General features: G+C 37.2%; 2 protein-coding genes and 1 non-coding gene across 4 annotated transcripts in view; 1 reads left to right on the forward strand and 2 right to left on the reverse strand.

The window, feature by feature from the left end:
* Positions 1–17,351: 17,351 nt before the first annotated feature.
* STAM (signal transducing adaptor molecule) lies at positions 17,352–118,336 on the reverse strand. Of its 2 annotated transcripts, XM_021696669.1 has the most exons (14): positions 118,096–118,336; positions 97,241–97,325; positions 66,612–66,687; positions 66,432–66,527; positions 64,677–64,823; positions 46,668–46,758; positions 44,159–44,351; positions 42,622–42,716; positions 38,625–38,713; positions 36,665–36,752; positions 36,387–36,441; positions 35,668–35,821; positions 33,498–33,673; positions 17,352–19,288 (listed from the first exon to the last, which is right to left on the reverse strand). In XM_021696669.1, the coding sequence occupies exons 1-14, from the start codon at positions 118,133–118,135 to the stop codon at positions 19,063–19,065; spliced, it is 1,611 nt and encodes a 536-aa protein (XP_021552344.1). In that variant the 5' UTR covers positions 118,136–118,336; the 3' UTR covers positions 17,352–19,062. The 2 variants fall into 2 exon arrangements, with proteins under 2 accessions (XP_021552344.1, XP_044770928.1); XM_044914993.1 differs by lacking the exon at positions 66,432–66,527.
* Positions 42,371–42,473, reverse strand: LOC123324970. The gene has a single exon (XR_006540146.1). It is a non-coding gene; the product is annotated as a U6 spliceosomal RNA (small nuclear RNA).
* Positions 118,337–138,326: 19,990 nt separating the features above from the next.
* HACD1 (3-hydroxyacyl-CoA dehydratase 1) overlaps positions 138,327–138,507 on the forward strand; it is a 20,654-nt gene continuing 20,473 nt past the window's right edge. The window contains exon 1 of the mRNA XM_044915240.1: positions 138,327–138,504. Within this exon, the coding sequence (XP_044771175.1) occupies positions 138,379–138,504 (126 nt within the window). The 5' untranslated portion in view covers positions 138,327–138,378. The remainder of the gene's footprint in view (positions 138,505–138,507) is intronic.

A 138,507-nucleotide genomic window follows, 5' to 3' on the forward strand; every position in this document is an offset into this window, starting at 1 on the left:
GGGAGAAGAAGACTACCCACTGAGCAGGGAGCCCAACATGGGGCTCAATTCCAGGACCCTGGATGCTTCACCACCTTAGTACCAGAATGACTTTTGCTGTGGTATGACACGGCCACCTCCTCCAAATCATGCTCTAAACAAGAGGCCGGTCTTTGAGAATAGAATAAATTGATACACATACCTTGACAGATCAACACAGTCTACTTTATCAGAAAAAGCTGATTGCAAACTATAAAACCTACCTAGAGCACTGCCTTAATAGATTATGTTCTGTATTTTTAAAAAGATTTTATTTATTTACTACAGACAGAGAGCAAGCAAGCACAAGCAGGGGGAGGGGTATGGGGGAAGGGATAAGCAGACTCCACGCTGAGCATGGAGCCCGACCCAGGGCTTGATCCCACAACCCTGAGATCATGACCTGAGCCAAAGCCAAGAGTGGGTTGCTTAATGGGCTGCACCACCCAGGTGCCCCACATTGTATTCTGTATTTTGACGAACTCATACAGGCTTTAAGAAAAGCATACTGGTTCCTTTGATTTTACTTTTTCCAAGTGTCCGGGAATATAATCTGAAAAATTTGCTCATTTTTACAGCTCCTGAGTATGATGGGTATAATGAGGCAAAAGGCTCAATCAGTAGGGTAGACCAAGATTACGGGAAACCCTGAAATCTAGCTGGGGAATTTTAAACTGATTCTATGAGGGTTTGTAAAGTAGGTGATGTAGATGGACTCTAAGGATCTCTGAAGCATCTGAAATTATATGTAAAGCTCTGGGTAGGAACATTTTTTTGGGTGAGGGTCCCAGGTGACTATCACTCTAAAATGTTTGTGAAGTCTCAGGCCAAGTATGTAAGGAAATTTAGGTCAAAGGGAAGCTACACATGTATCAGTATTTTCCAAACCAGTGTGAAAGGATCACTTGGGACACTTATTATAGATTTCCAGCCTACCTCAGATGAACTAAATCAGAATCTCCAGGCAAATGGCCTAAAAATCTGTATTTTACCAAGTATCTAGTTTGAATGATAGACTTCAGCGTCTTTAAAATCCATGCCAGGGGCACCTGGGTGGCTCAGATGGTTAAGCGTCTGCCTTCGGCTCAGGTCATGATCCCAGGGTCCTGGGATCGAGTCCCACATCGGGCTCCCCGCTCAGCGGGGAGCCTGCTTCTCCCTCTGACCCTCTCCCCTCTCACGCTGTTTCTCTCTCGCTCGCTCTCTAAAAAATAAATAAAATCTTAAAAAAAAAAAATAAAATAAAATAAAATCCATGCCAGGTTGTACATTTTACAACTCCATGGTTTTTATGGGCTTACCCCTATTAGTAAAGGCCCGCACTACTGTGTTTCCTGAGGGGTGACAGGAAAATGGTATCTCAGTGGGTCAACAAATCATTGTTCCTATTTGTCTCATGAGATGATGCTGTCAGAGACAAAGCTGTTAATAAGTTCCTTGCATGTAATTCTCTTCTCCAGAAAATTCAAACAACGAATCAGAAACTCACTGGATTGTAACCTTCCTTCCCAAATAACCTATCTGAATCCTAGATAATCTTCAGTTAAATGTCTAGTTTTATATTTTTCAGGATTCAATCTCAGCAGCACCACCTACTGATGATTTAAATTCAGTACTTCCTGTAAATTCTTAGCAATGTGAATATTAAATAACTGGAAAACTTAACTAGCATGCATTTGACTTTTCATAAAATATGCATAACTGAGAAAGATTGAATAATTTTTGCAAACGGGGAATCAAGTTGCATTAAATGACAATGCATGCTTCGATCCTGCTATCTAATGAATGTGTGCCCCCCTAAAATTAATATTGAAATCCTAAGCCATAACTTGATGGTATTAGGCAGTGGGGCCTTTGAGAGGTGATCAGGTCATATGAGCAGAGTCCTCGTGAATAGGATTAGTACCCTTAACAAAAGAGACCCGAGAGAAGTGCATACCCTCTTCCTCTTGCCATGTGAGCTTGCAGGAAGAGGACAGCCTTCTATGAATCAGGAAGTGAGTCCTTACCAGACACTGAATCTTGCCAGAACCTTGTTCTTGGACTTCCCAGTCTCCAAAACTGTGAGGAATAAACTTTGCTGTTTATAAGCCACCCGGTCTATGGTATTGTTATAGCAGGCTGAAAGCATGGAGACAAATCCAGGTACGTTTCTAGCATGCTGGCTATTTTCCATTTGTCTCCTACCCTCCCTGATATGCTCCCTATCATTCAATATTCCAGCTGGTTTCAGCCACCAAGAGGATTATTGGCAGGAGATCAGAGGGTGGCAGGAGACACGGGGATATCTATCTCCCTTGTCCCTCTTTCCTGCCTGCTGTGCCAGTCACATCTGGCCCTCTTCCGTAAGTCCCACCTCTGCTCTCACTGAGCTCTATGCAGTTACTGTATAATAGTTGCCCCCTTTGACCTAGGAGTCACGACAGCAGAGAGTGCCTTGCCTCAACACCCCTTGTTTGTTCCCTTTGTCGTAAGTAGTTCTTTCATGCAAGTCTGTTCAGATGGACCTCCTGAGTGTAATTCTGCTTCCTGAAGAATACGGAGAGTCACCTTGTATCCTATAAAATAGATCATTCACTCAACACTTAGGTGAATACAGCGAAAAAATACTGTCTTCAGTGCAACACAGATACAGACACAGAGATGAAAAAGATTCTACTGTTATCCTCAAGAAGCTCATACTGACATACGTAAATGAGACGTGGGTTGACTAAAAACTTTCAAAGAAAATGATTCAGTGTAACTATTTTAATTTCCATACATAACTTTATTAATCTTATTTTAGGTATCAAACAGGTAAGCCTTTTGGCCAATTATGTCTGCATAGTTCCCTAAAAGTCTCACCGAATTTATTCTTACCAGATTAGAACCCTAAGGTTTATTTCAGTAACTTTAAATAAGACATTTAGAAACCTGGAATCCAATTACTTAACCTAAACATGTACGTACACTTTTACATTCTAAAGAGGTATTCTTACATATGAATGCTTACCTTGGAGTCCTCCTGTGGGACACATTCACACATACATACACACACAGCACAAAATTCTCACTTTGTGTGAGGATTCTGGAGAGCAGGGACCTGCCTTATTCTCTCCTGTGGCTTCCAGAGTTCTCACAGGGCAGAGAGTGAATCATTTTTTCAGTGAAAAGCTGGGAGCAGCACAGCATGGTGGAAAAGAGTACAAATTTTACCTAGGTTTGAACCCCAGCTATGGCATCTTCTAGCTGGATGACCTTGAGCAAATTACTAAACTCCCTGCCTCAGTTTCCTCACCTACGTCATCTTTGTTTAAATGATTTTTGGGTTTTTTTTTTTTAAGATTTATTTATTTATTTATTTATTTGAGAGCGAGAGAGAGAATGAGAGATAGAGAGCACGAGAGGGAAGAGGGTCAGAGGGAGAAGCAGACTCCCTGCCGAGCAGGGAGCCCGATGTGGGACTCGATCCCGGGACTCCAGGATCATGACCTGAGCTGAAGGCAGACGCTTAACGACTGAGCCACCCAGGCACCCAAAATGATTTCTGAAAAGCACTTAAGAGTGGTACCTGTCCTGGGGCACCTGGGTGGTTCAGTCGTTGATCCCAGGGTCCTGGGATCGAGCCCCACATCAGGCTCCCTGCTTGGCGGGAAGCCTGCTTCTCCCTCTTCCACTCTCCCCTGCTTGTATTCCCTCTCTCACCGTCTCTGTCAAGTAAATAAATAAAATCTTAAAAAAAAAAAAGTGGTACCTGTCCCATAGTAAGAACAATGTAAGTGCTCGTCCAATAAACAAAATTAAAGTGATGCTGTTTTCTACATTGCCTAGAAGTACTGTAGTTGGAAACGACCTTAAGAGATAATGATTCTCTCATTTGTCGGTGATATAACTGAAGCCGGGAAAAGTTAATACAATTAGCTAGTGTAGAAGATGTGACTGTCTCAGATAACTTCACTCCTAGGAAGACTCACTCACTGATACGACATGCGTAAGACATAAATGGAGCAATTTTATCCAACAAAACAAATAAAAATCTTTTTTTTCCAGGGAGGAGAAAGACATATGGGCACCCAATCCATTCTGGAAAAGGTTTAGTCATGAGTAGATTAACGTTTGTTCTGCCAAAAAATAAAATCTTGAGTATTATTAACCAACACAAGTTTCAAGACCTCTGAAGGCTCTGAGATTTTACCTTACTTGCAAGCTAACAAGCTAGTCTGCACCATTCCATGAATGCTGAAAAATGAAGACACAAGACCCATGGGTCTAAGACAAAGGACTGTATCATTTACAGCACTAGCAGTAGGCAGAATATCAGCATTTTTGTTCCAAAGGAAGACACTAAGTCTATCTTCTATCTGCCCACCCACCCCCCTTTTCCAGGCTATGTGTTTTGTTACTGAACAACAAATTACTACAGTTAGTGGCTTAAGACAATATACATTTATTATCTCACAGTTTCTGTGGGTCAGGATCCTGGGCCTGGCTTATCTGGGTCCTCATCAAGGCTGCACAAAAGATGTTGGCCAGAGGTAGGTTCTCATCTGGAGACTTGACAGGAAGGCTCTGCTTCCAAGCTCAGTCTGCTAGCAAGATGGGAGTCTCATATAACATAATCACAGGAGCAACATCCCCTCACCTTTCCATAGTCTGCTGGTTATTAGAAAGTTACAGGTCCTACCCACACTTAGAAGGGATTAAACAAGGCATGATCATCAGGAAGGGATCATGGGGGAATCCACTCTAGAGGCTACTAGCCTCATCACATCAGACATATTCTTGAGAATTACATGATCAGGTCCTAGAAGCCTTAGATCAGCACTGTCCAATAGGAATAGAATGTGAGACACGTATTTAATGTTAAGCTTTCTAGTAGCTACATTAAAAAAGTTTAAAGTACACAAACACTACAACAATACCATATTGTGACCCAATGGTTACAGTGAAATACAGTCCTACTGAAATGATAAAGTTATGTTTAAGGGGGAAAATATTTTTATGTTGCTTCAGGTTTAAATTTAATTAAAACTAAGATTTAAAATTTAGTGGGGCACCTGGGTGGCTGAGCCAGTTAAGCGTCTGCCTTCAGCTCAGGTCATGATCCCAAGGTCCTGGGATCAAGCCCCGTGGCAGGCTCCCTGCTCAGCAGGGGAGTCTGCTTCTCCCTCTCCCTCCTCCCACTCATGTTCTCTCTCAGTCTCTCAAATAAATGAATAAAATCTTAAAAAAAAAAAAAAGATTTAAAATTTAGTTTAATTGCACTAGCCCATTACAAGTGCTCAAGAGTCCAATTGGACAAGTGCAGCGTTAGATTCACTCACTTTTAAAGCAGGAATCAAAGCCTCAGGTATCTCCAGGGGTCAGGCAAAAACAAATGAAGTGGTAACAAAACGCTCTTTGACCAAACTTTAGTCAGGCTCCTCTAAGCCCTCTTCTCGACTAGACCTTGACATGGTCCCTGTCCTTGCCAGGCCTAAAGAACCTCACTTCAGCAAGAATTCTGCTAAGTCAGTTTAGAGAGAATCCCCCTCTCCCTCGAGAGGATTGCCTTGGCCTGCCCTCAGCAAGGACCACCCCCATCCTTGATGGCTCTTCTTAGAGACTGTCCATCTATGGATCGCCCACACCCGTTCTACTCTGCTTCTTAGCTGTAACTCCCTAGTTATTTTATTCCGGATTGAGTCCAGTTTTATACTGAGGTCATTTCCTCTACTGCAAGTTTCTGATTAAAATCTGTATCATATTAACTAGTATCTGGCTCTAGTTCTCTTTGACAATGGAAAGGGTGAGGTTTTAAAAAATGGAGGGCTCAGTGGCAAACCAGAGATGCAAAACCAGCTGTGGGAATAATATAGGCCTCGTGTTGTCAAGTCATGATTTTTTTTTTTTTTCAAGGAGCAAAAAAATCTGTATTTTTCATGGGAAATCACCTAGTCTTAACATTTATTTTTAAAAAAACTCTAACCCTATGCAGGCCAAAGAAAACATGTTAGCTGGATTTGGTTGAGCCACTAGTTTTTAATCTCTGCTTTAAGGTGCCAATCCTTCTACTGTGGTTCATTCTGTATTAATTTTTGTTTGAATCAAAAGGGGTAGTCTTAATTTCCTTTACTTCCAAAGTTTTAGGGAGCTACATCACTATAGTTCCTAAGAACTGACCACATCCAGGGAAAAAACGCTTCTCCCGGGCTCCAAGAATCTCTCCTCCCAGACTTTCCTTTGCAACCCGACCCCATGCCTACCTTTTGTCTCACTCAAAGACAGTCCAGGAAGGAAGTGGGGAAGATTGCCTCTTCTTCTTTACTCTCTTCCTGTAACTCTTAAATGTCAAGGAAAAAAAGGGGCATGGTTTTCTGATTAATTTTACTTCATTCTTTGGTACATGTGCCATTTTCCCCAAGTATGAATGAAAAGCAAGAAAGGGCAAAACGGGAACTAGTTTACCTTGGTGCTTCCTACAGCTGAATTAAGATATAACATGCCCTCAAATTGTTGAAATCATCAAGGAAATGAAAACTCCCCTGCTTGTGTTCCCTCTCTCACTGTGTCTCTGTCAAATAAATAAATAATCTTAAAAAAAAAAAAATCGATGAAAATAATGACATAACGGTTATGCCCACTTAGGTCAGAAAATGATGGTTATCTGCAATTTTCTTTTCTTTCCCTTTGAGGTGGGGAGAGGGCAGGACTTTTTTTTTAAAGATTTTATTTATTTATTTAAGAGAGAGAGAGAGAGTACGAGTAGGGAGGGAGGGCAGAGAGAGAGGGAGAAGGAGACTCCCCGCTGAGCCAGAAGCCGGATGCCGGGGCTCGATCCCAGGACCCTGAGATCATGACCCAAGATGAAGGCAGCCACTTAACCGACTGAGCCACCCAGGTGCCCCAAGAGCAATAATTTCTCACAGACTGTATTTAAGCAAAAATATATAATTCTTTGAATCTAAATGTGTTCACATGTTTAAGTGGGATACTTTCTAATCTGCTAAGGAGGAAGAAAGTGTTCTGTCCTACATGTCCATAATTCTTATCAATCACTTAAAAGTTTAAAAGGAATTTTTCTAACATTAGAAATAAATGATGATAGCCACTCATTCTCTAAATCACTCTCGGAGTCAGTTTTGATATAATGATTATTTGGAAACCACAAATTTGTTGCAGGAGATTGATACACTAGGAAACAGCAGGAGCAAAATGCAAATTTCAGTTGGCTTGTACAGGAGAAACATGAGGCTAAAGGTACAAAACTGCGCCTGGCTGACCTGAGCCACACAGGAATACTCAAAATCCACACACTCCCCCCTCCTCCCAGCAGCAGCGCCCTCCACTCACTGCTGGGGCTGTCACACTCCCCCCACACCTGGCGTCACAACTTGCCCTCAGATTCTTGCAGCCCCGCCTTCCACCTTCCCCAAACCCACAAACTACAACCCTTCCGACACTCCCTTCCACAGGCACACTTCAGGTCTTTTTCAGAGTAAAGTGCCATCCTTATGGTAATATTTACTAAACATTTAATAAAGGTGTTAAAACTGTGCTACTGTTTTTATTAGATTCCTATTTTTATTCTTAAGTGCTGTCATTGCTAAAATTTTGGAGTGCTGTGGCTCTAACCCTGTTTCTCCCATAAAGTCTTAGTAAGGCTTTTTTATTGCACAAGTGTGCATAGGATGATTTTCAGAACACATATTGGCATTACAGCCGAATCCAATGTGTACTATGATGACCTCTAGTTCCAATGAGTTATAACAAAGTCCAATATACAAGAGTCAACGGCTGGAAACAACTGCCCACATTCAGGTGTCTCTTCAGGTGATTTTAAGCATTCTGTACAGAATTTATATTGCTCGTATACATTTATATACAACAGCTCCTGGAAAAAGTATCTAGAAAACAATGAGTTATAAACAGCATTTGATTAATAAGCCATGAATTAATAGAGAAAAGGAATATTTAGAAATACCACTTCCGAAAGATACTAAACATAGTATCTAGATCATGCTACTCAATTTTAATTTAGTGATGCTTATCTCTTGGTCAAATATGGAGAAGAGCACTTCAAAGTTTTTAATCTCAAAATGTGTACTTTTGACAAAACTGCTAAAACGTATTATCTAAACTCAGCTCTTTTAGCATTTCCCTCTTTGGCTTAATTTTTGAAAACAATTTCCCTGACCATTTTGAATTATTATAAAAACAAACGAGTATAAACCGGACACTTACTCAATTTTAACCTTTCCCTACTGAAGGCATCGACAGACCATGTTACAGTAAGTATTATTCAGCAAATAAAAACTGGGGGGTATTTTCAGCCTTTCAAATATATCAGTCAGAAGAGTTAAATACATATAAATGCTGGATGAAAGTTAAAATAAAAACAGAATTTTGTCCTACCATGCTAAAAACCTTGGGGAAATTATCATCTTTCAAATGCATGAAAGGCATGCAGGGAAGAAAGTTTAATGGAGTAAGCAAAAGCACAGTAACTGAACTTGCAGCGTGATGTAATTCCATTCCACCTACTGGAAGTCTTCCTATTTCAAATCCACATTTAATTTCACCTAAAGAAAATCCATTTGCCTACCTGCCCCCCGCCATGTAAATTAATATTTTGCAACCACATGAATAAAATTAAATTATCCTGATATTTTGATACAACATTTCATTAAGACCAATCAAAATCTAAGGAATCTTTTTTTTAAAGATTTTATTCATTTATTTGACAGAGAGAGAGAGCCCAAGCAGGGAGAGTGGCAGGCAGAGGAAGAGGGAGAAGCAGACTCCCTGCTGAGCAGGGAGCCCAATGTGGGACTCCATCCCAGGACCCCGGGATCATGACCTGAGCCGAAGGCAGATGCTTAACCGACTGAGCCACCCAGGCGCCCTCTAAGTAATCTTTTAAAAAGAAGAAAAGCATATTAACTGTACAAAGACAAAATTAAAATTAGTCTTTACTATGATGTAAGAGAAAGAACTTTTTCTAGTAAAACCCAAAAAGTATTCATTTCTGGGACAATGACTGAAAAAAATTAGCATGAGGCAGCAAAGACTCTAAACAAGGCAGTGACTATTCCCTTTGACACAAGCAGTGATAAACAACTGGAACACAGTTTGTATTTCCCCCTCTACAAAAAAGAGCTATAAAAAGCTTATCTACTTCTTTTCTACTTTATTAAATATTTGATATGTCTTCTTTATCAGATTCCTTTAACATAAATCTAGTAAAGAAACTTTTTTAATGTCAGCAAGATATCTTCTAAAGTACAAGAAAACTAAAATTTATTCTTAGAATTGTTTTATATAACTATATATATAAAATAAAAGATCCATGTAACTGACTCACAAGAAAAAGGTTGATTAGGAAAAAAAAAAAAAACCACTTTTAACAGCTAGCTAATGTTTTTTTTCGAGTAACTTGTAACCAAACAATGTATAATGGCATTTTTCCAGACCAAATATCTGTGATGTAAAAAAATGCAACTGCTGATTCTACATCTTATTTGGAATATTAGAAATAAACGCTCAGCCAGCACTTTAATGTCTCAATCTGCTTACTAAACAGCTGAAGGAAGGCCAGAGTAGCACATGGACTCCAGCATCACCTACTTTGTCTACGAGAACATCAAGAACAGTAACATTTTACATAGTCTGATGCTACCTATCTCCTTTAGTTTGAGGCAATATACAAAAACTATATGCGGGGCGCCTGGGTGGCTCATTCTGTTAAGCGTCTGCCTTTGGCTCGGGTCATGATCTCTACTCCTGGGATTGAGCCCTGGATCGGGCTCTCTGCTCTGCGGGGAGCCTGCTTCTCCCTCTCCCTCTGCCCCAACCCCGCTCATTCTCTCTCTCAACATATATATATGTTATAAATAAATATATAAGATAAATATAAGCATTTATATTTGTGCTTATATTTATATACATGGCTTATTAATCAAATGCTGTTTATAACTCATTGTTTTCTAGATACTTTTTCCAGGAGCTGTTGTATTGTATATAAATGTATACGAGAAATATAAATTCTGTACAGAATGCTTAAAATAAATGCTTATAAAATAAATGACATATATATATATGTCTTAAAAACAAAAGCAGTATATGCTTCAGAGCTGTGATTAATAATTCCCTACCACGACCACCCCAAATCAGCACCAGTGAAAATGAAACTACTATTAAATGAAAGCACTTCTGTCTGGAATGTAGACGTCCCTGGTGAGGTTGCTCAAACATAAACAAAAGGCTCAAGCGTTTGCTAATAAAACATCACAATTACTTTCAGAAAGTGTATTATGAATGTCAGAAATCATATCCCTAAGTTTCAGTACTACAGTACTCCACCCCATCCCATCCTCCTCCTTTAAGCTACGAGAGTGTAATTGCAGTGCCAGACGTGAATTATTCAGGCGGAATGTCAGGGATATTTAAGGTGGACAGAGGTGGAGGATCTAAAGCACAGATGTTCGGCAAGCTTCAAAGAATTTTGTAGTGGGGCGCCTGGGTGGCTTAGTCGTTAAGCATCTGCCTTTGGCTCAGGTCATGATCCCAGGGTCCTGTGATTGAGCCCTGCATGAGCCTCCCTGCTCAGCAGGAAGCCTGCTTCTCCCTCTCCCACTCCCCCTGCTTGTGTTCCCTCTCTCACTGTGTCTCTGTCAAATAAATAAATAAAATCTTTAAAAAAACAAAAAAAAAACAAAGAATTTTGTAGTTATACCTACACTACAATTTATAAAAGAGAAGGCAGCTCAGAGAGATTCTCATGAATCTGCCCAAGATCACTATCTAGCAAGATATTCTTTTGACAAAAGATATATATCTGTGTTGACATACAGACCAATGGAACAGAATAGAAAGCCCAGATATGGACCCTCAACTCTATGGTCAAATAATCTTCGACAAAACAGGAAAAAATATGCAATGGAAAAAAGACAGTCTCTTCAATAAATGGTGCTGGGAAAATTGGACAGCCACATGAAGAATGAAACTCGACCATTCTCTAACACCATACACAAAGATAAACTCAAAATGGATGGAAGACCTCAATGTGAGACAGGAATCCATCAAAATCCTAGAGGAGAACATAGGCAGTAACCTCTTTGACATCGGCTACAGGAATTTCTTTCAAGATACATCTCCAAAAGCTAGTGAAACAAAAGCAAAAATGAACTTTTGGGACTTCATCAAGATAAAACGCTTCTGCACAGCAAAGGAAACAGTCAACAAAATAAAGAGGCAACCCACAGAATGGGAGAATATATTTGCAAATGACACTACAGATAATGGGCTGGTATCCAAGATCTATAAACAACTTCTCAAACTCAACACCCAAAAAACAAATAATCAAGTCAAAAAATGGGCAGAAGACATGAAAAGACACTTCTCTGAAGAAGACATACAAATGGCTAACAGACACATGAAAAAATGTTCATCATCATTAGCCATCAGGGAAATCCAAATCAAAACCACACTGAGATACCACCTTACACCAGTTAGAATGGCAAAAATGGACAGGAAAAGAAACAACAAATGTTGGAGAGGTTGTGGAGAAAGGGGAACCCTCTTACACTGTTGGTGGGAATGCAAGTTGGTACAGCCACTTTGGAAAACAGTGTGGAGGTTCCTCAAAAAATTAAAAATAGAGCTACCCTATGACCCAGCAATTGCACTCCTGGGTATTTACCCCAAAGATACAGATGTAGTGAAAAGAAGGGCCATATGCACCCCATTGTTTGTAGCAGCAATGTCCGCAATAGCCAAACTGTGGAAAGAGCCGAGATGCCCTTCAATAGACGAAAGGATAAAGAAGATGTGGTCCATATATACAATGGAATATTACTCAGCCATCAGAAAGGATGAATACCCAACTTTTGCATCAACATGGATGGGACTGGAGAAGATTATGCTAAGCGAAGTAAGTCAAGCAGAGGAAGTCAATTATCATATGGTTTCACTTATTTGTGGAACAAAAGGAATAGCATGGAGGACATTAGGAGAAGGAAGGGAAAAATGAAGGGAGGGAATCGGAGGGAGAGATGAACCATGAGAGACTATGGACTCTGAGAAACAAACAGGGTTTTAGAGGGGAGCGGTGAGGGGGGATTGGTTAGCCCGGTGATGGGTATTAAGGAGGGCACGTACTGCATGGAGCACTGGGTGTTATACGAAAACAATGGATCGTGGATCACCACATCAAAAACTAATGGTGTACTGTATGGTGACTAACATAATAAAATTAAAAAAAAAAAAGATATATATCTGTGTTAAAATCTAATCTTCTGATTTCCTTAGGGCAATGAATTGAAATTTCCACTTCATAGCAGAATAGAACTCCAGTAAACAATCTAATTTAGTTCTTATTCTTACTCTTCTCCTCAACCGAAAAGTACCACCACTTCCTTTACAAGAAACCCATGTGGTCACAAACTGAGATTTTACAATGCAAATTAATGAAACCGTTTTATCATGTGCCATCCACCATTTATAGAAATGGACTTGGCTATTGTGAAGCCTCTTTGGGAAGTTTTTTTGTTTGGTTTTTTTTTTTTAAGAGAACGAGATAAAGAAGGGGTGGGAGGAGGGGGGTGGACGAGAGGCAGAGAGAGTCCTAAGCAGACTCTGCACTGAGCACAGAGCCCAACATGAGGCTCGAACTCACAACCCAGAGATCAGGACCTGAGCAGAAACCAAGAGTCAGATGCTTAACCGACTGCACCACCCAGGCTGCCCACCTCTTTGAAAAGTATTAAGTGAATTTACCTGTATCCTTGATTACAACTTCTTTAGTCACTTTAAGCAACTCATTTAGAGTGTGTTATCTATTTTTAAATTACAGAACATCAAGAATACTTATACTGAAACCTTCTTTTCTCTGAGGGAGGAGGTACAAGTTCCAAAGTAGCATAGGGGTATTCTTGGGTGTGTGTTTGGTTCTGAGGAAAAAAGCATATCACATGGATGTTTCATAATATTTGGCATCTAAACTGGCTAACAGATTATATTACATATAATTAAGGGAAAACATTCCTTAAACTTCCTAAAAAAAAACAAACCTTCCTATATCCTGCCACAGAAACAAGGGATTACAAATATTCCCCTTTTTTTTAAAAAAGCCATTAACCAACCAAAATAATCTAAGGTCCTAACCCCAGCTATTTAATAACCTGATAGTGTACATTACTGTAACTTGCACTTGTTTCTAACTTGACTGTGGTTATAAATTTTACTTGGTCTGATTCCAGTTTGGTAACCAACTTGAGGAAAAGAAGTAACAATGAAAACTTTTAAGAAGAAAGGATTTTCCTCCCTCTTCAGTGATTTCAATACCTTAACAGAAGATATGACTACAAGGTAATGAGAAGTCTTTTAAAATAAACATGCCAAAATGCATGCATCTAAAAAACAAAGTCCTGGGACACCTGGGTAGCTCAGTTGGTTAAGCATCCAAACCTTGATCTCAGCTCAGGTCTGCATCTCAGGGTCGTGAGTTCAAGCCCTGCGTTGGGCTCCACACTGGCATGGAGCCTACTTAAAAACCAAACCAAACAAACAAACAACATAAAGTCCTATAATTGTTGGTTACATTTCTAAAAACTACTTAAAAAGCCATCACAGTGAATCAATCAGTAGATGAACTTGAGAAAAGCTGACTTTGGTTTGAATGGAGGAAAAAGGAGGCTATTTTTTTTTAAAGGCACAAATCTCCTTCAGATTCTAAATGCAATTCAAAATGAAGAACACAAGGGCGTCTGGGTGGCTCAGTCAGTTAAGCGTCTCCCTTCAGCTCAGGTTGTGATTCCAGGATCCTGGGATCAAGCCCTGCCTTGGGGCTCCCTGCTCAGCAGGGAATGGTCTGCTTATCCCTCTCCCTCTGCCCCTCCACCATGCTCGTGCTTTCTCTCTCTCTCAAATGAATAAATAAGATAAAAAAAAAAAAGCCACAAAACTACTGAGCTATGGTTATATCAATGAGCTGAGCATACAGCCTGTTATATACTTTAAGGTTATACACTTCAAGGTTAATAATGTTCATTTCTATGTACAGTTTTCTGATATGAGCCTGAAAATTTTAATAATTTTTAACCGTAAATCATATGGTTCTAACTCTAATTCCTTTAGGATTAAGTAATAAAGTACTATAATCAAAATGGAGCATTAAGTCTAATAACACCATAAAGAGATAGATCCAGCATGTGGAATTCTGTGCGACAACTAGTATACATCTTTAAAAAATCAGTAGCAGGGAGGAAAAAAGGCAAGAAGATTAATACAGATTAATAGAGAATAAAGAAGAAATGTGGTGCATATTACTGGATATTCAAAAAAATTAACTATATATAACAGTTTGGGGACATTTGATAACAATATCATAGAATTACGGTTAATTTTCTTAGATGTGATAAAGGTTTAGGTTATGTAGAAGAATGTACTTATCCTTTACAAGATACATGATTAAATACTTAGGAGTATGGTTCACAATGTTTGTAACTTCTCTATTCACACAAGACAGTGTGTATGTACACATACAGACACATATATATATACACGTGTGCATCTAAACATACATAAAGAAATAAAGCAAATGGGACAAAATGTTATTAATTAGTGAATCTAGACAGAGTATTTGGGTGTTCAATGTATTAATTCTTTCAATCTTTCTGTAGGTCTGAAAATTCTCAGCATAAAAGGTTGCTGGGAAAAGCACCAGATACTTAATATCAGATACTTACTTCAACAGGCCAATTTAGTAATAATCTCCCACTCCCTCTCTCTGTCTAATCTTAACCTCTAAAGCAGTGGTCTCCAAATCAGATAGACACATCCTAGGACACAGACAAAATGAACCAGAGATATGGAAGGAAAATATTAGAATTTCTATTAATATTCTTTTTCTCTGACTCTTCTAAGATGTCTATTTTTCAGAGTGTTGCATAACGTACAATATATATTGCCACAGTAGAACCTGTACAATTTGTAAGTACATATACATATATATTTTGAAGCTGTATACTTAAAAATATTTGTTACTGATGAGGGTATCTGATAAAAAAATTGGGATACAATTCTTCTCTAAAACAGACATATCTATTTTTGGGCACCTGGGTGGCTCAGTTGGTTAAGCGACTGCCTTCGGCTCAGGTCATGATCCTGGAGTCCCTGGATCGAGTCCCGCATCGGGCTCCCTGCTTGGCAGGGAGTCTGCTTCTCCCTCTCCCGCTCCCCCCTCTTGTGCTCTCTCTCTCTCTCACTCTCTCTCTCAAATAAATAAATAAAATCTTTAAAAAAATAAAATAAAATAGACATATCTATTTTTAAGTTTCTGACCACCGGAAGACCATTAAAACCAGTCCTTTTTGCTTTTATCAGGGAATGCTGACTCAATAATTTAAATGTAATCCTTATCTGAAATTCTAAGAAACTACAAGAAGCAGCAAAGAAACAACAGTGGTAGTGGGAAGTATCAGCATAAGAAAAAGAGTCAGAAAATCAGCAAAGTAAAGAATGACCACAAGTTATCACAAATAAAATGCAAAATTTTGCTCAGCAAGGAAATCTATGATTTTAAATACTAAAATTTAAAATGCTCTAGAACATAAGGAAAAAAGTGTTGAATCTAGGAAAACTTCAGAAAAAATTACTTAAGTTTTATAATTTCAAAGAAAGGTCATACTAAAAAAGAATACATAAAACTCAGCTTTGATTAAAAACTGGAGGGAGCCTATCATCATAAATAGTATGGAAAATAATCTAATACTTGACAAGAATACTTAATCAAACCATGATTCTAAAATAAAAGATAACTGAACATAAGGCCTTCAGAAAATATTTAGCTAAGTTTCTTCTATTTATTTTGAAGGGTGAAGGCAGTTAGCTGATTAAAAAAAAAAGGAAAAGAAAATGATACAAGAATGAAAACTTTAAACTACATTTTTGTTATTAAATATTTAAAAAGTGATATGACAGAAAGCTATAATTATTAGTACAATTGCTAATAAAATAATAAACCAAGGAAATAGATGAGAAAAGAAAACAGTGATTTTAAAGTATTAAAAAGAGCATTTGAGCAGTAATACCAATGGACCTCATTTTAGAAAATAACAGTTTTTATAAAGCTGCATAGTTTATCATATAGGACACTAATATGTCTTATATAAACTTGAAGCTTTGGACTAAAGATATTTCAGAGCTGAATTATACATGTCATATATACATGAAAATTGTACCAAAAAAAAAAAAAAAAAAGTTAGTGGTCTATTAAGCATTTTAAATACAAAAATTAAAAGGTATAGAAACAAAGTTCCAGAAGTTTGTAACACAAAGACTGGAATCTCTAGGCCCCTAAAATGGTACCTCACTGAGTAGGAGAGAGAGGTACAGAGAAGGATGATCCTAGAGTTGGGAAGACTGTAAAATCACAGTAAGTACATACTACACATTAGTCCTAGGAGGTTTATGGCACGGGTAAGATTATAACATCCAACTGGCCATGGGTATGTCAGTTACTTATGCTAGACCGTAACTGGCTGAATATTTCCATGAGTGTATATACACTCATGGAAAAATTCATGTTTATGTATACACACTCAAATTCTATAAAGGAAATAAACTGAGAAGTAAAATTTGCTTCACAGAAATCTACATTATAGTTAATTCATTTTATAAATAATATAAAATTTATATTTAAGAATTATAATTCTAAATAATAAATTAAGAATTATAAGTAACTCTATACCTTAAATAATAAATTAAGAATTATAAATAATATAATTATAAATAATATAAAATTTATATTTAAGAATTATAAATTAATTCTAAATAAATTATAAATTAAGAATTATAAGTAATTCTACACCTTAAAAAAGGGAGGGGGGCGGCTATATTTTAAAAAGACTTTTTGAAAGTATGACACATACACTGGTTACAGAACAGAATCATCTGTGCTCCTAAATGGTCCTTTCTTATTTCTATCCTTGACATGTCATCTGAATGATGGAAAATCCAGGGGTTCCTTTCCAGTGGAATTTTTCTATGTGGTACTTTTATACCAAATAAATGCAAAGCACAAACTAATACAGTATCAATTTTAAGTGCTCATCATTTAAACCTTTATAAGGCTAGTAATAGGTAAGAAAAAGGTATATGCATTGTAATAAGGGCAGCTTTTTTAAATCTCACCATTCATTGACTTTTATAGGTCAAAAAGCATTCTAGAGACTGTATAATTGATGTTACAGCATGAAGGATACCAAGATAAACTGGGAAAATGATACACTTGCCATTGGTAAACAGAAATTTATCAAAAGACAAAGAGAAAAATACAACATGACTTGGCAAAAAGTCTATCAGTTAAACTAGAATATTCAAATTGGAGTGAAAAAGATTATAATCTGTTTGACAATGTTTATCAAGAAACAATATATTAAAAATGTTTTTAGTGTAAAGTGTGAATTCAAGTTTTAAAATTACTGTTTTGAGGGAAACATACTCTAAACTCAGGATAACACAACACTAGGGTGACATAATGAAGTTGAAGACAATGCTGTAAATTTGAACCTATAACATTAGTCACCATTAAGATTACTTGCCACAGATGGAATCATTTGTCAAAAAGGAAAGGAACGAGTTACCTGATTACAGTAGTCTTAGAAAACACAAATTAAATTTTCATTTATGGTGTGAAACATATTAAGTCAATTCATTTAATATAATGCTGAACTCAATTTTTCATTTGTTTAAATAGTATTAAATAGCAGTATAGCACAACTAGGGAAATGATAAATATTTAAGAAGATTAAAATGTCAGTGGAAAACATATTTCATGTAGATCAAAAGGAAAGCCTTCATTCAAAAATACTCCTGAATAGGAAGCCAAAATAATTCCATTAGAACTTTGAGAGGAGCCCCAAAAGTCCAGTTTAAAAGATAAGAATAAATATACAAACTCTTAAGCAAAACCAGAATATAGAATACTTTGAAACATCTACTTATATCCATTTTAATGAACAATTAAAGGATACAATTGTTAAAGACATATTTAAAAGACTAATAGTGGGAAAAGACAGATGAATCAAATTTTGTTTATATCCTAAATAATTACAAGAGACTTTGAAAATGTAGTGTAATTCATGTTTTCTTTCCAGTTTAAAAATTTCTATCCATTGCCTCTATCTTTGGTGTCACTGCCACCAATAAACACAGTATACAGCTTAGAAATCTAATTACTATCTTCAACTAGGAAAAAGTAAATCAACATTATTCCTTTAAAAATAAGATATAAAGAATGTGATCCTACTTAATTTTGTCTCATGGTCCCACAATATTCTGAAATATCATGCCGAAATGTAAAAGTTTAAAAGGGAACATCATCATTTGCTGTACGTGAACCAAAAATTTAGCTACTGTATGCTGGTATGATGACAGCTAGTAGTATGCAGAGGCTACAGAAAGACATAAAATACATAAGTTTAGCTCACAATTAGTCAAAGGAAGGTTCAGTTTAATGTGAAACTGAAACATGGACAACATAATGCCTTCACGTAAATATGCTACAGCTTCGTTCTCTTGCAGTTTAAAGGGACAGTGTAATTATCTTGAATTTACACAAAACATTATGAGACATGGTAGTTGTTCATGATTAAAATAAAATAGCAATGTAAATTAATTTAACAGTGTTAAATATATTCACATGATCACCACTGTGATTCAAAATGGCCACCAATGAAGTTACACAGCAATATATGTACATAACATTTGCCACAACAGTTTTTTGTAAGTTTGACTTTTGCAGACCAGGTAATTTCATGAGACAAATAATCTTGTATCAATTCTTTCATATTATGAAAGGAATTAAATGTTGTAAGTAGTTTCAATCCTCTAGGGGAGGGGAAGGGAGAACCTCTAAAAAGTCAGTGCAAATTGAAGAGAGTTCTACCTTCTTGAATATTTGAACCTGTAGACCAAGATAGATTCCTATAAGCTGAGGATAAACAAACCTTATGATATTAAAGAACCTCATAACATTGTCAGCGGCATTTAGCAGATATTTGCCACAAAGAGGAATCCCAAGTCCTATAGCAGAGCCTTCTGAGAATATGGTTGCTGTGGCTGAGGTGGCTGTTGACTGCCTCCTGGCTGAGGCAGCGTTGATGATGTTAAATTATAGTTCGGCACCTGGGACATATTAGTTCCTGCATTCTGGTATATAGTGACATCAGCAGCAGCAGCAGCAGGAGGAGGACTATATACTGAAGCCTGGTTGGGGTATGTATTTCCTTGAACAGAACTGACCATTGTGCTGTGGAGGGGGCAAAAAACACTCAATTAGATCAATACTGACTTACACAGCCATTTAGAGATAAACAGGAAAGCTATTCATTAAACATTCGTTCATTCAATCCATCCCATAAATATTTATTAAATACATATAAGAGCCAAACATTTGCTAATTTAGGTACTGGGATATTATAAAGAAAGAAGGAAAAAGAGTCCTTATCGTCAGGGAGCTTAAATTCTAGTAGGAGAATAAAGATATTAAATCTATAATGGGTCAAGTGGTAATAACTGGTATCAAGAAAAATAAAGCACAGTAGGAGGACCAACAGCACCTGGGACAAGAGATTCCAGTTTATGAAGAGTGGTAGGGCAAGACCTCTCAGATAGGACAACATTTAAAAGACAGCTGAAAAACATGAGAGAGGGAGTCATATTGATTATCTGGGGTGGGGTGGGGGGGAGTACATCAGGCAAAGAGGACAGCAAATACAGAAGCTTCTGCGGAGAGAAAATGCCAGGCATGTTCAAGGAGCAGAAAAGGAGCCATGATGGAGACAAGAATGAGCAAAGGGGAGAACAGCATAACATAAGGTGGCAGAATGAAGCGGGAGGAGAGCCTTAGAACATGTGGTGCCTTGTAGATCATAACAAGGATCTGGCTTATATTTGAGTGAGATGAAGATAACTGACTGGTTCGTTTTGGACAGAAGACTGATGGTATTTGATTCAGGTTTTAACAGACTCACTTTGGGCCAATGATAGATACAAGGATACCTGAATGGAGGCTACTACAATTGTCCAGATGAGAGATGACAGGTAGCTAGAGCCACGGTAGACATGGTAAAGAGGAGAGGAAAGGGTCAGATTTTGAAGGCAGTGCCATCAAAATTTGCTAATGGGAAGTAGTCAAGATTGCCTGAAGTTTTAGAACTGAGTACCTGGCAGAGTGGCCATTCACTGAAAAGGAAGACTACAGATAAGGACTACAGTAGATTTGGGAGGGAGAATCAAAGTACAGTTGTAGACACATAAAGCGAGAGACCTAGGAGATTCACAAAAAGACAATGGACAGGCCTGGAGTCCAAATGAGAGGTCCAACAGTGTTCAGAGTCATGGGCCTGAATGAGATCCCCTAGGGAGTGACTACGAACAGAGAAATAAGTAGTTCTTATTTAAACCCTAGACCTAGAAAAGAGGAAGATAAAGAGGCACTAGGCAAAGAAGACTGAGGAGTGGCAATAAGGTGGAAGAAAAACTAAGAGAGAATGGTCATGGTCGAGTGAAGACAGTATTTTGAAAAGGAAGTGACCACTGGATCTAACAGTACGGAAATCACTAGTCCTTGACAAGAGCAGTTCTAGTGACTAGGGGAGATGAAAGCTTAATAACCTTGTTTCTCTTATTTCCCTGAAAATAAAGCAGCATTTTAAGAGGCCTCTGGGGTGCCTGGGTGGCTTAGTCGGTTAATCATTTTGATTTCGACTCAGGTCATGATCTCAGGGATGTGAGAGTGAGCCCAGAGTCGGTCTCTGCAACTGGGCATGGAGCCTGCTTAAGACTCTATCTCTCTCCCTCTGCCCCCCCTCCCAACTAAAAAAATAATAATAATAAAATAAAAGGGGCCTTCTATCTACTCCCACCACATTTACTATCTGTACCACACCCACTGATAAGACTCTGCATTCCCTCCTGCTGAAACTGATCAAGGTCAGTGCTCCCATCCAAGGCACCACCTTCCACTGTGCATGGCTCCTATTCCACCAAAAACATTCCTTCAGAGTTGTTGCTCTCTGCTTCCTCTCTTCCTGTTCCCAACCTGCTATTTGAGTTTCTAGTCTGTGTAAGACACTAGGTTAACTAAACAAAAAAAAATATTAAGAGCTTTAATATTGAGATTTAGGAAACTGCATTAGTACCATGTTACCAAATTATCAGTAAGATCGTCTTAGGGTGACAGAAGTCTGGACAAGTGATGACCCTAGAATCAAAATTACATATAAAAGAATAAGAAATTGCCTTCTAGGTATGAACTTTTTATTAAAAGTGTAAAACAATCTATACAATGGGCAATTGCCCCAAATTTTCAAAATACTGCCTATTTCTAAACTTTTCTCCAATTGCTACACTGTTTATAAATCAATCATTTGTAAATTCAATGCTCTTCTACTTTGCAAAAAAAACAAAACAAAACCCAATTCATTATTGTAAGTCATTTACTGCTACATTCCACCTACTAATGTAACCACTTAAGTAACGGTTTAAAAGCATTGCCCATCATCATTCTATGTGTTGTGTTGTGAGATATAAAGTATAACAAGAAGTTGGATTTGATGCCATTACTTACATCAGTGAGAGTCACAATACTAGTATAATAAATACAATGTTGAGACCAAGTGTTTAGCTCTGGAGCCAAAATGCCTGGTTTTGTTATCTTACCTCAGTAGGACTTTAGTCCTCCCCTCCATGTCTCAGTTTCCTCTCTATAAAATGGGTGACAGTGTATGTACTTCACAGGTTATTAGAATAAAAGAGTTATAATACATGTAAAGCATACGGCACAGTGTCTGGTGCTTGCTGAAACACCCCCTAAGTGTTAGCTATTACTGCAGTCAGTCCCATTTCGTACTGTATTTCCTATCTCATTTATAGTTCTGCCATCTACCTGAGGGCAAAACCCAGCAATTCACCCAATACTTCTCTTTCGTATGACTGCTCTGCCCTAGCTCCCCACCTTTCACCCACATGTAATTACTCGTTAATCTCCTGAATAACTCTTTCCCCATCTCTTATCATTTTGTCCTGCAGTTGGACAATCATTTCTTGCCTAATATATACAATCTCCCGGCTTCTTACCTAGGACCTAAAAATTCATCTATACTACTGCCATTTAAAGCCCTTTAACAAGCTTTCCCAGGTAAGACCCAACCTCCTCAACATATCTAGGACCATTCATTATCCTTGCCAGTAACTCCAAGTGTATCTCCCCCCATCCCACTGAAGACTTTAATCCTTTAGTGACACCCCAAAATGTGCCATGTACTGTCACAACTCCTCAGTTTACTCAATTCCGTGGGTACCAAGCCATTTCATACTACCAAGTCTTTGCTTATGATAGAAAATCTTTCTTTTTTCCTCCAGGCTAAGAATAACAAAGCTTGAGCATATTTTCTTGTAAATCTTCCCTGAATCACAAGGCTCCTAAAGCACCTTGCAAGTACCTCTATTTGTAATTTGTTATAATTACATATTTTTTTGTGTCTGTCTCTACTAACCAGTAAGCACCTTGAGGCTAAGAAACTCTAAATGGTCAACTAACGTTTGACCAGAGAACCAAGAATATTCAATGGAAAAAAAAAAAGATAGCCTCTTCCATAAATGGTGTTGGGAGAACTAGATAACCACATGCAGAAAAATGAAATTGGACGTCTGTCTTATATCATTCACAAAAACAAACCTGAAATGGATTAAAGACATTATTTAAGACCTGAAACTCCTAGAAGAAAACATGAAGAGCTCTTTGACATTGGTCTTGGCAGCAATTTCCTGGCTATGACAACAAAAGCACAAGCAACAAAAATAAAAATCAACAGTGGGAGTACATCAAACTAAAATGCATAGCAAAAGACACAGTCAACAAAATGAAAAGTCAATCTACAGAATGGGAGAAAATGTTTTTAAATCATATTATCTACTAAAAGATTAATATTCAAAATATATAAAGAGCTCATATAACTCAACAGCAAAAAAACTAACAACCCAGTTAAAAAATGGACAGGGGAACTGAATATACAGGTTTCCAAAGAAGACATAAAATTATCAATAGGCACTCAAAAGTGCTCAATATTACTAATCATCAGGGAAATGGAAATGAAGAGCAGAATGAGATATCACCTCACACCTGTTAAAGTGGCTGTGGGAAAAGAGAATCCTTGGGCAGTGTTGCTGGGAATGTAAACCGGTGTAGTCGCTATGGAAAACAGTATGAAGGTCCCCCCCCCAAAATTAAAAACTGAACTACCATATGATCCAGCAGTCCTAATTCTGGATATATATTCAAAGGAACTGAAATCAGGACCTCGCAGATTATCTGCACTCTCATTTTCACTGCAGCATTACTCACAATAGCCAAGATATGGAAACAACCTAAGTGTTTGTCATTGGATGAATGGATAAAGATGTGGGGCACACACACACACACACACACACACACTGGAAATATCAACCACAGAAAGAAGGAAATCCTGTCATTTGTGACAACTTGGATGAGACATAAGGACATTGTGCTAAGTAAAATAAGTAAGATACAGAAAGACAAATACCATATGATCTCACTTATATGTGGAATCCAAAAAAGTCAAACTCAAAGACAGAGGAGAGGGGTAGTTAGCAGGGCTTGGGGGTTGCTGAAGATGGGGAAATACTGAACAAAGAGTACACACTTTCAGTTATAAGATGAACAAGTCTGGGGACCTAATATATTGCATGGTGGTTCTAACTAATAATATTGTATCATACACATGAATGCTGCTAAGAGTAAATCTTAAATGTTCTCACCACAAAAAAAGAAATGGTAACTAAATGAGGGGATGGAGGCGGTAGCTAATACTATGGAGTGGTAATCATTTTATAACATATAGATGTACCAAATCAACAAGATGTACACCTTAAACTTACACAATGTTTTATGTCGATCATATCTTAATAAACCTGAAAAAATTCTAAATCATACTCTGGCAGAGACGAACTGTTCAGTAAACATCTGTTTAATAGAAGTAAACTGAAATAAGAGACAAGTACATAGCTTTGGTCACCTTAGTACTATCACTGCCATCATTGCTACAGGAAGGTTTAGGAAACTGCATTAGTACCATGTTACCAAATTATCAGTAAGATCGTCTTAGGGTGACAGAAGTCTGGACAAGTGATGACCCTAGAATCAAAATTACATATAAAAGAATAAGAAATTGCCTTCTAGGTATGAACTAAGGGACACTTAAAAACCTGCTTACCAAAAATAGAAGAAAAAATAATTCCTCATTGACTATAATTTGTAATTACAAAGCTCAAGTCGAATCTGCAGTACACCTCTATCAAGTGTACTTCCAACCCCAATTCTTGCTCCTCCCAATTTCGTTTTCCTACATTTACTTTGTCATCAATTTCCTCATTTAAACACACAAAACACATTTTTTATATATTTATAAATATGTTATACATACATGTGTGTATGTATGTGTGTATATATCTTTTTAAAAACTTCCTCAAAGCCTTTGTGAAGCCTTTGCAAGGAATTAAAAAATATATCTCATTGGCCTAATATAGCACTTGAAATTCCCACCAACACTCAAACATTTATTTATCAAATATTTACTGAGTTTCCAGCAGGTGTAAAACTCTATGCTACATAGTGTGCATACAAAGGTGAAAGAGACTTAGCTCCAGCTCTCAATATATAATAGTTCAGTGGGAATATAAACAATTAAAAAAGCGACAAGACAGTACATGCTGTGCTGGGGTCCTGTGACAGCAACAGAAGAGGAACAGTGTTGGGAGAGGCGGGAAGGCAAAAGAGGCACTCTGGGAAAGATGAAGGTCAGCCAAAAATAAGAACTACAGAATAAAGAGGAATTTGCCAGGTACAGAGGGCTAAATATTTCCAGGAAATGTTCTACTAGGCACCTCTAAAAGGCACCTATTGAAATGTGCCTGTGTTTCTTGAGAGCGGACACTGATAGCTACAGTCTATCAGTGGAATCAGGCCCCGGAATACAGAGCAGGACCTGCATCTGGGATTTCACATGCTCACTGCTGAAGCAGACAGAGCAACCCACAGCAACAAAGCAACACGATGCTACAGTGCTATAGCATTACACAGTTTAAGCACCTACCAACGGATTATCTCCAAGGACAATTTCTCAAGACCCTGACCAAAAAATGGTTCAGAAGCAAGCTCTATTAACAAGGGTGTTAGAGCAGTATGTGACACAGTAACAACAGACTAGCTGGGAGACAGCGTTTCTGGCTAATAGTAAAGTATCTACATTAACTCATGCACATTCTCAACAATACCCACCTACTTTGTATCTAGTTTTCTAAAAAGCATGTTATTCCTTACCAATTTGCTTATTTTCCATGTAAGGGTATTCATTTTCATCCAATTTCAACTTAAAAAAAAACAAAAGTCCTAGAAGAGAAAGAGCTATACCTAACATTTTTTTTTCCCCCATGCTATATAACCCAGTAGGAAATGCCCTGTCTTTTGATGTCTATAATAGGCCTCCCCATTACCCTTCCTCTTAAGGTCACTCAGGAATACTAAATGTGATCACAAAATGATGTGTAAAAATCCCCAAGCATCCCCAGTGTGACTCTTTTGAGGATGGACAATACAACAGTGATGGTAGGAGAGCGGCATTCCTCGGCAACTTCAACACTGATGCAAAGGTTTCTACAAACTGTGCCTGTGCCACCAAGAAACTTCTGTTATGAGTCAGAATATCATGACTTTTAGAATGACACACTGCTGAATTCTTAATGCCTATATTTATTCACTTCAAAAGAAAAGACTTCAGTTTAAATTCTCACTGAAGCAGAAGAAACACTTACATAATTATACATTTTATCATACATAATCACTTAACTATGACTGGAGGCATTATAAGTAAATAGCCAAAACACTGGTCTGTCATTTCATATTCAGCTGCCGGACGCATGAACTACAGAAGCATATGACTTCTCGTATCTCTCCTTTCAAACGGTTTATCTTGCTGTAATATACTAAATTCTGACACAGGGCAAAAAGAAGGAAATATCTGTCTTAGGAGACATCCCAGAACTGTAAATTCTAGAACAATAATGATAAAAACATTTAGATTTTATATGAAATTTGTGGAGGATAAATTATAGTTACCAAATTTAAGTTTCATTAAAGTCCTTCAAATATCATCATATACTCAAATAAAAACAAAACCAAATTATGGGTTGGGTTCAAGATGGCAGTACAGGAAGACCCTAAAGTCACTCCAATCCATGAATGTAACAAATACACAACTACATATGAAATAATTTATTCTTTTTTTTTTTTAAAGATTTTATTTATTTATTTATTTGAGAGAGAGAGAGAGAAACAGCATGAGAGGGGATAGGGTCAGAGGGAGAAGCAGGCTCCCCGCCGAGCCGGGAGCCCGATGTGGAACTCGATCCCATGACTCCGGGATCATGACCTGAGCCGAAGGCAGTCGCTTAACCAACTGAGCCACCCAGGCGCCCTGAAATAATTTATTCTTAAAAAGACCAGAAAACTGGACAAACAGAAGCTCTGCAACAAAGGACAAAAACCACTGAGACAGACAGGAGAGGCAGAGACACCATCTGGACAAAAAACCCCATCCCAGGCACTGTGATCCACAATTGGGAGAGATCTCAAATATACATACATTTTCCCTGAGGAGAGATCTAACCTTTAGATCCCACATGAAGGGAGCCCCCAAAATGTTGGGCTTTGAAAACCAATGGCAATTATATCCAGGAAAACCACAGACTGTAGGGAACAAAGAAACTCGTTCTTAAAGAGCTAGCCATGCAGACTCACTCAAAATCCAGCACTACAATACCAATTTGAGAAGGGCCTACACCATATGTAAACAAGAACCACTTAATAATCTTGAAGTGCCTACCAGAGAGGCAGGAAACTGTTGGGACTTTCTTCAGGGACAGAAACACTGGTAGGAGCCATATTAGTGACCTCACCCTACCTTGCTAATGTGTGCCATTCTGGAACTATCCTTTTAACCTGCTAGAGCCAGTAGTCATGTCCAGTGGAGAACTCTGCCCACACCCACAGCACGACCATGAGGAACAATCAGGCGAGGGCAAAAGCCCTGCCTACCATCCTGACACAGCACATCTGTGAGACACAGCCCAATCAGGCACTAGCCCCACCCACTCCCACACCATAGACTGGGCCCTGACACAGCAGACACGCACACACAATCCACATAGGGGACATCCTGTAAGCACCTAGCTCTGCTCAGACGGGATTGTGCTTCTGTGCTCTACATGAAATTTCCTACACAAGGCCACTCCTTCAAGACAGAGAGAAGTAGTTAATTTACCTAATACAAAGAAAAAAACACAGGAGTCAGGCAAAACGAAGAAACAGAGGAATTATGTTCCAATGAAAGAACAAGAAAAAATATGAGAAAAAGACATTAATGAAACAGCAATAAGCAAACTGACCGAGTTCAAAATAATGGTCATAAAGAAGCTCATCACACTCAGGAGAAGAATGGATGAACACAGTGATATCTTCAACAAACAGACAGAAAATATAAGAAAGTACCCAACAAAAGTTACAGAACTGAAAAATACAATAACTGAACTGAAAAATATACTGGGCAGGTACAACAGCAGCCTGGATGAATCCAAAGTTGTAATACAAAGCAATGAGAACTCATCCAGAAGGAAGAGAAAAAAAGAATAAAAACAAATGAATACCTTGAGTAAAATATCAAGCAGAATAGCATTCCCATTATAGGATCCCAGAAGGAGAAGACAGACAGAAAACACCAAAAAACTTATCTGAAGAAACAATAGTTGAAAACTTCCCTAATTTGAAGAATGAAATGAACATGCAGGTCCAGGAAGCTCTGAGAGTTCCCAAGAAGATGAACCCAAAAGATACACACCAGGACATGTTATAATTAAAATGGTGAAAGTTAAAGATAAAGAGAAAATCCTAAAGCAAAAAAAGAAAAACAACTTATTCATACAAGAGAAACCCCATGAGGCCATCAGCAGATTTTTCAGCAGAAACTACAGACAGAAGACAGTATTCATAGTGCTAATGGAAAAAAAACTCCAACCAAGAATTCTTGACCAAGCACGATTATCATTCAGAATTGAAGGAGAATAAAAGTTTTTCAGATAAGCAAAAGCTAAAGGAATTCATCACCACTAAACCTGGTTTTACAAGAAATGTTAAAGGGATGACTTTAACCTAAAAAGAAATGGCACTAATTAATAACAAGAAAACATACAAAAATAAAAATCTCATTGGAAAAGGTAAATATATAGTAAAGGTATATCAATCACTTATAAAGCAAGTATGAAGACTAAAAGACTAAAACACAAAAACAGTAAAATTAACTAAAACTGCAATAATTAGTTAAGGGACATATAAAATAAAAAATGCAAAATGATGCACCAAAATATAAAAAACAGGAGTAGAGGGAAAAATGTCAAGTTTTGAAATGTGTTCAGATTTAAGTTGCTATCAAGTCAAAACAAAGTTATATGCACAGCAAGTTATATGTGAACCTCATGGTAACCACAAAGCAAAAACTTATAGTAAATATACAAAAGAAAATGAGAAGAAAAATCTAAACATACACTAAAGAAAGCCATCAAGCCACAAGAGAGGAGAGAAAGAAAAGGAACAGAGAGGAACTATGAAAATAGCCAGAAAACAACTAACAAAATGGCAGGTAATATATACCTATCAATAATTACTTTAAATGTAAATGGACTAAACTCTCTAATCAAAAAAGATGGAATAGATAAAAAACATGACCCATCTATATGCAGCCTACAAAAGACTTACTTCAAAGTAAGGACAGAAACAGACTGAAAGGGAAGGGCTAGAGAAAGATATTCCATGCAAATGGAAACAAAAAGAAAGCTGAAGTAGCTATACTCACATTAGACAAAATACGCATTAGAAGACTATAACTAAACTGAGCCTGGGTGGCTCCATCCATTAAGCATCTGTCTTCATCACAGGTCATGATCTCAGGGATTGAGCCCCATGTCAGGCTCTCTGCTCAGGAGGGAGTCTGCTTCTCCCTCTCCCTCTGCATCCCCCACACTTGTACTCTCTCAAATAAATAAATAAATAAAACCTTTTTTAAAAAAAAAGACTATAAGAATAGACAAAGGGCATTACATAATGATATAAAGGTCAATCCAAAAGAAAACACATTTATAAATATACATGCATCCAACATAGGAGCAATAATAGATATAAAGTAAATATTAACAGACCTAAAGAGAGGAATGGACAGTAATACAGTAACAGTAGGGGACTTTAACATCCTACTTATATCAATGGGTAGATCATCCCAACAGAAAGTCAATAAAAAAACATCAGCCTTAACCAACACATTAGACCAGATGTACTTAATAGATAATTACAGAACACACCATCCAAAAGGAACAGAATACACATTCTTCTCAAATGCATATGGAACATAGTCTAGCACAGATCACATGTTACAAAACAAGTCTCAATAAATTCAAGAAAACTGAAATCACATCAAGCATCTTCTCTGAGAAGAAAACTGGAAAAACTACAAATAGATGAGACTAAACAATATGCTACTAAACATCACTAACTCAATAAAGAAATCAAAAAAGAATCAAAAAATACCTAGAGACAAATGAACAGAAATATCTATGGGATGCTGCAAATGTGGTTTAAAGACAGAAGATCAAAGCAATACAGGCCTACCTCAAGATACAAGAAAATCTCAAACAATCTAATCTTCCATATAAAGGAGTTGGAAAAAGAAGAGCAAATGAAACACAAAGTCAAGAAAAGGAAGGAAATAATAAAGATCAGAGCAGAAATAAATGAAATAGGCACATTAAAAAAAAAGTCAATGAAACTAAGAGCTGGTTCTTTGAAAAGATAAAGAAACTCAAACCTTAGCTAGACAAACCAAGAGAGAAAGAGAAGGCTCTAATAAAATCAGAAATGAAAAAAGTTTTAACTGACACCACAAAAATACAAAGGATGAAGAGCAATGACTACAAACATATGCCAACAAACTGGAAAACCTAGAAAAAAATGGAAGAGTTACTAGAAACAATCTTCTACGACTGAATCACAGAGAAATAGAAAATGTGAATAGACAGATTACTAGTAGTATGATTGAGTCAGCCATCAAAAACCTCTCAACAAACAAAAGTCCAGGACCAAACACCCTCACACTGGTGAATTCCACCCTTCAAAGAAGATTTAATACCTACCCTTCTCAAACTCTTCCAAAAAACTGAAGAGGAGGGAATACTTCCAAAACGATTTTTTGAAGCCAGCCTTACCCTGATATCAAAACCAGATAAGGAAACCACACACACACACACACACACACACACACACACACACACAGGTAATTACAAGCCTATCATTGATGAACACTGATGCAAAATTCCTCAACAAAATATTAGCAAACAAAATTCAACAATACATTAAAAGGATCATACACTATGACATCAAGTGGGATTTATTCCAGGGATGCAAGAATGCCTCAATATCCACAAATCAAACAACATGATATACCACATTAACAAAACTAATAAAAATCATGATCATTTCAGGGGCGCCTGGGTGGTTCAGTTAGTTAAGGGTCTGACTCCTGATTTCGGCTCAGGTCATGATCTCAGGATCCTGGGATCCAACCCCGTGTCAGGCTCGATGCTGGGTATGGAGCTTGCTTAAGATTCTGTTGCTCCCTCTGCCCCTCCCATCATCCTCCACTCCTTCACAAATAAACAAACAAATAAATAAATAAAAATTTTAAAATCCCATCATTTCAACAGATGCAGAAAAAGCATTTGATGAAATACAACATTCACTTATGATGAAAACTCAATAAATAGGTACAGAGGGACTATTACTGGACATAAGAAAACACATAATGACACAGCCACAGCTAACATTATACTCAATGGTAAAAGAAAGCTTTTCTTTTAAGATCATGAACAAGACAATGATGCCCACTCTGGCCACTTTTATTCAGATACTATTGGACGTCCTAGCCACAGCAATTAGGCCAAGAAATAAAAAGAAAGCGGGAAGAGGAAGGGAGAAGAGTAGAGAGGAAAGGGGAGGAGAAGAGAAGAGAAAAGGAGAATGCATCTAAACTGAAAAGGAAGTAAAACTGTCACTATTTGTAGATGACAGGATACTATATGCAGAGAAGCCAAAGGACACCACCAAAAATTTGTTAGAATACATGAATCCAGTAGTCAAAGGATACTTGACAAAGATATTATAAACACACAAAATCAAAATACAGAATTGTGGCATTCTTATATACTAATAATGACTTATTAGGAAGAGAAACTAAGAAAATAATCCCATTTACAGCTGCATCAAAAAAAATAAAACACCTAGAAATAAACTTCACCAAGGAGGTGAAAGACTTGTACATTAAAAACTATAGGACACTGATGAAAGAAACTGAAGAAGACACAAATAAATGGAAGGATATTCTGTGCTCATGGATTAGAAGAATTAATGTTAAGTCTCCATACTACCCAAAGCAATCTATAGATTCATTATAATCTCTATTGAAATTCCAAGGGCATTTTTTACAGAACTAGAGCAAATAGTTCTAAAATCTGTATGGAACCAAAAAAGATCCTGTATAGCCAAAGCAATTTTGAGAAAGAACAACAAAGCTGGAGGTATCATGCTCCCTGATTTAAAACTATACTACAAAGCTACAGTAATCAAAACAGTACAGTATCAGTATAAAAAGAGACACACAGATCAGTGGGACGTCACTGAGAGCTCAGAATTACACCTACACACATATGGACAATTAACTTACAACAAAGAAGCCAAGAACATACAATGTAGAAAGGACAGCATCTTCAGTAAATGGTGTTGGCAATACTGGACAGCCAAATGCAAAAGAATGAAACTGGACTACTAGCTTACACCATACACAAAAATTAATTCAAAATGGATTAAAGACTTGAATATAAAAACCTGATACCATAAATTTCCTAGAAGAAAACACAGGTGGTAATAAGCTCTTTGGCATCAGTCTTAGCAATATCTCTGTGGATCTGACTCCAAAGGCAAGAGAAACAAAAAAATGAATGAATGAATGGGATTACATCAAAATAAGCTTCTTCTGCACAGCGGAAGAAACCATCATCAAAATGAAAAAGCAACCTACTGAAAGGGAGAAGGTTTTTGCAACTCATATACCTGAGAGGGGATTAATATGCAAAATATATAAAGAATTCATGTAACTCAACAATAAGAAACCAAACAATCCAATTTAAAAGTGGGAAGATAATATGAATAAACATTTTTCCAAAGAAGACCTAAAGATGGCCAAGAGGCACAGGAAAGATGTTCAACATCAGTAATTATCATGGAAATGCAAATCAAAATCACAATGAGATATCACCTTACACCAATTAGAATGGGTATTATCAAAAAGACAAGAAATAACAAGTGTTGATGAGGCAGTACAAAAAAGGGAATCATCATATACTGTTGGTGGGAATGTAAAGCGGTGCAGCCAACAGTATGGAGATTCCTCAAAAAATTAAGAATAGAACAACTACATGAGCCAGCTGTTCCTCTTCTGGGTATTTATCTGAAGAATACAAAAATATTGATTTGAAAAGATATATCCACCCTTATGTTCAATGCAGGATTATTTACAATAGCCAAGAAATGGAAATAACCAAAATGTCCACTGATGTATTAATCGATAAAGAAGATGGGGTGTGTGTGTGTGTGTGTGTGTGTGTGTGTGTGTGTGTATAGTAGTATATGTAGTGTATATATACTACTCAGGCATAAAAAAAATGAAATCTTACCATCTGAGACAGCATGCATGGAACTTAAAAGTATTGTCATGGCAAGTGAAATAAGTCAGAAAGAGAAAGACAAATACATGATTTCACTCATATGTGGAATCTAAAAAAAAAAAACCCAACCACCACCACACCAAACTCCTACAGAGAACAGACTGGAAGTTACCAGAAGGGAAGAGGGTGTGGGGGTGGGTGGAATGGCTGAAGGAGGTCAACTGAATAGTGATAGATGTAACTAGACTTTATAGTGTATACAGATAAAGAATTAAAATGTACATGTGAAACTTACACAATGTTATATGCCAATTTCACCTTGATAAAAAGAAAAATGATAGGAAATTTTAAAAATACAGAACCAAGACTTGAATAGAGCAGTTCAATGAGTCAGTAAGACAGAAGACTAGCTTGCTGGCTAGTAATGCAATAATGCAGGGGTTCATGTAGAATCCACTCATCACCACACACAGGGCTGACCATCTGGTATTAGTGATGGCATCTATCCTAGGTTTTTCTTCTGTAGCTCTTATGGTTACAGGTGATTGGAGGCATTTAAGAGTTACAACAGCACTAACTCCAAACAACAGTAAAACAATAGTCAAAACTCAAATTACTTAGGGTAAGAAGCCTGAGTCTGCTGACTGGGAAGGGCTGGGTTTACAGATGGTGGAACTGCTCCTTGGCTGAGAGAAGACAGCTGCTCTGGGGGAAGACTGTAGCTCTGGAGATGGCTCATCTGTGCACTCCCTGCAACCAGGTAAGCACCACTTTGGGGAGGCCCTGGATAGACCTAGAACAGTTCATGATTAAAAATAAATAAATAAATAATACATTTTCTAAGATTTTAAAAGGTATGCCAAAATTTCTTTGTAAAGGCATTCAATTACAAAGTGAACAATGAAATCTCTGAAATCTTTTTGAAAGTTACTTCTTCTGATAGGCATTTAAAAAAATACTTTTCAGTGAAGTGAGCTTCTGATGATTTTTGTTCTTAGGTAAACACGAGCTAAACTCGTGTTTATCTCATACAGAAGCAGTAAAGGAACTTACCTTGAAACTTTATACTAATATCATCTCTCTTTCCATACCAATATTTTAAGTACTCTCCTAAAAGGAATCCCAAAAAATGTTTAAGAAGTGTCTCTGAATTCACTGTTTCATGTCAATAGACTGCATTTACTTATAGATACAATTTGTATTTCCTATATTACAGTTCGGTGAACACAAAGCAAGCTAACTTTCAAAAGCAGGGGTCAGCAAACACTTTTACAAAAATCCAGATAATAAATATTTTAGGCTTTGTGGGCCTCTCGGAACTCTGCCCATATAGAAAGCAGCCAGAAACAGTGTATAAACAAGTGAGAATGGCTATGTTACAGCAAAAGTTTATTTAAAAAAAAAAGAGGTGGGAGGCTGGATTTGGCCTTTGGGCTATTCTCTGACCACTCACGCATCTAAAAACTATACTTATTTTAATCTAAAGAGACTGACTTCTTCTATGCCCAAAATCTTAAGCACACATAATATTCTAATTTTCTATAGTATTCACTACATCCTTCCATTTCATATATCTGAAAAGAGAACTCCACTGTCTATGTAGTGAGACTTTTACCAGCTGTTAAAATAGTAGTAACACAGTTATCAGGAGATAAGACAATCATCTTAGCACTTCTTTTAAGCTATAAGAGACTCACCATACATTAGAATACAGAAGATCTTAATTATAAACAGAGCTATTCCAGTCTTCTTAAACGCATTGTTTTTTATACTTTGCAAATGAAACGTGAAGAGTTTTTGTTTTTTTCTCAAACTGGTATCAAGAGCCATGAATAGGTGTCACCTAGCCCCATGCTGCTCAAATCTGACTGCTCAGCCCCAGGCATCTGGCCCCTCATTTCTGGGGAAGTGGGCCGTTATTTTAAGAAAAAAATTAACTGCACAAAGACTTTGCCACTCTGCATAAGTAAAATGGAGTGCCTGGCTAATTATTCCCTATACAGTAAACTTGCTGAGTTTGTGGAAATAGGGCTCTTGAAATATTGCTTAGGGTGAATAAGGGGGAAAAGGGCTCTATAATACATTCTACATCTTTTCATGTAAAGGAAGAGGGAAAAACTCAGATTAAAGCAACTTTACATAAAACCAAAAACTGCAGATACCCAGAAAAATTTAGTAATAACTTAGTAATCAGACAAAAAAATGTGGTTCTTAACCAAATAATTACATATGAAGTTTTAGAAATATATAGATGTTTGGGCCTTACTCTTGAACACTTTAATAGGTTTCGGGTGGGGCCAAGGAACCTGTATTTTTGTTTTTTTAAGTTTGATTAGTGATTCTGATGCACACCCTTGAAGAAAAAACTTTTTAAAAAGAATTACTGGAATAATTAGTGTATTATACACTGTACTTATCAAGTAAAAAATTATTTTAAACTTTATTCTAAGATTACTTTCAGAAAGTTACACATTTTACAAAAACACAGCTATTCCAAATAATCTCAAATATATTGAGAATTTAAAATGATATACTTGAGGGGGGCTACCTGGGTGGCTCAGTCGGTAAGCATCCAACTCTTGATTTTGGCTCAGGTCATGATCTCACGGTCTGAGATCAAGCTCTGAGTCAGGCTCCTCGCTCAGCGGGGAGCCTGCTTGAGACTGTCTCTCTCCCTTTCCCTCTGCCCCGCCCTCCATTCATGTGCTCGCTCTCTAAAATAAACAAAATCTTTTAAAAAAATAAAATAAAAAATAAAGTGATATACTTGAATTTTTAAAAGCTTACCTGAGAACCAGAAACACCAGATGACTGCATATAATACTGCTGATTCTGTAATTTTGCATACATGGAATACATTGGATCTTCATTCATTAACTTGGTATACAGTGAAAGTGCTTCCATCACTTTAACATTAAGTTCTGAGAGTTCTGAATGTTTTCTGAAATATTACACAGTAATTTCAAACACAATTGCTCTTTAAATGATACGATGTTCTAAATAAGAAGGCACATAAAATAGCAAAAAGTAATATAAGCAGTTATTACTAAAAATTTAACCTTATGGCAGAAAATATCCTGTATTTTAGCTCCACGATAACCAAAACTGCTTAAGGTACTATGCTGGGAGAACGCCAGCTTATTATTGTACTTGACTTTACCTGGAAATAACGAGGTGTCCCTAGTAAATAACAGATGGGGTAGGACATTTGTGAGCTCTGGTAATGCCACTTACAGCATTACAATGATTACAATAGGTAACCATTATTTTTTAAAAAGACTAATATAATTAAGGTCAAATAAATGCTCACCTTAAAAAAAAAATAGGCAGATGTATCTAATTCTAATTCCCATATCTATAGTGGAAAACAACTGAATGAGAACTGGTTCTTCTGGCATATCTTTAAAATAAAAAAATAATAAAAAGGCAGCTCTATCCCAATATGCACTTAAAGAGAACTTCAGGGAAGAAGATATACAACATAGATATAGCACATGTTCTTTTACCTATCAATATCTTCCAGCTTTTCATCAATGAGAGGTCCCATCTGGTGACACATTGCTAAGATAACAAGATTTAAAGAAATATAAGAAAACACAGCAAAAGAAAGCATATCTCTCATGGATATTCATATAAGTGAGACTGGGTCATGGAGGAGTGGAAATGTTAACATTTTTTATATCATTCCCAAATGATTTTAAGTATAAAACTATTCTGTAACCAAACACTAGATATAACCTCTGATTATTCTTTATGTGTAAGGTTAATGGAAAACAAAGTTTACCTTCAAGATGAAGTAACTCTGGAAGATCTGGCTGATCATCACTGGGATCTGTACTTTGCAACATTTGTAGCAATTGGTCCATTTTGTCCTACAGGAATTAAATAGTTAATAAAAAAGCAATAAATCATTATGCAACAATATGGTCTCACTTCATTAATTAGATAATGGATGGAGAATTTTTGTGATTCATATGGAGACTCCAATTTTGCTTTGACGTATTTAGTATTTGTGTTCTCTTTAGTACCATGTGAAGTCAGAGGCCTGAAAGCTTTTCCTACTTACTTTTGAAACTGCTAACAGGGACTTTCTTAAATGAGAAGAAACAGAACCATATTTAAACTTAAAATGTGTGAGTTCTTCAATCTGTTATATCATGCTTGTGGATTTCTGTGTCATTTTGTTCTGGAGCAGCTGTAGCCTTGCCATACTGACAGGTGTAACTTCTCTCTCAAGATGGCATTACTTATGACTAACAACTCGTTATCACTTCTCCACCATGGTGAATACAGCAGCTGTTTTAGCAAGGCATAGCTCAGCTATATTACAGCTCTTCTCCTTCTAAGTAGGGCCATACGATTTTATTCTACATTTTCTTTCCACCAGTATTTCAGTCTGTCATAAAAGGAAAGAAGATTTGTGGTTTCTCTATTTTCCTATGTGAGAAGGCTGAAAGGTATCTCAAAGCAAGGACTCAGATCTATTTCAGAATCTTCCCTTATAAAAACCAATGGAACTAATGAAGCCATCATTATATTAATACATCTATACTACTACACAAGTATACATGTGCTTATATGTAAGTTTTTAAGAATCAAAATACTGATCTCATGTACCAAAGAATACTACTATAATAATGACAAAGTTTTCTCAATGCATGGTTTTTACACGGTTATGTTACTAACCACAGGTACATTAGGTAAACAATGTAAAAGACTACCAGTTTTATCCAGTCATTTAAGCCAAAACAAAAACTCTGTTTCTGCAAAGAACAGCTTGAGAGATAAACTAAGCACTGGACAATGAAAGGGACACAAGTACATAAAAAACTCTTCTAAAGTCAAAAGAATTTTTTATGTTGAAATGGATACTATTTTTCAATGTAAAAGATTCATAATTTTCATTTTAAGTAGCCTAGAAAAGAAGGTATGTGTCAGAAAAGTTTGCCTACAGCAAAAAAAAAAAAAGTGGGGGAAGTGGGGGGGTAGTATGATGAAAGCCAACTAACACCTGGATAATTTTTATTTGTTTACAGAATATTACACCTATTTGAAATTAGTTAATATCAGAGAAATGAGATTTCTATACAGACCACTAGGCTGACTCTACACACATTTTCTTATGCAATGCAACTGGCCAAACGTAACTTTCCTTGATCCAGATTCCCTGGCTCTCAGCACAGTCTTCAACAGTCTGTTTCTCTAAAAGAGAAACTTCAAACTTTATGGCTCCTCCCAAAGGCGGCTAAAAACCTATAAAATCCCTTCAAATATTTTATTTTTTTTCCCTTCAAATATTTTAAAGATGACATATCATTTTTCATCATAAGTTTAAAATGTTACAAAGAATGTAACTTCCAGAGCATTACATACTGACCTTCACAAATAAAAGTCACATATTCTATTAAATATATTCCATCCAAAAAAATTTCACAAAATTGTGTTTGCAATAATTAAAAAAAACAAAACAAAAAAACTGCAAAAAACCTTAGTTCCAATAGCAAAATAATTAAATCATATAAACCCATTCTATGGAATATTAAGCAGGAATTTTAAATAATGAGGTACAGAATGGGACTAGAGAGACAGTTTCAAGGACAGTCTTTGCTTTGTCTATGTTGCTCGAATTTTATAACCTAAAATATATGCACTAATCAAGTAATCAATTTTTTTAAAAGAAAACAGTAAGAGCACTTCAACTTTAATACCAAGTATGAACAACTCTCACAGAGGAAATCACTTACTTCATCAATATAGGCTTGCTCCGGTTCTGGCTCTATTGTTTCTACTTGAACATCATCACTAAATTGTACCGTCTTCTTCTCCGTTTTAACTGTAAAACATGTAATATTTATCTTTTCTTTATAATAAACTTAAAATTCTATTCTAAAGCACTTTAAACTGCATGAGAGAATTTGGATTTTTCTTTTATTCCCTTCAATCTGAGAGACTAAATTTAAGGAATAAACTACAGATTTAGGCAATAATGAGAGAACATTATTTTATGGAATTCTGTTAAGATTTCTTAATTTTCTCTTAAGAATTTACATTTTCCATAAAAGATACTCACTAAAAATAAGAGGTATATTTCTGAAACAAAGATTAATTACCTACTACATATGAGAGTTTAGTAAATTGGTGGACAAAAAGTAAAGTTTTACAAGGACATAAATGAACTCTACAAATTAAAATAAGTCCTCTTTTAAATTACCAGTCCCTTCAAAGAAAAATCTCATTTGAAAGACCATGCTATTTCAATGTAGTGAAATGGAAAGTCAGCTATACGTTCTCTGGCAAGCTACTCAGACGTTACTAGGAGAATGACATCCAGGTCAATGGAGAACTTTACAAGTGGCAGGGGCAATGATCTGAATTTTCCACTAAATCAGCCCGCATTTTTTAGTTCCATTATTCTTTGAAATAAAAATGTGGTTATGAAGGGATCTGCAAACCACTGGCCAGAAGCACATATTTCTCTTGCTTAACAAAGCAATCTTTAAAAACTATTCAATATATCAATAACTAGTAAATATAAGGTTATGATTAATAGAGCAATTAATCTTCTCCCCCAATATACTGAGAGGCTCATATGACTTTAAAGGGATGAACTTCCTTTCTGCATTTCTCATCCTTGTACCAATGCGGTTAATCAGTATTCATAAAAATATTAAGAATCAAGATGAAAAGGGCTTTGGGAACGGAGAATTACGGAAAAGAAATATATTAATTAAACTTAAATGTGAGTAATAGAATATTACATTTCCTCCCAAATGAATCTCTTCTACCATTTTAACAATGAGGTTAACAGCAGCACAGTAATTTTAAAAACGCTTGCGCAGGAAAAAGCTAATATATGACACTGCCTGGATTTAAATATGAATCTATCTGGTGCTACTAGCCCACATACTGAAATCTGGCCGATGATGTTTTACTCTGAGAATAGGAACTCATACCACTTATGTATTCGGTGCTGTAAGCTTCTGTATAAAAATGTACGTAATTTAATTTCCATTCATCCCATTCAAATCACCATAAAGCAAAATTCTATACACACACAAAAGTGTCAGCTGATTTTATTTTCTCATGGGGGTAAAAGAGACACGTGCTAGAGATATTTCTGCTTTTTATATCTTGAGCTGTTAACAAGTAGAGAGCTGGGAAAGCACCGCATTGGCTGCTACCCATAAGAGAACACATCCTAACAGCTGACCATGCACAAGTTTTCAGTGCTTTTTCTCAAAGGCACTAATACTATTACCAAATATGCGTGCGTGCATGCATGCGTGTGTGCGTGTATGCATGTACACAAAATAAACTGTTTTCACAATACCTTCCTACACTTCCAAAAGAAAAACAAGCCAAGCAGGGCAGGTACTTGTACAGGACATTAAGTGGGCTTCTGCTATGAAGAGGTGCCTGGGTGGCTCAGTTGGTTAAGCATCTGCCTTCGGTTCAGATCATGATCCCCGAGTCCCAGGATGGAACCCCACATCAGGCTCCTTGCTCAGTGGGGAGTCTGGTTTTCCCTCCAACCCACCCCTCTCTCATGTTCTCTCTCTCAAATAAAGAAATCTTAAAAAAAAAAAAAAAGAAGAAGAAGAATGCTAAGAAGATCATGCTAACACTCATTTCCCAAGCTCAAGAACTAAAATTCCATTATAGAAGCTCTCCCTCTCCTATTCCTGCTCTTCTTTTCAGTAGTCCAGAGTGAAACACAGGAAGAAGAGCTAGAATACTCATTTTAAAGCTGCACTGCTATATGATGGGGAAAAAGAAGAGTTGGCTACATGATCCATATGAGATCTTGGATTTCATCTTGAACAGAAGTCCAAGACAATTCCATCTTTTCCAATAGCTTACTGAGAACAAAACAAAAACAAAAAACCCAAACCTCAAAAAAAAAAAACAAAGAAAAAAATCACCACCATAAGCCCAGGTTAAAAAGTTGGCACCTAATACACTGCCATTTAAAAAGGGTTCTACAACATATTTTTTGAGTTCTAACAAAAAAGAACTCCATTACTAGAATGGGTATCAGGAATCTGTCTGTCATAAATCGGTCATAAAATGACATGAGACGACTTGGCAATAATTGGGAGACAGCTTTGTTTCATCAAAGATAAAAGTAATGTCTGATTTGTTGTTAAAGCCTTCTCTTGAAAGAGAAGTGTTCTTATTCAAGGAAAAGTATATCTTTTACATATATATGTGTAAACATACACATACTTATGCACCATTTATGTATAAATATTTATTTATTTATTTATTTATTTATTTTTAAAGATTTTATTTATTTATTTGACAGAGAGAGAGACAGCGAGAGAGGGAACACAAGCAGGGGGAGTGGGAGAGGGAGAAGCAGGCTCCCCGCAGAGCAGGGAGCCCGATGCGGGACTCGATCCCAGGACCCTGGGATCATGACCCGAGCTGAAGGCAGTCGCTTAACCAACTGAGCCACCCAGGCGCCCTATCGTATAAATATTTAGATAGTCTGTATTCTGGGTAAGATTCAATACTATGTGCTGTTGGAAACGAAAAATGAAAAGATGACTAAGACAAAGATCCTTTCTTAAAATTCTTATAAACTAAAAAAGACCTAAGCATCCTGTAGCTTATATCTCTTTGATACCTTCTACTGGCATTATAGAAAGATGAGATGAGGTGAGATATTTTGCCAGATAACTATAGCTTACCAGCTTATATACACAAACTCTTAAAATTCTAAACCTTTCAACCACTAATGGAAATCTTTCTACACTAGAACATATTTCTGTTTCCTTAAACAAAGGGAGATTATGACTTAATCTTGACGACCCAAACTCATCATTATGAAGAACAGTGAAGTATAGTATTATGTAGAAATATAGTGAACTGCCTACCAACATTTTGGTAGGTTACAAGTAGTTACATCTCCTGCAATTATTATGCCTGCCAGTAACATCACTTTTCCTCCTGGGCCCTACTTTCTAGTTTATTTCCCCTAGTAGCACACACTTGGAAACCAAACAAAAAGGTATTCACATGATCAGTTATGGTTCCTTCTGACTCTCTGACATGGGGGCTTAGGAAAGCCATTATATTGCTTACAGGCCACTGCTTCCAAGTTTGGGGCTAGACGCTAAAGAAATGGCCTCAATCTTAGGACAGAAAGAATTCTCTATGAGAGTACACTGTATTTGTCATACTTGATCAACTGATAATGAAAATAGATGGTGCATAAATTTCCTAACACTTCTTAATCTTCAGTTTTATAATGCTATATATCTAGTATTTTTAAAGAAAAGTCCACAGTCTGCCCAATTATCTTAGGGATAATCTTGGTAGATAATTTCAATCTGTAGATAATTAGATGATTTCTGGTAAATAATCTACTGACTAGGAAGCTGCATTTTTTTCTTTTTAAATTTTTATTTAAATTCCAGTTAGTTAACATACAGTGCAATATTGGTTTCAGCAGTAGAATTTAGTGATTCATCACTACATACAATACAAAAACATGGAACACTTCATGAATGTGCGTGTCACCTTTGCACAGGGACCATGGTAATCTTCTATCACTCCAATTTTAGTATATGTGCTTCCGAAGCGAGCACACAAGCTGCATTCTTAATAAACACCTCTGGAGGCACTAACATCTGAGAGTCCCAGCTCAGGTTATAACTTTCCATGAAGTTGAATTTACTCTTTTATTAAGAAGACAGTTGTGGATTACCATCCACTTACAGACTGGAAAATACTTACTCATTTCTGGTTCAGCAGTAAGATCAGCAGTCACAAAATTAGAGGGAAATAACCCCATGCCTTGATGGGTTTCACCTTTCCACCAGTTGGGATCACTAATGAGGAGCAAAAAAGAATGCTTGATTATAATAAAGATTTTCATCTCTATATATCTCTACCTTTTACAATGTTTAACTTGAATTATTACCAGATTTGAATCCCCCAACAATCCAATGAGGGAAGAAATGAATGTACCATTATTACAAATAGAAGATGAAGCCTCAGAGAAGATAAAGAGGTATTAAATACACAGCTCTTTATCTTTTGGAGGGCTGGTGAATGCTTTGAGGATTTAATACAAGGTTCTGAATTCACTCCCAAAAACAGAGATCTCTTCAACTTCAGGTAGTTCATGGGCTCCCTGTAAGACTCCTTTGTAGTAAGGTAATGGTAGGCTCTTAATTCAGATCCATTCCTAAATTAGTGTGCTCTCTTGTTCAACTAGCACCTTTTTCCCCCACAAGAAATAACATAACAGATGACACTCTTTATAGCACAAAATGTTCACAATGAACACACACTCAGATACATCCCATGGTTCACCACTGTTATCTTTGGTATAAGTATAGGAAAGCTAGCAAGCTCTCTATGAACATTTTTTGAATGAATCAATCAATGATCAAGGTTTTGTGCAATTTCCAGCTAAACAGCTCAAACTGTACTTCATTTTCTTTCACTCAAGAAAACAATGTAAGTGTGCTACTATAGGAATAACCTAAATTTTTTTTGAATTTATTTTTTAAAACCACTTGCAAATTTTAGTACTTAATTATCAGCAACAATCATCAGTAACAAATTTTGAGTAAACACAAAACCCAGATGTACTTAGAGGAAACAAACTGAGGGTTGCTGGAGGGCGGGGGAGTGTGGGGGGATAGGATAATTGGGTGATGGACATTAAAGAGGGCACATGATGTAATCAGCACTGGGTATTATATAAGACAGATGAATCACTGAACTCTAACTCTGAAACTAGTAATACGCTATATGTTAATTAATTGAATTTAAAATAAAAACAAGACAAAAAAAAAAAACAGAGGTACTGAATCACCTCCCATAATAATGTAAATGTATATAATTCCAAGTAAAACGAATTTGACCCATGGATAGGCTATTCTTTGTGAATAAATAAGTTCAATATATTACGCATTTCTAACAAATTCCATAAATACATAGATGTATTTGGCGTATTTTCTAAAATCTTAACCTTACCAATTTAATAATTTATATTATTAAATGGAACAAAAAATGAATAAACTAGGCCTCCAAAACAAAATCTTAGAGATAAGAAAAAAAATTAAACCATAAAATAAGAATCCAGACAGTATGATACAAGCAAAGCAATCAAACTGTCACACACAGGAAATATCTACATCAAAATTTTTTCTTATTACCTTTGGTAATGGCATTCAACAGGATTAATATGAAACACAGAAGTAATATGTTATATATTTTCATATGAATGTCAACTTAATATCAATTTGATATTATCCATCACCTGTCATCAAGAACTGTAATTATTTCTCCAGCTTTAAAAGTAAGTTCATTATCTTCAGCAGCTTCAAAGTCATATATAGCACGAACTTTTCGGCCTTCATGCTGGTGGTTAGTTAAGAGATTGGATGTGCTTGGGTACAAAGTAGAAAGGGCGGTTGACTGCTGCCTTTGTTCCTTCAAGGACAACTCAATAGCTGGAAAAGAATGAGTTAAAAAGACCCAAAATGTTAATATATCCAACAATCCAAAGAAGTACAAAAAGGTATCTGAAGGTAAAATGTATTCTTTTAAATGTGGAGATGGGAACTAGGACATATCTTGACATACTGAATAAAAATAATTTCATCAGTTTTATTCATTCATTCACAACTGAAAGTTTAAAAAATAAACTACAAAAAAATTGAACAGAATAATGACTATTTTTTAAGAGTTTATTTTTTTCTGTAATCTCTAAACCCAACATGAGGCTTGAACTCATACAAGAATCACATGATCTACCAACTGAGCCAGCCAGGTGCCCTGCACAATGACTATTTTTACTGAATGGATAAAACTTAAATTATTCTGGGTACTAAAAAGTTATAATCTCTTAGATACACTTTTTTTATTTAGCTGCAGATACTTTCTTTCATCTTTTCAATATATTTCTATAGCTTCTGTTCCCAAAACGATAATCAAAATCACTTGGGAAGTCAAGAGTCCCAAATCTCAATGAAGACTTACTAAATCAGAGTGTCAGAGGTAGTATCCAAGAACCTGCATTTTATGGCTCCAAAGTTAATCTTATGTGATCAGTCTAAGAAGTGGAACTTGGAAATAACTACAATGAAGTTTCACCTAACAAACTCCTCCAAAGAGATTTCAAATGTGTCTCTTTCTTTTGGTGGCGGGGGCAGATGGAGAGGGAGAGAGAATCTTAAGCAGGCTCCATGCCCAGCATGGAGCCCAAGGCAGGGCTAGATCTCACAACCCTGGGATCACGACCTGAGCCAAAATCAAGAGTCGGACACTTAACCAACTGAGTCACTCACCCAGGCACCCCTCAAATGTGTTCCTTCTATCGATTCCACTCCTCCCCCAATGCAGACCATCACCATGTGTCACTCAGGCTTTGCAATGTAATCTGAACAGACTGATTACCCTGCTTTCAACTCAAACCATAACCCCCTTCATCCCTTCCACCTCTGTTCTACATTGATAAAATACCTAATAGGAAAAAGAAAACTTTAAAATGATCATAATAAAATACAGGAAAGTACCTTTTAGGATTTGGGGTAGGGAAAAATATCTTAAGATATAAAAAAGCAAAAATCATAACAAAAAAGCAAAAATTTTGACATCAAAATTTAAAACTTCTGTTTGATAAAATACACCATTATCAAAGTTAAAGTAAAAGCCAAAAATCAAGAGTAGATATCTATAATAGAAATAACAGGCAAGGGTGCCTGGGTGGCTCAGTCAGTTAAGCAACTCTCTTCAGCTCAGGTCATGATCCCAGAGTCTCAGCATCGAGCCCACATCAGGCTCCCAGCTCCATGGGGAATCTGCTTCTCCCTCTGACCGTCCCCCATCTTGGGCTCTCTCTCTCACTCTCTCAAATAAATAAATACTTAAAAAAAAAAACAGGCAAAAAGTTTAACATCCAAAATTAAAGACTTTCTATATATCATTATCTTAAAAAAAAAACAAAAACTCAATAAAGAGAGAGATAATCAGAACAGCTAATAAACACACAAAAAAGGACGCAGCCTCACTAGTAATCAAGGAAATAAAAGTCAAGATAATTGGGCATTATTTCCAACATATCAGAATCACAAAAATTAAACTCTGACAATACTAAATGTTTTCAGGAGATTAAAAATATTAATAATAAGTTTCATATACTGCTAATGGCAAAGGAAATAATAAAACTACTTAGCAAAGTTGAAGATGTACCTCCCCCATGAGCCAAAAATACCAGTTGCAGTCACACAACACACAAACGAAAATATTTACAAGAATACTCAATGCAGCCTAATTATAGTAAAAAAAAAAAAAAACAAGACAAACAAAAAACCCCAGAAGACTCAAATATCCATCAGCAGCAGGACAGATGAACTACATATATATTTATTAGCACACTGGAATATTGCACAATAGTTAAAACAAGTGAACTTGATTTATATGTTTTATTATGATTAGATCTTAGACATACTGTCACATGAAAAAAACTAAATGGTATATATAATTATTTATGAAAAAAGAATTTGTTGGACACATGAAAGTATTTGGTATTGTTTATGGATATACAGTATAATAAAAATAGTATTACAACATAGACTGAAAAGACATATATGAATAGTAGTTATCACAGAAGAGTATTATTTGATACTGTAGAAGGGCACAAAGTAGATTTCAGCCTTAAGGGTAAAGCCCTATGTCTTTTACTTTTAAATATCTCAGGAAAATAATATTAACTAAGGGACCCATTTTCTTCCCACCTTTCCAATACATGGAACTTAAAAACATACCTTTTGCTAAATCTTCTTCTTCTTTTTTGTTAGCCACAGTACCAGGATCTTTGGCAACCAATGCTGGGCTCGCTTTCGCTTGTTCGGCAGCCTAACACAAAAAAAGGGAACACAATATTTGAGGATTGTCCTAAGATTTTCCTACCTCAACTTAATCTAAGAACTTGCAAGACCCTTCTTATCAATCTACCACAGACTTCTGAGGCAGAAAATAATCCAAACTAGAGCAATCTTCACTTTGAAAGGAGAAGAGTTGGAATTGGAGAAAAAAGACTGAAAGCAACTGGATATTGAGGGCTGACAGTCTAATCACACTCTCCTACATTTGTGTAAAGGCGGTAAGCTAAAAGAAGACAGCATGCAAACAAGAGAAGAAAGACTAGAAGAGATTTAAAAATTGTTAGAAAACTCCTGAAACCCATAGCAGCAATGTCCACAATAGCCAAACTGTGGAAAGAGCCAAGATGTCCATCGACAGATGAATGGATAAAGAAGATGTGGTACATATATATACAATGGAATATTATGCAGCCATCAAAAGGAATGAGATCTTGCCATTTGCAACGACGTGGATGGAACTGGAGGGTATTATGCTGAGCAAAATAAGTCAAACAGGGGCGCCTGGGTGGCTCAGTTGGTTAAGCGACTGCCTTCGGCTCAGGTCATGATCCTGGAGTCCCGGGATCGAGTCCCGCATCGGGCTCCCTGCTCGGCAGGGAGTCTGCTTCTCCCTCGGACCCTCCCCTCTCTCATGTGCTCTCTTTCTCATTCTCTCTCTCTCAAATAAATAAATAAAATCTTTAAAAAAAAAAAAAAGTCAAACAGAGAAAGACATGTATCATATGACCTCACTGATATGAGGAATTCTTAATTTCAGGAAACAAACTGAGGGTTGCTGGAGTGGGGGGGGGGGTGGGAGGGATGGGGTGACTGGGTGATAGACACTGGGGAGGGTATGTGCTCTGGTAAGCGCTGTGAATTGTGCGACTGTTGAATCACAGATCTGTACCTCTGAAACAAATAATGCAATATATGTTAAGAAAAAAAAAAGAAGATAGCAGGAGGGGAAGAATGAAGGGGGGGAAATCGGAGGAGTAGACGAACCATGAGAGACGATGGACTCTGAAAAACAAACTGAGGGTTCTAGAGGGGACGGGGGTGGGAGGATGGGTTAGCCTGGTGATGGGTATTAAAGAGGGCACGTTCCGCATGGAGCACTGGGTGTTATGCACAAACAATGAATCATAGAACACTACGTCTAAAACTAATGATGTAATGTATGGGGATTAACATAACAATAAAAAAATTTTTAAAAACCCTCCTGAAACCCTAAAGGGGTTGAGAAAGGGAAGGAGATATCTAAAAAAACAAATAGTTTTTTGGGGAGCTTGGGTGGCTTATTCGATTAAGCGTCTGCCTTCAGCTCAGGTCATGTTCTCAGAGTCCTGGGATCAAGCCCCACATTGGGCTCGCTGCTCAGCAGGGAGTCTGCTTCTCCCTCTCCCTCTTTCTCTGTGTGCTCTCTCCCTCTCTCTCAAATAAATAAATAAATAATAAATAAAATCTTTAAAAACAAAGATTTTTTTTAATTTTAAAGTATCTGTTCAAGTTATATTTTACTGCTTCCTTCCATATTAAAAGGCAGGATGTTATCTTTAGGAACTGCGATTTATATATAATGATATAATACTCCTAAAATTATACTATTTTGTAAACTAAAATACAAGTAGTTAATTCTGACAATATATTCCAGTTACTAGTAACTGCTAGCATACACATAAATACACACACACACACACACACACACACTTTTATGCCTCTGACACAAATTTGTTTCTACTTATAATGTCTTCCCCTCTGGTTCCTTTTACTCTGTCCACATTTTTCCCTATTGAGTTTTAACTCACCAGTCAGTCAACAGCTAAAATAATCACTTTCTCAATGAAACCTTCCTAAATCCCTAAATTAAGCATTCCCTCCTGTGCTCCTCTGATAGGACTTTTAACAAGGTACTATGCTGTGGGTAGTTAAGAATGTAAATTGTGATTAACATAAAGTAATAAAAAAAAATGACAATGAGATAAAATTTCACAATTATCCTATTGTCAAAAAGTAAAAAGCTTGGCAACACACTTTTTTGATGATGTTGTAAGATGACAAGGTACAATATATTGTTGGTGGAATGCAGAATGATAAACCCCTATGGAAATAAATTCATCAAAATCTAGCAGAATAAAAAGAAAAAAAAAAAGAATGTAAATTGTGGAGCCAGGCAAACATGGGTTAAAATCCTAAATCTACCAGGTTCTAATGTATGACCTGGGGTACAGTAACCTCCTTGTGCCTTAAGTCCCTCATCTACAAAATGAAGGTAATAATAGCACCTACATATGGTAGGCTTTTGAGAGGATTAAATTAACATGTAGCTTCCAAACTCAGATAGGATGGGGGGGTCACCATTGAGGGTTTATTATTTTTTTAAAGATTTTATTTATTTGAGAGACAGAGAATGAGAGAGAGAGCACATGAGAGGGGGGAGGGTCAGAGGGAGAAGCAGACTCCCTGCCGAGCAAGGAGCCCAAAGCGGAACTCGATCCAGAAACTCAGGATCATGACCTGAGCCGAAGGCAGTCGCTTAACCAACTGAGCCACTCAGGCGCCCACCATTGAGGGTTTAAAACAAAAAGCTTAACACTGTCTCCTGGGATTTATAATGTACATAGAGGTCATACATATGATAATTATTGCATAAAGGATGATGAAATGAAGAGTAAATAAACCCTAAACAGTTGCACAGTTTCTACATTTTACATGAAGTAATACAATATTAACTCAAAATAGACTGTGAACAGTTACAAATGTATATTAGAATACCCAAAGCAACCAAGAACAACATAAATGGAATTCTAAATAGTATTCAAACTAACACATGTACAGCACATGGAACAGTGCCTTACACATAGCAACAGTCAATAAATCTCAGCTTCTATTAAAATTATCTGCTTATATCTGTTTCCATAACTGTTACATGTTCCCTGAGAATGTATGTGCTTAATATGAATGGACTATAAAAATCAAGAAATAATTGTTGAATAAATGAAACGCAAAATATTCAATGTTATAGTAAAATACAGTTCTAGATACATATGTAGTTCTACATATACAGTTCCATATATACATTAGTATTTTATATTGTCAAACAAATGCACAAAGCATTTATTTTTTAGAAAAGTGGATACTAAAAAGCTTTTTGTAGTTCACTAAATGAAACTTTAAGCACTCTCAATTCTGATCCATCTCTAGGTGGAATCTTCTTTAGATACGAATTTTGTGTGTGTGTGTGTGTGTTTTGGGTTTTTTATTTATTTATTATGTTCAATTGCCCAACATATAGTACATCATTAGTTTTTGATGTAGTGTTCAATGATTCATCAGTTGCATATAACATCACACATCTCTGAAAATTAAAGGTATGCTTCCTCAGAACCTTTGCAATCACATATGAATTTTTTTTTCAGTTTGGTGGATTTCACAAAATAGACATATTGATCTTTTGTGGTCTGTGAAGGAATTTCTATCAGTCAAGAAGAAAGTGCAGACAATATATTCAAAGTGTGAAAAGGAAGAAACTTAAACCAAGGATACTCTACCAGACAAGATTACCATTCAGAACTGAAGAACTGATAAAGAATTCCCAAATCAACAAAAGCTATAGGAGTTCATCACTACTAAAAGGGTTTCACAAGAAATGTTAGAGGGACTACTTCATGGGGAAAAGAACATAACTAGAAATGAGAAAATATGTGATAGAAAAAAATTTAACTGATAAAAGAAAACATATAGTAAGGGTTGCTGATCAACCACTAATAAAGCTAGTATGAAGGTTATAAAGCAAGAGTAATAAAGTCAACTACATTTACAATAACTAGTTAATGGATACACAAATAAAAAGACATAAAACATGACATCAGAAACATAAAATGTGGGTGAAGGGAATAAAAATGTAGTGCTTTTAGAATGTGTTTGAACTTAAGCAACTACCAACTTAAAATAATCTGCTATATATACACAGGTTGTTACAGATGAACCTCAGGGTAACCACAAACCAAAATCCTGTAACAGATACACAAAAAATAAACATAAAGCAATCCAAACAAAACACTAAAGAAAGTCATCAAATCACAAGGGAAGAGACCAAGAGAAGAAAAAGAAATAGAGAAGAACCACAAAAACAACGAGGAAACAATGAGCAAAATGGCAATAAATACGTACCTATCAACAATTACTGTAAATATAAATGGACTAAACTCTCCAACCATAACACATAGGGTAGATGAATAAAAAAACAACACCCATCAATCGACTCACTTGAAATATCCATGCACCCAACACAGGAGCACCTATATATATGTAATGACTATTAACAGACAAATTAGGGGGAAAAATGACAGCAACACCATAATAACAGGGGGCTTTAAAATACCAACTTACATTAATTGATAGATCATCCAGATAGAAAATTAATAAGGAAACATCAGCTTTAAATGACACATTAGACTAGATGGATGTAATAGATATACACAGAACATTCCATCCCCAAACAGCAGAACACACATCTTCTCAAGTACACATGAAACATTCTCCAGGAGAGATCACATGTTAGGCCACAAAACAAGACACAGTAAATTTAAAAAGAATGAAATATATCAAACATCTTTTCCAACCATATGGTTTGAAACTAGAAATCAGCTACTAGAAAAAAACTGTAAGAAACAAATACATGAAAGACTTGACATGTTACTGAACAACCAATGGGTCAACAAAGATATCAAAATGAAAATGAAAATACAATGTTCCAAAATCTATGGGACTCAGCAAAAGCAAAAGCAAGAGGAAAGTTTGTAGTAATACAGGCCTACCTCAAGAAACAAGAAAAATCCCCCCAAAAACAATTCAACTTTACACCTCAAGGAACTAGAAAAAGAAGAACAACACCTGAAAAAGTAAAAGGAAGGAAATAATAAAGAGGAGAGCAGAAATCAATGAAGTAGACACTAAAACAACAATAAAAATGATCAATGAAACTAAGAGCTGGTACTTTGAAAAGATTAACAAAACTGATAATTATTCAGACTCATAAAGAAAAAAAGAGGACTCAAATAAATAAAATCAGAAATGAAAGAAGAGAAGACAAAGTATCATAAGAGACTGCTATAATTATATGCCAAAAAACTGGACAACCTAGAAGAAATGGTTAAATTCCTACATTCTTCCAAAACTAAATCAGGAAGAAACAGAAAATTTCGAAAAATGATTACCAGTAATGAAATTGAATCAGTAATCAAAAACTTCCCAACACAGAAAAGTCCAGGACTAGGTGACTGTATATCAAACACTTAAAGAATTAACACCTTCCGGGGGTGGAGCAAGATGGTGGTGGAGGAGTAGGAGACCTGGATTTCATCTGGTCTCAGGAATTCAGCTGGATAAGGATCAAAACATTCTGAACACCTACGAACTCAACAGGAGAACGAAGAAAAGAACAGCAACAACTCTCTGAACAGAAAAGCAACCACTTTCTGGAAGGTAGGACGTGTGGAGAAGTGAATCCGAGGCGATATTCGGGAGGATAGACTGTGGGGGAGGGGGCCTCCGAGGGCCGCTTCTGGCAAGTGATAGAGCCGGGGAGCACAAAAAGGGAACTTTTAGAAGTCAGCTCCACTGAGGGACGTCGCTCCAGTGGCTAAGTGGGGGGGTGGAACCCTCGTGGGACAGTGTGGTCTCAGGACCCTAGGGGTCACAGAAAGACCGGGGGTGCCTGAGTGCGGCAGAATTCCCAGGTATAGGAGCGGGGAAGCCGGCTGAAGAGACGGAGCCGAGGCGCGGGCTCTCAGCTCCGGGTTGCCATAAACCGTGATCCGTGGCACAGCTGGGCCACTGCTCCTCCAGCAGGGACCCAACAAGCAGCAGATCCAGGGAGACACCCCTTCCTCCCCGGGGAGGAGCGGCGCAGGAGCGCACTGCAAGGATCTGCTGGGTTTGGAGACTGCACACCGAGTGTCGCAATCAAAAATAGGGGCGCTAAATGCTAGGATAAATGAGGCAGAAGAGAGAATCAGTGATATAGAAGACCAAATGATGGAAAATAAAGAAGCAGAGAAAAAGAGAGATAAACAACGACTGGATCACGAGGGTAGAATTCGAGAGATAAGTGATAACATAAGACAAAACAACATTAGAATAATTGGGATCCCAGAAGAAGAAAGAGAGAGAGGGGCAGAAGGTATATTGGAGCAAATTATAGCAGAGAACTTCCCTAATTTGGGGAAGGAAACAGGCATCAAAATCCAGGACGCAAAGAGAACCTGTCTCAAAATCAATAAAAATAGGTCAACAACCCCAACATCTAATAGTAAAACTTACGAGTCTCAGAGACAAAGAGAAAATCCTGAAAGCAGCTCGGGAGAAGACATATGTAACCTACAATGGTAGAAACATTAGACTGGCAACAGACCTATCCACAGAGACCTGACAGGCCAGAAAGGACTGGCATGATATATTCAGAGCCCTAAATGAGAAAAATATGCAGCCAAGAATACTATATCCAGCTAGGCTGTCATTGAAAATTGAAGGAGAGGTAAAAAGCTTCCAGGACAAACAAAAACTAAAGGAATTTGCAAACACAAAACCAGCCCTACAAGAAATCTTGAAAGGGGTCCTCTAAGCAAAGAGAGAGCGTAAAAGCAACATAGACCAGAAAGGAGCACAGACAATATACAGTAACAGTCACCTTACAGGCAATACAATGGCACTAAATTCATATCTTTCAATAGTTACCTTGAATATAAATGGGCTAAATGCCCCAATCAAAAGACAAAGGCTATCAGACTGGATTAAAAAACAAGACCCATCGATATACTGTCTGCAAGAGACTCATTTTAGACCCAAAGACAGCCCCAGATTGAAAGTGAGGGGGTGGAAAAGCATTTACCATGCTAATGGATACCAAAAGAAAGCTAGGGTGGCAATCCTTAGATCAGACAAATTAGATTTTAAACCAAAGACTGTAATAAGACATGAGGAAAGACACTATATCCTACTTAGAGGGTCTATCCAACAAGATGATCTAACAATTGTAAATATCTATGCCCCTAACATGGGAGCAGCCAATTATATAAGGCAATTAATAACAAAAGCAAAGAAACACATTGACAACAACACAATAATAGTGGGGGACTTTAACACCCCTCTCACTGAAATGGACAGATCATCTAAGCAAAAGATCAACAAGGAAATAAAGACTTTAAATGACACACTGGACCAAATGGACTTCACAGATATATTCAGAACATTCCATCCCAAAGCAACGGAATACACATTCTTCTCATCCCAAAGCAACGGAATACACATTCTTCTCTAGCGCCCATGGAACATTCTCCAGAATAGATCCCATCCTAGATCATAAAACAGGTCTCAACTGGTACCAAAAGATTGGGATCATTCCCTGCCTATTCAGACCACAATGCTTTGAAACTAGAACTCAATCACAAGAGGAAAGTCGGAAACAACTCAAAGACAGGGAGGCTAAAGAGCATCCTACTAAAGAATGAATGGGTCAACCAGGAAATGAAAGAAGAATTTAAAAAATTCTTGGAAACCAATGAAAATGAAAACACATCTGTTCAAAACCCTTGGGATGCAGCAAAGGCAGTCTAAGAGGAAAGTATATAGCAATACAAGCCTTTCTCAAGAACCAAGAAATGTCTCAAATACACAACCTAACCCTACACCTAAAGGAGCTGGAGAAAGAACAGCAAATAAAGCCTAAACCCAGCAGAAGAGAAATAATAAAGATCAGAGCAGAAATCAATGAAATAGAAACTAAAAGAACAGAACAGATCCACGAAACTAGGAGCTGGTTCTTTGAAAGAATTAACAAGATTGATAAACCCCTGGCCAGACTTATCAAAAAGAAAAGAGAAAGGACCCAAATCAATAAAATCATGAATGAAAGAGGAGAGAGCACAACCAACACTAAAGAAATACAAACAATTATAAGAACATATTATGAGCAACTCTATGCCAGCAAATTAGATAACCTGGAAGAAATGGATGCATTCCTAGAGATGTATCAACTACCAAAACTGAACCAGGAAGAAACAGAAAACCTGAACAGACCCATAACCACTAAGGAAATTGAAGCGATCATCAAAAATCTCCCAACAAACAAGAGCCCAGGGCCAGATGGCTTCCCAGGGGAATTCTACCAAACATTTCAAGAAGAATTAATACCTATTCTTCTGAAACTGTTCCAAAAAATAGAAATGGAAGGAAAACTTCCAAACTCATTTTATGAAGCCACCATTACCTTGATCCCAAAACCAGACAAAGACCCCATCAAAAAGGAGAATTACAGACCAATATCCTTGATGAACATGGATGCAAAAATTCTCACCAAAATACTAGCCAATAAGATCCAACAGTACATTAAAAGGATTATTCACCACGACCCAGTGGGATTTATCCCTGGGCTGCAAGGTTGGTTGAATATCCGCAAATCAATCAACGTGATACAATACATTAACAAAAGAAAGAACAAGAACCATAGGATCCTCTCAATAGATGCAGAAAAAGCATTTGACAAAGTACAGCATCTTTCTTGATCAAAACTCTTCAGAGTATAGGGATAGAGGGTATATACCTCAATATCATAAAAGCCATCTATGAAAAATCTACAGCAAATATCACCCTCAATGTGGAAAAACTGAGAGCTTTCCCCCTAAGGTCAGGAACACGGCAAGGATGTCCACTATCACCACTGCTGTTCAACATAGTTGTCCTATGAAGTCCTTCTATGTCCATAGAAGTCCTAGCCACAGCAATCAGACAACAAAAAGAAATAAAAGGCATTCAAATAGGCAAAGAAGAAGTCAAACTCTCACTCTTTGCAGATGATATGATACTTTATGTGGAAAACCCAAAAGACTCCACCCCAAAACTGCTAGAACTCATACAGGAATTCAGTAAATGGCAGGATATAAAATCAACGCACAGAAATCAGTGACAGTCCTATACACCAACAAGAAGACAGAAGAAAGAGAAATTAAGGAGTCAATCCCATTTACAATGGCACCCAAAACCATAAGATACCTAGGAATAAATCTAACCAAAGAGGCAAAGGATATGTACTCAGAAAACTAGAAAATACTCATGAAAGAAATTGAGGAAGACACAAAGAAATGGAAAAACGTTCCATGCTCATGGATTGGAAGAACAAATATTGTGAAGATGTCAATGCTACCTAGAGCAATCTACACATTCAATGCAATCCCCACCAAAATGCCATCCACTTTTTTCAAAGAAATGGAACAAATAATCCTAAAATTTGTATGGAACCAGAAAAGACCCCGCATAGCCAGATGAATGTTGAAAAAGAAAAGCAAAGGTGGCGGCATCACAATTCTGGACTTCCAGCTCTATTACAAAGCTGTCATCATCAAGACAGTATGGTACTGGCACAAAAACAGATGCATAGATCAATAGAACAGAATAGAGAGCCCAGAAATGGACCCTCAACTCTATGGTCAACTCATCTTCGACAAAGCAGGAAAGAATGTCCAATGGAAAAAAAGACAGTCTCTTCAACAAATGGTGTTGGGAAAATGGGACAGCCACATGCAGAAGAATGAAACTGGGCCATTTCCTTACACCACACACAAAAATACTCAAAATAGTTGAAAGACCTCAATGTGAGACAGGAGTCCATCCAAATCCTAAAGGAGAACACAGGCAGCAACCTCTTCGACCTCAGCCGCAGCAACCTCTTCCTAGAAACCTCGCCAAAGGCAAGGGAAACAAGGGCAAAAATGAACTATTGGGACTTCATCAAGATAGAAAGCTTTTGCACAGCAAAAGAAACAGTCAACAAAACCAAAAGACAACCGACAGAATGGGAGAAGATATTTGCAAATGACATATCAGATAAAGGGCTAGTATCCAAAATCTATGAAGAACTTATCAAACTCAACACCCAAAGAATAAATAATCCAATCAAGAAATGGGAAGAAGACATGAACAGACATTTTTCCAAAGAAGACATCCAAATGGCCAACAGACACATGAAAAAGTGGTCAACATCGCTCGGCATCAGAGAAATCCAAATCAAAACCTCAATGAGATACCACCTCACACCAGGCAGAATGGCTAAAATTAACAAGTCAGGAAACGACAGATGTTAGTGGGGATGCGGAGAAAGGGGAACCCTCCAACACCATTGGTGGGAATGCAAGCTGGTGCAGCCGCTCTGGAAAACAGTATGGAGGTTCCTCAAAAAGTTGAAAATAGAGCTACCCTACAACCCAGCAATTGCACTAGTGGGTATTTACCCAAAGATACAAATGTAGGGATCAGAAGGGGTTCCTGCACCCTGATGTTTATAGCAGCAATGTCCACAATAGCCAAACTCTGGAAAGAGCCAAGATGTCCATCAACAGATGAATGGATAAAGAAGATGTGGTATAAATATATACAATGGAATATTATGCAGCCATCAAAAGGAATGAGATCTTGCCATTTGCAACGACGTGGATAGAACTGGAGGGTGTTATGCTGAGTGAAATAAGTCAATCAGAGAAAGACATGTATCATGACCTCACTGATATGAGGAATTCTTAATCTCAGGAAACTGAGGGTTGCTGGAGTGGGGGGTGGGGTGGGAGGGATGGGGTGGCTGGGTGATAGATACTGGGGAGGGTATGTGCTATGGTGAGCACTGTGAATTGTGCAAGACTGTTGAATCACATATCTTTACTTCTGAAACAAATAATGCAATATATGTTAAGAAATAAAAAGAAGATAGCAGGAGGGGAGTAACGAAGGGAGGGAAATCAGAGGGGAAGACGAACCATGAGAGAGGATGGACTCTGACAAACAAACTGAGGGTTCTAGAGGGGAGGGGGGTGGGAGGATGGGTTAGTCTGGTGATGGGTATTAAAGAGAGCACATTCTGCATGGAGCACTGGGTGTTATACACAAACAATGAATCATGGAACACTACATAAAAAACTAATGATGTAATTTATGGTGATTAACATAACAATGAAAAAATAAATAAAAAAAGAATTAACACCTTCCTTCAGAAGCCATTCCAAAAAACTGAAGAGGAAAGAATGCTTCCAAACTCATTTTACAAGGCCAACATTATCCTGATACTAAAACCAAAGACACCCGCCCCCCAAAAAAAAAGGAAAAAAGAAAAAGAAAAAAATGTATGGACCAATATCCCTGATGAACATGCAAAAATCCTCAACAACATATTAGCAAACCAAATTCAACAGTACATTAAAAGTATCATACACCATGATCAAGTAGGATTTATTCCAGGGATGCAACGATAGTTCAGTATCTGCAACTCAATCAACATGATACACCACATTAAAATAATGAAGGATAATAACCATATGATCATCTCAAGAGAAGCAGAGAAAGCATCTGACAAAATTCAACATTCTCTGAAGATAAAAACTTTCAACAAAGTGGGTAGAGAGGGAACATACCTTAACATAATAAAGGTCATATATGATAAATCCACAGCTAACATCATACTCAGTGGTGAAAAGCTGAAAACTTTTCCTCTAAGATTAAGAACTATTGCTCAACATATTGTTGGAAGTCCTCGCCACAGCAACTAGGCAAGAAAAACAAAAAAATTGGCTCTCTGCACCTCCCAATTTGACCAAAAGTTGCATCTTCTTGTGCAGTGCCAACTGCGTCCCTGAGACAGGATGGTGAAGGTTGGAGTAAATAAATTTGGCTGTATTAGGCACCTAGTCACCAGAGCTGCTTTTAACTCTGGCAAAATGGATAGTGTTGCCATCACTGACCCCTTCGTTGAAATCAACTACATGGTATACATGTTGCAATATGATTCCACCCATGGCAAATTCAATGGCACAGTTATGGCTGAGAACAGGAAACTTGTCATTAATCGAAAGCCCATCTCCATATTCTAGGAGTGAGATCCCACCAACATCAATTGGGGTGATGCTGGTACCGAATATGTTGTGGAGTCCACTGGGGCCTTCGCTACTGTGGAGAAGGCTGAGGGCTCAATTGAAGGGTGGAGCCAAGAGGGTCATCATCTCTGTCTCTTCAGCTGATGCCCCCATGTTTGTGATGGGCATGAACGATGAGAAAGATGACAACTCACTCAAGATTATCAACAATACCTCCTGTACCACACCAACTGCTGGCCCCTCTGGCCAAGGTCATCTATAACAACTCTGGCATCACAAAGGGACTCATGATCACAGTCCATGCCATCAGTGCCACCCAGAAGAACATGGATGCCCCTCTGGGAAGACCATCCCTGCTTCTACTGGTGCTGCCAAGGCTGTGGGCAACATCATCCCTGAACTGAATGGGAAGCTCACTGGCATGGCCTTCTGTGTCCCCATTCCCAGTGTATTGGTCGTGGATCACACCTGCCACCTGGAGAAAGCTACCAAATACGATGACATCAAGATGGTGGTGAAGCAGGAATCAGAGGGCCCCCTCAAGGGCATGCTGGGCTGCACTGAGGACCAGTTGTCTCCTGCCACTTTAACAGTGACACCCACTCTTCCACCTTCAATGATGGGCCCGCACTGCCATCAATGACCACTTTATCAAGCTCATTTCCTGTTATGACAATGAATTTAGCCACAGAAACTGGGTGGTCAACCTTATGGTCCACATGACCTTCAAGGAGTAAGAACCCCCTGGACAACTGGCCACAGGTAGAGCACAAGATGAAGAAAGAAGCCCTCAGATGCTATGGAGTCCTTGCCCCAGCTCATCTCCCAACACATTGAGAATCTCCCAACCTCAACAAGGTTTTCATCCCAGACACCATGAAGAAGAGAAGGGGCTTAGGGAGCCCTACCTTGTCATGTACCATCAATAACATACACACTGTAGCAAGGCAAAAAAGAAAGAAAGACAAGAAAAGGACATCCAAATCATAAAGGAAGTAAAACTGTCACTATTTGCAGATGACATGGTAGTATATATATAGAAAACCCTAAAGACTCATCTGAAAATCTATCAGAACTAATACATTAATCTAGTAAAATTGCAGAACACAAAATCAATATACAGAAATCTGTTGCATTTCTATACACTAATGACAAACTACCGGAAAGAGAAATTAAGAACACAATTCCATTTCCAATCCCATCAAAATGCATAAAATGCCTAGGAATAAATTTCACCAAGAAGGTGAAGAAAGACCTGTACCCTGAAAACTATAAGATAGTGATGAAAACAATTGAAGATGATACAAATAAATGTAAAGATATGCCAATCTCATGAACTGGAAGAATTAATATTGCTAAGATGTCCATACTACCCAAAGCACCTACAGATTCAATGCAATCCATATCAAAATCATAACGGTATTTTTCACAGAACTAGAAAAAACAGTTCTAAAATTTATATGGAACCACAAAAGATGCCGAATAGCCAAAGCAGTCTTGAGTAAGAAAAATAAAGCTGGAATATCACACTCCTGGATTTCAAAATATACTATAAAGTTATAATATAATCAAAACAGTATGGTACTGGCACAAAAAGAGAAACACAGATCAGTAGAACATAAAAGACAACCCAGAAATAACACTTATGTGGTCAATTAATCTATGACAAAGAAGGCAAGAATATACAATAGGAAAATGAGTTTCTTCAATAAACAGTGTTGAGAAAACTGGACAGCTACATGCAAAAGAATGAAACTGGACTACTTTCTTAAACCATATACCAAAAATAAACTGGATTAAAGACTTAAATGTGGGGCGCGTGGGTGGCTCAGTCGGTTAAGCGTCTGCCTTCGGCTCAGGTCATGATCCCAGGGTCCTGGAATCAAGCCCCACATCGGGCTCCCTGCTCAGCGGGAAGCCTGCTTTTCCCTCTCCCACTCCCCCTGCTTGTGTTCCCTCTCTCGCTGTGTCTCTCTCTGTCAAATAAATAAAATCTTCAGAAATACAATAAAATAAAGACTTAAATGTAAGCCCGAAACCATACAACTCCTAGAAGAAAACATAGGCAGTAAGCTCTCTGACATCGGTCTGATCAATATTTTTTTGGATCTATCTCCTCAGGCAAGGACAACAAAAGCAAAAATAGACAAATGGGACTACATCAAACTAAGAAGCTTTTGCACAGCAAAGGGAAACATCAACAAAACAAAATGGCAACCTACTGGATGGGAGAAAATATTCATAAATGATATATCCGATAAGAGGTTAACATCCAAAACATACTAAAAAGCTCATATAACTCAGTATTATAAAAATAAGTAATATAATCTAAAAATAGAAAGAGGACCTAAATAAACATTTCTCCAAAGATGATATTCAGGTGACCAACAGGTACATGAAAAGATATTCACTAACAATCAGGGAAATGCAAATCAGGACCATAATGTGATAATTACTTCACATATGACAGAATGGCTAGTATCAAAAAAAAAAAAAAAATTACAAGTGTTGGCAAGGATGTGGAGGAAAAGGAACCCTTGCATTGTTGGTGGGAGTGTAAACCGGTACAGACACTATTGCAGGTTCCTCCTCAATAAATTAAAAATAGAACTATCATAAAATTCAGCAATTCTGGTTTTTATCTGAAAAATAGGTGTTTAACCAAAGGACAAAAAAAACACTAATCCCAAAAAGACACCTGCACCCCTGTGTTCACTGCAGTACAAGAGCCAAGACTAGAAAGAACCTAAATGTCCATCAATAGATGAATGGATAAAGAAGACATGGTATACATGTTCGCATGCACAGACACACACAATTACTCAGCCATAATAGAAGAATAAAATCTTGCCATTTGCGGCAACATGGATGAACTTAGAGGGTATAATGCTAAGTGAAATAAGTCAAACAGAGAAAAACACAGGGTATGATTTCACTTTTATGTGGAATCTAAAAAACAAACCAGAAACAGACTCAGATACGGAAAAGAAACCTATGACTGCCAAACAGTAGGGAGGTGAAGGGGATGGACAAAACAGGTGAGGGGGACTAAGAGATACAATCTTCCAGTTATAAAATAAGTAAGATGACGGAGGGGGATATAATGTACAGCACAGAGAATCAATAATATTTTAACAACTCTGTAAAGATGGTAAACTAGACTTATTAAAGTGACCATTTCATAATGTATATAAACACTGAATCATTATGTTGTACACCTAAAACTAACAAAATATTTTGTCAAATATTCTTCAATAAAAAAAAAGAGAGAAGGAAGTACAGAAATAACCTACATTAAGTCCTATATTCCTGAAATGCACACTTTTCAAAATTCCTTCCTATCATCAGGTTCTAATTGTAGCAATGATACCTATGTTATTAAACAATCAAATATAGCCACAGTGCTAGCATTACTTTTATCTCTATGTCAAAAGTGCTACAAGAACTGCAGCAGAATGAGTCAGTTGACTGAAGTATGACTTTTCTTAATATTTTTGTATTATTTTCTTCTGTACTTGGGATGAAAAATTATACTTTAAAAATTCCTTATATTTTCAGGGAGCCTGGGTGGCTCAGTTGGTTAAGCGACTGCCTTCGGCTCAGGTCATGATCCTGGAGTCCTAGGATCGAGTCCCGCATGGGGCTCGCTGCTCGGCAGGGAGTCTGCTTCTCCCTCTGACCCTCCCCCCTCTCATGTACTCGCTCTCTCTCATTCTCTCTCTCTCAAATAAATAAATAAAATCTTAAAAATAAATAAATAAATAAATAAATAAAAATTCCTTCTATTTTCAGAGGCTTTTGTTAAGTATGATGACAAAGACCTGGTCCGATTAAAATGTAATAATGATTAAGCGACTGGGCTTAAAATCTAGAGGGACTTGTGTAGATGATCCTACATGATACATTTTTCATTAAATACGAAGTTCTTCACAAACATGGTTTTCAAGGATAAGCTATCAGACACCATTATTAAAAAAAAAACCACCATTCTACCTCATCATACTTTACTTTATATGCATTTTATATATTTCTTGTGGCTGAAGACAGTAACTACAACAAAATTAGCTTTCATATATTTTATAACATCCGGCCAAAAAAAAAGTAACTCTTAACTTTACTATTGCTGATGTATGTCCTGAACCTCTTGAACAGGAGAGTAACCTAACTTCTTTCTGTACCAGTCAATAAATAAATGCTCTTGCCAGTGTTCACTCCACTTCTTGTCCTTTGAAGCCTAGTCTGAACATACACATATCCACTAACCTCTATATCAAACGGAAGGCAGGATCGTGTAGTGGAAAGAACACTGGACTGAGAGTCAGGAGGCCTGCGTTCTAGTTCCAACTCTGTCAACTATGAGCTGTGGACCTGGGGAAGTCACTTAACCATTCTGGGTCTCAGTTTCCTCATCTGTAAAATGAGGGGATTAGATTAGAGAATCCCTAAAGTTGTTCACGCAAACTATCTAAGATTCTAGGTTAACCAAACAAAGCTACATTATCACACAGATCATTTGTTCTTCTTCCTTCTCTAATTGGAACAAGTCCCTTTGTGGACTGAAAAGCAGTAAAGCTGTACTCAAGAGCAGTGCTTCCCAAACTTTAACGTGCACATGGAATTATCTGGGAATCTTGTTGAAATAGAGATAATGAATCCATAGGTGTGAGTGGCACCTGAGATGCTGCATTTCTAACAAGCTTCCATGTGATGATGATGATGGTCAACAAAATACATTTTAAGTAACAAGCTCTAGAATAGCTTCTCAGGGCATAGAAACTGCAATCTCACTAATCATCTATACTTTTTGGTTTTCTATAGTGAGACTACCCTTTTATAAGTAAACATTGCCTCTCTTGTCAAGGAACTTACAAGATATCTTGGATTTTTCTGCATAAAATTATTCCTTAATTATATAGATTTTAGAAAATATTCTGAGTAGTAAAAGCCAGCTATGAATTATGAATAAGTACTTCTTAAAGACATATTTTATCATTGTAAAACCATTCATAAGCCAAATTTTTTTCAAGTAAGAAGAAAAATATCCTTTCCTTCCTTCATTTCCCAAACATATTTCTGGATCTTGACATCTCAAGAATATTCAGATAAACTAAAAGAGTGCTTGGGTAGAAATCTAGTAAGTCTGCATGAATCACTTCATGATTCTCTGAAATGGTCAAAACCCCGAACTTGAGCCCTCCATAGCTTGAGAGTTTTCTGTGCATGCTTTCACACCACTTGTTCCATTCTACCCCAATCCACACAGTAGGGAAAGGCAGTATAATAAATTACCACACATTTTAAGCGTCCTAGATTAGCTGGTGATCCCAAAGGATGGTTATCCAGAATAGGGAAAATAAAGTAAAATAAAAGAGATACCCTTCAATTTTTTCTTGATGACATAGAGATTGATCCCAATACATAAACTGGGGGAGGGAGGGGCAGAAAGGAAATTTAAGCCTTTCACTCAATCGTATTTATGTACTGGTCGGCTCTTATTAAGAGAAAAGATGCTTTGTGTGCTTCTCTCCTTATTGACTCCCTTATCTCTGTCTCATTTTTAATACAAGTAGTCATAAATTTCATAATCAAAAGAACCTCTAAACTCATCCTTAAATTTCAAGGATATCCTGATTTTTAAGCTGTCGTTCTCTGTAGATAAAATTAAAGCACTAAGAGTATTTAAGAAGACTGTCAGTACTACCTGATATCATAAAGCAATTCTGACTATATTATTAAAAACTCTATAAAAAATTTTTAAATTGCAAAATGCTAATCTAATTTATTTACAAGGAAGGAGAAACAGTGGGAAAGTGGAAGTTGGAACACATTAATATTCCCCTGTATTTTTCTGGCACCACTGAATGCAAGATTATTAACAAAAATTCCTTTGGAGAAGTAAAAACTACCTGGGTTTGGAGGAAAAAAGAAAAATTCATATAAATGTGGCTACTTTAGAGAAACAAACTGTAGCACACAATGCAACTTTACAAAATACCTGAGAGCCAACAGCTGGAAATGTAACTCCTTGTTCCTTAAGGTTCTTAATCATTGCTGATATTAGACTAAGCTGTGGATCATTCTTAAATTCATCTGTCCATTCAACCATAAGAGCCTTTAATTTTTCACAGACTTTTGGATGACCCTGAAAATAGAGAAAATTTTAATAAAAAAGTACTAATTTCCTGGCTAATGATATAACACAGATATGTTTAATATAGAAATTATAAAGTGCTACAGACATTTTTTTGAATCACAAATAACCCCTAGCTATAGATGATACATAAGAAAACAGAGTTGATTACTAGAAATAATCAAACTTTTTTCACACTGAAAAAACAATAGATGATACCAACATACATACCTCATACCAATTAAAACAGATTAAGTATGTAATAACTTATTTTGGAGGTCAGAGAGATGGAAATTTTCAGAGTACTTTGCAACTAAGTGAGCTTTCTACATCAGGAAGACACAGAAAAGTACTCTGTTTTGTGTTGGTTATTTGCAGACCAATAAAAAATAAGTTGGAAAAGAGAAAATAAATGATACAATTCCTTTATTCCTAATCTCTGACTTTTAAAAATATGCTTGACTGTGTATTTTTTCCAAGTTGTTTAATTATCTGAGGCCTGGTTTGAGGCCCACTGTATGTCAATATTTCTAGAAACTTCATTTCTTCAAAATAACATCTCCCCCTCAAGTATAAAAATCACTGTTCACTGTAAAACATTTGGAAAATGAAGACGTCCTTTCTCTTATGTGTAGCTGTTTGCTTTTCAAAACAGTTGTTTGTGCTACTAAATACAAGTTTGAATATCTCATTTTCAACTAAATTACAGAAAACATTATACTAAAATCTCTTCATAAACAGTCATACATTTTGATTGACATTCAGGACATTAAAAGAATGATTATTAACTAGTAGAAAATACCTAAATGTAACTGAATAGCACAAAACAGGAAAAGAACCATAATCATGCTTGACAAGGAAATACAGAAATTCTGTAAAGAATTATGTAAATTATCTCATTTCTGTACTGTTTTCTACTAAAACCTGGAAATAATCATTTTCCCAAAAAACATGAGGCATTTTCCCTTTTAACACCTTAAAATTTTTCTTGATTATATGATTTCCCATCCTCCCTCCTCCCAAGAGTCAGAAATAATTACCTGTAGAATGCACAAATTTTTACTGGGAAAACTCATACATTACTTAGTAACTTCATTTTTTTTAATTCCTTGAATTGCATAAATTGTATTCTTTATTCTACATTCAGTTAAATAAAAAGCATAGCATTAAAATCCTGCCATGGTCAGGTAGTGGCCTTACTCATTTCACAATGAAAACAGTGTCATATTTTGGCAGTATTTCTGTTCTACATTGGGAAAATACCTCAGTGGCTACACAAATGGTTACAAAAACTGTGCCTATAACAGACTGGTATTAATTAACCAGATGGAGAAATATATGTATTTTCTTATTAGATGAAAGGAATGATCAAGAAAACAGGTTAAATATACTCTAACCTGGCTTAAAAAAAAAAAAAAAAAATTCTCCAAGTATATAAATTTATAGTCTCTTCAGCAAAACATTTACTTTACTTACATACTGGATAGACAGAGCCTAGGAAGGATTATAAAAAAAAGCAAAGCACAAACCAGTCCTTTGTGATTTAAAACGTGAAAAACTGAACATTAAAATACACAAAGAAGACTGTGTTAATTCATTTCTGGAAATAATGTTCCTTACCTTGTTTAGTACGTTGCTCACCTCACTAGCAAAATCTCTTGAACATACTTCTAAATGAAAAATTTTGCCACAGTTTGATACACATGCTCCTAGAAGCTAAAAGTATAAAATCACAAGTTAAAATAAGGGTTCAATTTTAGCAGATAGTTTTGTGGTAAAACTTAAAATGAAATCACTTACAGTCAGAGCTTGCATAGCAACATGAGGATCTTTATGGTTCACCCTCCTCATAATAGACCGAAGACAATCTTTAGGTCTAAAAAATGAGAAATGTAACAATCAATTAGTAGTATATCCAGGTTTCCCCCTCCTTAACTATAATAGGCAATAGACCACTACACAAAAGGTAGACTACGGTAGTTTGATTTTTATTAATGACAAATGAACAGTACACTAAAGTTCCTTTAAATTTTTCAAATAAAATTAACAGGCTCTCTTCCTTAGCAATCATAGATTAGGCATTTCACACTAATCCTGGATGAAAAAAAGTTCTGAAAATGAAATGACAGACCAAAATTACCACTTCCAGTCATGATGGAATAATTGGAACTAGACTTATACTCTTGCTATAAACAATGAGAAAACTGGAAAAATATATTTGAAGTATACACTCAGGTCACTGTTTGGGACATTAGGCCACAGGCAGTGCTGAATAATCTCTAAGAAGGAATATAATTAGATAAGCCAGACATTTGCCTCAACTTTCCACTCAGAGGCACTTTCCAGATACCAGTACAGACTTTCTGCCTAAAGGCAGTTTCTGGATCCTGGTGCAGAGATGGTGATCCCAAGAAGAGAATAGTAATCTCACTGAGTTGAAGGGAAAGAAATCAGAATGCAGGGAGGCTGAGGAAGCTAGAATTTGCAAGACAGAGTAGAAAGAGCTATATGAAGAAATAGTCCTGGATACTTGCAAAGGAGTCCACTTAGGTCTACTGTGGAAAGAACCACACATGCATAAATTAAAACCTCCTACGGCTGAGCAAAAAGTGACTGCGAGCTGTATGCTGAAGAGTTCCCAAAGCTCACAGAGTTGTCAGAGTTCATATCAAAATGGAAAGTCCTTGTTAAATATATAGAGCATCCTGTGGATACACAAGAGTTTAGGCCTTGGTATTGGGACTGAACTATCGAAAAGACTACTCTAAATCCATCCTGTAACTACCTAAAAACAAGCCACAGAAGGATAAAGTTGAACCAAATGTAACATATGTTCAGAGAGAATAAAGTCTAATACTCTTTAACAACAACAAAACCTGGTACTTGATATAAAATTCATGACACTAAACATTCAGTCAAAAATTATTAGATATGATACAACACACAACTAGGAGAAAATTCAGTCAACTGAAAATGAAGAAATGAGAGATAATGGAATTAGCAATCAAAGACTCTGTATAAGCTAATCTAAGTATACTCAAGGATGTACATCAAATCATCAACATAATGAGGAAAGAAATGGTGTAAAAAGAATAAAGCTTAAAAAAAGAAAATACTGGGGCGCCTGGGTGGCTCAGTTGGTTAGGCGACTGCCTTCGGCTCAGGTCATGATCCTGGAGTCCCGGGATCGGGTCCCGCATCGGGCTCCCTGCTCGGCGAGGAGCCTGCTTCTCTCTCTGACCCTCCCCCCTCTCATGTACTCTCTCTCATTCTCGCTCTCTCAAATAAATAAATAAAATCTTTAAAAAAAAAAAAAAAAGAAAATACTTCTGGAAATGAAAAATGTTTTTAAAAAGAATTAATCAGATAAGAATAAAAGATCAGTAAACTTGAAGACATGCTTGAAGTACATGAATTTAAGTACAGAGGAAAAAAAGACAAAAAAATTTAATATAGAACCATGACTAAATACATTTTTAAAAGAGAAATGGAAATTTTAAAAAATCACAAAAAATATTCAATTGATATATAAGACAATAAACAAAAGTTCAACAGAAGAAACATATCATCTAGAAAAATGGCAAGTTTTAACATTTTAATCCAACCATATCAACAGTTATATTAAATGAAAATGGTCCAAACACATCAAGTAAGAAAGATTGCTAGACTGGATTAAAAAAACAGGACTGGGGGTGCCTGGGTGGCTCGGTCAGTTAAGTCTGCCTTTGGCTCAGGTCATGATCCCGGGATCCTGGGTGCTTCCTGCTCACAAGGGAGTCAGCTTCTCTCTATCCCTCTGTGTGTGCGCGCTCTCTCTCTCTAGCTCTCTCTCTCAAATAAAATCTTTATTAAAAAAAAAAAAGCAGAACCTACCTAAATGCTCCCTACAAGAAACTGTTTAAATATAAAGACATATGTAACTTAAAAGTGAAAAAATGAGGAAAGAAAGATATACTAAGCAAACATAAACCACAAGAAAGCTGGGGTACCTATATTAGTATCAGGCAAACTGCACTTCAAAACAAGCCACATTACCAGGGATATAGAATAAAATTACAAAATGATAAAGGGATCAATTCTCCAAAGAGACATAATAGACCAAGATGTATAAGTCTTATCTAAAAACAAAGCTTCAAAATACATGAAGCAAAAACTAATAAAACTGAAGAGAGACAAATCCACAATTTAGTTGGAGATTTCATTCCTTTGTCAGAAATTGATAAAACAGGGGCGGAGCAAGATGGCGGAGGAGTAGGAGACCTGGGTGTCCTCTGGTCTCAGGAATTCAGCTAGATAGGGATCAAACCATTCTGAACACCTACAAACTCAACAGGAGATCGAAGAAAAGAAGAGCAACAACTCTCTCATCAGAAAAGCAACCACTTTCTGGAAGGTAGGACATGCGGAGAAGTGAATCCGAGGCGATATTCGGGAATATAGACAGCGGGGGAGGGGGCCTCCATCGGCTGCTTCTGGCAAGTGACAGAGCCGCGGAGCACAAAATCAGAACTTTTAAAAGTCTGCTCCACTGAGGGACGTCACTCTGGTGGCTAAGCGGGGGGTGGAACCCTCCGGAACAGTGTGGTCTCAGGACCCACGGGTCACAGAAAGACCGGGGGTGCCTGAGTGTGGCAGAGCTCCCAGGTATCGGAGCAGGGAAGCCGGCTGCAGAGGCGGAGCCCAGGCGCGGGCTCTCAGCTCGAGGTTGCCATAAACCGTGATCCAGGCACAGTCAGGCCACTTCTCCTCCAGCAGGGACCCAACAAGCGGCAGATCCGGGGAGACTCACCTTCCTCCCCTGGGAGGAGCCGCGCGGGAGTGCGCCGCAGGGATCTGCTGGGTTTGGAGACTCCACCCGGGGTCGGGTGCCAGAGATAGAAACGCGCGGTCACAGGCCGGGTGAGCACGGAGTGCGGCCGGAGACCGGGGAGACGGGAGTGACTGACGGCTTTTCTCTGGGGGCTCACTGAGAAGCGGGCCCCGAGTTCTCGGCTCCTCCGCGGCGGAGATTGGGAGGCCGCCATTTTCACTCTCCGCCTCCAAAGCTGTAGGGAAAGCTCGCAGGGAACAAAAGCCCCGGAGAGCAAACCTAAGCAGATTACTTAGCTGGGAGGGGGCAAGGGCGGGGCAATTCTGCCTCTGGCAAAGACATTTGGAAACCACGGCAACAGGCCCCTCCGCAGAAGATCAGCGAGAACAGGAGCCAAGACCAAGTTTACCCATCAAAGAGAACGGCAGAACTCCAGCTCTAGGGGACTACTGCACATAGAATTCATGGCTTTTTTACCATGATTCTGTAGTCTTTCAAAGTTAATTTTTTTTTAACTTTTTTTTTTTTCTTTTTGAATTTTTCTTTTTCCCTTTTTCAACCAACATCTTATCAATCCCTTTTTTTTTAAAAAAAAACATTTTTATTTTTCATGTTTAGAGTCATATTCTATCCCTTCATAGTAGTTACCTGTATTTTTGGCTTATATATATAAGTTGTTCTCTCTTTAAAATTTTGAGATAGTTTCTTCTAACAGATCAAAATATACCCTAAATCTCTAGTATATGGTGTTTTCTATTACCCTGCCTGATCACATCCCCTCCCTTTTTTTTTCTTTTTTTAAATCCTCTTCTTTCTTTTTTTCAAACAACTTCTTATCAATTCCTTTTATAAAATTTTTTATAATTTCCATCTTTACAGTCATATTTCATCCCTTCATCATATCAACGTTATTTTTGTACATATGTAAGTTTTTCTTTCTTTAAAATTTTGGGAGGCACTTTCTTCTAAAAGACCAAAATACACCCCAAATCTAGTGTGTGGCACTGATCTATATACCAGCCTGATCATATTTGATCACATTCTGGTTTTTTTGTTGTTGTTGTTTTGTTTTGTTTGTTTTTGTTTTTATCTTTATCTTTTTCTTTTTTTTCTTTTTCTTTTTTCTCTCTTTCCCTTTCTTTTCCCACTGCTTCAGGTTTTTTCTGATTTGTTTAGAGTATATTTTCTGGGGACGTTGTTACTCTGCTAGCATTTTGTTCTCTCATTAATCTATTCTCCTCTGCACAAAATGACAAGATGGAAAATATCACCTCAACAAAAAGAACAAGAGGTAGTACCGACTGCCAGGGACCTACTCAATACGGACATTAGTACAATGTCAGATCTAGAGTTCAGAATCATCACTTTAAAGATACTAGCTGGGCTTGAAAAAAATATGGAAGTTATTAGAGAAACCCTTTCTGGAGAAGTAAAAGAACTAAAATCCAACCAAGTAGAAATCAAAAAGGCTATTAATGAGGTGCAATCAAAAATGGGGGCGCTAACTGCTAGAATAAATGAGGCAGAAGAGAGAATCAGTGATATAGAAGACCAAATGATGGAAAATAAAGAAGCTGAGAAAAAGACAGATAAACAACTACTGGATCACGAGGGTAGAATTCGAGAGATAAGCGATACCATGAGACGAAACATTAGAATAATTGGGATCCCAGAAGAAGAAGAAAGAGAGAGAGGGGCAGAAGGTATAATGGAGCAAATTATAGCAGAGAACTTCCCTAATTTGGGGAAGGAAACAGGCATGAAAATCCAGGAAGCACAGAGAACCCCTCTCAAAATCAATAAAAATAGGTCAACACCCCGACATCTAATAGTAAAACTTACGAGTCTCAGAGACAAAGAGAAAATCCTGAAAGCAGCTCGGGAGAAGAGATATGTAACCTACAAGGGTAGAAACATTAGATTGGCAACAGACCTATCCACAGAGACCTGGCAGGCCAGAAAGGACTGGCAGGATATATTCAGAGCACTAAATGAGAAAAATATGCAGCCAAGAATACTATATCCAGCTAGGCTGTCATTGAAAATTGAAGGAGAGATAAAAAGGTTCCAGGACAAACAAAAACTAAAGGAATTTGCAAACACAAAACCAGCCCTACAGGAAATCTTGAAAGGGGTCCTCTAAGCAAAGAGAGAGCCTAAAAGCAACACAGACCAGAAAGGAACACAGACAATATACGGTAACAGTCACCTTACAGGCAATACAATGGCACTAAATTCCTATCTTTCAATAGTTACCCTGAATGTAAATGGGCTCAATGCCCCCAATCAAAAGACACAGGCTATCAGACTGGATTAAAAAACAAGACCCATCGATATGCTGTCTGCAAGAGACTCATTTTCGACCCAAAGACAGCCCCAGATTGAAAGTGAGGGGGTGGAAAACCATTTACCATGCTAATGGACACCAAAAGAAAGCTGGGGTGGCAATCCTTATATCAGACAAATTAGATTTTAAACCAAAGACTGTAATAAGAGATGAGGAAGGACACTACATCATACTTAAAGGATCTATCCAACAAGAAGATCTAACAATTGTGAATATCTATGCCCCTAACATGGGAGCAGCCAATTATATAAGCCAATTAATAACAAAAGCAAAGAAACACATCGACAACAATACAATAATAGTGGGGGCCTTTAACACCCCTCTCACTGAAATGGACAGATCGTCTAAGCAAAAGATCAACAAGGAAATAAAGACTTTAAATGACACACTGGAAGAAATGGACTTCACAGACATATTCAGAACATTCCACCCCAAAGCAACGGAATACACATTCTTCTCTAGTGCCCATGGAACATTCTCCAGAATAGATCACATCCTAGGTCATAAATCAGGTCTCAACCGGTACCAAAAGATTGGAATCATTCCCTGCCTATTTTCAGACCACAATGCTTTGAAACTAGAGCTCAATCACAAGACAAAAGTCAGAAAGAACTCAAATACATGGAGGCTAAAGAGCATCCTACTGAAGAACGAATGGGTCAACCAGGAAATTAAAGAAGAATTAAAAAAATACATGGAAACCAATGAAAATGAAAACACATCTGTTCAAAATCTTTGGGATGCAGCAAAGGCAGTCCTAAGAGGAAAGTATATAGCAATACAAGCCTTTCTCAAGAAGCAAGAAAGGTCTCAAGTACACAACCTAACCCTACACCTAAAGGAGCTGGAGAAAGAACAGCAAATAAAGCCTAAACCCAGCAGGAGAAGAGAAATAATAAAGATCAGAGCAGAAATCAATGAAATAGAAACTAAAAGAACAGTAGAACAGATCAACGAAACTAGGAGCTGGTTCTTTGAAAGAATTAACAAGATTGATAAACCCCTGGCCAGACCTATCAAAAAGAGAAGAGAAATGACCCAAATCAACAAAATCATGAATGAAAGAGGGGAGAGCACAACCAACACCAAAGAAATACAAACAATTATAAGAACACATTATGAGCAACTCTATGCCAGCAAATTAAATAACCTGGAAGAAATGGATGCATTCCTAGAGATGTACCAACTACCAAAACTGAACCAGGATGAAATAGAAAACCTGAACAGACCTAGAACCACTAAGGAAATTGAAGCAGTCATCAAAAATCTCCCAAAAAACAAAAGCCCAGGGCCAGATGGCTTCCCAGGGGAATTCTACCAAACATTTCAAGAAGAATTAATACCTATTCTTCTGAAACTGTTCCAAAAAATAGAAATGGAAGGAAAACTTCCAAACTCATTTTATGAGGCCAGCATTACCTTGATCCCAAAACCAGACAAAGACCCCATCAAAAAGGAGAATTACAGACCAATATCCCTGATGAACATGGATGCAAAAATTCTCACCAAAATACTAGCCAATAGGATCCAACAGTACATTAAAAGGATTATTCACCATGACCAAATGGGATTTATCCCTGGGCTGCAAGGTTGGTTCAACATCCGCAAATCAATCAATGTGATACAATACATTAACAAAAGAAAGAACAAGAACCATAGGATCCTCTCAATAGATGCAGAAAAAGCATTTGACAAAGTACAGCATCCTTTCTTGATCAAAACTCTTCAGAGTATAGGGATAGAGGGTACATACCTCAATATCATAAAAGCCATCTATGAAAAACCTACAGCGAATATCATTCTCAATGGGGAAAAACTGAGAGCTTTCCCCCTAAGGTCAGGAACGCGGCAGGGATGTCCACTATCACCACTGCTATTCAACATAGTATTGGAAGTCCTAGCCACAGCAATCAGACAACAAAAAGAAATCAAAGGCATCCAAATTGGCAAGGAAGAAGTCAAACTCTCACTGTTTGCAGATGATATGATACTTTATGTGGAAAACCCAAAAGACTCCACCCCAAAACTGCTAGAACTCATACAGGAATTCAGTAAAGTGGCAGGATATAAAATCAATGCACAGAAGTCAGTGGCATTCCTATACACCAACAAGACAGAAGAAAGAGAAATTAAGGAGTTGATCCCATTTACAATTGCACCCAAAACCATAAGATACCTAGGAATAAATCTAACCAAAGAGACAAAGGATCTGTACTCAGAAAACTATAAAATACTCATGAAAGAAATTGAGGAAGACACAAAGAAATGGAAAAACGTTCCATGCTCATGGATTGGAAGAACAAATATTGTGAAGATGTCAATGCTACCTAGAGCAATCTACACATTCAATGCAATCCCCATCAAAATACCATCCACTTTTTTCAAAGAAATGGAACAAATCATCCTAAAATTTGTATGGAACCAGAAAAGACCCCGCATAGCCAGAGGAATGTTGAAAAGAAAAGCAAAGCCGGCGGCATCACAATTCCGGACTTCCAGCTCTATTACAAAGCTGTCATCATTAAGACAGCATGGTACTGGCACAAAAACAGACACATAGATCAATGGAACAGAATAGAGAGCCCAGAAATGGACCCTCAACTCTATGGTCAACTCATCTTTGACAAAGCAGGAAAGAATGTCCAATGGAACAAAGACAGTCTCTTCAACAAATGGTGTTGGGAAAATTGGCTAGCCACATGCAGAAGAATGAAACTGGACCATTTCCTTACACCCCACACAAAAATAGACTCCAAATGGCTGAAAGACCTCAATGTGAGACAGGAGTCCATCCAAATCCTAAAGGAGAACACAGGCAGCAACCTCTTTGACCTCAGCCGAAGCAACTTCTTCCTAGAAACATCGCCAAAGGCAAGGGAGGCAAGGGCAAAAATGAACTATTGGGACTTCATCAAGATAAAAAGCTTTTGCAAAGCAAAGGAAACAGTCAACAAAACCAAAAGACAACCGACAGAATGGGAGAAGATATTTGCAAATGACATATCAGATAAAGGGCTAGTATCCAAAATCTATAAAGAACTCATCAAACTCAACACCCAAAGAACAAAGAATCCAATCAAGAAATGGGCAGAAGACATGAACAGACATTTTTCCAAAGAAGACATCCAAATGGCCAACAGACACATGAAAAAGTGCTCAATATCGCTTGGCATCAGGGAAATCCAAATCAAAACCTCAATGAGATACCACCTCACACCAGTCAGAATGGCTAAAATTAACAAGTCAGGAAATGACAGATGTTGGCGGGGATGCGGAGAAAGGGGAACCCTCCTACACTGTTGGTGGGAATGCAAGCTGGTGCAGCCGCTCTGGAAAACTGTATGGAGGTTCCTCAAAAAGTTGAAAATAGAGCTACCATATGATCCAGCAATTGCACTACTGGGTATTTACCCCAAAGGTACAAAAGTAGGGATCCGAAGGGGTACGTGCACCCCGATGTTTATAGCAGCAATGTCCACAATAGCCAAACTGTGGAAAGAGCCAAGATTCCATCAACAGATGAATGGATAAAGAAGAGGTGGTATATATATATACAATGGAATATTATGCAGCCATCAAAAGGAATGAGATCTTGCCATTTGCAACGACGTGGATGGAACTGGAGGGTATTATGTTGAGTGAAATAAGTCAAACAGAGAAAGACATGTATCATATGATCTCACTGATATGAGGAATTCTTAATCTCAGGAAACAAACTGAGGGTTGCTGGAGTGGGGGATGGGGTGGGAGGGATGGGGTGACTGGGTGATAGACACTGGGGAGGGTATGTGCTCTGGTAAGCGCTGTGAATTGTGCAAGACTGTTGAATCTCAGATCTGTACCTCTGAAACAAATAATGCAATATATGTTAAGAAAAAAAAAAAAGAAGAAGAAGAAGGTAGCGGGAGGGGAAGAATGAAGCGGGGGAAATCGGAGGGGTAGACGAACCATGAGAGACGATGGACTCTGAAAAACAAACAGGGTTCTAGAGGGGAGGGGGGTGGGAGGATGGGTTAGCCTGGTGGTGGGTATTGAGGAGGGCACATTCTGCATGGAGCACTGGGTGTTATGCACAAACAATGAATCATGGAACACTTCATCTAAAACTAATGATGTAATGTATGGGGATTAACATAAGAATAAAAAAAAAAAAGAAAGAAATTGATAAAACAATTAAACAGAAAAATAGGTTTGGGAACACTCTACTCTACCATAGCAGAATATATATCATTTCCAGTACATACAGATTATTTACCAAGAAAGACCATATGTTGAACCATTAAAAAAACTTAATTTTTTAAAAAACTGAAATGATACATGCTATGTTGTTAGACCATGATAAAACTATACTATAAATGCGTAATATGAAGAAAACTGGAAAGTCTCCAAGTTCTAAATAACCACAGTTGGTCATAATACATTATCCTTTTTAAAGATTATTGGGCTTGATTACAGTATAATTAAGGATTTCTGTACCTTTGTACGTAACTAGTCTATGGTTTTCCATTCTTTATTTTTGTTATTGACCTATTGCAGGCCTCATAAAGTGAGTTCCAACAAAGAAAATTCTGAGCCCAGATGGCTTCACTAGTGAATTGTACCAAACAAGTACCATTATGCTAAATATACAAATTTTTTGTAGATGTCCTTTAACAGGTTGAGGAAATTACCTTTAGTTCTTAAATTAATGAAAGATTTTGTTACAAATGTATACTGAATTTTTTCAAAGGAACTTTCCACATTTATTGAGATGATTCTATGGGGTTTTTTCTTTAGTCTGATGAGATGGTGAATTACACTGATTTATTTTCAAGTGGTGAACCAAGCTTGTCATGCCTGGGATAAATTCCACTTGACTTTTCTTTAAAGAACCAGCTCTACTTTTGAACTTTCTCTACTGTTTTTCTCTTTTCAATTTCATTAATCTCTGCTCTTATTTTCCTTTCTTTTCTTTTGCTTCCTTTAAGTTTGTTCTTCTTGTTTCTTAAGATAAGAACTTAGATCACCGACCTGAGAGATTTCTTCTTCTAATATAAGCATTTAATGATATAACTTTACCTCTATGGATTGCTGTAGCTACATCCTACAAGTGTTGATATATTTCATTTTCACTTTCATTTCACTGAAAATACTTTCCAACTGCTGTTGTGATTTCCTCTTTGACCCATAGGTTATTAGCCCAAAATGGAGATAAAACGTAATCATAAAAAAGTAATTGAAAAGAAAGAAAACTGGAGGAAAAAAAAGGAACAGAGAGAAAACATAACTGAAAACTACTAGCAAAATGGAAGCTTTAAATCCAACCATATCAATAATTACATTAAATGTAGTCTCAACACTCCAATTACTAGGCAGAGACTGTCAAATTGGATAAAAAAACAAGAAACAAGTATATGCCAGCTATAAACTATCTATAAGAAAATCTATTTTCTATAGTTATAGATAGTTTATCTTATAGATAATCTAATAGATTAAAAGAAACAAGACAGGAAAAGACATATCAACATTAATCAAAAGAAAGTCAAGTGGCTTCAACAATTTCAAACAAGATAAAAAGGGACATTTCATAATAATGAAAGGGTTACTTCTCTAAGGAAAACATTAACAATTCTAAGTGCATAAGAGAATTTCAAAATATATAAAAGAAACTTGGATAGAAATGAAAGGAAAAACTGACAAATCATCTAGAACTTCAACATACTCCCCTCTCAATAATTTGACAGTATAAGTAAAACAAACAAAAATTATGGATATGGAATAACTGAACACTACCACCTATCTGGACCTACTGAACATTCTACTCACACATGGCAGATAACACAATTTTCAAGTCTATAGAAAATTCACCAAGATAGATCACATTCTAGACTATAAAACAAATGGTAACAAACTTAAAACCATACAAAATATGTTCTTCGACCACAAGAGAACTAAACTACAAATTAGTAACAAAATGATTGCAGGAAAATTCCCAAATGTTTAGAGATTACACACAAATTTAAATAATTCTTACATCAAATGAAATAAAGAAACATAATTTCACCTAACTAAATGAAAGCACACTATCAAGTATTCTGTATAAGAACGTTCATAGTGGTTCTCTTCATAATAGCTAAATGGAATCCTACAATATTTATCCTTTTGATAGTGTTTTATAATATTAAGTAATGCAAATGTTCCTCAACAGATAAATGGATAAAAAAATTGTAATATATTCATACAATGGACTGTCCCTTGGAAATAAATAGAAGTAGTGATATACATAAAAACTTGGACTTAGCTCCAAAACATATTCTACACTAGATACAAGATTACATACTATACAAATTCATTTTATGAAATTTTAGGAAAGGAAAATTTAATCTATAATGACATAAAGCAGATCAGTAATTGCTTAGGACAGCAGGAACTTTAGGAAGTGATTAAATGCTCTCTATCGTGACTGAAGTAATGCTTATAGTATATATGTCAATCGCATCAAATCATCAAACTGTATACTTAGAAGAAATGCATTTTATTGTGAATAAGTCATTTATTAGTAAAACATTTTTTAATACCAGGCCATATATGTGGTAAACCTGTATTTCATGGGGATGCTATATAATTAGCAGTAATAGTAATAGCAAGTAACTACAACCTATGGAACATCTATGTGTTCAGGATCTCAAAATTTTACATAAGGAACTCATTCAATTTTCAAAACATTCACAGTAAACTGGAGTCTTATAGTTGTTCAATTCCTTGCCCATGATACCTAAGCAGATAGTAAGTGGTACAAACAAGATTCCAACCCAGGTGTGGCTGAGTCTAAATACTCTATCTTCTGACCACAGAACTGTCTTGCAATGAACTATGATGATGGAAGGTGGGAGCTATTCATAGAACTCAAAGGATGATGGCCTCAAAATATTAATTCATTAGATTGAAACAGCGTTTGTTTTACTTAATATTATAAAACATTATCAGAAGGATAAATATTGTATGATTCCATTTATATGAGGTCCCTAAAACAGGCAAATTCATGGAATTTGGCCTTGACAAGTAAAACTCACCAGTGGCAAGGAAGAGGGGGAAATGAGAAGTTATTATTTAATGCACACAGAGTTTCTGTTTGGGATGATGAGCGAGTTTTGGAAATAGATAGTGAAAACGAAAGAAAAACCCTTATCAAGGGATTTAACGACAATGGGCCCTGAAGAAATTGGCCAGTAAGAATAATTACCCTAAAAAATGTTGGGGTGCCTGGGCGGCTCAGTCATTAAGCATCTGCCTTCGGCTAAGGTCATGATCCCAGGGTCCTGGGATGGAGCCCCACATCGGGGTTCCTGCTCAGCGGGAAGCCTGCTTCTCCCTCTCTCGCTCCCCCTGCTTGTGTTCCCTCTCTCGCTGTGTCCCTCTCTGTCAAATAAATAAATAAAATCTTTAAAAAATAAATAAATAAATAATGTCTTTAAGAACTGGAATACAATTACTAAACACTGTGATAGGGGCACCTGGGTGGCTCAGTCGTTAAACGTCTGCCTTCGGCTCAGGTCATGATACCAGGGTCCTGGGATCAAGCCCCATGTCGGGATCCCTGCTCCGCGGGAAGCTTGCTTCTCCCTCTCCCACTCCCCCTGCTTGTGTTCCCTCTCTTGCTGTGTCTCTGTCAACTAAATAAAATCTTTAAAAATAATAAAAAATTTAAAAGCCCACTGTGATAAATTTTTAAAAGTCATTTTTAATAGGGAAAAATTAAAATAAAAAAGGATTTCTGTTTCTAAGAATGTTTCACTGACTGCTGGAAGCTTTCCTCCTAAAAAGCACGGAGAAAAGAGAAAAAAATTTTAATTATATTTATTGAATACCTTTTGTAATATGTCAAACATTCATCTCTTATGATTCTGAAGCTCTTTTTCTATCGATTTTCTATGACCTTAATACTACCTGAGGGGCACCTGGATAGCTCAGTCGGTTAAGCATCCGACTCTTGATCTCAGCTCAGGTCTTGATCTCCACGTCATGAGTTCAAGCCCCACACTGGGCTCCACACTGGGTATGGAGCCTACTTAAAAGAAAAAAAGTTATCTGACAGCAACATTATTAATCTGAAGAATTAATATACTGTAGCACTATTATTTAAATTTTGCCTTTTTCTTTTTTTTTTTTTTTTAAGATTTTATTTATTTGAGAGAGAGAGAGAGAGAGCACAAGCAGGCAGAGAGGCAGAGGCAGAGGGAGAAGCAGGCTTTCTGCTGAGCAGGGAGCCCGATGTGGGGCTCGATCCCAGGACCCTGAGATCATGACCTGAGCCGAAGGCAGACGCTTAACTGACTGAGCCACCCAGGTGCCCCTAAATTTTGCCTTTTTCATAGTAGGACTTGTTTTAGGAGCCAGAATCTGTGACCCCATGCTAATTTCTGCAGTTGTGAAAATCATGCCGACATATAAAAACACAAAATTATAATTTCAAGCACCAGTAAAGGCGAAATATAAAAGGGATTATCTGAATGCTAAAATTAAAACCATTAAAAAATAATGATCCAAAGATGATTCAGCTCAGAAAATGAACTTATTAGAAAATAATCCTCTATACTTGCTTAAATTAAATTTCTGATATATTGTTTATAAACCACTTTCATTTTTTTAAAGAAAGCACTCTAAATTCTGATGACTTTTGGAAAGGGAAGTAGGAAAGGGCTTTGAAATTCAACCTTTACTTTTTATTTTATATATTTGTATACTGTTTGAATGTTTTACCACAGCCAATTTCAAAAACCAAAGCAAAAGTATCTCTGGCACCAAAACAACCTTGGCTATTGCACCATAAAAAGGATAATGTCATAAAAAGCCAATTAGAATGCTTATAAGTACTGAGGAATACAGTGAGTAAAACACAAAAGTGAAAGTGAAATAATATATACACATTTGATTATTAAATCTTACAATTTAATGAAAGATTATGGCTAAAATACTGTTTTTAAAAAGGCTGAAGAGTTATTTTTTAATATAAACCTATGGCTTTCAATATAAAAGTAAACACAAAAATATTCATGTAAATAGAATATATTCATATATGTATATGCATGTACTATGTTTACTAGCTTTGGTACTAGTGAGCTCACCCGGTACCCATACCTTGGCTTCCTTTTTTTTTTATAAGTGAATTTAAAATAAGTATACTATGGCTATTATCCTCTCAATGAAAAAACACAAGTGGACTATAGAGACTGTATAATTTATCAACTATACAAGTACCTTTTTGAGAGTGAAAGGGATGCTAACTGGGCAAAGTTCAGGAACAGTAGGCATAAAGTGAGATTATCCAAGACAAACTACATGTATAGTCACATCTGAGACATGTGTAGTTCAGAAAAAAGGTGAGAAAAAAAGAGGCAGCACAGAATTTTCCAACTATCTAAAAGTAGAGCATTCCTGTAAAGACTTGTATAAGCCTAAACGGCCTAAAGGGAAGAAGCAATTACAATTTATAAGGAAAATGTTTTTAGCATTCCCAGACCCCAAACATAACCTCTCTTAGGCTTTTCTGATACCTTAGGACACATCTTGCTAATGGATGCACAAAGTAAGTCAAGATAAAGCAGATGCTCACAGACACAGTTCAAAGCTATGGTGGCTTGATGCAGAGATGCCGAGTGTAGTTCCCCACAGGGAGCTGGGCGACGCTACTCTTGCTGCCCCAGGTGTGGGCTACCTCTAAAACAACTCAAAGACAAACTGAAACCATTTTCACTTCTGGCCTTTTTTTGTAAAAGTGAAGATTCCCTTCAAATTTCTTTTAGTTAGGGTAAACAGGTACTAGTGTAGGTCCTTCAGTAAGAGTGAAGTGGCGTAACACAAACCTTCCAGAAGCAGAGGATACCTGTACTTTCATGTGGCTGTGGCTTCTAAAGACTTTTTCTCAAATCACAGACCAACCAGAAAACAGACTTTTCAGGAATGTACACAGCTGCCTTGGCATATATCAGTTCTGATGAACTAAAGCATCAAAGTCAATTTCATTATTCACAAGTATTATTCCAATCCACCTCAACAAACTACTGTGGGCTTCAGCAGAGCTTTAAGAGGGGCCTCTTTTCTATCGAATCCTCTCTACTCTGTCTCCCATCATACCACTCTCAGTCATTTGGTTTCCATGTGAAGTTACAACTACTAAAATTAAGCTACCTCATGCTCAAAAGTAAATGAAAATTAAGGCGTGAACCGTCCTTAATCTTCAGACACAATTATCACAGAGTCATGCTACTGTGCTTTCTTTTGCAATTCAGACTTTTCCAGGTTCCCACAGAAAACAGAGAATGCAGAACGTGAAGCTCTTAAGGCAATTCTGGAAAGGATATATTCTTTAAATGAATTTCATCAACAATCACTCCTTTGTTCGAACAATGATTTAATAAAACTTTTCATTCTTGCTCATTCATCTTATTGGAAAAGTACCCAGAAAGCAAGAACTCTCTACATAGAGGGCCATGTGTTTATATCAGTGCTAAAGGATACCCACCCTTATGATTAATCCAGTTTGGTTACCAAAACTGTCACACTGAATCACCATCTCCATGTAAATTACAATGGCACTGTGAAAAAAATATTCACCAAGTAGCAAGTAACTCTGCTGATAACGCTTTCATTAACTAATGTTATGCCGTCATTTTCACTTTGGCTTTTATGAATTTTCATAAGCTACGTTTTACCACATCATGTATATAAAACAAAACCATGAAAGGTCACGATGAAACTAAGTCTTTATAACTACCCAAACAGTTTTTACATTGTAGATATTTTACAAATATCTACAAATGGGTAGAACTCTCTCAACACAGAATAACAATTTTCTATGCAAAAAGTCATAAATAAATGTCAGATGAAAGTAGTAAAGGACCCTTACATCACATTTTGCCATTCAAGTTCTTAATGACTGTGTATCTCAAGTATCAAAAATGGAATTTACTATTTTTTTTACTAAAATTCACGGTTTTGTTCTCATGATATATTCATTGTTTTGTTATCTAGGTCAAAGTTCTCATTCAATACTTACAGAGCAGGCCTCTGTGGCAAATTATATATTCCAAAGATAACCACAATAATAACTCCCTTTTTTTTTTCCTAAAGATTTTATTTGACAGAGAGAGAGAGATCACAAGTAGACAGACAGGCAGGTAGAGGGAGAGGGAGAAGCAGGCTCCCCACCGAGCACAGAGCCCGATGCGGGGCTCGATCCCAGGACGCCGGGATCATGACCCAAGCCAAAGGCAGACGCTTAACCGACTGAGCCACCCAGGTGCCCCTAACTCCCTTTCCACATGCTCTTCTATGAAGTGACCTTGCCACTTCCCATCAAGAGGTGAAGTTTAATAACCCTCCTCTTAAATGTGGGCTGACCCCAGTGACTTGCTTGACCCACAGAATGTAGTACAAGTGATATTCTGAGATGTATAGTTCATAAAAAGCTATATAGAATACACCTATATCTCTTAGAACATCTGCTCTTAGGATGCTCCCTCTAGGATCCCAGCCACCATTCTGTAAGAAACTCAAGCCACAGGTATAGGCCTTGGCAAATGTTTCAATTGATAGCTCCAGCTGAGATCCCAGTTGACTGCCAGACATCAACTGCCAGCCATATTGAGCACCCATCCCAATCAGGCCTTCAGATATTCCAGTCCCAGTCATTAGGTGACTGCAGGTTCATGAGAGACCTAACGCAAAAAGTGCCCAGCTGTTAACCCACAGAACAGTGAAGATAATAATAAATGCTCTTTTAAGCCACTAAGTCTTAGGGTGGTTTGTTATGTAGCAATAGATAACTAGAATCACCTCTAACAAAGTATGCTGACAGTTGTTAGCTTTAAATACTATTAACTTGTATTATTTAGAATTGTTTGGGTTTTCTTCTCATTTTTTTAAAATAAAATTTTAATAAAATTGCCTTAACTGTTTATCTCCCCATCTTGAGGGTTCCTGAAGATAGGATCCAGGGCTACATTGCTCATCCTTGGCTCCCTACTCCCTAGCCATGGCACATAATTATGTTCTTAAGTGATATTTGAGGAAACAAAGATAGGAATTATTTAGCTCCTACTGCTGCTCACCAGTGACCGAAGATAAAACACTTTCATTCTGAATGTTGCCTACAATAATGCCTTCAACATGGTTGAGGCTCAGTAAAAAGTCACCAAGCTAAATATGGAAAACACTACTTTTCACTGCTGTACAATACTTAGTATTTAGAATAATTGAATAATGCTCCTTACAAAGCTCTATTACTGACTCCTGTATGTCTTCCACTGAGTTAGTTTTCTATGAGAAAAATGTACATGCTTTCATAAAATCTTGTCCTAGAATTATAATAGGATCACAATAAGAGAAAATGCAGATTAAGTAATGCTGGGAGGAGCACGGGATGTGGGGTTAGAGACTGATGGTAATAAACATAAATGAAGTATTTTGTAAAAATACATGCTAAAGATAAAATCTGCATGTGCATTAGAAGTCCACCAATGATTCTCATCACCCACCTCTGTAAAGGGTAGTCTCTCTAAAAACCTTCTCAAAATTCCATTTTGGTATTTTAAAAATTTTTGTAAGACATATCTTCTCTTTTCTTTATCTTGAGATGGGAAAACAAAAAGACTGGGGTCAGGGACAGGGATAAGAACAGGGAAAGGGAAATTATTTTTCATCTTTCCCAGTTTTCCAACCCCAGAATAACTTTGTTGCTCTTAACTTACCATGTGAGAAATGAGCAGAGCACAAATCTCACCACTGTAAAATGTAAGGGAATAGTACCATTTCCTGGGGTGTGTTTCCAAAGTCAGGGCATAGGCAAAAATTGCAGTTAATTTCTCTTGATTAGGGAGTTACCTATGAGAAAACACACTCTGCCATCTCTCAAATATGCTCAACACAGGCAACTTCTCCTCAATTATTAGAGCAAAAATGTTACTTTCAGCACCCATTGAATAAAGTGGCTTTCATACAGGGTCATGTTGTTTTAAAAAAAAATGCATATACTGAGCAAGAATCACACTCGATGCAGTGAGATATTCATACTCTAAGAGAAATGAAAACTGTAATGGTGAGATGGCACATATGAGCTCACTAAATGGACAATAGGGACAAGTCTATAGGAAAAATACAATTTGAAGGGGCTACAAAGAACACAGTTAAATTCAGTTAAGATAAACATGCATATGATGCAGCTCAAATCTGTAGTCAGAAGATCATGGAAAAGCAAAGCTAATTTTGTATTCCTGCAACTCTCTTTTCAAAGAACAATGAAATTTCAAATCTCTTTAAATAGCCTCAAGTAAATCTCCAAAACTGTTACATTATTCTTAAGTGTCTACCTACTTACGAGTATGTTGCTGTACAGTTATGACAGATAAATAGCTCAACGTTAGTCTCTAGTCACCAGCTAGTGGGACTCCCTGAAAAGGTCCTTCCATTAATACATATGGAAAAAGCCAAAAACATGTAATGATTCTGTTGGATAAAGGAGTCAAGATTTGTGACAACTTGTGCTTTATAAAATTTTGTTAAAAACCCTCATTTCAAATATGTCCCACTCCTCTACTTCTCATTTGAAAAGTATTTTTGTATCAAAAAATATTAAGTTAAACTGTGATAAGGTTTTATATCCTTAAGGAAATCACTACCACTAAAAAGACAGTAAATTTGAATTCTAACTACTGCATCTATTAATCAATCAATGATCTTAGATCAATTAACTTTTCAAAATGAGGATACCACCTTCTTCATCATCCCCTCATGGAATCGGACAAAAAAAATAATAGGACATTTTCTTCAAAATATTGCAAATATAAAAGAAAAACAGAAAAAAAAATAGTAATAATAAGGTAAAACACAGTTAATGAACGTGCTTGCATAGTTAACCTCTAATCACCTACGAAATAAGAATGAAAAAGGACAAAGACACTAGCAGTAGGCTTCTAAGTAGAAGCACTATTACGTGTTCAGAACAGAAAATTTCTTTGTAGTGTAAGACTATCTGGAGTATCACATTCCTGGGCCCCACCTAACCAGTGTCAGTATACACCCATATTTTGACAACCAAAGCCATCCCTAATATATCAATATCACCCAGGCTGAGAACCACTACTAGACAAAAGCAGCACTATAATATAGCAGAAAAAGTAGAAAAGATTTGAAGCTTGACAGACAGACCTCATCTTGAAAGGGGATTTTAAAGCTTCCTAATCAGTATGTTATTCCAATACTTCCTTTAAGAATTGTGCCAGGGATACAGAAAACTTCAACAACATTAGTTCTAGTTTGTTCTTCTATCAAATTACTTTTACAACTTTAACTTTCAAATAATCTTAAAGTGATTTTTAAATTGTCATTTTGCATGCTATAAAAAGTGCTTTACTACAACTTACCATTCAGGGATTTATGTGGTGCGGTGGAAGGTTAAATGTGCACAGTCTTAGTACGGGGGTAGTACCTAGCAGGCACACACTGAAAGATACGGGAATTCAAATCTTTGCTGAAGTAATTTATTTTTAAATTAATAGATAATAAAAACCTTCCCTGAATACTGAGAAGAGTCTAGTGTCAAGGATGCCTTTCAAAAGCATAAAAGCATTACACGAACTGTAAGAGAACTCTAATATAAAACATGAAAGCAATCAGAACTGAAACAAATACCTGTATATTCAATGGCATATTCAAAATACAGATTTGATCTATAATACAGATTACATAAAACACAGCCTACACAAGGGCAGCAAGGGTGAAACAGCATAAATATCAAATTCTTGACTTTGAGCTTGTAAAGTAGGTGTTTCTCATGAGATGACCAACGGAACATGAATATAGTATACAAATGATGTTATCTGGCTATTTAAAGAACAAGTTCATGATTCCAAAAGAATTCAGCAGGAAAGGAGGTAAACTAAACTTCTACATACTACATACCGAGGATTAATGGAAGGATAGATAACAGTAACTACATACTTAAATTCAATATGGTGATATTTTGAGTTTCCTAGACCATATAACACTAAGGTGTATTTCTGTCAAGCAAAACACAATGTAATATAATGCATACGAGAGAGAAGAATCACTCAAAACTTCAATATCAGATCAGCATGTCCTGATTCATGATTTTAACTTTCAAGTAATTCTTCATTATAGGCACTTAATTAAAAGTGAGAAAAAAAAAACATAAGATTGGGAGTAAAAACCTGACTTCGAATTTGCCTCTGTTACTACTTTTGGAAAGTCACATTAAAATCTCAGGGTTTTAGTTTCCTTATCTGTGAAATGATCTCTATAGTCACGAGGATTCTATAGGTCTTAGCTGTAAAATATATGGTGTTTTAAAAACTGCAATAAAATACAAAAGTAAAATCACTGTCTAGGGCAAGTAGAGATGAAAAAATAAGACTGAATCAGAACCTTACCCTAATCAAGGACTTGGCTCCTGCTACTATACCCACTTTCTCCCAAATCATCATCTCAATTTCCCCCTTAAAATGGATCATTCTCTTCAGGATACACAGATGTTATAATACAGTCCACTGATGAAAAAAGAAAATTCCTATCAAACAACCAGTTTAAGAAAGACTTCACTTAAACAGTGGCAAAAAGGTCAAAATACTTCATAAGAAACTTTACCAAAAATATTCAAGACTTCTAAGAGGAAAACTTCACAACACTACTAAAAGATACAAAGATATGCTATGTTCTTGGACAGGAAGATTTAATATCATAAAGACAATTTATTAATTTAAAACTAAGCCAATTTAAAAAGAAATAGTTTTGTTTTTAGACTAGTCAAGCCAATCCCAAAGTTTATGTGGGGACAGTAGAAAGGGGAAGGAGTATTTAGAAAAACTCTGAAACCACGTGGAAGCAGCACATGTATACACACGTTCGAATAGGACAAAAGATAAAGTTCAAAAAATACACAGGGTAATACATACAGGAGTGTAATATATAAAGGCAGTATTTCAAATCAGAAAGGAAAAAGATGGATTATTCAGTAAATGGCACTGGAATTTTGGGTAGCTAAACAGAAAAAAATAAATTTTGAGCCATACCTCTTACTACATAAGAGGATATTCCAAATAGAGCAAAGATTTAAATGTAAAAAATGTAACCACAGGTACAGAGACTTTGGAAAACAGCTGCGCAATTTCTCACAAAGCTAACCATAGTCTTCAAAATGATCAGCAACCATGATCCTAGGTATTTACCCAACTGAGTTGAGAGCCTATGTCCACATACACAAAACTTGTACATGAATGTATTTCATAGCAGCTTTACTCGGTTACCAAAAACTGGAAGGAATCTAGATGTCCTTCAATAGGTGAATGGATAAACTACAGTACATCCACATAATGGAATATTATTCAGAAATAAAAAGAAATGGGTTATCAAGCCATGAAAGGACACAGATGAAGCTTAAATGCATTTTGCTAAGTAAAACAAGCCAGTCTGAAAAGGCTACATATATGATCTCAATTATACAACATTTTGATAAAGGCAACATTAAAGAAGCAATAAAAAAAAAAAAACTGGTTGTCAGAGATTAAAAGAGAGGGAGAAGAATGAATAGGTGGAGCAAAGAACAGTTTTAAGATGGTGAAGCTATTCTGTGTGATACTCTAATGATAGATATATATCATTAAAGATTTGTCAAAATCCATAAAACTGTACAGCATGAGATGAGCTTTAATGGAAACAATGGATTTCAGTTAATAATAATAACAATGGTTCATCCCTTATAACCCATGTACCACACAATGCAAGATGTTAATAATAGGGGTAGCTGTTATGTGAGCGGTAGGGGGGTATATAGAATTCTTTGCACTGTCCACTCAATTTTTCTGCAAATCTAAAAAATGATTTAAAAACCAAAGTCTACTAATTATGAAACCAAAAAAAATGAAACCATAAAGAAAAAATGAGTTAATTCCACTAAAACCTTGGAGAGGGAAAGTCCTATACAATTCAAAATTCTACAAACCATAAGAAAAGACTCATAAATTTACTGTATAAAAATTAAAGACTTCCAAATGGAAAAACAACAAAGTAAAAAGAATAACATATACACACACACACACACACACACCCCTCAAATTATAGACAAGGTATGTCCCTAAAATATCAAAGACTACAAGAAATGAGAGGATATGAACAGTTCATAGAAAAGGAAACATAAAAATCTCTTAAACACAGAAAATGATGTTTAAGAGCCTTTGATTCAATGTAAGACTATTCCATGATGAGCCCTGAGTGATGTATGGAAGTGCTGAATTACTATATTATACACCTGAAATTAACATAACACTGTATGTTAACTAACTGGAATTAAAATAAAAACTTTAAAAAACAACAACAACAACAAAGACTGGGGCACCTGGGTGGCACAGTCAGTTAAGCATCCAACTCTTGGTTTTTGGCTTAGGTTGTGATCTCAGGGCTATGGGATCGAGCCCCGAGTCCAGCTCTGCACTCAGCAAGAGTCTGCTTAAGATTCTCTCTCCCTCTGCCCTTCCCCACCCACTGCATGTACTCTCTCTCTCAAATAAATAAACAAATAAATCTTTAAAAATCAAACAAACAAAATAAAAACAAAGACTATCCCACCTCAGGCCCCTTCACCTTTACGGACAGGAGTCAAAAGAGAGTCCCAACCACTCCTTCCTAGGCCTCCAAGGTTCCATCTGCAAAGGTCAGGAGGAAGTCTTAGGCACCCAACTTTGTCTACTATCCAATAATTTAGAATTTGAGAACACATGCCTGTTTATACCAGTCCCTATGAGAAGCTGCAGACTACCCATCATTAAATAGCTCTACATATGCAGTACTTTCCACCTTCTGAAACCTCTCCACTGTGTCCTCTAGAATTCACAGTCCACCATCAACAAAAGCCCCAATCCTCAGTCCTCTGGCTCTACAGAAATCTGGCTCTCCAGGGAAGATACTACTCCCACTATATAGGGAGGTACAAGACATGGGTCTTCTTTGCCCCCTTTACTACTTCCAAATCATTCTTCCTCCCTCTTTCCTAAAACAGTCCAATTCTCATCAGGCAAGACTATCTTCTTACTGCATTTATTTAAAGAACCTCAAGTGGAGAAGGAAGGGAAAAATTAAGGGGCGGAAATCAGAGGGGGAGACAAACCATGAAAGACTATGGACTCCAAGAAACAAACTGAGGGTTTTAGAGGGGAGGGGGGTTGGGGGATGGGCTAGCCCAGTGACAGGTATTAAGGCACATACTGCATGGAGCACTGGGTGTTATACACAAACAATGAATCATGGAACACTACATTAAACTAATGATGTACTGTATGGTGACTAACATAAAAAAAAAAAAAAATTTTTTTTTTTTGTTTTCAAGTGGGGCGCCTGGGTAGCTCAGTCGGTTAAGTGTCCAACTCTTGATTTTGGCTCAGGTCATGATCCCCAGGTTGTGGAATCAAGCACCATGTTGGGCTCTGTGCTAGGTATGGAGCCTACTTCAGATTATCTCTCTCCCTCTCCCTCTGCCCCTCCCTCTCTCTCTAAAAAACAAAACAAAACAACAACAACAACAAGAAACACCTCAAATACTCCTTCATCCCTCAGTGATTTTAACTCCTGGCTCACTGCCACTTCCTCCAACATTATTCCTGTCTTAATTCTCAGAGATGTTAATTCATCTACGTAAGTGATGTTTCCAACATCTTGACTTTTCAACTTCTATCCCACTTTATTAACTGCCATGATCACATCCTAGACCATGCCATTACCAATAAGTGAAAACCCTCTATAATCTCAATTTCAAGCATTCCAACTATCACTTCTATTTTTCTAACTCACTCACTCTCTTATATCCAACTCTGTGCTCATTTAGGGCAACTCACCTCTGTTCCAGCTACTCTGTATCTTTGAAGTTCCTAGCACCAAGCATTTTCTCTCTTGCAGGATTCATGTAAATGTTATTTCCGCTGCCCGGGACCTGCTTTCAGCTCTTAGATTCTTCTCAACTTTAAAATCGTAAATGTTATCCCTTCAAACTAGTCCTTCCCTGAAAAATCTAAGTAGGTCTTCCCCTTTTATTCTCCACTAAAGCACTCTGATCACTATCTTCTTAGCTTGTTATCTACCTGTTTATTTCTACTTTCTACTAACTGTCACCACCGCTGATCACAAAGGCTTTGTTGTTTTATTTACCACTGCATACACAAAGCATGATACCCAGGCAGTACTCATTGTTTTGTCAAATAAAAGAAAAAAATGACTGATGTAGAGAAAATGAAACTAAAAATAACTCCACAATGTAAAGTAAAAGAGACATGTAAATCAAGACCACACTTTACCAAAAAAACCCTTTAATTTTACTCCTGTTGGGATTTCCCCTAATTTAAATTATACTTAATCCTAAATATGAATTAGATTCCATTTGTAAACTGGAAAAACCTTCAGTACCTAGAGCTGCTGTGATAATTATATATATAATGTTTCTAAGGAACTTAAACAAGACCTGGCAAATAATAAGCCATCAATAAATGTTGGCTATTATTTTTAAAAGAGCACTTGATTTTCAAAATTAAGGCCTATAAGCTGAAGCTACAATTATAATAGAATATAATATATATAGGAAGAGATGTGTTTCTCTACCTGATTGAAGATGGCTGGGTCAGAGACTACTTTTTCCTTTAAAAAAAAATCTGGAAATATTCTATCAAACTCCAGTTGAAAAACAGAAATAGTCACAGCCCAGGTCCAAGACAAGACAGACAAAATGAAAAGCATTTTTAGCAAACTCTTTTCCAAAGGTTTATATTTGTATTTTTCACAAAATGTCAGTAATAATTGTCATTATCCTTCTAGTTCTACAGGAATAAATCAAAGATTTACCGCCTAAATAGATCCCTTAACCACGTAAAGGAAAAATTATATCATGTTTTCCACATTCAGTCAACTATATCTCTGACCAAAGCTAAGCAAAGACATTTCAGATATAAAATAATAGCACAAATTAATCCAGATGTCAATTAGAGAAAAATTTTAACTTGGTATTGTGGATAATCAACACCTACCCTCACATTTATTTTTCACATGAGAATATAAACAAATCAATTAAAACTAACAAACAAAAGCTATTCATTATGTGAAGACATGTTAAAGAAAAATGCTACCATCATTCTCAAAGTTCTCTTGATTCTAAACAGACTTTTCAGTCCATCACATGACCTCATTGGCTAGGCATTTTTCAGTACTTACTCATACACTGGAATTGCACACTAAAAGTCATGTGAATAAAATAAAATAAAATAAAATAAAAGTCATGTGAATATCCTAGGAAGTCAGAAGAAATTTTCAACATGTTCTTTAAAGTTTCAAGTCCGGCATATTCAAACATTTCAGGCTTAAAAAAAAACCTCTAACCTACAGGAAGTAAACAGTAACCACATCTACTAGGTTTCCTGAGACTGATATAATTATTTGTAATTATTAATTAAACGATTTTAGTTAATAATTATTATTTAAGTGTGGTAATATTCTACATGCCACTAATCAAAAACTCATGTTAAACTACAAAATGATTTCTAAGTTTGTCAATTTAACAACCAATGCACGGCTAACAGACATCAAAAGAAATATATTCCTAAGGCTATCAGGATATATTAATGAATTAACTAATTACAAATGTGGAATCGTGTATATAATATGCTTATTATATATGAATGGAAAATATATTCGTATTTCTATAATGAAACAACGGAAAGATACAAAAGGAACAAAAGCAGTTATCTATAGAGGATGGGGGGAGAAAAACAGGGATAGGAGTTAGACTTGTCCACGTTCATCTTTTCAAGCTGTTTTCATTTTTGAGCCATGTAAATATAAATCTATTTTTAAATCAAAAAAGTACGTATTTTATATAAGCGTATTTCTTGAAATCAACAAATATAAATACACTCACAAATATGTATGTATGGTTTAAAGAACAGAACAATAAAACTTTTAAAAGACAAAGAATTAGGGGCGCCTGGGTGGCTTAGTCGGTTAGGCGTCTGCCTTTGGCTCAGGTCATGATCCTGGGGTCCTGGGATCGAGCCCCACGTCAGGCTCCCTGCTCCACGGAAAGCCTGCTTTTCCCTCTCCCACTCCCTCTGCTTGTGTTCCCTCTCTCGCTGTCTCTCTCTCTGTCAACTAAATAAATAAAACATTAAAAAAAAAAAAGAATTAAAGGAACGTTTTTCAAAACACTGGAAGCCATATTTATGGGTCACAGTTCTGAGTAAATAAAATTTCACAATAATGGCTCTTTTTCTTCCCTTCAAAACTTGAGAATATTTTCCAGACTACAACAACTCTAAAATAGATGATACTTACAAAAAAAAAAAAAAGAAGAAAAAGCCAAAAGGATCTAGGGGGACAGGGGGGAAAAGACTTGATATAAATTATTTTATTTATGCACTAAATAATTCCACAATATACTGATGGTGACAAATCATTTTGATAAAAATACCAAAGCTTATAGAAAAAGAAAAGCTTTTCCTAAAGTTCCCTCCACAATCCCCAAATCCACCTTCTTAAATAGATCTGTACATTTTATAAAATTAGATTAAAACCAAACGGCAGTGCTTTTTTAAAAAATCTAGACTGTTGCCTAGTACACGAATAACTGTATGAAATACATTCCAATCCATAACTTCCCTCTACTTCAACCTACCCTATTTAAATCTGTTTTAGGAAAATACACATCACATGGGTATGGCTTCAGGAACACCCCTATTACACCAATGACATTTCTCAGTCTTCTCTAAAGCACACCAGATACCTAGACTACCTCGCAGACAACCTACAGTAATGTTCAATATTCTTATGCTACCATCAGCAACCCATAACTAAACATATGTACGTAGGTTCCTAGATAACATAAACCAAATCTCCACAAGTTCTCCATATATACTAATTACAAAATGATTTCAAAAATTAAAAACAAACGGTAAGTGGTTACCAGGTGCTGGCGGGGGGGGGGAGTGGGTGGGGTGAGTTGTTATCTAGTAAGCAGAGTTTTAGTTAGGGATGATGAAAAGTACTGGAAATGGATAGTGGTGATAATCCCACAACAATGTGAACGTACTGAATGTCACAAACATGCCACAAAATGTTTAAAGTCATAAACTTTATGTTATACATATTTTACCACAATAAAAACTAAGCCAACAAAAGAAATATTATGAACACCACCGTAAGTATCCCACAGTTTACTGCTCACCTGAAAAGCACCTTCATAATTTCTACTACTAAGCTGATCTGAGAATATCTAACAATTGTGTAACACTTATCCTTAAGCATGTAGGTACAACACCTAAGGCCCACAATAGTTTTAGGAGCCCACAAAAATGTTTAATTTATTTTATTTTATTTTTTTCCAAAGCAAAGTTTATTGAGCGATAGTAAAGTGATAGTACAAAGCTCCCAAAGAGGAAGGGGAACCGAGAGGGTTGCCCATTTTAACTTATTTTAAAAGAAAAAGAAAAGAGAGAAAAAATGAACTTTTGGGACAAAGAAAATGTTTGGATGTATAATAATATAGTTGTCTTTGTAACAATGCAGTCGTAAAATAGTTTTATTAATTTTCATGGAGAAAGGGACCCATGAACGTAAAAGTGCCGAAGGCCCATGAAAGTGAACACAGCCCTAATGGTTTCCATTTCCTATTATGAAATTATCAAGATACAACAAGAAAAGTGAAAACACAACTGGATATGTATATAAAACATTATTCTTAAAGAGAAATCACAAACCAAATTATTATAAAAAGTATCTACAAAATGAATACCAAATTTATCTTTACCAATGTAAAGATGAAAAGAAAACTGACAGGGTGAAGAGAGGCAGGACTTTGTAACTGGAATGCTAGATAAAAGTTTTATCTCCAAAATATACTAGGATGGAATTAGGTTGATACCTAATCCTTAACAGACAAATTGTCACAAAATTGAACTTCAATCAAAAAGAGGTTAAGTTGCACGCATTTAACCATGTGCCTGATACTACTATAAACACTTTATATATGTTAATTAATCTCACACTGACAATAAGTCCCCTGTGAAGAAGACACTATTTTTATTCCTACATAGCAAATGAGGAAGATATGATACTTACCCAGTGTGACACAGCAAAGTGGTCAGAGCTAGGATGTGAACCCAGGCAGTCTCACCCCAAAGTCCATACTCTCAACCACTAAGCTATCTGCTTCTTTCCCTTGCACAACAAATATTAATGGACCTTTTCATTCTATAAATCTAAGTCTATCAGATAGACATAAACTACCATAACACAAAACAAAACACAAACAAAAATGATTTTGATAGAGTGCTTTGAGGATTCACAGGACCATAATATGATTTGCTGTAAAGGGGATAAAGAAAGCTTTGTGGAAAAAATGATATGTATATTGGGCCTGGAAAGATATGAGACACAGAAACAGAAAATGGGAGAATAAAATATTTCACACTAAAGGAATACAAGGACCAAAAGCATTAAACTAAGGTAGAAAAGCACTGGCAACTGAAAAGCTTGAGTTGAAAAAAATGGTACTTAAGAGTAAATGGAAAATAAATGAGTCAGATGTCTAAAGGGAGGTCAGACAACTCACCGCAGAAAGTAGGGGAGTAACATGGTCAGAGTTGTTATAGGGAAACTAGATATAAGAAGTGGACAGAAAAGAAATGGAAAGAAATGTCCGAAGGTTAATTCACTAGTCCAGGCATGGTAAGGAATGTCTCAAGTAAAGTGGGACCAACAGAAATAGAGAAAAAGGAATAGAGATACAGCACAGAGAAGCTACTCAAATTCCAATTAAATTAAGGAACTAACAGGGTCAGAAAGAAAAAGACTCAGTACACTAAAATATAACGACAGCAAAGGGGATGGGTGAGGCCACATTTGGAGGCCATATTTTGGGGAACCTGACAAGGGCCGCATGTAACAGGCCGAAAAGGGCTTGATTGAAGGGGTAGAAAGACCTTGAAGACAAACTGCCCTCGCCTGGTTTGGCCAGGTTCAAGAAGTTAACTGAGAAAACTATAATATCAACACTCTGTGAGATATTTTGGAGGCAAACTGACAGAATTTAGCAACAGTATTAATGTGGTGGTGACTGAGGTTTTAAGTGCAAATGAAATAATCTTGTCATTAACAGAGACAGGAAACAAAAGAGGGAAAGCAGGTTTAAAGCAAAAAGAGACATGACTTCGGGTTTCTACATGGTGAGATCAAAGCTTATACAGTATGATGTCCAGAAATAATGATGTGTCCACAAGTCTAATGATACGGTGAGAAAAATCAGAGTTGAAAATACAGATGTCACCCATATAAAGATATGTAGAAGTTTTAAGATTAAAAAAAAAAAAAATGTACTAGAAAAGAAAAAAGTATTAGGGGAAAAAAAATAGACCAAAGAAAGTTTAAGGAACTGCCTATATTTAGGAGGGGAGGAAGGAGAGCCAAAGAAAGCATCATCAAAGGGTTAAGATTAGCACCACAAGAATCAAGTATAGGGGTGCGTGACTGACTTGGCTGGTGACACATGCAACTCTTGATTATGAGTTTAAGCCCCATGTTGGGAGCCCCATGTTGGATGTAGAAGTTGCTTAAAAATAAAATCTTAAAAAAAAAAAAAAAAGAATCAAATATAAAACAGCAGTGTTCTCTAACATTTTTCACAGGAAAAGTACATTAATAAGACAATACTTTTGTGGCATAAAGGGGTAAATGAGGCTAATAACCAGATGTTATTAGCCTAGGAATTAAGGAAATTATTAATCTGTATACCAGTTAATCTACTTGCTGTATTGAAAGCTCTGTATTAACAAAAAGGCTTTATGCCAAAAAGTTTAAGATTACACTGTCCTAAACTCTCTTTCTATAGTCACTGATTAGTTAGGTGGAATACTGCAGATAGGACAATGAAGAAAAGAACTGAAAAATAACCGTGAAACTTGAGAAACCAATTGAGAAATCACTAATGGTTTTAAAAGTCAGTGGAAAAAGCTAGACTTCAGGAAGCAACTATGGACAAGGTTTTAATTAAAATATCAACATTGTTACCAGTCATGTTATCCTAATTGGTTATAGAGAGTAACTTAAAGGGGATGATTCCTCAAATCTTGCCAGCAAAAATATTCCCCTTTTAAACTAAATTGTAATTGTAATATGTTTTACCTTCTAACTCTCATTTTATTCATGTTAATAAAGAGAATAAATAAAGCTCCTCTGAAACTTTGTAACACTTACCCAGTTCGAGATTGACCGACTTTATCACAAATATCCAAAATGAGGCCCCAATCCTCAGCAGTATTCATCTCACTCGTTGCTTTCTCTGTGTATTATGAAAAGAAATGGCAGAAACATTATTTTTAAAAAGCACATTCAAATGACCACATTGTGATAAGAAATCAAAATAGCTGCCAGCGGCCTGTTTAATGAGATAGTCAAGTACATCTGCAATGATGTAATGAGCACTGGGTGTTATATGCAACTGATGAATCACTAAATCCTATCCCTGAAACTAACAGTACACTATATGTTAACTAAATTGAATTTAAATAAAAAAATTTTTAAAAATAAAAAACAAAAAAATATTTTAAAAAGAAAAAAATAATAAGCCATTGGTGGGACACCTGGGTGCCTCAGTGGGTTAAGCATCTGACTCTTGATTTCAGCTCAGGTCTTGATCTCAGGGTCCTAAGATTGAGCCCCATGTCTGACTCTGCACTCAGTGCAGAGTCTGCTTGTCCCTCTCCCTCTGCTCCTCCCCCTGCCCCCGCGTGCATTCTCTCTCAAATAAATAAAATCTTAAAGAAAGAGAAGTAGGCCGATGATACTTATTAAAAAAAAAAACAAACAAACCCTACATACAGGTCTATTCCCTTCCCCATGAAAAAAGACTAAAATAAAGAAATATTTTCATTATCAAATAATTCTTAGGTTTACTTGCCAATGAAGAAACATGACAAGGCACAAATCTCTAACAGAAAGTTTCAGGCAATTAAACTAATTATATGATTTTGTTGATTTTCATGTCTGACATGGGGAAGAAGGAAAATGAACAAAAGAAACCAAGCTCTGAGTACTTTCCATTAAATGAAAACTTAACAAATTAAGAACATCAACAGAGGTATCACAGATGGAGCCCAATCATCTCATTAAGCTCCCTCCCTTAATTAAAATAAAAGATTTTTTAAGGCAAACACAGAAGGATAAGGAAAACATGAGAAGCAGTAACAGCAACAATATCTCAAAAACTATGTAACAATATAGATATATGGTACCTACTTAGAAGACCCAAAAAAGATGCATCATATACTGGCAGTAACAAAAAGGCTTAAGAACCAGCCTGTTTTACACCACTGAATTCTCAGAAAAGTCAAGTACTGGTAGCAGAAGGAAATGCCTGCAGCTGACAGCAGAGAAGAAAGAGGACTTAGAATGGATTAATGCTGCTCGAAGTGTGTAGGTAGGTACCTACTTTGCCTATCTTACTCAAAGAGCAACCACTCTCCCCAACCCACCTGAGCAAATGAGTGAAGATTTGCTTTCCGGAGATAAAGCAAAGTTTTTCTAGACAAGGAAAGACACAAAGCATAATTGAGACAGAAGCACCAAAAATAAGGAATTACTTCCAGTTTCCAGTACTGCATTTAAGGAACTTGGAAGTTACCACTCCATCCAACAAGTAAAAAGCTGAGTAAAGTGAAAAATAAACAACTCTTCTGAGATCCCTCAAAAGTGAGGTCACAGGCCAAATGCTGTCCCCAAATTTAGAGACACATACAGATGGATACACAGAATACAATTTAACAGAGCAGAAACCCATAAGCAAAAATATCACCAAGAACCAGTACCACAGATCTAACCTGTAACAGACAAACTGCTGGAGGCTAAGTGTACACAATTCTGAGAGCTAAAATCCAAAAGGGCCCAGACATAGGGGATTTCCCACATTTTTGTAAATTTTATTTTCATGAGCTTTCCCAGGATATCAAGGTAAATATCCGAGAAAATTTTCTATTTTTCAGCAAGGGGAAGAGGACAATAACTATTGTGAGATACACCAGAGCATTCTCAACAAAGCCACTTGTTAATTCTTTTAACCAGCGCCTAACCACCTAGGGTGTTACCAGAGATTAACCCACCTCGCGTAAGGGAAATTCCCAACTCCAGCCTGCTCCAGCCTCCCATGTGGAAGAAGGGGAATACCCAAATTCAGCCCATCTAGCCATCTTTTCCCACCTAAGAGGGGGAAAAACTGAAAAGCAGGTGAGAAATTCACACCCTAGGGGCAGAGGCTCACTTTAAAAGACTGAGACCTAATCACCAGACTATAGAACACTTCTTACCTAACACCTTACTATTATGTCATTCATTAAAGGACGGTGTTCCTTTTTTTTTTTTTTAAGGATGGTGTTTCTTTTATCTACTACATCATGTCTAGCTTTCAGCAAGCCACACTATAAGGCAAAAAAACACAGTCTGAAGAATAAGCATGAGAAACAGATTCACACATGACAGGAATGCTGGAGTTATCATATCAGGAATTTTAAAAGCTATAATTAATATGCTAAGAGCTTTAATGGAAATAGGAGACAACATGCAAGAACAGATAAAGAAAATAAGCACAGAAATGGAAATTCTGAAAAAGAATCAAAAAGAAATACTAGAAATCAAAAACAGTATAACAAAAATGAATGCCTGTGGTGCACTCATCAGCAGACAGAACGTGGCTAAAGAATCTCTGGACTTGAGCATATGTCAATAGGAACTTCCAAAACTGAAAAGCAAAGGGAAAAAAAAAAAAAAAACCTGCAACAGATTATCCAAGAACTGTGGGAAACTACAAAAAGTAAAACATAGACATAATTGAAATAGCACAGAAGAAACAGAATACTTAAAGCAAAAACAACTCAACATTTCCCCAACTTGATGTAAGACATCAAACCACAGGTCCGGGAAACTCCAAGAACACCAAGCATAAGTATCAAAAAAAAACTACACCTAGGTATACCATTTTCAAACTGCAAAAAATCAACGATAAAGAAAAAAAAGAAAGAAAAAAAGCCAGCAGAAGAAAAATACCTTACCTATACAGGACTAAACATAAGAATTGCATCTGACATCTCAGAAAGCATGCAACAAAAGAGGAAACGGAGTAAAATAGTGTTGAGAGAAAATAACCACTGACCTATTATGTACCCTGTGAAATTATTCTTCAAAAGGAAAGAAGAAATAAAGCCTTTCTCAACAAAAAACCATTAAGGAAATTTGTTGCCAAATAAATGCCAAAAAACTGACCTTGCAAAAAAATGTTAAAAAAAAAAAGCTCTTCAGAGAGAAGAAAAATATGATATAGGAGGGGTGTGTGTATTTCCATATATGTGAAACAAATGACAGCAAGGGTATCAGGAACAGGAGAAAAGAACTGGGAATATTTTGTTATTCATTTCACTTGCCTGCACTACCAGTGAAGTGGTATAATGTTATTTGAGAGTGGATTTGGACTTTTAAAGTTCATTGCGAACTCAAGGGGAACCACTAAAAATAACAAAAACAGAAGTATAATTGATATGCTACAAAAGAAAAAAGACTGAATCGTATGAAATGCTCCATGGGATGCCTGAGTGGCTCAGTCGGTTAAGCATCTGCCTTCAGCTCAGGTTATGATCCCAGTGTCCTGGGATCGAGTCTGCATCGGGCTCCCTGCTCAGCAGAGAGCCTGCTGCTCCCCCTGCTTGTGCCCCCCACCCCTGACAAATAAATGAATAAAATTAAAAAAAAAAAAACAACGCTCAATTAAAATCACGAAAGGAAAAAAAAAGTGGAAGAAAAAACAGGAAGAAAACTGTAACAGATATGGTAGATATTAATCCAACAATATCAATAATCACCTTAAATGTTAGTGGTCTAAATACAAATATTGCCACAATGAAAAAAAAAACACAAAATGCAATTATATGTTGTCTACAGAAAGCCCACTTTAAATATAAAGACACATATACATTAAAAGTAAAGAGATGGAGAAAGATAACCATGCCAACACCAATTAAAAGAAAAATCAATACAACCAAAAGTTGGTTCTTTGAAAATATCAATAAAATTGACAGTTGAGAAGGAAAAAAGAAAGAAAAAGATAACAAACTACTAATATCAGAAATGAAAGCGGGGATATCACTACAGCTCTCATGGACATTAAAAGGATATGGCTTTTCAACAGTCTTGCACAATTCACAGCGCTTACCAGAGCACATACCCTCCCCAGTGTCTGTACCTCTGAAACAAATAATGCAATATATGTTAAGAAAAAAAAAAAAAAAGAAGAAGAAGAAGGTAGCGGGAGGGGAAGAATGAAGCGGGGGAAATCGGAGGGGTAGACGAACCATGAGAGACGATGGACTCTGAAAAACAAACAGGGTTCTAGAGGGGAGAGGGGTGGGAGGATGGGTTAGCCTGGTGGTGGGTATTGAGGAGGGCACATTCTGCATGGAGCACTGGGTGTTATGCACAAACAATGAATCATGGAACACTTCATCTAAAACTAATGATGTAATGTATGGGGATTAACATAAGAATAAAAAAAAAAAAAAGGATATGGCTTTTACAATGGCTCAATACTATTGAGAGGATCATGGGAACCTCCAATTTACAGCCAATCAGTAAGAAGCATAGGACACATCCCGGACTTTGACTGGCATCGGAAGTGGAGAGTGAGGGCAGTCTTGTGGGACTGAACCCTACACCTGTGGGATTTGACACTATTTCTAGTTAGATAGATAGTGTCAGAATTGAGTTAAATTTGTGGGACACTAGTCAGTGTCCGCTGAGAATTAGAGAACTGCTCAGTGGTGTTGGAAAAACACACATTAGAATTATGAACTCTATGCCTACAAATCTGATAACCTAGATAAAAGGGATCAATTCCTTGAAAGACACATCTGTCAAAATACACACAAAAATAGACAATCTAAAGAGGCCTATATCTATAAAAGAAATTGAACCAATAATTAATAACCCTCCAAAACAGACAGCATCAGGCACAGAGAGGCTAATGGTAATTTCTACCAAACATTTAAGGAAGAAATTATACCAATTCTCTCCAATCTCATCTAGAAGACAGAAGCAGAAAATATTTCATTCCGGGAGAGCAGTATTATCCTAGTACCAAAACCAAAGATATTATTAGGAAAAAAAAAAACTACAGATGAGCATAGATGCAAAAATCCTTAACAAAATATTAGGCAAATCAAATCCAACAATATAAAAAAAGAATTCTACATCATAACCAAATGGGATTTATTCCAGGTATGCAATGCTGCCTCAGTATTCAAAAATCAATAAATGTAATCCATCTCATCAACAGCTAAAGAAGAAAAATCACATGATCTTATCAATAAACTCAGAAAAAGCATCTGACAAAGTCCAACAACTCATGATAAAAATTCTCAGCAAACTAGGGATAACAGGGAACTTCCTCAACTTGATAAAGAACATCTACAAAATATCTATAGCTAAAACATTTAATGGTGAGAGACTAGTAGAAGCTTTACCAAGATCAGAAACAAGGCAAGGATGTCTTCTCTCATCATACCTTTTCACCAGCATACTGGACAAGATAAAGATATAAAAGGTACAATGATTAGGAAGGAAGAAATAAACTTGTTTTTCCTTACAGACAACATGTTCGTTCATCTATGTAGAAAATCCAAAAATATCAAAGCAACAAAAAACTGGAACTAAAAAATGACGGGCGCCTGGGTGGCTCAGTCAGTTAAGCCTTGGACTCTTGGTTTCGGCTCAGGTCATGATCTCAGGGGCTGGAGATCAGCCCCCAACCCTCCCACCCCACTAGGTTCCCTGCTCAGCAGGGAGTCTGTTTCCTCTCTCTCTCTCTCTCCCTCTGCTCCTCCCCTCCCAGGCTCCTGCACTCTCTCTCTCAAGTAAATAATCTTTTAAAAAAATGATTTTGGCAAAATTGTACAAGGTTGACTGTACAAAAGTCAGCAACTTTCCTATATATTAGCAACAACTGTAATTTTAAATTAAAAACATAATACCATTTATATTATTAGCACTCAAATAAAATACTCAAGTATAAATCTACAAAATACATATAAAATCTATATGACTAAAACTACAAAACTCTGATGAAAGAAATCAAAGAATTAAATAAATGGAAAGATATTCCATGTCATGGATGTCTACAGCAGCTTTATTCAGAATCACCAAACTTGGAAGCAAACATGATGTACTTCAGTAGGTGAAGGGATAAACTGAGGTACATCAGAACAATGAAATATTATCGAGTGCTAAAAACAAAAAATGAATAAGCCACAAGAAGACATGGAAAAGACACACTACTAAGTGAAAGAAGCCGATCTGAAAAGCTAGATAATGCATGTTTCTAACCATGTAACATTCTAGAAAAGGCAAAATTATGGAAATAGTTAAAAAAAAAAAAAAAATCAGTGGTTGCCAGGGGTTGGAGGGAGGACAAGATGAACAGGTGGAGCAGAGAGGATTTGCCAGGCAGTGAAACTACTCTGTATACAATGGTAGGCACATGTTATTATGTATATGTCAAACCCCTAGAAGATACAACACCAAGAGTGAATGCTAATGTAAGCTATGGACTTTAGGTGATGATGATGGGTACTTGTGGGTTAACAGATTGCAACAAATACACCACTCTGGTGCAGGATGCTGATAGTTGGGGAGGCTGTGCATACGTGGGGACAGGAGGGATATAGGAAATCTCTGTACCTTCTGCTTAATTTTTTCTGTGAATCTAAAACTACTCTAAAAAGTAAAGCCCATTTTTAAAAAATTAATAAAGGAATTAAGCAACTGTGTAAATGCTGATACCTGCCGTGCGAAAAGAGTTAACATAGAGTGGTATCCTTTAAAAGGCCTGTTTACGCATTGCCTGGTGTATAGGAACTTGGATTTAGGGGAAGTTCTCACCATTTTCAGAACTGAGAAGACTGGCTCCCAATGTCTAAACTGGTTGTACAGACAATATAGTTTATACTGAATACCTGCTTTCCTTCTGGAAGTCTGGAGTTAGGGTATGTACCAAGCAGAATACACCTACAAGATCAGCTCCCAAGAAAAACCCCAAGCACTGAGTCTAATGAATGTCCCTGGATGCAACATTCCACACATGTTGCCACAACTCACTGCTGGGGGAATTAAGCATGTCTTCATTGGAAGAGGAGCCAAGGAAGCTTATGCCTGGTATTCCCAGACTCCACCCATGTGCCCTTTCACTTTGCTGATTGCACTTTGGGTCCTTTCACTGAAATAAATCATAGCTGTAACTAAAACTGAGTCCTGTGAGTCCTTGCTGAATCCTAGAACTGGGAAGGTGGGAGGGTGGTCTTGAGGTCCCACACACCCTCATCAAATACCTGCCCTCTCAGAAATTATTCTATTTCACCCCTCACCTTCATTCGTACCTTCACCCTCAGAAAGATTACAGGACTCCTCTCTGGGGATTCCAGGTCAGTCCAACAGGAAACACCTAAAGATCAGAGAGTGACATGGAGGGATAGAGAGAAGTTCCACAGTAAAATGCATACCACATCAACTTACGAAGTTCAGTCAATTAAGGCCTAACCACATGATCACAGGTTCCAAAGTGCTTTCTATTTCTCTAGTATTAACCATGGGCAGACAACCAAGGATTATCAGCTATCTGAGAAAATCTTCTAACATGAAAGATAAAGGAAAAGACAAAACAGACAAAAGAAAACAGAATAAGGCAAGTTAGAAAAAATAAGAGCCTATGTAGGAGGGAAAAACTTCAGAAGAAATCATTATCTTCTGAAACAAAAGCTATACAGAAGTAGAAGTTAACCTATCTTGACTGGAACACTGTAACTCCAAGGATAGGTTGAAAGACAGCATCACTATGACCCCCACTAACATTTTCGTTTTTTTTAACCTGAGGTGGGTTGGGGGTAGGAGGCCTGATCCATACCAAGATTCTTACCTGTAAGGGTTGGTCTTGGTGAAGACAGTGAAATTCCTACTCCTACTTCCCTTCAAAGCCCTGTTGCCTGGTTCAACAGACAATACTACTCATTTCCCCATTTTGATCTACTACTAAGAGCTGGAGATTTAAAGCAGAAAATAGCAAGCAGCCAATTCTGTCCAAACTCTATGCAGGCTAATAATTCCTGATCCATAGCACAGCCCCAAGGGATAGAGCAACACCTACCAATTAGTCATTGCCACTAGAGAATTCGATTACGTATCTAATAAGGTGGCAGTGGGTGATAACCAATGAGTAGTGGGTACCTATGCCTAGTCACCCTACCATCTTCTAGTAGGGGAGATAACAAAAGCAGGTTATTCACACAAATTCCTGGTATACGAATACAAATATCCACGACAGCTGAGATCTTGGAAAGGTGACTTATTTGCAGGAAATAATAAAATTTGGACAGATATTCAACAAAATGGAATAAGTTTCTAATCTATGCCAGGCCCCATCTGAAGTAGCTTAGACTATTAAAAAAGAGATGAAACCAGCAGAGAGAGACCTAAATAGATGACAGAAAAAGTGTTACAGAAAAAAACGGAAACCCTGAAGCAAGCTGGAAAAAAAAGGTAGAGACCTGGAGGGAGAGAAAAGGAGAATCAGGAAAGGCTTCTTGATATACCTAAAAACTAAGAAGAGAACAGGATTAATAATAAACTCTTTTGTTTCTATTTAAGTAGTAAATATACAGTGGAGTATAATAAAGAATAAAGTTATGAAAACAGAAGTATAACAAAGAATCTAGGCTGGCTACCATAGAGACTACTTTGTGAAAGCTTGGAACCACTCAAAAGCCTAAAATACAAGATGAGGTGTTTGTATTAAATCAAGAAACAAAGCCAAGAGAATTGCTAGCAAGGAAATAATCTAATCAGAACTGGACTTTCAGGGGAAAAAAAAAAAAAGAATCTATTCCCCATATGTGAAGATGGCTTGCATGAGGGAAAAGAAGAAAACATAATGAGAAACTAACACTACTCTTGAAACTGAACAGATTACTTAGAAAGCAAATGTTGAAATACTGTTTAATTTCATTCAGGCTGCAGGGTATACCAAAAGGATAAGTGAGTCAAATTTACCTGTCACTGTTCAAGCTTCCATAATAGACTATAAATCCCTTGAAAATAATAACAATTTCTACTTTGGGCAATCTTTCAATATTCATGTTCTCAGCCTAAGGACTCAATAAATACTAAACCCACTCATGTAATTACAGTATGAATCCATAAAACTCAAAGAAACACATATACCTTTAATAGCATCTACTTCAATGATTTTCAAATTTTACTTTTCAGTGTGGGAAACCCTCTACAATGCAACTGTGATGCTACCTATCTGGAGTTGGTGCTGTTCACAGGTTGAGGGCACAGAACTCCACAAGTTTCCCCACTTCAGACACAAGCAACAAGCTCTGGGGTTCCCAAGTCCTATGCACTTCTGCCCAGCTGGCTCAAAATCAGGGGTTCCCATTATCCCTTCAGGTTCATTAATTCACTGTAACAACTCACAGAACTCAGAAAAGCATTATGATTACATTTTTATTACAAAGATACAAATCTGAACCAGCAAATGAAGACATGCATAGGACTAAGGTCTGTGACAATCCCAAACCCAAAGTTTCTGCGCCCTCCGGATGGATCATCCCCCTGGCACATCAATGTGTATCACCAACCAGGAAGCTCAACCAAAGTTTGGCGTCTCGAGTTTTTATTGGCATTTCATTATGAAAGTATGATCGGCTATCTCCTGGAACTCAATCTCCAGGCCTCCTACCCCTCCCTGAAGGTCTGGCTAATATCATATGACTCAAAGTCCCAACCATCTAAGTCTTTCTGGAGTGATCGGCTTCCATGCTGAGTCATCCATTAGCATAAACTAAAATATTGTCCAAGGAGCCCTTCTTGAATAAGATGCTCCTACCACTCAAAAAATTCCAAAGATTTAGAGGCTCCCTCTCAGGAAACAGGGACAAAGACCAGTCACACACTTTATTTTTCAATACTCTCTTTTATAAGAAAATTTTACCTTCAAAGAAACTCAACATGTAAACCAAATCCAAGTGGAACTGCTCTAACTGAGGAATCTCAGAGCTCTACCTCATAGACCCCCAACCCTTAGGAAGCCAAAGAAAATTGAGTGAATCATCCTGATCAATATCCTCTGGTCTAACATTTACTTCATCTTAGAAAAGGAAAGCAAGTCATTACTTTGACCTGATAGTGTACTTAAATAATTAATTCACCATCCTCACTGACTGGTAGACAAGCAGGCCTTTTAAAAACATAGTGCATTTTTGTAAAAGAAAACACTTAGATCTTGGAATCTGTCACCTTCTTAAAAAATATAATAGCTAAGCTTATTAAAACTAAAAATCAATAGTTTACTAGAAATGATATGCTTATGTCTGATCAAATATAAACTGCCTATTAAGGTAGCTAAGTATGATCACACAGTTCTGAATTAAGGTGTACCCAGGAGTGTATGGTTCAGTCATCAGCAGGTACACTGAACACTCATGAACTACCTTCTTCACTCTCTGATACATAAACAGGATCAGTACCTGACTCAAACTTACGTAGATCCAAACTCTAAAACTATTCAGATTATTTATTGATGCTGCCTCAAGATCATTAAGAGCAGCAGCACAGTTCTTCTCAGTTACAAAACAGGTATCTTTTAAACTGAAAGAATAAAAACTATTAGTAACAATTCAACATGGTTTTATGAGTAGCAAAGTCAAAACTATTTTCTAAGACAAAAACAGGGGTTGGAGGGAAAGTAAAAGTGAAACAAGGAAAGAGACTTGCTTCTAAAGAATTCAAAGCTTCATAATGATCTCATTTTATCCTCAGATTATCCTTACTTTAATACAGACAAAGCTCATTTTATTGCACTTCACTTTATTGCACTTTGCAGATACTGTGTTTTTGTTTTGTTTTTTTTTTTTTTTTTTACAAATTGAAGGTTTGTGGCAACCTTGCTTTGAGCAACTCTATTGGCACCATTTTCCCATGTGTCCCATTTTGATAATTCTTAATATTTCAAATTTTTCATTACTATTATATTTGTTATGGTGATCTGTGATCAGTGATTATGATTTGCTAAAAGCTCAGATGATGGTGAGCATTTTTTAGCAATGAAGTATTTTTTAATTAAGATGTGTGCATTGTTTGTTAGACATGATGCTATTGCACACTTAACAGACTACAGTATGATATAAACTTAACTTTTATAATACACCAGGAAACAACAAAATTCATTTGACTCACTTTATTGAGATGTTCACTTTATTACAGTGGTCTGTAACCCAGGCCACAATATCTTCAAGGTATGTGTGTATACAAAGATCTTTGATGTTGCAATTGTAACTGTTTTAGAGCATCAAAAATTGCACCCATATTAAGACAATGAACTTAATAGATAAAGTGTGTGTTCTTTTTTTTTTTTTAACATTCTATTTATTTATTTGACAGAGACACAGCGAGAGAAGGAACACAAGCAGGGGGAGTGAGAGAGGGAGAAACAGGCTTCCCGCTGAGCAGGGAGCCCGATGCGGGGCTCGATCCCAGGACCCCGGGAACATGACCTGAGCCGAAGGCAGACCCTTAACAACTGAGCCACCCAGGTGCCCCTAAAGTGTGTGTGTTCTGACTGTCCACTGGCCATTCCCCCATCTCTCTCCCTCTCCTTGGGCCTCCCTACATTCTCTGGGATAAAACAATATTGAAATTAGGCCAACAAATAACTCTACAATGGCCTCTAAGTGTTCGAGTGAAAAGAAGGCCACATGTGTCTTTAAATCAAAAGCTAGAAATGATGAAGCTTAGTGAGGAAGGTATGTCAAAAGCTGAGATAGGCCAAAAGCTAGGTCTGTTGTACCAAACAGTTAACCAAGTTGTGAATGCAAAGGAAAAGTTTTTGAAGGAAATTAAAAGTGAATACTCCAGTGAACACACAAATGATAAGAAAATGAAGCAGCTCTATTGCCAATATGGAGAAAAGTCTGAGTGGTCTGGAGAGAAGATTAAATCAGCCACAACATTCCCTTAAACCAAAGCCTCATCCAGAGCCAGGTCCTAACTCTCTTCAATTCTATGAAGGCTGAAAAAGGTAAGGAAACTACAGAAGAAAAGTTTGAAGCTAGCAGAGGTTAATTCAAGAGGTTTAAGAAAAGAAGCCATGTCCATAAGACAAAAGTGCAAGGTGAAGCAGCAAGTGCTAACGTAGAAGCGACAGCAAGTTCTCCAGATCTAGCTAAGATCATTACTGAGGGTGGCTACATCAAACAACAGATTTCAATGTCGACAAAACAGTGGCAAAGGATGCTTATAGTGGCAAAAGATGCCAACTAGGACTTTCATAGCTAGAGGGAAGTCAATGCTTGACTTCAAAGCTTTGAAAGATAGGGATTACCCTCTTGTTCAGGGCTAATGCAGCTGGTGAATTTAAGTTGAAGCCAATGCTCATTTACCATTACAAAAATCCTAGAATTACGCTAAATCTACTCTGAATTATGCTAAATATACTCTGCCTGTGCTCTATATATGGAATAAAGCCTGGAAGACAGCACATCTGTTTACAACATGGTTTACTAAATATTTTAGCCCACTGTTGAGACCTACTGCTCAGAAAAAAAAATATATTCCTTCAAAATATGACTGCTCATTGACAACGCACCTGAACACCCAAAAGCTCTGAGAGACATGTACAATGAGATTAATATTGTTTTCATGTCTGTTAACACCACATCCATTCTGCAGCATGTGGATCAAGGAGTCATTTTGACTTTCAAATCTTATTATTTAAGAAATACATTTCCTGGGGCGCTGGGTGGCTCAGTTGGGTTGTGTGTCTGACTTCAGCTGATTTCAGGGTCCTGGGATTGACCCCTGAGTCGGGCTCCGTGCTCAGCAGGGAATCTGCTTGTCTCTCTCCCTCTGCCCCTCCCCACTCTCATGCTCTCTCTGTCTCTCAAATAAATAAATAAAATCTAAGAAATATATATATATATATTTATATATACATATATATATGTATTTCCTAAGGCTACAGCTGCCATAGATACGAATTCCTCTGATGGATCTAGGCAAAGTAAATTGAAAACCTGGAAAGGATTCACCATTCTAAATGCCAGTAAGAACATTCACAATTCATGGGAAGGTCAAAAGATCAAGATGAACAGGAATTTGGAAGACAGTGATTCTAGCCGTCGTGGATGACTTTGAGGGGATCAAAACTTCAGTGGAGGAAGTAACTGCGGATGAGGTGGAAAGAGCAAGAGAACTAGAATTAGAAGTGGAGCCTGAAGATGTGACTGAATTGTTGCAATCTTATGATAAAATACGAACAGATGAGAAGTTGCTTCTTATGGATAAGCAAAGAAAGTGGTTTCTTGAGGTGGAATCTACTAGAAAATGCTGTGAAAACTGTGACAAAGGGTTTAGACTATTATATAAACTTAATTGATAAAGCAGCAGCAGGGTTTGAGAGGATTGATTCCAATTTTGAAATAAGTTCTACTATGGGTAAAATGCTGTCAAACAGCACTGCATGCTACAAAGAAATAAATAGTTCAATGAAAGGAAGAGCCAATCGATGTGGCAAACTTCGCTGCTGTTTTAAGAAACTGCCACGGCCACCCCAATCTTCAGCAACCATCACGCTGATCAGTCAGTAGCCATCAACATCAAGGTAAGACCCTCCACCAGCAAAAAGATTATCACTTAATGAAAGCTCAGATGATGGTTAGCATTTTTTTTAGCAATAAAGTATTTTTTATTTATTTATTTTTTAAGATTTTATTTATTTATTTGACAGAGACCCAGCGAGACAGGCAACACAAGCAGGGGGAATGGGAGAGGGAGAAGCAGGCTTCCCGCTGAACAAGGAGCCCGATATGGGGCTCAATCGCAGGACCCTGGGATCATGACCCGAGCTGAAGGCAGATGATTAATGACTGAGCCACCCAGGCGCCCCAGCAATGAAGTATTTTTTAATTAAGGTATATACTCTTTCTAGACAAAATGCTATTGCATACTTAATAAACTACTGTATAATGTAAACATAACTTTTATATGCACTGGAAAACAAAGTTCATTTGACTCTCTTTACTGCAATATTTGCTTTACTGCGGTGATCTGAAACAGAACCAGCAAGATCTCCCAGGTATGCCTATACTCAAAAAGAGGAGATTGAGAAATCTGCCTAGCAATGCCCAGATAAACTATGCAGAGCCTCATTTGAATTTCAACAGTCTTCTCAATGGATTGGAGAACTTTTTCTGATAAGCAGCTACTTTTGATTTTCTCAAAATTTATAACTATCAAAGATTTGGGGAGGTGAGAAATGCTGACAGGATGACTGCCCATCATGTTCTGGCTATAGGGGAAAAAAAAAAGGTCAATCAGCTTAGAGCTCTAACAGTTCATCAAAAATGGCTAACAGAGAAAGCAAGTCTTAAAGAAATTATTGTCTTTTTTGAAATTATGGTTATCAATTTTTCCAAAATGTTTCATCTAATGTTCCTATCCCCTGACCACCAGAAACTGTTTACAAAGAAAAGCAATCTGAAGCTCTACTAACCAGATAGGAAGTAGGCGTCAAAGGAACAGCATGGAAGCATCTCAGAAAAAAGCACAAAATAGAAATGAAAACCTAAAAAGCTATACAAGGAATACCTTACAGGAGAAGTAAAATCAAAAGAGAAGAAACAAGAGTACAATTTCTTAACCCAATGGTTATCAGACTTTTAACAGACCTGTGTTCTAAAATTTTCACATTTCTCCCCTGAGCATGTTTTCACAGTAACTGATTCCACCCCTTAGAATCTGAGTAGCCTCTAGAGGCTCCACAGCTATTTCTAACTTTATTATAAGAGAAGCTAAAATGTATCCATTGCTTACTGCACGGCAAGTACTGTGTTAAGTCCTTTATATGCATCATATCCTTAAAACAACCCTAATCAAGACTAATGAAGAGAAGGCTATGTCAGGCCAGAGGAGCCACACCTAAAAAAGTAGTAGTATAAAACCAACAAGGAAATATGCCTTGAGAAACATAGTGGAAGGTGAGGCTGAAGAGGTAAAAAAGGAGCTAAATGCCCTACATGCCATGCCGAAAAGTTCAAATTCCTGTGAAAGTTGTAGATTCACTGAAATGCTTTAATCAGAGGAGATATATGATTATCCTACATTTCAGAAATATTATCAGCCACCTAGAAAATGACTGGGGACAGACTGGAGGCAGGGATAACAGAGGCTACTGTACTAATCAGGCTACTGTACTAATTCAGTGATCTAGCAGCGGCAGTGAGAATAGAAAGAATGGGAGGCAATGAATTGAGAGAAAATAATGTGGATTCAAGAGCTTATGAGGAAGATAAAGAATAGAGACTATAGCAACACCGCATCCTTGAGGGCACGTTCAGTGTACTTGGCACACAGATGACAGTATGTGTTTGTTGTCTGGAATGTAGAAAATTACAACTACAGAAGTCAAGAATGACTCCCAGATTCTTGACATGTGTGACTAAACTGAAGTACCAGTAATCAGAACAGAGGAAAAGCATACTTGAGAAGAAAAGTTTGAGTATGATTTTGAACATGCTGTTGAAGCATATTCATCTCTAGTAAAGAATTAGAATGTCATGTGTTTTTGTAACTATTCCTCATAGCAACTCCATGGGGTAGATATTTTAATCCCTATTTACAAAAGTGGAAAGTGAACTTAGAGGGCTTATGTACTTGCCCATATTGTGCCCATTTACTAACAGCAAATGCCACACCTGCAACTTAAACCCAAAGCCCAAAGTCTTTCCATCACACCATACTGCAGGAGAATAAATGTACCATTAACATTTATGAAAATTAAACTGGCTGTGGCTTATAATACTGAAGAGACCAGAAAAATAGACTAAAGATATGGCCAAGTCTGTAAGAGATGAACTGGTCCAAAGTACTCTGATTAGGAATGCAAAAAAGTACTATTACAAAAACAAAGACATGATGATTTAGCAGAGGCAGAGTAATGATTCAAAGATGCCTCTAGGGTTTCAAATCAGGATAACTAGAACACTGTAAAATTACCATATAATGAAAATAGAACCGGACTGGAAAATAAGTTCGGTTTTCTGATAGATTGATTTCTAGGTGATAACACCAAATAGAAATACAAGACTGGAGATGCAAAAAAAAAAAAAAAAAAAAAAATCAGTAATTTATTATTTGATAAATACTTATTGAGTACTTACTGTGTATCAGATACATCAGATACTGTCCCTAGGTATTAGGGATAGAAATGAAAAGCTCTCATCCTGTGGAGTTTATACTCCACATAGGAGACAATCCATCAATTAATGTCAGGTAATTGAGTACCATAAAGAAAAATGAAATAGAACAAGGAAAAAGAGTGAGGAAGTAAAAATGGATTTTTTTTTAACAGTAGGTAATTAGGGAAAGCCTCTCTTAGAAACTCATTTGAACAGTCTTGAATGATGTAATGGACATCAAGATCTTCAAATACCCAGGGGAAATACATTGCAAGCAAAGAAGACAGCACAATATAGAAATAAAGGCACGAATGACCTTGGAGTGTTCAGACCCAAGAAGCTTAGAATGAGAGAGTTTGGAGGTCAAAACTGTATCAGAGACACAGGAAGGGGCCTAACTGTAAGCCATTATAAGGAATTTGTATTTCCCTGTAAGTGGGATGGGAAGCTCCTGGAGGTTTCTAAGCAGGTAAGTGACATAATCTAAGATTTTTAGAAGATCACTGACCTTTGTATATAAGAACTGACTATAGGGGGCAACTGTGCAGCCCAACTATAAAACCTCTTGCCACACTCTAAGAAAGAGATATCAATGACTGGAGCAAGATAATAGTGGTAAAGAAGTGATGAAATCTGGACATATTTTTTTAAAGTAGAGCCAAAAGATCTTACTGATAGAATGGATGTGCAATGTGAAAAAAGAAAAAAACCATGATGACTCCTAGACATTAGAGATGAGTGACAAGAAATAGCGATGGTGCCATCTAAAAGAAACAGGCAAGGATGAAGAAAGGAGGACGTTTAGGTAAGAAAACTAAGAACCATTTATCACTATATCCCATATTAAAGATAAGGAAACTGAGGCACAGTGTCTTTGCTGATAAGCAGCAAAGTTGGGAAATGAATTGAAGTAGTATAGCTCCAGAGTCTGAATTTTTAACACTAAGCTAAATTGCCTAGTAAGACTGCAAGGGGAAAAATGTCAAAGAATTTCTAGAACTGAGCCTGAGTCTTGGTTCGACATTTGGAAGTCACAAAAAGGAGAGGCCAAAAAGACTAAAAAGGAGCTAAGCAGAAAATCAGAAAAAGTTTGGTGTCCTGGAAAACAAGTGAATAAAGTATATCAAAGAGGAAAGCTAAGAGATCAACAAAGAAATAGACTAGGAATTGACCATTAGATTTGGCAAGACTGTAGTCACTAGGGACTTTGAAATAAAAACTTCATGGCATTAGTTATAATTCAAGTTGAACTGAGTAAGAAATACAACATCCAAAATGAGATTCATGTATTCAAAAAATGTTTGCTGAATGTTTTATTAGTGGTCTACGTGCCTGGGATATAGTATTGAGCAAACCAAATCCCTGTCCTCACCGAGCTCACATTCTAACAACACATTTCAGCATTTCTTACAGGGAAAAGCTATGGACAGTATTTTGCCTCTTTGTATAAAATGTTACATTATACAAATCAGTGAATTTCTGATTCACCAATTCAGTTTATGAATAAAGCTAAAGACAGTTAATTTTGAAGAAATACAAATGTATACAATGTTAAGAGATAATTAAATCAAGTGACTTAGTATGACTACTTTAAGGTCACATACTCATTGGACAAAGTGACAAGGAGTGTTGTTAATTTATTCTACACACCATATTCTATATACTTTACTAGTAAAAAAAATTAATATGGGAGTGTATTGGACTCTCTCCAAGTATCATTTACTGGGAGTCTCTGACAGGTCTCCTCAGGATAACCTCTCATATTTTCATATGTGGATCATGAGGAGAGAATTGATCCAAATACCAGAACCTAACTAACTTTATTATTTTTTTGTGTGTGTGATTTTTTTTTTTTTTTAAGATTTTATTTTTTATTTGCGAGAGAGACAATGAGAGACAGAGAGCATGAGAGGGAGGAGGGTCAGAGGGAGAAGCAGACTCCCTGCTGAGCAGGGAGCCTGATGTGGGACTCAATCCCGGGACTCCAGGATCATGACCTGAGCCGAAGGCAGTCGCTTAACCAACTGAGCCACCCAGGCGCCCCTGACTAACTTTAATAGGTAAGCTTTCCTAGAGCAAAAGAATGTCCTTACATTCAAGCAGCTTACTGGCTAGCAGGCTCAAGTGAGACAGTCTCAATTAAACAAACATTTATTAGGCACCTACTATGTGGCAACTAATAACATAAGGAGCATAATACAGGATATAACTATCTTTAATACTAAATAATTTGGTAAAGACAAAGTGTTGCAGGAGTTTGGAAAAGGGCAAAGATTACAGTGGGCTAAAAGAGTGGTTCTCAGCTGGGAGCTATTTTGTGCCCCCAGGGGACATTTAGTAATGTCTGAAAACTTTTAAAATCATGGGGGGCAGCACTGGTGAGGTCAGGCAGGCTGCTAAACACCCTACATTGCAAAGGATAGATCTCCACAACAAAGATATTTATCTTGTCCAAACTGTCAATAGTGTCACTACTGAGAAATCCTAGGCTAGAGTAATCAGGAAATGATTCAATAACAAGCTGGATTGAGTTGGTGTTTAATCATGAGCACATGTAGGCACATGTAGAAATGTAGAAGAAATAAATTAGAAGTGAAAGTATAAAAGCTGAAGGAGCCTATGTTTGAACTGACTGGTGTAGGTACTGGGAAAGAGTTTGACATTAAGAAATTTATTTAAACCCAGTGGAAATGCGTGGTTAAAAGTCAGTAGAATATAAAAGTGAACGTAGTTGGAAACTAGATTATATACGGCCATGAAAACTAGATAAAAGTTCTGGAAACAGAAGGAGGTATTAAGAAATTGTTTTATTTTGAGCATTTGCCCTAGAAATTATTGTAATGTTATGAAACTGCTTGAGAGCAGCAACCACACCTTATTCGTCAATCTCTTATGTCACTGAGACAGTGTCCTGTAAAAGATCTTTCTAGACTTATGATGGGGTCAAGTCTCAATAAACCCATAGTAAGTTGAAATTATCCTAAGCCAAAAATGCATTTAATTCACCTAACCTACCAAACATCGCAGCTTAGCCAGCAGAGTGCTCAGAAAACTTACTTTAGCCTCTAAATCATCTAACATAAAGCCTATTTTATAACAAAATGTTGAAAATCTCATATAATTTATTGCATTCTGTACTGAAAAACAGAATGGTAGTATGGGTGCAGAATGGTCTAAATATATTGGTAATATACCTTTACGGTTGCGTGGCTGACTGTGAGCTGCAGGGGGGTGCCGTTCGCTGCCTAGCATCACGAGAGGATCATACCGAACGCATATGGCTTTCCCGGGAAAAGATCCAATTCAAAATGCAAAGTACAGTTTCTACTGAATGTATATCCCTTTCGCACCATACTAAAGTTGAAAAATCATTAAGTCGAACTACTGTGAGTCGGGGACCATCTGTACTGTGTGCTAAGAGCTTATTGAATTAAACGCAATTTTCCAATTGTTTATTAAGTATTATTGGCTATCTCTAAAGTTCCCTCCACTGCTGAATCAGGCCATGCATTTACACTGGAACCAAAAATAGCAATCATTTAGTAGGTGACTACTATATAAGGGCACTATAGTAGGCCCTTTACACATATTATTTCATTGAATCACAAACAATGTTATTTTTCCACTCTTTAAAGATGAGCACTCTGGGACTCAAAAGAGCTTCCGTTACTTGCCCATGATTTCACTATGAGCTTGGCAGTGGCCAAGATGGGAATGAACCCTTTTCTAATCTTAACCCAAACCTCCAAGTCTCAGTGACATGCTCTAAGGAAGAGTTAAAAAGCAAAAATCAACACCTGTCACTCATAATTAAATTATACAAAGTAACAAAAAGCAATTTCATAAGGGTGTCCTTATATTTCTTTACCACAGTAATTAGTCATGGTATTTGGCTTGCTTTCATTCCATCCATACTTGTGTGTCAAAGTAGTTCCTAAGTGCATTCAAATCACCCCAAAATTCTACTCCAGGAAACTCAAAGTCTTGTAATTATTACCCTCAGAGGGGGGGGGGGGGGGGGGGGGGGAGGAGGGTGGAAGCTAACCTGTTGAATTGGTATGCTCAGTACCCAAAACCAATGACTCAGAAAACAGAAAAACCAAACAAAAAAGGCATTTCAAAATCAAAACAAATCAGCATCTTCAGATTTAAGGTCCTCTTCCACACTTCTTAAAGTGCTGAGAGACAGCCTAAAGAATGCAGCACAATGGCTCGGGTCCTGAATTCGGTTTCAGTTGCTGCCAAGTATTCCATTTTCATCTCTCCCAACGTTTTTGAGAGTCTACCCTTAGCCAGAAGCTCTCGCCTCCCGTTACAATTACAAAAAAAAAAAAAAAGGATTTTAAAATCCCCTAAGGAAGCCCATCTAAAACATTCTCCTAGTTCCAAACGTTTAACGTTTATCCAGGGAAACACTTTATTGGAGGGCGTATAATCCTTCCCTAGGTAACGTACTGCTCAGCTCTCAACTCCCTTCTTCCAGAAGCACTGTCCCAGCACCAGATGCTACACGAGCTGTTCCTCCGAGGCCCTCCACATCAACCCTCTAAAGCAGTTCTTTCGAAACCCACAGCCCTCGCCCAAGGCCCACTTCGCAGGCTCTCTGAGTCCCATTTCTTTCAAAAAGGATGAGCCAAGCCGCCAACCTCCTCCAAACTCTTCAGAAAGGAGCCTCAGGAAAGGGGAAGCACTCAGCCCCGGCCAGGGGCTCAGGAACGCACGCAGAGAGCGGGCAGGGTGGGCTTGCACTCCGGCGCGCGGCGGACAGGGAGCGGCAAAAGCACTTACCAACATCCTGATCGAAGGGATTGGTGGCAAAGAGAGGCATCTCCGCTGCGAGCCCAGCTGTCCGCAGGGGCTCCCCCTCGACACCACGGGAGTCAGGGAGCGACGCAGAAAAGAAGACTCGTCAGGCAAAAACAGCAACACAGACGGACTCCGCAGGGTGCGCGACAGCTCCACCTCTCCCCGACCCCCAGCAACCGCGGCGGCGGCGGCGGCGGCGGCGGCAACAGCGGCAACAGCGAAGGCGCAGACAAGGCCCCCCGCGTGGAGCCTGTCGGGAACCTGGGCGACCTCGGCGCTGCCTGCTCAGAACCTGCCCGGCACCTGCCCCACCAAAACAGACCCCAACATAGCGCCCCCTCTGCCTGACTCCCCTTGTGATCGGTCATACCGGAGGGTGGGAGTAATGCCTTCGTTTTCTGCTTTTGCTTTGGCCAGGAGTCTCCGGAGGAAGGGGTCCTCCAGGCGCGCCGAAGCCGACTACCGAGCCCAGGAGTGAATCAGAGACTGAGAAAGAAAAAGGGTCGCGTGAGGGTCGAATGCGACCCTGTGCTCGCCTCTCACTCCTTCGGTTGTCATAATTTTATAGTCCCTGTTGAGGGGGATGGAAACTCCTTCGTTGGGGGCCACCTAAGTTAAAAAGCTGTGGGTTCAGTTGCTGCCTGAGGTGACAAGAAACTTGTTTGGATGAAGTCATGTGAGCTGAACGGATTGGCCCGAATCCTTAAAGAGGGGAGTGTCAGGGCGCGCGGCTCCCTCGGAGAGGCTGAGGTAACGCTGGCACCTTCCCGAGAGTTCCTGAACGCCTGGCTTCTGAATCTCTGTCGAAAGCACTTGTAGCTGGGCGTTGGCACTACTGACTGCAGTCACTAAGCAGTTGTGATGATTGGAAAATAAGTTTCATACCCCAAGAATGTCTACGATAGCCCCTCCCCATCCCAAGACCGAGCAAAAAAATCAAACAAGACTGCAAATGGAGCTAGAAACGGATGAGGGATTCCTAACAACTTAAAATGTTTATTTAGTGATTTTATTTATAAGTAACAAGTTATGCCTACGTCATGTAGAAATTTTAAGGAGCACCTAGAGCTTTTGTGTCCCTTGGAGCAAAGTAAAAGCATCTTGCACATCAATTGGAATTATGTAAATTATACCTAAATTAGAGCACTTACAAATATAACATGTAAACAAATATTTACAACTTGTCAACGACAGGATTACTATACAAAGAGTGTTTACAAAAATCCATTAAAAATGAAAGCTCATTTCTAAAAGTGGAAAATGCAAATTAAAGTAACATTCAGATACCTTTTTGTCAGGGATTAAAACGGGATGTGGAGAATTGTACACTCACGTTGTTGAACGAAGTTTAAATTATGTAGTCTTCCTAAAGAAAATATCTGAAAGTCTGTTACAAAAGCTTTTAGATATGTGAACAGTTTTGGACCCAGCAGTTCTACTTTTTGGAATTTATCATAAAGACATTGTTTAAGAACATGAACACTGATATTCATGGCAACGTTGTTTATAATATCAAAGCATTGTTAGCCACTAAAATGTCCAATATTAAGAGGTTGTATAAATTACTTCACCTCTTGGTACCTCAATTTTTCATCTGTGAGAAACAGGAATAATAATAGGGTTGTGAGGATCAAATGGATGAATACAAACCAAGCCCTTAAGTGCCTAGCATATAGTAAGCACCAAATAAGTGTAAGAAATCATTATAATTAATATTGGTCAAGTAAATTATAGTACACACAATGTAAAAACTCCACAGCTGTTAAAGGTGATTATATAGATCTATATTTTCATAGAAAGACGTCTAAATACATAAGTTTTTAAAAGCAGGTAACAAAAACATGTAAAATTACAAAATACCCCAATTTTGAAAGTCTGAAAGGAAATACATGAGAATATTATGACATGTTTATCTCTGAGTGGTAAAATTTGGGATGATTTTTTGTTCTTTACGCATTTTATATCTTCCAGATATTTTAATAATGGGCCTATACTTCTTTCGGAAGCACAGTTAAAACACAACAGTGTAAAAAATGTATTTAGTAACACCCGTTCTTAACATTTTAAGGAGCCAATGCCAGAAGCTTGTTTGTGTTTCATTATGGCAAGTAAAAATTCTTCTAAAACATCACTATTGACATGAGAAGCAGAACATTCTCTCTCAAAAACTGATTCTTGATGACTGGGCTGACAGAATCAAGTGACAACTTGTTCATCTTAAGTTCTTGAGCAGTGTCTGGGGCACATTATCATAATCACACTGGATCAAAGCCAAATATTTATGAAAGTGCATTTGGATGTGCCTTGTGCTTCAGTAAGGAAACTGAATTATTCTGTTGCCGGCAGTAAGCTAGTGATCAAATTGTTCAAGCCTTGATCATCAATATGTAAAAGCAATGGGAATAGTGAAGGAATTAGTCTTGATAGCATTATACATGTCTTCTAACCTAAAAGAATTACTTTAGCTATTTGGGACCTTTATGATTAATATACTATAAATAATAAATATTTTTAAATGTAGAACTTTTAATATTATTGTTATGTTTAACATAAAAGCCGAATACAAAAAGTGAAATGGGTTTGTATTTTGAGGTTAGCTTTCTGTTATTATCCCTTAAAACACAAACTGCAGGAGTTTCACTTTTAAGATTACCAAAGTTGTTTGTTTTTTTTTTAAGACTTTATTTGTTTATTTGAGAGAGAGAGAGAGAGTAAGAGAGAGCATGATAGCCAGGTGAGGGACAGAGGGAGAAGCACACTCCCCACTGAGCAGGGAGCCCAATGTGGGCTAGATCCTGGGACTCCAGGATCATGACCTGAGCCGAAGGCAGACGCTTAGATTAAGCCACCAAGACACCCCTAAGATTACCTAAGTTTTTAAGATATAGAGACTATATGTCAATTTCACAGTAAAACATTTCTATAATATGTGTTTACTAAATTCTATGGTTGATTTTAAAATGTTAAATCCCTTTTTTTGTTTGATTTTGAAAATTCTACGTTTAAAAATGTGCAATGGAGTTATTCCAGGAAAAGTCTATAATTTTAAAGTTTAGGAAAAGAAATACCCCAGGAAGATTATTCACACTAGTTCACACCCTCATCATCTCTTAGATGAATTATTACATCCACCTCCTACTGTTTTTCTCCTTTCTTACTGCTATGGACTGATTTGCATCCCACCCAAATTCACATTAAAGCCCTACCCCGAAATCTGATGGTATTTGGAGATGGAGACTTTGGTAAATAATTCAATAATTACATTTAGATGAGGTCATGAGAGTGGAGCCCTCATGATGGGATTAGTGCCCTCTTAAGAATAGACACCAGGGAACTTCCTCTCTTTGCCTTGTGAGGACCCAGAAGGGAAGCCAGGAATAGAGTCCTCACCAGATCTTGCTAACACCCTGATCTCAGACTTCAAGCTTCCAAAAATAAATTTCTGTTTTTTTAAGCTTCCCAATCTATGATCATTTCTTAGAACAGCAGAGTTGACTAATACACCTACCTATCTCCAAACCATTCTCCAAACCCCTGCTGGAATGATTTTTCTAACACACAGATCTGACTGTATCATTCCTATAAAATTCTCACATGGTTCTTCAATAACTAAGTCATTCAGTACATATTTATTAATTCCTTATGTGTGCCAGGTACCATTCTGTATGCTGGAATAACATAAGGATAAATGCTTTATATGAGATAACCTTTTTTGGAGTATGTCCTATGGGGAATACAGTCATTAAGTAAATAATTAAAGTAATTGCATGATTACAAGTGTGCAGAGTAATCTCCCGTCTTCAGGATTAAATCCTGATTCTTAATAATTATATCCTTACTGAACTGGCCCCTAGCACCTCATCTCTTCAGTCTTATTTTAACATAGTCTCTAACATTTCTGATGCTCCATGGTTTCCATATCTTCAAACAAGCAACTTTTTCTGCTTTTCCTTCTCTGGTTCTATACCTTCTCTAAACCTCTGCTCAGATTTCACTTCCCAAAAGCCTTTCCTGACTCAGTACCTGACCAGTAATAGATATATAATAAATATGTGTTAATTAGTTGATTATTGGCCCCCTCTGTTACAGCACTTTATGGTATTATATTTGTTCCAGGTGTCTTTTACTATATAGAAACCCCTCCAAACTTGTCTTAAGACAACAATAATCATTCCTTTTGATTGCAAATCAGAAATTTAGTCAGAGCTTTGCAGGCACAGATTGCTTTTCTTCTACACGGCCTCAGCAGGGGTGCTGCCTCAAAGGCTGGAATGACTCTACACCTAGGGGTTGGCAATTGTTTGAAAGCTTTCGCACTCTCGCACTGTCTAGGAATTGATGCTGGCAGTTGGCTAGGTCACTGGAGCTGTCAGCTAGAACAACTGTATGGGACCTCCTGTGTGTCCGCTTGGTTTCTCAGCATATTGGACTGAGCATTCCAAGAGACAGGAAAAGGAAACTGCTAGTTTTCCTAAAACAGGAAAAGGAAACTGCTAGTTTCCTATGCGATAGGAAATGGGCACAGCATCATTTGAGTCATATTCTATTGGACAAGCAGTCACAGTGCCTACACTCAAGGGGAGAGGAAATAAAACCCAATTCTTGATTAAAGGAGTATTAAAGAATTTGGGGACTATATCTGAAAGCAACCACAATACTGTAACTTTTTACTTGTTTGTATAGCATTATTAGTTTATGACTCACTTACCTCTAGATTTCCACAGTAGGTGTCCCATAAATATTTATTAAATGTAGTAAAGAAATAAAAGATGTCATTATTAAAGTAATATATTTCCAGTGACATACTTATCAGCTATGAGGCAGTAACAGGATCTGGACTTATCTTTTTACCATAACCAAATAGAACACTGAACAAAATATATGAAACAATTGATTTCAAACATGGGACAACAGACTGTAATCCCAAGGAGAAAGGAAACATGCATGAGCTCTGTGATTACCAGAGCTTTCTGCCTAGAGTCAGTTTCTGGACTATGCTATAGAGAGGGGAAACTCAAAAGGAACCAAATGGTCTTACTGTATTAAAGAGAGAAAAATCAGAGTTTGGATAGGCTAAAGGGCTAGAATTTGGAAGACAGAATACTAGGAGGGTGCTATGTAGAGAAAGAGCTCCAGAAATCTGTGTTGGAGTTCCCTTGAGACTATGGCTGAATGCCAATTTAGTCATGGGTCAAGTATAGCTCTACAAGTCTAGGTAAAGAACTTTCAGGGAAAGAGCTATCTCCAGGGAATCAAAATCTGAAAAATCCCAAGAGTTCATACAAGTCCAGGAATCATTTGAGTTCTCAAAGCCAGAGGGAAGAGACCTAATTGAACATATTGGGGGTTTAATAAATAACCCCCAAAAGGTAATGTCTTAGTAGTCAGGAGTAGCCTGAAAGAGAAGGCTACTCTAGATCTGCTCCAAAAAAGCTTAAATAGTGCCTTTTGAAAAAAGTCAAGACATAGCTTAAATGAATGGTAAAGCAAAGTATGAAACTTAAAAGGAATACTCCACCCCCCAAAACAACACTCAAAAATATAAAATGGCTAGACACCAATAAAAAGTTACTGGACACATGAAGGCCCAGGAAAATATGACCAGTAACTATTAGGGCAAGCAGTCCATAGAAACATCCAGAAATTAAATAGATGATTGAACTAACAGAGAAATGTTTAAAGAACTGTTATAACTATGGTCAATAAAGTTAAGGATTTACAGTTGAACATAATGAGGAGAGAAAATAAAATCAAAAAAGAATAAAATGGAAATTCTGCAGGTAATCGAATACCTAAAATGAAACTCACTAAATAGGATTAACAGATTGGACACTGCAGAAGAAAAAATATAGCAACTGGAAGATACAGCAACAGACAGTATACAAATTGAAACCCAGAAAGAAAACAAAAAAGTTAACAGAACCTCAATGACCTATAAGAAAATATTAAACAATATAATGTGTAGAGTTTCGCAGCAAGAAAAAGGGGAAAGAAAAAAAAATTTAAGGAGTGCCTGGGTGGCTCAGATGGCTGGGCGTCTACCTTCGGCTCGGGTCATGATCTCCAGGTCCTGGGATCCAGCCCCATGTCAGGCTCCCAGCTCAGCGGGGAGTCTGCTTCTCCCTCTCCCTCTGCCTCTCTCCCTGCTTGTGCCCTCCCTGTTTCTCTCTCTCAAATGAATACATAAAATCTTTAAAAAAAAAAAATTTAAATAACAAATTTTCCCTAAATTTAATGAAAACTATATTTCCACAGATCTGAGAATATAAGTGAATCCCAATCAAAACTAACAACAATGAAACATGATGCCAAGGCACAGCATGACCAAATTGCTGAAAATCAGTGATAAAGACAAAATCTTAAAGGCATTTTGAAATCAAAAAGACAAACAGGAATAAAGAATTAAAATAGACTTCTAATCAAACCATGCAAGATAAACAAAAACAAAAAAACAGCAGAACAGTACCTTTAAAGTCCTGAATTTTAAAAATGTCAACCTGGAATTCTCTATCAGCAAAAATATTTTTCAAAAGTGAAGGTGAAATAAATACTTACATTAAAAAACCTCATCACCAGCAGATCTATACAATGAAAAATGTTAAAACATACAAATGAAAATAATTTTAGGCAAAGGATTATGGTATCTATGATATAAATCTTCAGATAGGCATGAAGAACATCAGAATGGTCATAAATATAAAAGACATTTCTACTTATTTTTAAATTTAAAAACAAAAATCAACTGTATATATTAGAGTTGATAACATAGGTAGAAATAAAAGAAAAATAGCACAAAGGATGGCAGAAGGAAAATAGAAATGTAGGGCTGGAGGAGTCTTTATAGAAAGTATTACAAATATGATTTGAAAAGAGATATTGATAAGTTCAAAATGCATACCATAAGCCCTAGAGCCATAGCACCCCCAAAGAAAATCAAGCAAAGGGGTATAGATAGAAAGTGGTGGAAATAAATTTTTTAAAAAATTCAATTTTTTAGGGCGCCTGGGTGGCTCAGTTGGTTAAGCGACTGCCTTCGGCTCAGGTCATGATCCTGGAGTCCCGGGATCGAGTCCCGCATCGGGCTCCCTGCTCGGCAGGGAGCCTGCTTCTCCCTCTGACCCTCCCCCCTCTCATGTGCTCTCTCTCTCTCTCTCTCTCATTCTGTCTCAAATAAATAAATAAATAGGGCGCCTGGGTGGCTCAGTTGGTTAAGCGACTGCCTTCGGCTCAGGTCATGATCCTGGAGTCCCTGGATCGAGTCCCACATCGGGCTCCCTGCTCGGCAGGGAGCCTGCTTCTCCCTCTGACCTTCCCCCCTCTCATGTGCTCTCTGTCTCTCTCATTCTCTCTGTCTCAGATAAATAAATAAAATCTTTAAAAAAATAAATAAATAAATAAATAAATAAATAAATCTTTAAAAAAATTTCAATTTTTTAAAAAGCAGTAAAAGACAAAAAAAAGAACAAATGGGACAAAGAGTAGATTTAAATCCAACCATGTTAATAACCACGTTAAATACAAAAGATCTACACATTCCAATTAAAAGGTAGAGATTGTCAGACTGGATTTTAAAAAAGCAAGATCCAACTGGATGATGTATTATATAAGAAACTTGTTTTAAAAATAAAGACAAAAGTAGGTTAAAAGTAAATGGATGGGAAAAGATATATTTTGAAAATACTAAAGAAGACGGGTTATATTAATATCAAACCAAATAAATTGAAAAAAGGAAACTCTCCAAGGATAATGAATGACATTTCATAGTGATGAAGGGGTCAACTAACCAAGAAGAGACATTAAATATGTATCAACCTAAAAACAGAACTTTAAAAAAAGAAACAAAATTTAAAGGAAAACTTGATTCATCCATAGTTTGTGTTGGCTATATTTTTTAAAGATTTATTGATTTATTTTAGAGAGAGCGTGAGTGCAGGGAGGGTAGAAAGAGAGGGAAAGAGAAACTTTAGCAGACTCCTCACTGAGCTCTGAGCTAACTTGGGCTTGATCTCATGACCCTGAGATTATAACATGAGCTGAAACCAAGAGTCAGATGCTTAACACAGTGTACCACCCAGGGGTCCCTATGTTGGCTATTTCAACATTCTTTTCTCAGGTAAAGATAGAACAAATAGAAAATCAGTAATTACTTAGAAGAGTCAACTCTATCGATTAACTTAACTGACATTTATAAAGTCACCATTTTTGTCAAGTGGACACAGAACATTAACAAAAACAGACAATATGCTGGGCCTTAAAATAAATCCATATAATTTAGAGGATAAAATCATACAGATTTTGTTCCTTGACTAAGACAAAATTAACTTAGGAATATAAGAGAAGGTTATCTGGAAAATTGCAGCTTATGTAAGGATTGACCCATGCAGTTATAAATAACTTATGTGTCAAAGAAAAATCAGAACAAATTTTGAACTGGATGAAAGTGAAAACATAACCTATCAAAATTTGTGGGATGCAGTTATGTTGCTTAGAGGAATACTTCAAGCATTAGATACTAGGGAAAAAAAATCTAACGTAAATCCCTTAAGATAAAAAAAGAATTCAAGGGCACCTGGGTGACTCAGTTGGTTAAACGTTTGCCTTCAGCTTAGGTCATGATCTCAGGGTCCTGGGATCAAGCCCTTCATCAGGGAGCTCAGCGTCTCCCTCCATCTCCCTCGGCAGCTCCCCCTGCTTGTGCTCTCTCACTCTCTCTCTCAAATAAATAAAATCTTAAAAAAAAAAAAAAGAATTCAAAATAAGTAGAAAAGATAAAAATGGCCACAACTGGGTCAATAAGAAACACAAAACCTGAAAAGATACATGTCAATAACAGAAATTAAATTCTTCCTTGAAAACACTCCACAGAAGTCTCCAGGCCCATGAATTCAAGTTATTTCTAATTCATCAATCTTGTAAGGAAGAAATAATATCAAACCTATACAAAATCTTTTAGAAAATACACCAAGAAGGAACAATTTCCTACTTATATTTTATGAGACCAACGTTACCCTGATAGCAAAATCAAACAACATACTATAAGAAAACTTCAAACAATATCCTTCATTAACATAAATATAATAATCCTTTAAAAATAGAGATTTACAGCAATATATAAAAACAAAAATGCATCCTGACCAAGTAGAGTGTATCTTAGGATACAAAGTTACTTTAGCATTTGAAAATCAGCACAGTTCACCATTTTAACAGAATGTAAGAGAAAAACCATGTGATAATCTCAGAAGATGGAGAAAAATATTTCAGAAAATTCAAAAGCCTTTGTGATAAAACCTGAGCAAACTAAGAATAGAAGAAACTTTTCTCAACCTGACAAAGGGCATCTTCAAAAAACTTGGAGCTAACATCTTACCCAACAGTGAAGGAAAATGGTGTTTCTCTCTATGATAAACAGCAATACAAGAATGCCCATTTCACACTACAGTTAAACATTAATATATAGTATTACAGACAAGAAAAACATAAAAAGAATATTGGTTTCAGACTTCACTTTTGGTCTAGATGGAGTAACACAGGCTAGATTTATCCTCCTGCCTGAAACAACTGAACAACTGGACAAAATAATAACAACAGTTCTCATGATACTGGACATCTTACAACAAAGAACAATGATCGCTGAGAGATGGGACACAAATGACATTAGTCTTATGATTGCCCTAGCTTACTGCCTGGATAGATTTTTCAGGCCATCACATATGGCATCAGTCTCCTTGAGATGAGGAAAAGGCTGGGAGTCCAGAGGGGCCAAGGCTGAAAAAGTTTGCAAGAAAGAATACCGAAGACATGCTGGAACACAAAAATATTCATCATTTGAGAAGATAAAATATACAATGTCTGACATCCAATAAAAAAATTAGCAAGCTATCTATAAGAAACCTACTTTAAACATAAGACTGTATCATGGTATATAAAGATATGCCACGCTAACACTAATCAAAAGAAAGCTAAAATATCCATATTAATATCAGACAAAGTAGGTTTCAGTTCAGGGCATATTACCAGAGACACAGAATGTCACTTTATAATGAAAAAGGGGTTAATTAAGAGAACATGACCTATATGGTTTTGCATATAATAACAGAATTTCAGAGAACATAAAATAAATACTGATGGAACTTCAAGGAAAAATAGACAATTCCACAATTATAGTTCAAAATTTCAACTCCCTTGTTTCAATAGTGATAGAACAAGTAGACAGAAAGTAAGGCTGTAGACTTGAACAGTACTATCAACCAACTTGACTTAATTGAAATTGATAGAACACAACAAATGAGACCTGAATACGTATTCTTTTCAAGTGCTCATAACATATAAAAAACAAGTATCAGTCAATTTAAAAGGATTCAAGTCATACAAAATATGTTCTCTGACTACAATGGAATTAAATTAAAAATAAATAATAGAAGAATAGTTAAAAGTCACCAAATATTTGAAAACTAAATAACATGCTTCTAAATAACCATTGGTCAAAGAAGAAATAAAAATGGGAATTAGAAAGTATTTTGAATGTAATGAAAATGAAAACATATCAAAATTTGTGGAAAGCAGTTAAAGCAGTATTTATAATACAAAGCTTTAATATATTTATAATATAGCGTATATACTAGAAAAGAAGAAAGGGGGGCGCCTGGGTGGCTCAGTCGTTAAGCGTCTGCCTTCGGCTCAGGTCGTGATCCCAGCGTCCTGGGATCGAGCCCCGCATCGGGCTCCCTGCTTGGCGGGAAGCCTGCTTCTCCCTCTCCTGCTCCCCCTGCTTGTGTTCCCTCTCTCGCTGTGTCTCTCTCTGTCAAATAAGTAAATAAAATCTTTAAAAAAAAAAAAAAAAAAGAAAAGAAGAAAGGTCTCATCAATTATCTCAGCTTTCATTTTAAGAATCTAGAAAAAATTAGTAAATGAACCTAAAGTAAGCAGAAGAAATGATAAACATCAAAGAGAAAAAGTGATGAAACCAGGAAAACAATAGGGAAAATAAAACTAAAATGTTTTTGAGGAGATAAGTAAAATTGATAAAACTATAGTCATATTGATGAGGAAAATAGAAAAGCTACAAATTACCAATTTCAGGAATAAGGAAAGTGACCATTACAGATGCTACAGATATTAAAAAGCATAATAAGGGAATATTATGACCAACTTTATACTTATAAATTGAATAACTTAGAGGAAATGGCAAATTCTTTTGAAGGCACAAATTAATAAAGCTCAAAAAGAAATAGTTAACTTCAATAGACCTATTTCTACTAAAAAATGTAATTGCTTATTAAGAACCTTCAACAAGGGTGCCTGGGTGGCTCAATTAAGCGACTACCTTCGGCTCAGGTCATGATCCTGGAGTCCCAGAATCGAGTCCCACATTGGGCTCCCTGCACAGCAGGGAGTCTGCTTCTCCCTTTGACCCTCCCCCCATCTCATGCTCTCTCTCTCTCATTCTCTCTCTCAAATAAATAAATAAAATCTTTAAAAAAAAAAAAAAGAACCTTCAACAAAATTAATTCCAGGCCTAGATGAATTCACTGGGGATCACAAAGGAGAATGAGAAAGTTGGGGGATGGGGATTGCTAGGCTATTTTCATTATTTTGAGAGTAGTGATAGTTACATCGATGTACATATATGTCAATACTTATCAAATTGTACGTTTTATTTTTTTTTAAGATTTTATTTATTTATTTATTTATTTATTTATTTATTTATTATTTATTTTTTTTAGATTTTATTTATTTGCGAGACAGAGAGCATGAGAGGGAGAAGGGTCAGAGGGAGAAGCAGACACCCTGCTGAGCAGGGAGCCCGATGTGGGACTCGATCCCGGAACTCCAGGATCATGACCTGAGCTGAAGGCAGTCGCTTAACCAACTGAGCCACCCAGGCGCCCTATTTATTTATTTTTTAATTTTGACAGACAGAGACACAGCAAGAGAGGGAACACAAGCAGTGGGGAGTGCGAGAGGGAGAAGCAGGCTTCCCGCTGAGCAGGGAGCCCAATGTGGGGCTCAATCCCAGGACCCTGGGATCACGACCTGAGCCGAGGGCAGATGCTTAATGACTGAGCCACCCAGGCCCCCCCCCAAATTGTACATTTTAAATATGAACAGATTATTGTATGTTAATTAGACCTCAATAAAGAAATTAAAATTGCCAGAAATTTATCCTTCACAACACTTTATAGTTTTGATGAAAAATTTTAGATGATCATTTCAAATACAAGTGAAGGTAAAAATGTTTGAAAACCAAGGCCTCAGCCCATTCCCCAACAACCAGATTGCCCCAGCCTCTCCTAATAGATAATTCTGGAACAGCTGCTTCATGGTTTAACATCTTTTTTGAGCAGATTGGACCAATTTAATGCCGTGTATTTATAAATAGCCTTTTCACAACAACCATAGTTTTATAATAAATATAAACTCCCTTTATTTATTATACCTCAGCTTGTCAATTCCACTTTTGCCCCCTTTCCTATCATAAAGATCATATATTTTCTTTAACTTAATAACTGCCAAACACTGGGTAACTAGATTAGCAACACTCACCAGCTGGTCTTGGGTTTATAACGATTCCGCTGACTCAGTTTGCAGCTGGTATATACCAAAGGATCTTCGAAAACATCCTCACCAAGGAATCTGCTCCACCCCAGTATTTACACATTCAAAGACTTTTCAGAGGCTTTCATGCGTATTAAAATAAGCCACAGATTTTTAAAACAGGTGACTCCAGTTTTGAAAGCAGTTCATTTCTTGGGAAAATGAAAACTGTATATGCTTGTTGTAGAGACATTGATAGGAAGAAAAAAAGGCATCTTCATTCTAAGTTCCCTGTACTATATCTGTGTCCATATAGAAAATGTTCCCAAAAGGAGCAATTAAAATACTATTTTTTATATTATGTTTAATCTAACATAATTAATGTTTATGATAGCATATGTATTAGTTTCATTTTCATGATCACTTTTGTAAGGTATGAACTAGTTCTTCAGGAATGAAGTTCTCATTTATAATAATACACCTATAGAACTAAAGGATTTTAAGATTTAACTTGCAGCTGACGGCCTAGAACCAAATTTGTATGATTGGTTCTGTTTTAGAGGAGATTCCAGATAAGCTCTAGATAAAGACATCACTGTGCCTCAGTTTTCACATCAAGAAAAAAACAAGTTAACTCCAATAGTCCTTCCAAACTACAGTGTCAATTTATCATTTTCTACATTAATACCTCTGTATTTAAGAGGTTTCTCATTCTTCACATTTCAGTTCTCATTCTTTTTCTTTGTATTTGCTTTTAACTATACTTCCATTACTCACTTGTGTTGCACTTTACAAATACTCTCCTCCTGAGTCTACCCACTTTCTTTCCTCTCATAGTCATTCCTACTGTGATACTTATAAATAAATTGTTAAAATTCCCATTCATCCCATTAATGATATCATTGCTCTTATCCTGTTGAAATAACCACACCAAGCCCAGTCAAATTTTATCACAATATGCTAAAAACGTGCATGACAGATCACTAACACTCTCATTAACCCTGATTTCAAGATTTGTTATTAAAGCTATGATAATCAAGATAGTATGGTACTTGTGTAAAGATAGAAAGATCAATGGAACAGAATAGACATTTCAGAAATACACCTATACATACATAGATAACTGATTTTTTAAAAAGATCTTATTTATTTATTTGAAAGAGAGAGTGAGTAAGAGCGAGAACACGAACCAGGGGAGGGAGAGGGAGAAGCAAACTCCCTGTAGAGCAGGAAGCCTGACATGGGGCTCCATCCCAGGGTCATGGGATCATGGCCGGAGCTGAAGGCAGACGCTTAACTGACTGAGCCACACAGGCGCCCCCAGATAACTGATTTTTGACAAAGGTACAAAGGCAACTCAACAGAGAAAGGATAGGTTCTCAACAAATGGTGCTGAACACTTGGATACTTATAAGCAAAAATATGAACTTCAATCTATATCTCACACTATATAAAAAAATTAACTCAAAGTGGATTATAAGCTTGACTGTAGAACTTCAAACTACTCATCTTCCACAAGAAAACTGCACAGAATCTTTTGTGAGCTTGGCTTAGGCAAAGATTCTTAGATGTGACACCAAAAACACAGTCTATCAAAGACAAAATTGATAAATAGAACTTTATCAAAATTAAGACCTGCTGTTTGACACTGTTAAGAGAATGAAAAGCAACCCACAAACTGGGAAGAAATATTTGACAATCATATATTTGATAAAGGACTTAGATCCAGAATCCATAAAGTACTCTCAAAACTTAACTGAAAACACAGTTGCACCGCTAAGAAAATGAAGAATAGATCTGAAAAGTCGCTAATGCAAAGAAAACATACAATTGACAAAAAAGCACATGAAAAGAAGCTTAGCATCATTAGTCATTAAGGAAATGAAAAATAAAAACCATAATAAGATAGCACAATGCATCTATTAATATATGTAAAATCTAAGATGGACCATACCAAATATTGGCCAGGATACGGAGCAACTGAAACTCTCATATATAGCTGTTAGGAATGTAAAATGGTACAACCACTTTTTGAAAACATTTAGCAGTTTCTTAAAAAGTTAGAACTATATATGACCTAGTCACTCCACTACTAAGTATTTACATAAGAAAGATGAAAGCATATCTCCATAAAAGTCTTGTCAACAAATGTTCATAAATCTTTATTTGTAACTGGAAAAAAACCCAAATGTCTAAAAAGGAATGGATAGACAAATTACATGGTAAATGGATAAACAAATTGTGTTATATCCATACGGAATACTGCCCAGACATAAAAGAGCATGAATTACTGATACCTACCACCTGAATCTCAAATCCGGGCCCAGCTACATAATTTGTGGGACACAGTGCAAACGGAAATATGGACCCCCTTATTCATAAATTATTAAAAATTTCAAAACAGAAAGAAAAGCATCAAATTAAAACAGAGCATTAAATCAAGTGGCAGGCCCTTTTGAGCCCAGGATCCTGTGGGACCCTAGAAGCTACATAGACATGAAGCTGGACCTGCTCAAAATAATTATCCTGAGTGAAATAAGCCAGACAGAAAAGAGCATATAATGTATGATTTCATTTACAGAAAATCAGTGAAATTGCAAACTAATCTGTAGTGAAGGAAAGCTGCTCAATGGTTACCTGGTAACAATGTGAGGTGGAGAAGGAGGGCATTGAAAAAGGAGCACAGGGAAACTCTTTGAGATGATGGATATGTTCACTGTCTTGATTGTGATGAAGGTTTCACAGATGATACATATGTCAAAGCCTATTAAGTTGTACACTTTAAATACATGCACTATATTGTATGTCAGTTATACCTCAATAAAGCTACTAAAAATTGCAAAACATTAATTGGCCTTTGAGAAGGATTTTTTAAAATATAGTTAATGAGGGGCGCCTGGGTGGTTCAGTCGTTAAGCGTCTGCCTTCGGCTCAAGTCATGATCCGGGGGTCCTGGGATTGAGTCCCACATCAGGCTCCCTGCTCAGCGGGAAGTCTGCTTCTTCCTCTCCCACTCCCCCTGCTTGTGTTCCTGCTCTCGCTATCTCTCTGTCAAATATTTTAATACATAAAATCTTTAAAAAATAATAAAAATAAAATAAAATATAGTTAATGATCTTTGATATGTAGTTCTTCCCCAAGACAAAACATATACAAGCATAAGTGAAAAAAGAAGACAATGTATAGGGGCACCTGGGTGGCTCAGTCGTTAGGTGTCTGCCTTTGGCTCAGGTCATGATCCCAGGGTCCTGAGATTGAGCCCTGCATCAGACTCCCTACTGCACGGGGGGAAGCCTGCTTCTCCCTCTCCCACTCCCCCTGCTTGTGTTCCCTCCCTCGCTGTGTCTTTCTCTGTCAAATAAATAAAATCTTTAAAAAAAAAAAAGAATGTATAATTAACCACTAAAATGAATGACACATTATTAGTACAAACTATTTTATCTGGGGAACAATAAGGATCCACTATAAGTTGAAGTGGCAGGGAAAGCCACTTGAAAGAGCTGGTATTAAATGCAACCTTGGAGAGTGAATGAGATTTATATAAACAAGAAAGAAGGGAAAATAGCAGTTTGGTAGGATGAAAAGAATGCTGGATTTGGATTAAAGGTTATCCAGATCAGTTTATGGACAATGAATAGACCTGCCTGGTTGGATCACAGTATTTTGGTGACAGATACTGCTAAGAGATGATGTTTGATCAGCTCCCTTGGGCTCAGATTATAGTAGAACATTCTGAATTCAGGCTAAGTAATCAGTTTTTATCCTAAATGCAAGGACTACTCTCCATGGACTGATAAAATAAAAGATGTTTCAAGAAATCAAACAAGGTTATATGTAAAATGCTATTCCAAACTTCCTTTGCTGTCAGGACACCTCACTTTGATTAAGTTCCCTATCTCAAAATATCTCTACCTCCATTTCCTTCATCCTTATCTGAGAAAGAAGTGTCTTTTCTCTTGTTGAAAACTAATTCCTCCATCTGTCTTCTTAATCTCTTACCTTCCCACAGTCAGAGGGATTTTGCTTCGTAAATAACCTATTTCATATAGACAATCAATCTCTCCCTATTTTATGGCACCTGCACTTCAGCAAATAAACAGAACACTTTCTTTGATTCTGTTGTGTCTTGAGAGATATCATTCATTCCCTTGTTCATGCTGACCATCAACCTAATTCTGGCCTTTCTTACTTCTCTCCTAGAAGACAATTGATGATGTTTTCGGCTGCCTAATTCATCTCTGAAAAGAAGTTTCTTTAACCTGATTTTCCTCCACCAAGTCTTCAGAAGTTCACTGCTGCCTTTTTTTTTTTTTTAAGATTTTATTTGTTTATTTGACAGAGAGAGACAGCGAGAGAGGGAACACAATGGAGGGAGTGGGAGAGGGAGAAGCAGGCTCCCCGCTGAGCAGGGAACCTGATGCGGGGCTCGATCCCAGGACCCTGGGATCATGACCTGAGCCAAAGGCAGATGCTTAATGACTGAGCCACCCAGGCGCCCCCACTGCTGCCTTTTAAAATAGAGTGGTTCTCGACGTTTCTATTCTATCCTTCTCCTGATCATTTTAAGATTTAGTCAAACTGCACAATTCACTTTTCCTCAAGCTTGTTGGTTTGTCCTGCCTCCGTGTTCATGGTGAGCCCTCAGCCTGCCTCTTGCAATCTGTCCGTTGGAATCAAGTATTCAATGGTGATTTCTTGCACAAAGCCTTTTCTGATCTCCCAAACAAGTTACATTTTTGACAGCTCTTTAACTCCCATAGCACTTTGTGATCCACTTTTCAAATTTATTTTACTCCGCATGTTGATGGACACATGGATTATTTTCAGTCAGAAGTTACTATGAATAAAGCTGCCATGAACGTTTGTGTCCAAATCTGTATGGACCTGTTTTTTGTTCTCTTGGTTAAATAACTATCAATGAAATTGTTGGGTCATATGGTAAGCAAGCGTATGTTGATCTTTTAAAGAAATTACCAAACTGTTTTCCGAAGTGTTATTCTCTTTAGCCACATATGAGAATGCCAATTGTCCCACATCCTTGCCAACATTTAAAGTATTAGATATAGTGATATCTCAGTGGGTTTGATTTGCATTTCCGTAAAGACTAATAAGATTGGGTGTCTTTGCATGTGCCATTGTTATTTATATATCTTCTTTGCAATGAGTCTATTCAAATCTTTTGCTCATTTAAAAAAAAATCAGGTTGTTGTATCATTGAGTTGTAAAGATTCTTTATATATTCTAGATACATGTTCCTTGCCAGATACATGTATAGAGAAAATCACCTTTTAAATGTTGTCTTTGGAACTACAGAAGTTTTATGTTTCAATGAAGGTCTGTCTTTTCCTTTATGACTAATGCTTTTTTTGTTATTGGATCTAATAAATCTTTGCCTTCCCCAAGGTCACAATGATTCTGTTTTCTTCTGTAAGTTTTATAGTTTTAGCTTTTATGTTTAGGTCTATGGTGTATGGTGTGAGGTAAGGGTCAAGGTTTATCTTTTCACGTGGCTATCCAGTTATTTCAGCACTATTTGTTGAAAAGACATACCTAGGCATCTTTGTTGAAAATCAGCTGACCATATATATGGGCCTGGACTCTATTCTGTGTCATTGATTTGTCTATCCTTATGCTTACCACACTGTCTTGTAAACTGTAGTTTTATACTCTCTTGAAAACAAGTATGTATGTGCCTCAACTTTGTTCTTAAGCATTTCTGTATAAATTTTAGAGATACCATGTCAAATTAAAACAATATATATTCTGCTGGCATTTGGGGAGAACTGACATTTTAATCATATCATCTAATTCATCTTCCAATTCCAATGGCTTCCAATGGATAGCCATTTATTTAAGTCTTTAATTTCTCTTGGCAGTGATTTATAGCTTTCAGTGTACAGGTCTTACACTTTAAAAAATTATATATTTCATGGTTTTGGATGCTGATGAGCATTATATGGTTTTATTTTAAATTTCAGTTTCCAGTTTTCTTTTCTGTAGAAAACAATTTTTGTTACGCTGACCTTGTAGCCTGCAACTAGTTCCAGTAGCTTTTTAATGGATTCCTTAGGCTTTTCTAATTATATAATGTTGTCATTTGCAAATAGTTTTATTTCTTCCATTCCAATTAAACGTCTTAAAAAATAGTCGTTCATAGTTTTCATCAAATTTAAACATTTTCAGCCATTATTTCTTCCCAGGCACATCTCAGCCTCCCCCCCCCCCCCCCCCCCTTTGAAATTTTTTCCCAAAAATTATCTAAGTTTCCCAAGTAGGTTGATAGTGGCCCCTGGATCAGGAGCCCAGAGCCCAGATCACAATAAAGGGATAAGTCCTCCTTTCTCTCGCTTGGTGACCTCTCCCAAGTGACTCCATACCCTGAGGAGCTACTGGACTCGTAGCTATGTGGTCTTTTGGTGGTCGTCGCCTGCCCAGGGCCTTGTGCTAGTTTCCAGCAGCACAAGCAGATAGCTTCCACAGGCCTGAGCAGAATTTCTTTTGCTGGATCAACGGAGATCTGAGTCACCAGAATGGTGCTAATACGCTAATTTGGGGGGGGGGGACTCAAACTGCTTCAAACCTTTAAGGGATTTATGTGGGTGATTTAAGTGTGGGTTATTTATATGGGTGCTTTATAAGTGTGAGACCTGCATCTCACAACAACCCATGACATAGGTTTATAAATTGTTCCCACTGAGGAAACTGAGGCATAGAAAAGTTTAGATGCCCAAGTTCACAAGCTAGTAAGACTGATGGAGCCAGGAATTTGGGGTTTGAATTTCAGTAATCTGACTCCAGAGCCTGTCTTCCCAACTGTGTGCTTTAAGGGGAAAGAGCAGAGAGCTATTGGGAGAAAGCACGGGTATTTGAAGGAAGATACAAAAGGAAAGGGATAAAGTAGAGAGCAGTGGGATACTTGCCTGCGGGAAAGGTTCTTGTCAGCCCAATATTTGTAGCTGGCCTACATCTGCTCAAACTTTTCTCCTTTGGTATCTTGTCATGTCCTCTTCCCTCCAGCTTCTCTCTAACATCCAACACTACGCTGCATTGAAGTCAATGCCTTTAGAACACTGGCTCCAGGGGAATCCACACAAGTGAGCCAATTCTACTGTATTCCCCTGTACACGCCCCACTGGCCCGCAAAAGTGAAACAGACTGAAGTGGGCGATTCTTCCTTCCCCAGAAGGTCTTAATGTGTACTTAGCGGGAAGATCCTACTACCTGTCCTCACTTCCAGAAACTACCTTCCCAAAGGCTGGGTGGGGCAGGGTCATGCCAAGTCCAGGTGTGTTCCGTCCGCCCCGATTAAATGCACTAGCGAGGGGGCAAGTCACCAGCGCCCAAGACGCCTGGGGCGTCTCACTAAGAGGAGGTTCCCCCAGCTAGAGACGCGGATAACTTTCTGTGCGAGCGGAAACCACTCAGCCGCCTCGAAACCGTACCCGGGGGCTCGCGGGATCCCGAGCCCCGACGCCCAGGTCGGGCGGCCAGGTCCCCGCGCCGCGCGCGCTCCCGAGGGCCGGGGGCGGGGCGGCCGGGGCGGCGGCCGGGGGCGCCCGCTCCTCCCCCTGCGGGCGGCCGGGCTGACGGCGCCGAGCCCCCTGCGCGCGGCACATGGGGAGCCCGACGCGCGCGGGGCTGGCGGCCCGACCTGGGTCAGCGGCGCGCTCGGCGGGGCCCCCTCCCACTCCCCTTCCCCTGTCTTCCACCTCCCTCGGGTGCACGGCTACCATGGCGTCCAGCGAGGAGGACGGCACCAACGGCGGCGCCTCGGAAGCGGGCGAGGAGAAGGAGGCCACCGGCAAGAGGAGGCGCCTCGGCTTGTTGGCCACTGTCTGGCTCACCTCCTACAACATCGCC

This window comes from Neomonachus schauinslandi, chromosome 5 (genome assembly GCF_002201575.2).
Source record: "Neomonachus schauinslandi chromosome 5, ASM220157v2, whole genome shotgun sequence".
Taxonomy (NCBI): domain Eukaryota; kingdom Metazoa; phylum Chordata; class Mammalia; order Carnivora; family Phocidae; genus Neomonachus; species Neomonachus schauinslandi.

What these genes read in the sequence shown, in the direction of transcription:
- STAM (XM_021696669.1), bottom strand. Translation starts at nt 118,135, where the DNA reads ATGCCTCTCTTTGCCACCAATCCCTTCGATCAGGATGTTG. An exon ending in TTCCAGCTGTTGGCTCTCAG is followed by an intron (nt 46,759 to 64,676) that starts GTATTTTGTAAA and finishes TTTTTGTGTTAG; the next exon opens with GCTGCCGAACAAGCGAAAGC. An exon ending in ACTCAGGCTTCTTACCCTAA is followed by an intron (nt 19,289 to 33,497) that starts GTAATTTGAGTT and finishes CCCCCTCCACAG; the next exon opens with CACAATGGTCAGTTCTGTTC.